The following is a 122,656-nucleotide window of genomic DNA, read 5'->3' on the forward strand; positions in this document are numbered from 1 at the left end:
TTGTAACATACATTTTGAACACTCAAATTTGGTTTTTTTTAATTGTAACCAAGAAATAAGCTGCTCCAGGCAACATATTCCCTATTGTTAAAATAGATCAGGCTTCAAACTGAGAATCCTTTTTGTAATCAGATGCAGGAAGTCACTGGTACCATAACAGTTCCATACTTTTTTCTTTGGTAATTAAATATTTATAGAGGATGTAAAACAGTACTTTCCTCAATGGATGCTAACTATAGAGCTGTCTTTACTTTTAAGTGATTAACAATCTCAATGCCTTCCTGGGGTCAGCTTCAGAAATGGCACTGGAACGAAAAATAAAAAGACAAAACCACATTCTATCAACTTATCTTTGAAGATATGAAACCAAGCTAACAACCACAAAACTTCATCAACACAATAGTGTAGAGGTATAGAATAGTTACAGTCAGACCTCATGACAGGTGAGTTCCAGGCACAATCTATGCTTCATGTGTGTAACCAGCAACAGATGGCTTCAACTACAAGGCAAAAAATGTTACAGTTAGACAATGCACTTGTAAATGAAAATATTTACTGTCTGTGTGTTAGCCTTTGGCTGTGGCCTGAAGCACAATATTTATGTCCTCAGTCATTGTTTGTTATTTATTCTAGAATTCCAAGGTATTTACACCATATGAAGTGATACTTTAAGCTCTGGGCCCTATTAATGCTTTAGTAGCACAGGAAAATCTATTTACTCCATATTACTATATATAATTGCTTACAACTCCAAATTTATCTATTTATTTTTAATTACACCTAAGTTTTTGGGGACTATCATGGTCTCTTAAAGTATTCATGTAATCCTGAAGAGCCTTCTACTATCCTGCATACAGGGAGTTACTATGATACAAAAGGTATTCAGGAAGCTGGTCCATAGATTAAAAGAACATTGTACATAAAAACACTTTCCGTTTGTCAGTACTCAAAATCTTTTGCCCGTTTATTGAATAAATCCTCTATAATCTGAGCAAGAATAGTTATCTCCAGATTTCACTTTTCTTCAGCTATTTAACTTCATGTATTTTCTCCAAAGAAGATGAAAAGATGGTGTTTGTTATTGAAATAGTAACAAGAGTCAATCAAAAGGTATAGTTTTAAATGTGTGCTTCAAACTTAGTAAGAAAATTATATGCCATTTTCTCTAGATCACATGGAAAGGCTGAGATGGTAGTTATTTACATTCCTTCAATGAGATAATAACACTATTACACACCTTTCATGTACGTAGGGTGTACAGGGGTTGCTTGTATGAAATAAATAAATGAAGAAAAAAAATATGGAGATGGAGGAGGAAGTCCTCCAGGTGTCAGAGCAGACATCATTGCTGTAGCCCATGGAGGAGAGCACGTTGGAGCAGATGGATATTCCTGAAGGACTGAGGCCAATGGAAAAGAGGGAGAAAGGAGGAGCAGCAGAGAAACCTCTGACCACAACCCCCCTTTCCTACTGTGCTACTCATGGTTTGAGGAGTGGTGTGGAGCGGGCAAATAGAGGATTTGTGAGTGAAAAAACAACATTGAAGGAGGGAGGAACAGTACTGTTTCTATGCTCATCTTTTTGTTTCATACCACCCAAATTAGTAGTCGCATTTTTTCTTAAATAGACAACAAATTAAGTCAGTTTTCCCCAAGCTGAGTCTGTTTTGCCTGCAACAGTGATTGGCAAGTAATCTCCCTGTCTTCATCTCAAACCATTATTTTTCTCTCCTTCCTGTTTCTTCCTGCATCCTTCTGAGGAGGGCAGAGAGGGACTGAGTAGCTGGGTGGGAGTCTGGCTGATTGCCACCACTAACCCACACCAATGTCATAGTATCTGGTACTGACTTCTCCCTCTCTTCCTCTTAAAAAATGAAGTTGTGTGTTTGAGGTTTTTTTTCAAGACAAGCTCATTTTATTTCCAAGTAAAGCTAAGAATATAGACGTTGGCAAAGTGAAATAAAACAAGAAACACATTAGAAATATATTCATTTTATGAAACTGAGCACTGTTGTTTCCTTCTGTTTCATTAACTGAATGTTCCCTATATAAAAAAGAAAAAGTCTGGAGGTTAAAAAAATCTGAAACCAATGCAAACCACAGGCTGTTTCCCTGACAGATACCAGCAATTCCAGGTCAGCTCAAAAAGTTAATATGAGACATTATGTCATTTCTGAGCTTTGTGGAGAAATATGCTTTCACATAGGTCCACCTGCAAGGGCCACGGGCTTTAAGCCATTACTTGGTATGCGTGAATTTATATTTGGCAGCTTGATTTTACCTCCTGCAAGTAATGCATATCAAAGCATGCCTCATCTCTTTCTGACACAAATCAACATAACACATATATTGATCAGTTTCAGAAGCATCCTATTTTCTTGCCTTTGTCATGGCTTCCAGACCAATTCCACCTCTTCATGCTTTCCTACTACAAAACCCTCTGATACGAATCACATACTTCTTGGTTTAGTCACACAATGGCAGTGATGGCTTGGTTTTACTTGCATCATTTTCTCTCAAGGCTCTGGTATCCTCATGCACATCTGTTTGGCAGCCTGATTTTTCTGTTCCCTAAATCTGTTATCTAAATCTCCCCTGGTGCAACTTGAGGTAATTTTCTCTTGTACAAGTTTGTTTTCCAGACTCAGTCTATACTCGATGGTAAGAGAGAAGCATCCAAGACAGAGAAGATATATCACATTTTCACCATTGAGCACAGATAGAAAACAGGTAATTATCTTAGACTTGAACAAACCTAACATCTACAAAATCCTCTCTGTATAACAGAAGTTCTTCCCTTCTGACCAAGGTTCCTCCATCATTGTTCAGAGGCAGTCTTTCTTGCTGCTTAACCTGACAGGAGCCTTGAACCAGCTTGCCAGCATGAGCCCCGAAACACCTCGGGGCACTATAGAGAGCTACTAACCTCAGCATGTCATTTTTTCCTAAAACGAACATCAAAAGTGACATTTTGTTTCTACTTCAGGATGTCCCTTTGTGAAGCAGCAATGTCTAACAAGCTACACAAAAATTTGGGCGGAAGAAATGTACATACACAATGCAAAGTTAATTCTGCCAAAACCTGATTTTGGTACATATAAAAATTCTCTCACATATTGCTTGTTTCAGTTTTTCTTTAATCAAAACTCAGACAAAGCACAGGTCTTATCAGATCCATGAAAACCAGCCAATGGTGACTTATGATAACACTTGAGAAGATATTCATGTATCTTCTTAAATCAATCAATCTTCATCAGAGCTGACACTAACACTGTATAATTGCACATTTTTTCCCTTTAATAATGTCTTCAAATTACAGCCAAGATTACTTCCAACAGAATAAGAAAAAGTGTTGACTGCACTTCTTAATAACCCAGCTGAATTTGTAATTCAGCTTCATTTTGGACCTAGAAAAGGTCAAATGCCTATACCTTCAAAAAGCACATATTAATAATAACTAGTATGCTATTAATAGTCTGAAGAGATCTGCATACACACAGGTAAATCATCAACATTTTGGATACATCTCTTGCATCACAGGAGATGGAACCAGAACAGATGAAACTGTAAGTTGAAATGAGGCTTTTACCACAGTATGTAAGTGAGTGGCAGTTGATTACTAAATTATTAATAATTGACTACTAACTTATGTTTCAGTATCAACTTTGAGCCTCTTTCTCCTTCCTCATTGAATGAATACCATGCTGCTTGCCTTCAAGATCTTTGTTATCTGGAGATGTAGCTTCAAATCACAGTAGTCATATTTAATTTTTCTTCTGAAAAAATAAACTGAAAGAGGGCAGATTTAGATCAGATATAAGGAAGAAATTCTTCACCAAGAGGGTGCTGAGTCAGTGTAGCAGGCTGCCCAGAGAAGCTGTGAATGGCCCATCCCTGGAAGTGTTCAAGGACAGCCTGGATGAGGCTTTGAGCAACCTGGTCTAGTAGAAGGCGTGACTGCCCATGGCAGGAGGGTTGGAACTAGATGATCTTTAAGGTCCTTTCCAACCCAAACCATTCTGTGATTCTATGATTCTCCTTGAGCTCTTTCTTAATTTCTGATTCCTGTCAATCCTTGACCATGCGCTAGAAGCCCCCAATGTAACAAAATAGTTTCCAACAGACAAAATCATCTTGGAAATTACAGGGAATTGAGCTGTCTTCGAAGATCCAGACACAACAAATAACTGCCATTGATAGAGCATTTCATCTGAAGTGAAGCCACTGACGGCCTTGCACAGCAGCACTAACAGAGTTATTTTACCTCGCCTATACAGACGGAGAACAGCTTAATTATTTGTATCCCCATCAATTTAAATTAAAACAAAAAGGCTAAGTGAACACATCTTTTGGCCAAAGCATCTATTTATCAGTCTGTGACATTTTAAGGACAGACAAGCCCTGTTATTTCATCAGTTAATGGTCTTGCACCACTTGCCTCTTATTGGGGGCACTAGATAATTTTACTCTCAATTTCTTTCCTGCTTATATGAAACTGGACAGCTCTGTATGGGAGGGAGCAAGGCAAGTAATATTGACTCAGTGCACATGAATCATACTGCTAGATTAAATATAACTTGTTAGGAAAATCACAGTGCTAGGAAATATGCTGTATGTTAAATAAAACGAACAATATATTAAAAAAATAGAGTTGCCATGATAATGAGGTTGACCCAGTTGAGCAAGCACTAGAGCAAATGATAGCACCCTCTACAGAAGTCAAGTCATGGCAGCGCTTCAGCCAAGCAAAAGCAATGTTTGTAGCTTTTCAGGTGATTGGATGTGCTGATGTGCAAACTCCCATCTATCAGAGTGCTCAGTCGTGTGTGCTTACATAGGTCAGGCTTGAGCAGAGTTTGACAAGCCAAGTTGAAGCACTTACTGATGAATATGTCTTTTGCTTCTGCCTGCAAATCATACTTCAGTTGGTGACCTGGTGCTTAACTGATGCCCTGTTGAAAGCGAACAAAGATTAAATTCATAAGTTCCTTAAGGCTTCAGCTTATAAGCAGTGCTGTCCAAAAGAATTGGTCCACAAGGCTAAGACCCCGAGAGGCTGCTATGATTAATGGATACCCCTTTACACAGAATTACAGAATTATTTGGGCTGGAAGAGACCTCTGGAGATTATCGAGTCCAACCCACCTGCTAAAGCAGGTTCACCCAGAGCAGATGGCACAGGAATGTGTCCAGGCGAGTTTTGAATGACTCCAGAGAAGGAGACTCCACAACCACCCTGGGCAGCCTGTTCCAGTGCTCTGTCACCCTCAAATAAATTTTTCCTCATATTCATATGGAACCTCCTGTGTTTCAGTCTGTACTCATTGCCTCTCACCCTATTGCTGAGCACTACTGAAGAGAGTCTGGCCGCATCCTCTTGACACTCACCCTTGAGATATTTGTAAGTGTTGATAAGATCATCCTCTATAATCAAACCTTCTGTGCCACATGACAGGCAAACAGGGAAACATCTCTCTTCTCGCACTTTCATAGCAGTCAGTTGCCATAATGGATGCCCAGCTGAAATGAGGTTACTGTTTAGTGCACGTGAACCAAAGATATCTCAGTCATGTAGGCAGGATTGCAGTGTCTCCCCCAGGAAACACTGCTCGGTGCTCAAGGCTTCTGCAAACCTCATGCCAACCTAGCCCCAGTGTTTGCCACAGATTAAGTTCCCTATAGAATGCTAATGCAATATACTTGTCCTGCCTTTCCACAGTTGCATTTTCCCTGAAATTAAGCAGAAAATATCTTCTGTAGCCTGGAAGAAAACCAGCACTGAAAGTTTAGCTCCTTGTCTTCCCTCCTCAGTCTTTCAAAAACCTACCCATGCCCCTTCTTTTCCATCTTTAGCTTTCACCTGATTTCTATTTCACTGGAAGATGGGGGAAAACAGAACAAAACCAAACAACACAAACAAACAAAAAAACCCCACAAACTAACAAAGAAAAACACAAACAAAACCAAACAAACAAAAGAATACCACCACAATGGAGCTTTTTCTGACTTCATTACTTTCACCTAGAAGACTTCAGTAGAGCAATCAGTCTACCTGTGCCACTTTTATCCATACTCTATCAGATCTCAAAGTCCTGTGATGTTATCATCCAGGCAGTGACAGACTACAGCAAGAACATGCAACTTTAAACTGTCAAGGAGCAGAACGAGTTTTTTAAACTTTTGTGTTTAAAGGAAGTAACCTGAGTTAACCTCCTATTAAAAAGTTGGATTATTTGCACTTCCAAGTGTTAAACAAGCAGTTTCACTCAGCCTGGTGAATTTGCAGTTTCAGTTTCCTCATTCAGGGGTTATGGGGTAGCTTGACATTCCACCCTCTAGAAGTGACTGACGCTGCTGTTTTGATCTCTCACCCACCAAAAATTTTGATAAGTAATCAAAAGACCTACAAAGGTTAATTCAAGAACTGAAAAAAACATACTTGACAGGGAGGGACACAGTCCAGTTAATTTGACAAGGAAAAGTTTAAACAAAAGGATTTTTACCATTTGAATTATATAGGTCTGTTATTGGCAGGGTCCTCGCTGAGACAAAGAAAATTTTAAGTGCTGGCAGAGGCAGAGCAATGCAACCAGATAATTTAAAAAGAAAATCTGGTGCTCAGAATAAAAACCATGCTCAAGAACAGACAAACCAGTACAATTGACCAAGAATTGCACTGAGTCCTGCTCAACAAATTGCACAGTTCCATGTTCAAACTTTTTTTCAGAGATGTTCCTGTTGCACCTGCTAGGTCACTGCAGTCCCCTCTGACCTCAACATCTTTGAGTACTTGCAGGCAACTGCTCTATCTCATCTGCAGGGACACTAATCTTCATTAGGGCCTGATCACCAGTTTGAATACCTGCTCATGCCCTTGGGCTGAAAGCAGTGAAATAACAGGCAGAAGTGAAGAGGATTTGGACTGATGGAAAAGAAAAAGGAAGTCTAAATATAAAACTCGTTACCATGATCCACACAGGCTGCATTCATTTCTCCTGCCTGCTTCTAGGTTCTGCATTACAAAGATTGCTGTTTGTATGTTGGTTAGAGTAGCAAGACTTCAAAGGGTTGGGTATGGTCATAATCTGCATATGGCAGGAGCATTCACTGCTACATGATGAAATGCAAGAACCAAAGAGCTATTAACAGGAGGGAGCTACAGCACTGTCTGCTCCATTTACAATGTTATCAAAAGGCCCTGACTGTAAAAAAAAATAATAATAATAATAATAAAAATCTTTTTAAAAGTTACCATAGGTTGAACTACAGCTAAGTGCCTTTTGCTTTGTTTTTACCTTGTGGAAGCTCAGCAGAGAGAGGCAACCCCTCTAGCCCTTCGGTCTCCATACAGGCCCAGTGAAAGAGCTTGTGAACCTTCCTCCATGTAATAAACGTAACGATATATTTGTTGATCAAACCGGTCTAAATGGATATGTTATCAGTGGCTGTGAAACCTGAGCATATAACATGATATTAGTACATGCTGTCATTAAACAATGCAACCTATATGTAGTCTTTGTAAAAAACTTGTTCCACAGATATGTGTAAAAGCCTAATTTAGTGTACCCTGCAGAACATTCAGTAAGAGAGTGACAGAGATAAGGGCCCAGTTGCATCCTTGTGTGAATGAGATAACAGGGGTCTTCAGCACAAAGCGGGAGGAAAACCAGCTCAAGCCATTGGAGCCTTGGCCAAACCCATCGTGCTAGGCCAAAGATGAGAAGTGCACGACAAGATAGACTGCAGCCTTCATCCAGAAGACCCCCGCCCGTGACCACCTAGAGACACTGCGCAGGCGCAACAGGAAAGAGCCAAAGGTTAACACTATAGATATAATTCCTTGGAACTCATTTTAATAAGAATGGCCTTTTCAAGGAAAAAGTTATGAATATGTATAGGCGTTCCTGGAATAACCATGAATATGTAATCCTTTACCACATTTAACCAAGCTTGCTGCTGCTGGAAGGGCGCGCCGTGGTGGAGCACAGACTCCCCGCTCGCCCAGCGCTGTTTTGCCCACTTGCCGCAATAAATTCTAAGCAATTTATTCCAATGAGTGCGTGCTATTTATCGTGATCATCTGTAACACTCCAGCACCACCATGTTACCCAGCTCTGTCAGTCGACATCTCACAGCAACATCACTTGAGCCAGCTCTGTGAACAAGAGCTTTATATGGCATTTAAATACTGGATTTTCCCACCCAGCAGGCCATATTCCATACTCTTTCAAGCAGGTTCAACTCTCCCAACGTTAGTGCAAATCACTTCACAAAAGAGCAAAGGAAGCTAATCAAGATCATTGGAGAAAATAATCTGATCAGCAATTTGCCAAACTGGGAAAGCCACCTGATATTTGTTTAAAGATTGGTACTTGAGGATCAGGAGGACATCACAGCAAACAGAAGCTGATCCCACATGTACAAGTACTGTTCCTAGTGAAGATAACTGGTCACATGAGCTGCACTTGCCTGCTGCAGCGAAATTTTAGTATCCTTTGTTGTCTGGAAACCATGGGATAAAATCCCCACACTAAATCCTTTGTGTACAGTAATGTCAGAACCTGCCAAGACTCTGTGCTTTCTCCGTGTAACAGAGCAGAGCTGAATGTCTGTGTGCCTTGACCTTCAGACACAGGGAGCTCCCTTTATCCATTTCCACACTGGCTGGTCATCTTCCTGTCTTTTGGCTGTCCTGACTTGTAAGGGATTTATTTTAACAGGGAAGATGGATTCTGCATAGTGTTTTGCTAAGTCAAAAGGAGGGGAAAGCTAACTTAGGTTCATCTGAGATGTTGGCAGAGCCACCTTCCTAAGAGTTTTTACTGCCATGGCCACATCACAATACAAACAAGACAAAAAATGCTTACACTTTTACACAGACATCCTGGGCCACTCCTCACATAGCTTAGGATCTTGTACAGCTTCATGATGTCTTGGTTCTTAATCTTGCAAGTGACATGCAGAGCTCTCAATATTTTTCCTCCAGAACCATTAAAGCGAGGCAGCTGTAAGGGCCCTGATACCTTTAAACACACTGAACCCAATCCATCATTAGGATCCTGTTCAAGAGACAAAATTTCCAAACTTGTCACGACCTGATCACTTCTCAAACTTCTCTCTAGTAACATTTTTAAGAATAGATTTAGACTCCAATTGCCCTATTTCTCAGGAAAGTGGGGGGAAGAAGGAGAGGGGTGAACTGTATGTACAACATGGTTCCTATGGTTTAAATTGATTACAGAAATGGTAGTTTTCAAGGACCTGCATTTTCAGTGCACCCCTCCTCCTGAGGATTTTAAAGGACTTGCAGACACCACAATAAGTCTCAGAAGTGCTTTGCATTTGTAATGAAACCCAAGGGAGGAAACATGATTCATTCTGCAAAACACCAAGCAAATGGCGATAGCCACAGCCTTTATCTGAAAGGACAAAGTATAGTTACAGGCACCCAGATCATGAGTAATGTTCTATAATGAGCTATTTTTGGGGTTAATTTTCTTCACTCCAAGGAGCAAAAGAGTTTTAAAATAAATGCTGTTCTTTTGGAGGTCCTGGTTTCCTTTTGAGGGACAGGCACCCATCCATCTCAGAATAAAAAGACTTCAGCAGGAAGGCTGTCTTTTGTTTCTTCAGATCAGTAGCTCCTGCCAGACAAGGTAGCAGCAGCAGCTTTGCCTGTGCAAAGGTGAAGTTTTGGAGAGAGCACGTGTGTTTTGCTGTGCAGTCTTATTTTTAGACAGCCAAGTAAACAAGCAAATGCCAGTTCTCTTTAAGCAACGTACATTACCGGTCTCCGCTATGAACAGCTTCCCACTAATGCACATAAAGATCCGTCTTTGCTCATTCTCCGCCAAGATGACAAGTTTCACCTTCACTTGCTATACACAGGTTTTAAATTAGCAATATTAGCTGAGAATATATAAACTTTGACCAAAGGGACAAACAAAATTTGAGACCCTTGGTGACCTGTGGTGACAGGACTGATATTGATGATGTCAAATCTGACTGGTTTATATTTCCATTTGTAGAGGTCGCTCATCTACTCCTCCTCCCAAATGAGGGGGATCTTCCTTTTCCTAATAGAGCAGCTGGTTTCCCCTCCTAGGGATCCCCACCACCGTAATATATTTTTTTCTGAGAGCATCTTTTGTTCTGTCCATCTTTCCCTGTATTTCATGGGTTATTTCAAGCTTGCTCACTAGAAAGACAATTTTAAATCCATTTCTCCTTCTAATTAACTTACTCTCTGATTAGCATTTTTTTCCTAAATACCCACCACATGTACAAAACAGCAAGCTGGTAGCAGGTAGAAAATACTTGCCTTTAGATTTCCTTTTCTATTGGATGGTAGTTTCCTGCCCCCTCCCCTTTTTCAGATTTAACCAAGGAGTCCAGGAATCAAAAAACCACCTTTGTTTTCTCTGCCCATTATGGAGTGTTACCTGCATCACCCCTCACTCATGCCAGTCATGACCACTGCAGTTCATTCCTTCAGAGACCTTGCTGGCCACACAAAGCTCTGCTTGGGGCTCACATCTCACCGCCATGACGTTGCAAGCAAGCAAAGAAATCCAGCTGTTTCCATTTTCCAGTTCTGATGCTCTAAAAATATCACTGCAAGGGAAGGTTTTGATGTTCAAAGCACTCTAACTGTTATCAGCTGGCCTCAGTCATGCATGCTATACCTACAGTACAGATTGAACTAACAATATCATTAAGGAGATTGTCCTAAACACAAAGCTAAATTGCTCCTTTTGTTTCAAAATCATTATGAAGAAGCTAACACTTTGTGAAATTCAATGTTTTCAAAACCGAAGATTCATTCTAGATGAATGTTAAGGTGTATGCTTCATCCCATGACAACCAGTATACAGCCTCTTGAAGAAAGCAGACAATGTTCAGAACTGAAACCTCCATATCTCCTGCTTTTGTAGGAGACAGCATTTATACTTAGTTGAAGGGCAAGAGCATCATCACTCCTTCAATTAAGTGCTCCCCAGGCCCATTTATCTCCAGCTAATAATCCAATTTGCCTGGATGTACTTGACTCCAGTGGGAGGGCAATTCACAGCGCAACTGCAGAAGGTAGCTCTTAAGGGACTCATCATATTACATGGCAACAGACATTTTAAATACAGAACACATTCTGCCAAAGTGAGCTTCACTTATGCAGCCTGCCTCAGTGACATGGCAGTACTATGGCCTGCTTTTATTCCACAACTCCCACTTCAAAAGCAAACAGTAGGAAAACTGTTTAATCATTCATGGATTCATTTTCCAGAATGCAGACACTACTGAAACTGTCTGTAAACAATAATGTTGCTTTTGATCCTCATCCTACATTAAGCATATAAAAAGAGAGAGAAAAAGACAAAGAACTAATAAGGAAAAAAGAAAAATAGCCAATTACTACAAATACACTACTTTCTTTTTCTTCCTACTTAGTTTGACTTAACTGGTAATGGGTACTTCACATCCGGAACACAGAAAAACCTACCACAGAAATCACATAATACTTCTCTTCGTATTCTGTCTTGAAAGGTTATGGCAATAGCTTGACTTACTAACATAGAAAAAAATAAAATTATACCTGTTCCAGCCATTGTATTTGACTCTTTATTAAAAAAAGCTCATATTATGGTAATACTTCTGGGAGAAATATTGATGTAATTAAACATTTCACAGCAGGAAAAAGAAAACAACTTTTGTTTTTAGGCAAGACCTCCAGGGCCAAGAAAATCACTTACAAAACACACATTACTATTTCAGTGGGTCTCTACTGAAATCTGAGCAGAAATGCTTTTTAATGACACTAAGAAATCCTAAAAGAGTAAATCTCATTGATGCAAACGGTGGAGAACTAAACTGAATTCACAGGAATCTGAAAAACTATTCCCAGAATTTAGGAAATGCAGGTCCATGCCTTAAAACTCACTACATTGACCTTCACGGTGGCAGCCAGTACATCTCAGCTGTGAGCCTGTCCCAAGTGAACCAGCCATCCTCTGGCCCCAGCAGCTCCTGCAAGGGCCATGTGTGCTCAGGAGACAGATGCCTTCACACAGCCACACTCCTACATGGTTCACTTTCAGCTGTGGCTGCACTGCCCCTGGTTAATAACAACTCCATCAACAAAATGCACTTAATAACAAATAGCCAAGAAATATTAATAGCTGCTTTGCTACATTCCCAGCAGCTCCTGCCAATGCTGAGCCACTTTAGGGACACTGCCTCAGTGAAAGGTCCCACAACAGGAAAGCAAGGTACAATTCAGCTTGCACATGAGCCTGAGCTTTTTTTACCCCACCTTATCGGTATTCAGGCAAGGCCTAAACCTTTCACTGCAGTTCTTTCATGCAATCTAGAAATCAAATCCACCTGGCTGTAGCTCAAACTCTTGCTTTTCAGCAGCTAAACCTTCTCTGGCTGCTATTTGTGTGGGGACCCTGCTGCAGCCCATCTTCCCAAGTGTCCTTCTAAGGTAGGGGCAATCCAAGAAATGCTGCTTTGATTTAACACCACAACCACTAGAAGTGTGGCACAATGTTTAATTCATCTGAACTGTCACAGCAGATCAGAGAAAATGATCTCTCCAGAGGATGGCAGGAGATGATGATCACTCCTGGCACATCCACATGTTCCCTCGATATCCCACTTGCACCTTCCAAACTGCTACCCCAAAGTATTGATTTTTCCTCCTTGCATCAAAAGCTTTTCCTTTCACTTGGAAAACTAATGTTTCCATGGCATCTGAGCATTTTAAAGCCAGACCTGCATTTATGTGACTGTTTTCCTGTGAGGGAAAGGGAAGTGGTTTTGTCCCACTTTCACCAAGGGCCAAACTCACAAAGACCAGGTCTGGTGCTCAGTAGCTCTGGGAATGTTAAGGTGCGTCTGTAGGGGGAAGTGCTCCAGCATCTTTAGGGGCCTGGTCAAAACAATATGTCTTGGGTTGTGTGTTTTAAGGAGCTGGAAGTAGCAGAGCTACCATTTCATCTATATTATGTGTGGGAGCTAATACAGAGAAACTTAATATGAAGTGTTGACTCATAATGATGCTAATGCAAAACCCGCACCTAAAAAGAATCCCTGCTCATTTCTGTCCTTCTCTTTTTCTATGCCTTGACAAGAAGTGAGAGAAACAAAGCATTTAGCCGATTTTTGTGAAAATGCGAAAGCTTTCATCCACTTCACATCTTTATTGACAAGATGACAATGCGTACCCCATCTTAAAATCCAGTTTGGAAAGACCCTGCAGTCATCGGTCTGCCTCAGACATGTGCTGCTTCAAGCTCCCACAACCATGTGCCTGGGGGTGCCTGTTCCTTCCCGCTACTGCTGCCTCTCCCCTTGCCAGGCAAGTCTGGTCCTGCAGATCCTCAGACCAGAGCAGAGACTGCTCCTTTATTTCTGGACATCACTACTTCTGAAGCTAGACATAGGCATTAACCCTGCCATGAGGTCGGCAGAGCACTGACTCACCAGAGCATGTGATTTACTCCTGCCCAATAACGGAGTAACATTTGTACCAAAGTGAGCCATTTAACAGAAATTTTATTAGGCACAAAGGTCACCTCTCTAATTTCCTCTATAAATCCAATAGGACTACAGACAAATGTGTTTCTGCATCTGAAAAATGGCATTATAACTTGAATGTCACAGCATCTTGCACTGTGCTGCCAGTTGAACACTGAAAGATGAGAGAAGAAGAATATTCTTTTGTCCAAGACTGTGATTTTCCCCCTATAGTAATAGTCAATATATTTTTTTTCATCCACCTCCTCCCTTTTTACCTCATGGTTGAGCTTAGTCACAGAACTGTGGCATTTTTATTTTGGAGATTCAGGTGGGAAGAATAACCTCAGTGGTAAATCTGTTCGTTAGAGTTGGGACAGGTGGCTGCTTGTGCATGTTTTCCTAGCAGTCGCTTGTGCTGTCTTTGTGCCCATGTCACTCGCCTTTTCAGCAGGACACCAAGCCCCACACAGAGGGAAAATATTTCCAGCCAAGAGCATACTGTGCACAAAACATGTACTGACAAAATTGTGTGTTCCTCTCCCTGTCTATTTGGGGATAGCCTTAAATTTAGGGTGCCACAGCTTGTTTGCCTTAGTAGCTTATGTGTGCATTACAAAATTGGCTTTTAAGATTGTTTTTAAGCTTATAGAAGACAAAATAGCTAGATGGAGGGTCTGTGCCCACACACCTGCAGGCTTGATGCCTCCTCACTCCTTGGCTCAGGAACTCTCATGGCAGTCACAGAACAGGCTTAGAGTAAATGTCAGAATTTCTTTCCTCTGAAGGTTTTCACTTCCCTTCTCAAAATATTTAAAGCTTATTTCTAGTTGGGAGACATTACCATATCACCGATCCTATTAAGGGGTGAGCTGTCCAAACCATCACTATTAAGTATCAGCGAAAACAATTCCGCCAGAGTCAAATGCAACTGATTAGAGACATAGAAATGAAACGCTGACATCCTGAGTCCTCACCTTTCCTCCCTGGTGGCTCTGTTTGGGCCTAAGCAGTTAGCAGGACAAGCCAGCTCGGTCTAAATGCTCTGAGGCTCATGTGTGAACATGAGGGTGGCTCGCAGGCAGAAGGGAAGGGCCGGCTGGTGCCCGTCGCTGCCAGCAGCACCTTCTCCTCATACCCCTGCTGAGAGCAGGGGACGCTGCCAGAAGCAGCACGTCGCAAAGGGATGCTACAGAAAAAATTACCGAAGAGTGAAGTCTCTTCACGCCGTTCACCCTCATTAGCTTTTATTTAAAACATGTCACGTTATGCTGGCCTAATAGTCCTCCAGCTCCAGCTTAATTGAACTGGCTGAACTTAATATTGACTTTCTGTTCATTGTATTTTCTTTCTGCTCTTCATATAAATGGGCATAAGCTTGGATTCCACACTCATGTATGTGGTTCTTCCTCACTCATACAACTATTGAGCATCCTTTCAGAAGGGCATTAGATGTCACCTTAATGTTAAAAAGAAATTACTAAGCAATTGTCCATCGTGAGATCACGGTCTCAAAACCTTCATGAAGGTGAATTAATGTCATTTACATGTCTACAGCAAACTGAAGAAATGTTTAAGCTGTTTCTGGTTCAGCCTGCTAAGATGCGGCTTTCTCTGGTACAGCTGTTGAGGGGGAGGATGTTTAAATCACTTTCTCCCGAAAATATTTTATTGTAGTTTTAAGGTGGGATAGCTGACCAAGTTGCAGACAGGCTTCAAAAAGGATTATAGGCAGGGTCTTATCTTAGTTCATACTTGCTGTCAAACTGAGTTCACATTTCGAGTTCATCATCCACAGAGAGAACTCTTCCCTAAGTCTTAGAGGTCTTGATAGCTAGGAGAGGAAATACATGCACACCTCCCCCCACCCTTAATACCAAGTTTAGAAACATCTTAAGCTAAGAAGTAACTTAATATAGTACCAGGTTAGTTTAGTAACCAAGTTAACATGAAACATTACTGCTTTTCTTATATTAACAATAAACCATTTTAAGGCAGGTTCTACCGCATAAAAAACACTTATGCAGGTCCCCCAGAAGCCAAATTAATTTCTATTGCAATCTTCTGCATTGATACTACTAAAAGGCTGGATATACCTTAGAACTCAGTTACCAAACTATCCTGGTACTATATTAAGTTACTTCTTAGCTTAAGATGTTTCTAAACTTGGTAGTAAGGATATTTTAAGAGGAGGACATTAGTAGGCCAGAGTGTGTTAATATTTAATGAATAACATTAACATTTCTATATCCATCATATGGGAATACAGAAAGCTAAGGTTAACCCACAGAATAAAGTACACATCGCAGCATTTTCTGCCAGATATTAACAGCTAGATTAATTTGATGGTTTAAGGTAATGAAAGAATGTTTTGTGGGTTTGAGGAGGGGTTACCAAAGATAAGTTCCTGGGGCTTAGCCTTTTCTGTTGTTGTTGTTCCCACACTAAGCAGGTCAGGTAGCTACAGGGTATAGATTTTCTTTCCTGGACCACTTAGCTGTTGTTGCTAATACAGTTTGTTAAAGTTATCACCATTTTTTTATTTTTGTATTTTTTTTTCTATGCAAGAACACAATGTTTTTTATAACTTCAATGAGGCTGATAGAATGCCAAACCCAATGAAAGTTCATTTAATTAGGGAATATAGCTTTGATGAAAAAAAACAAAAACAAAAACAAAACAAAAACATTTAACTGGCCTATAGTCTTTCTTCTGCTGGAACGTGCCTTATTGCAACAATTGCAATGCTGATGGAGAAGGAAGGACAGGAACCACAGAAAGTGAATGGTCTCGAGAGCTCTCTCTAATTAGCCTCTTCTCTTGCTGCTGCCAGAAGCAGAGCACCAGACTAGGTGGACCACTGCTCTCACCCAATGCTCTGTCTGCTCTTCTGAGTCAAGCCACACTAATGACTATAACCTAAATTTGCCCAGGTCCCCCCTGCTGGCTGCAAGGTCAGGAGAAAATTTAACACAGAAGAGAGGGCAGGTGGAATTAGGAGTAACATGCCCTAGGAACACAGCTGGCACATGACATTTTAAACTGGTGTTTCCCGAGAGAAGAATATGCAGAATGCCAACTCTGCAGTCAAATGGGGCGGGGTGACTGAAGTCACCAAGTTCAGACCCAGCTCCTGCTGGCTGTGTGGGTGGCTTGGGGCAGAGGGTTTATGCCGTGACCTCTCAGACCTCTTACCTGCAAGGCAGTTCTTCCAGCTCCCCTCATCCAGCTGTGTTGTCTGCTGTGGCTGTGACTTTGTAGTTTCTGTTAGGGGAAGAGAGTTGCTGTTCACATTGACAAAGGTGAAATTCCTGGTGGTAGTCATTTGTCATTCTGCCAGGCCAGAGAACTTCAAGGATTTTACTTTTTTATCTTAATCAGCTTATTTATTTTTAGTAAGAAAACCTGATATTGTCTTCACATTCCACCTAATGTAGTATCTAGGGAGAAGTTGTGTGTTATACTTTCCACTGAGCTAACATGCCAGCACAGCTGAAAGGTGAGTTCCTGCCCTAGATGCACCATCTGAGGTGCTCATTTCATCCTGTATTAAGTTAATTCACATAAGTAACAGAAAAATAGTCCTAAACGTGTAGTAGTAAACACACAAAAAAAGTGCTTGACAAGAGCACAGTGGAGGAGCTATGACGCCCTGTCAGGTGTAAGAGGAGGTACAAATGGGGGCAAGACCTTTTCAGCAGCAGCCGCTATAGATTCCCTCAGCCTCAACTATGTAATGAAGCTTAGGAGTGCTGTAATTATGAAATGTGACCTTTATGTCACTTCTCACTTGCTGTGCTTCAGCAAAGCTTGACTGAAGTGGGTAGGTGTTACTCCCATCTTCCTGACAGAAAAGATAGAGCTTTATCAGAGCTGGGGGAATCACCCCTTCAGTTTCCACAGTGGTAGAAACTTTTGAAGCCACATCATTGTGTCACTGCTCCAGTGTTACTTAATGGACAACTAGCTGCCACTATGTGTCACTAGATTCAGACCCAGGGCAGCATGAGATGGACCGAAGTCATCCATACCTCTGTATCTAGGCACTGAGACAGCTGCCAGGACAGATTACCCTTCATTTTGTTACCTGCTCAGATATTATGTTTTCAGGCCTTCTTGGAAGTCTATCATGAATTTAAAAGCCCACAAAATTTTATTATCATATTTCCCTTCCTGCTTGCCTATAGGGAGGAAGCAACTGGGCTTTGCAAATGAAGCTGGCAGAGAAGCTTAACAACAGGAAGAAAACCCTGCTGAGAAGACAGAGTGTATCCCTCAGCTCTCCGTGCTGCACAGATGTGAGGTGACCTGCGCTCACCAGCAGGTGAACCTGCTCTGGTGAGCTTCTGCAGCCAGGTGACTGTGTCAGCAAGCAGTTCTTCTATTGACTCTCCAGCAAACTGTCCAGAAATGAACCACCAGACACTTTTACAGCCCATCACAGGCAAGCATAACAGATTATTTGAATTTGAACTATGGGCGTTTTCCAGGTCAGAAGCATTCTGGCACTTTTCTTCTCTTTCTTCCTTTGCATTTAAAACATAACTTGTTTCGCAGATTTTTTAAAATTATTTTTATATATAATATCAGCTATCACAAGGTAAAGCCTGTTCTCACCTCTGTCTGACAGATTATCCTTTCATGGTGAAAATTCCCCTGGGTTTGGAGGCTCACCTGCTGCTGGGTGTACTAAGTCTGGCTGGGACGGAGTTAACCTTCTCCCCAGCAGCCTGCAGGGTGCTGTGCTTTGGACTAAAGCAGTGACTAAAGCAGTGTTGATAATACACCAGTGTGGTGGCTGTTGCTAAACAGTGCCTGCACAGTGTCAGAGCCTTCTCCCATTCTCATTCTGCCCCCAGAGCTGGGGGTGGGCAAGAAGCTGGGAGGGCACACAGCTGGGACAGCTGACACAAATGACCAAAGGGTTATCCCATACATATAGTGTCGTGTCAGCAACAAAAGCTCAAGGAAAAGGGGACATCAGTAGTGACAGCATTTACCTTCCCAAGTAACCATCATGCATGCTGAGGCCCTGCTTTCCAGGACATGGCTAAATGTTTGCCTGCCAATGGGTAAAAGTGAATAAATTCCTTATTTTGCTTTGCTTTTACACAAAGCTTTTGCTTTACCTACTACATTTATTTTATCTCTATCAACAAGTCTTCTTGCCTCCTCAACAGGGGAGGGAGGGAGCAGCTGTGTGGGCACCCAGCTGCCAGCTGGAGTCAACCCCACACACGAGGTCAAGGGAAATACAAGCTCAATTGGGTGAGACCACAGGAATCAGATTCAGTGGATAATATATATTTTCTTCTTTTTAGGAAAATACATTGGGTGTACTTTTAGACAAACAAAGAACTGAACATATAACACAGACTATATGGCACTAAAGCAAGGAGTCACTCAGAAAAGGCTCTGAATTGGAGACGAGACCGATCACTCAAAACATTTAACTCCTCAGCGCTGTATCATATGGTTGTTGGTTCTAATTGTTTTTACTGCCTTTAAATAACGAGTGTACAATGTGTCTTTAATTTGCCTTTATTCTTAGGTCAAACAATATAATCACTGAATTGAAGAATGAGGTTACTGGTTGAAATACAAGTGCAGTGTGAGACAAATATGGAAGATAACACTTTGCAAATAAATTAATACAGAATAATTGTCGTTGCATAGTTCAGAAGTGAAAAGTAGGAGGCAGCAGTGCGCACGTGCTGTGAACTGACACACACCACCACGAAAAACCAAGTTCCTAGATGAACTCTTGAAGCTGCAAATAAAACAAACCAAAACAAAAATACCCCAAACCTTAGGGAGTACTAACTATTAAAAACCAGGCAGAAAGGGAACTAATGAGCTTTTTTTTTTTTAATTTTCTTTTTTTTTTTTTTTTAACAGACCATGCTGCAGAAGGAGTGTTTTCTTTACAGACAGAGATGCTTTTAGATAATCTGTCTTGGCATCCCATAGCCTGTCATACCCGACTGTGATGCTCCTTTGTTGCTGCCCATCTGAAGGCCTATTACGTTCTGTCCCTGACGGAGCTGCTCTTCTGAAAATCCTCGTCGATTCTGCTGTGCTTTCCTGTCCAGATGCACACAAAAAAACATACTGTCATTCTGTATATGCCCAGAGGATCATGAAAAGCAACATGAAATTGGCTTTTGTTAACACACGTGTCCCCCTGTAACTCAGTATTTCATTTGCACCATCCCATGGGCTAGGCAATACTGGCTGGGCTAATTGCTCTCCTGCAGTTAGAAGCAATGCTCTAGTCAAACGTACAACACTTTAGACTTCCACTGTAGCGCTTATTCCTTAACCACAAGGGATGTTCCCAGCAGCTATGACAGGTAAAATATTTATGTAGTAGTGTATATAACACTCATGATAGGATTAATTTGTGTTAAGCCCTATAGACCTTAAAAGCTGTAGTCCATGGGATCTGATCAATGAGGCACTTACTGTGCTGTAATACAAGTTGATATCCATCTAGAGCAACTGTACAAATTGGTATAATTTAACTCAGTGGAGTAAATAAGAGCTGAATGTACACAAAGAAACAATGGGACAGAGAAGTGACTTGCTCATTTTTACAGAGTGGATGATGGTTGCCCGCAGGACAGAACAGCTGCTCTGTTGCCATTTCCAGATCTTTCCTCTAAGCAGTAGACTTTGCCCTTTGCACCTGCATCTGAACTATAGGACAGTCCTTTATCTTCTGTCAAAACATACTGACCACTTTTGTTTGGTGTCCCCAGTTTCAAAAGCCCTTCAGGTCAATGAACCTTCATTGCAGTTTAAAAGGAGACTTTCCCCTGAAAATAGCACCAAGGGCAAAAGTGGCAGTTAAGAAGAAACACAAACGTTTGTACTCTGTGGCCTTGCAAGAAACTGTTCGCCTTAATTTTTCATTTATATAAATCAATTACAAGGGAGAAAGATCAGTCTGTGGCTGTCAAATGAGCTGTAAGAATCAACAGAGCCCCAGACTGAGAGAGCCTTTCAATCAACCAGACTTGACTCCCACCCAGGTACAATCTTTCTGCCTGCTGTGTCTGTCTGTCCTGCGATCAGGTTACCCTGCAATATGGCATTGCGTTACAATTCCCCTTCCCTCTGCAGCCCACCACTAGATGAGAACACTAGATTAAGTGCCTGCTGTGATTGAAAACTATCAACATGATCCTCTCTGTGAGGGTCTGATCCTGCACTGTGCTGAGCACCCTGGCTCGAGTCCAAAAAAGCACTTAAACTCTTTGCCAGCCTCAGGGTGTTCAGGACTTTGCAGAAGAGCCCACATCTGTACAGAAGCCCGGCAAAACAGAAAGGTCCACAGAAAACCAGTACTGACCTGTCATTTTTCAGAATGGGTCTCCAGTGTTACAGACTAACACAAGGACTTATAGAAGCCCATCACAGGATCACACAGCTCCTGCCAGAAAGCATGCCAGAAGGCACGCAGAACTTCATGTAACCCCTTCTCACTGCTGCTTAATTTCTTTTCCAGAATCCTTACACAGACACTGAACTACTGCCAGGATCTCCAAGAGAGGATGTTACTAGAACTACTCCCATTACCTAATTGAATCTCAGGTTCATTGTATCTGCCTTTATTTTAATTAAAATCCCAGGAATGCATTCTGGTTTTTTATTATTCCTCCCAGAATTTTCAGCTGTGTTGTGCTGTAATTTCACAGAAAATTGGAAAGTTAACACTGAACAGGAAAAACAATGAGAACTGCAAAGCAGAAATTGAAAGAGAGACCAAAGCGAGGTCTGGGTATGCAAATACATGTTGATTACATAGATAGTTTGGATCTTATCTTGTTAGGTTAGCATCATAAGCACCACATTTACTATATGATAGTTTTACAGATAACAAAACGTACTTATTATTTGCTTTTAGGTTGGTGAAAATGGCCTTAACAGAGGTGTAGAAAAATTGGCAAGGGAAAGTCTATTCTCCTTCGTGTCTCCCCTTTTCCAGGTTCTGTTTGGCCTGTCTGCCATCACCTGGCAGCACCCTTGCTGCAAACTGAGCCCACCACGCAGATCTGTTAACTTTTCCTGCCAACTTTGCATCAGTGCTCGTGGCTGCCAAACCGCAAGACAACAAACAGCTGCAGGGCCATGGACCTCGCTGGAGCACACAATGATGGGGGAATCAGGCCTGGTGGAACTGAGCGTGTGAGACACCGGTGATGGAAAGTTAAATGGCTCAGCTCAAATGTGATGGTACTCCAGTCACTGTAGATGGATGCTCTCATTCCTTTTAATCTTGACTTCTTTCAGTTTATTTTAAGGTGATTAAGAATAGGCCTGAACACCCTGACTTATGACTAACGCTGGGTGGCAGTGAGGGAGCTTGATCTGCCTGAAGGGATGGGTAAGCTACAGAGAAAATAGCTCCTGATCTGCCATGTGTTATTTCCTTATAGAAATAACATCAGTTTTCCTTAAGGCAGTGGCTGTAAAATTCTATTTTAGGGGCTGCGATAGATACGGGTTGGCTATCCAAGCAGCACGAGCAGGACAGACAGCTAGGGGAGAAAGGAGATGATCACATCTTCCTTTATGCCAATGAAAACTGTTCCCACCTACAATTTAGATTCCAGATGAAAATTAATTTTTCCACGTAAGACTTTGTTTTAGTTACATAAAACAAATAAGCCTGTCTGGGTCATAGAGATTTCATGTCTGGTTTATATTAAAGCCTGTAACTGGATTTGAATTTTAAGTCCAATTATATTCAATAAATACAAATCTCTCTGTGGACTGTATTAAGTTAATTTAAACTAATTTCATATACAGAATGTAAAGGAGTTTGCAGTTATTCACCTAAAATCCAAGTCTCCCTTAGCCTCAGTTGAAACCAGCTCAAGGTTTAAGACAAAGCAAGTGAAGTTTGTTTTGCTTTTGCTGAGCCACCTAGACATCAGAAAATTCAAGGAAACTGAAGACGAGCAGCCAGCACTCTTTTTGCTAACATGCCTCGGACATTTCGACACAAGAAATACTCTCGGATGGCAGAATCTCATGTCAATAATATGCCTGCAGGGCAGGAGGGCTAACTGTGGGAGGATTTCCTTTTCTTCCTGTGCCTGCTTCTCAGCGAGAACAAATGGACTTTCAGAGCAAATAAACAGCTTTGCCAAAGTAGAGAATTCTTCACAAAGAAGTAGTACTCCCCAAGGAAAAAGATGAAAAGGAAATGAAATCATTTTTGGTTTGATGAAAAAAAAAAAGAAAGAGGGTTCATGTTGTCTCTTTGCTCAGTAAACGGGTCACTTTATGGGGCTTTGCTGACATCTGTGATAGCCTTGTCTTCATTAGTCTTCCCATCTGTTATCTGATGTGAGGCAAAGGCACACCTTTTCTACCAGCTACCCTTATGACATACATATTTGCATGGCTGCTGCCAATTTTATTCCCTTTTCTTCATAAATGGATATAGAGGATTAGCTGAAGCCGTTAAATAGATGAATGTCATCAAAACTGGTGGCTGAATTTCATTGCTATCCTTCCAAGGAGTGGGAGTCAGGGATAATGTCAGTGGGCAAGAAAATAATGTCTCTTCTTCAGCAACCAGTGTGGGCCTCTCATGCAACAAGAGGGATATGCTACGAAACTTCCCGGAGCAGGATGCTGCTGTGTGCCTTAAAGCCTAGAGGCATATAACACTACCAGATTCTTTGTGACGACAGCTCTGGGAATCTGTGGTTTGAATTTTACCTGTGAAACCAGGATGGATCCCCCTTGTAGCAGCCGTCATCCTTGGTGACTGCCAAACTGCCTAGAGCCATTAAGGTTCTCTGCACTGCTGCCATGTCCTTCCCTAGAAAGCCAGACAGTGAAATTAATATAAGAAATACTTGCACAACAAATAGTTTGGCACACTGATAAACACTTTTATCCGATTCATTAACTAATTCCCTCAACTCCCCTGAAGAAGTGCGTTAGCAGCATAATAAATGCCACTTTACAGTTACTGAAATGGAGGTATTGGCACGCAACAGCTTATTAAAAGTCATCAAAGGGACAGTGTTAAAATAAAACCTAACAATTCAGATATTTCCAGGCCTCTGGCTATTTTAGTGCTTTCTCACATACTATTTTAAGTCCTTCTATATAATCCTTTTGGCAAATTTTTTTCCTAAGAAGAGGTCACCTTGGTGTACAAAGAACAGTAATATACTCAGTGAAACATGGGTGAAGGAGAACAATATGTTAAATAACTGTGCTGTGCCTCAGTTTCTTCACCTGTAAACTGGTAAGACTGACCCCACCTTTTAACCCCTGGCATTTCCAGTCAGTCCCTGTGCTAATAGAACTCATAGCAGTCCTGCAGACCTCCTGTGCAGATAACTTCTATTAGTCCTTCTCAATTTTAACATCAAATCACCTCCCAAATCCTTCCTATTCTCAGACTGCCAAAAATTGACACTCTGTAGTTTCCTACCTTTAGTTCCTGCTTTCCAGTGGACCAGCCTTCCACTTTCTCTTTCCCTATGTTACCTCACTTCATTCCTCATTTCAAAAAGTTAGGGCTCATCTCATCTTTAGCCAAGTAAAAGTTACAAATCTGGTCATCACTAGTTATTTAGGTTTCCCCCATTAACAACAGAGAGGGAAAAGCTTCCCAGGGGATAATTTATCCCATCTGTATTGGGAAGGGTGAACTTGCCTAACACTTGCTTAGAGGTACACCTTTCACCTAGCTGAAAATTCACCCAGTTTCCAAGAGGGCAACTTACTCCTTTGAAATATAAGGCTCATTTTCAATAGAGGTTTGCATTTAGAAATGTTATCCCCTTTTCCTGTCTATCCTTCCAAAATTAAGATAATAAATAAATTTTCCTTTTTGGTCAACAGCTTTTGTTGATTCCTTCAGTGAATTAAAAACAAAACAAAACAAAAAAGACACAGACATTTTAAAAAAATTAAGATAGCTCGTTTTTTTCTTAGTTCTTCTCCTGCACTTTGTCACTTTTAGTAAAAAGGGCAAGGAACATAAAGACATCAGGGCCAAACAGACTATAAGTTACAGCACTTATTTCCAATTGTTTGAGGTGGTTAATTGTTGAAAATCTGGCTTTTGTCTCTCTCTTTTTCTGAAATCCTTCCATAAGTGTTTCTGTGACTCACCTCCCTTTCTTTCTGTTCCAGTTCTTCCTCTTTCTTAAAATCATGTACCTAGTTAGCAGATTTTGACTAGAAGTTCTTTACATGGGATAAGTAATTCATAAAAACATGAGATACTAGAGACATCATCATGACAACAGATTTCAGAAATACCTCCAGCTGACCAATATTAATGCAAATTGCTGTAGACAAGCTGGAGTGTTGCACATTCTGCGTTTGTGCTATGCATCACCCTGATTATTGGCAGACACAGCTCGGGGCTTCAGTTCACACAAACCTAAATGCGTAACACACTGGCTGAGGTAACGAAGACACCCTGAAGCTGAAAACATCTAGCAACTTCCAACTGTGGCTGTCACACAGCCTATTAAAGTTTATGGCGATCCTATCTGCAGGGGGACCATTTGCTCTGAGAATAAATTGTCAGCCATCCGGAATACTCGTTTTATTCTATTTTATGTTAATGCAAACTGCATCAGATGGAGTCCTTGCTTAAGAGGGCAGCTGAAGAGCCAACCTCTCACACAGGCATGTCCACAGGCGCACATGGAGGAGCACGAGGCAGAAGCACCCTGAGCTCCCCAGAGCAGCAGATGTACCATATGCTGTAGCAGATGCCGCATACAACGTCCTTGGGATGCCTCCCGTGTAACGAGGAGTGTGCTGACTGACTGGGATGAAGAGGGATGTGAAGACAGATTTAAAAGTGAATGAGGCAAATAATGACAGCAAGCACAGGGTGGGGGGGAAAGAAACAAAAGGCGGGTAGCAAAGTATGAGGATGGGCTGGGGGAGCCATCTGGCAGCCCCCCACGCTCTGCACTCAGCTCCACTTTATTTGGCAGTGGTGAGTGGGAGACGCTGCAGGGGAAAAACAGATCGAGTGGGAGCCGAGCACCACGGGACAAAACAAAGCCACGGGCATGGCCCTCCTTTACAGAGACTCCTTGCTGCATATGAGGGGTGCTGCGGGTGAGGGAAGATCCCAAATCCGTGTGGTCTTGTGACATTTGCCTTCTTCCAGTAAAGGACACAAGGGGCTCGGTGGTCAGCGTAAAAGGGCCATGGAAAATTTTAAATCTCTACTGAGAAAGTCACCTAACACTGCAGCCACCTGACAGAAGGGATAATCTGCATTCTCCGAAGTCAGGATTGACTCTGGCACTGCAGAAAACTGTGGTCAGTGCCTTCCCTCTGCTCCAGTCCTTGCTCATTGACAGCCACGTGAGCCACCTGCCCGGCACCCAGCTTCAGCCTCCCCAAATCCTGCTGCAGGGACCCACACTGACAGTGTTTCTTCTGCATCTTCAGTCTCCTCTACAGAGTGCTTGGAATAGCACAGCCACGTAGAGGATCTTGGCACTGCCTGTACAAGGAAGAAGGGGCTGCTTGTCACTTCTTATGGTAAGGGAAAGCTGGCAGGGAAGCCTTCTTCTCCAGGTCCAGAAAGGGGAAGGGTCAAACCCTAAGACGGAGAACTGCTCTGCAGAGTATTCCTGAAATGCTGTTTTGTAAAGGCTGAACAAGTAGCCAGAAGTACAGCTGCCTCTTGCCTGCCTGGAAATACACCAGGGAGGCATCTGTAAAAAACAGCGAAACATAATATCTCAGGCATGGATTAAGGAAAGCTACTCAGCACAGTACATTTATGTAATAAAGGTCCAAAAGAGAGGCGATACTTCTCCTGGACCGAGAAGGTGCAGATATAAAGAAAAATGCAGCAGATGGACTGAGTGAGTTTGAAACAGCCAACAGCAGATTGCATCCTAAAACATTTTCATTAATCATTACTAAGAATTTCAAAGCAAAAGCTCTCGGAAAACAATTAGCATCAGAGAAAAGCTGTTTTTCAGTCACACATACTTTTCTTTCCCTGTAAACATACATTGACATCCCCTCTCTTTCTAAAGAAGTTATGGCCTGGAGCTTAGGGGTGCTGTAATTATGAAATAATGACAAAAAGACTGTCCTTTCTGTCCAGCTAATGCATCCAGGTTCAGACGGCTCAGCCCTGAAGCAGCACAGATGCTAGAGGTCAGAGTTACAGTTAGACACAAAAAGCTTGCAGTGACTCACTGCTGGAGAGACATACTGTTTCATCTCAGCACTGAAATGAGCAGCAGGAGGGATGAAAAGGGAGTGGGAAAGTGAGGAGACATAGATGAGTTTTGGGAAATCCTAAAATAACAGCGGAGAAAAGTCTTGTATGTCTCTTTCTTAGGTTGTGGGTTGTGTTTTGATTTCCTGTCCTCTGGAAGTTGTTAGCTTTTTTTCCTTATTTCTGTTGCAAAAAGGTGGTGTGTGAAAAGAAGATAAATGAGGAGAGAGCCACCATCATTAGGAGCTTTTTGTCTTCAAAGCAAGTTCTTTAAATCCTGAAGATCAATGCACCGTACTTTCATTTGTATGGTGCAAAGCCCTTATGGGATGCAGAAGACTGCAAAGAACAGCATCTGAAATTAGCTATTATCATCCCTTACAAGATAGATGGAGCTTCTCTTTCAGCATCAGCTAGGCTGAGGTGGGGAAGATGTTACTTCAGGGAAGAAAAAAATCCCCTCATTTAAGATATTTAAAGGTAGCTTGGATGAAACCCTAAAGGCTGAACTAGAAGAAGCAAACCTGCCCTCGTGCCCAAAGGTAGGATTTGTCAAGCAAATCTGGCACTCCGAGAACGTTACAGGTCCCAGTAACTTCAGTATATCCTTCTCTTCTAACTCATCTGCAAAGAATCCCCTGGTATTCCGTTCCTCAAGCTGTCCTTCAGAGGAGTAATCTCTTTCACATATTCCAACAGCCTATGAAAACAGACCCTACTTTCTTTTGCTCCATGTGTGTTCCTTCACAAACTATATGACCAGCTTTCTCAATGGATGGCTTTCGTCTTTCCACTCTTTCATTCTCATGGCAGATTTTTGACCCTTTCACTACCCTGCAGCTGTCCTTGTTTTGAGCCCTCACACAAAGCATTTTTCATCACCTCATCCAGAGAGATGCAGGATATACAGTGTATTTGGTGAGAGCACCAGGAAGAGATGCATCGCCACAGAAGTGGGCAAAACCAGCCACACAAACGCACAAGTGACTCAGCTCTTCAGCAGCTGGAACACGCAGTTTCCACTTCGAGCATGGGATGGAGATAGCCCTGACCTGGGTTACTGCAAAACCACAGGGGCACTCTGAATTTTTTTGCTGTTGCCATAGTGACCTCCCTAAAAAGACTGTATCCTTAGAGAGATTTTCAGCTAACACGGTGTTAACAGTGAGTTTTGCTTCTTGCTAGTCATAAATGAGCCCTCATAAGATCCACAGAAGCATAAATGCTCCTGGGAATGCATTTTATAGCTCTAATTTAAGCCTTGCTTATAATTTGAAAACTGCAATAAAATCTTGCTAACAGAAAATAAAGGTTTTCCATATTTGCTATTAGGAGCTATTTACTTGGAAATAATTAGCATAGGGAACATTTGCTTTATTAGGTCTGTGGATTTCTATGAGAATTATGGGCTTTTGGATAACACATGAGCTTGGGAAGGCTACGTTATGCCCTCAGGGCAATATAAATCCCTCAGAGGAGATAATGCACCACCAGAAGAACATGGTAATGAGGTAAGGCAAACAGAAACAAAAGATAATTACATTAGAGAATATGCCTTAGACAAAATGCACCATTACAAAACATCAAAGCAAGTAAAATGAAGAGTGCAAGCTGACTTCAAGTTTATTATTTTTACCTTCCCATAAATCCACTGTCTGGAAAATATCTGTTGTTCTTACTCCGTAGATTTCAGCAGCTTTTAAGAACTGCGAAATTTGTTCCATCTGCTTGAAAGCCATTTTTGATTCAGAGATCTTTGCAATGGGCTCATTTCCCTTTGGATGTAAACTGTTTATTAACTTGCATAACAGCTGAGAGATAAATACAGAAACAAAATTAGAAAACAGGCACCAAACTAGAAGGCAATTTCTGCACAAGAAATGATGCTGCAAAATGTTTTTGACCTGGCCAGTTTCTGTCAGGGACATAATTTCTTCAACTAAAAACAAAAAAAGTGAATTGGTAATAATCAAAGTATATCAGAAATGGATTAAAGCTTTCATCAACTGCTGGCAATAGCCAGACCACGTAAATCCTAATCTGCTGGAAACAACAAAGCAATCACTGGTAAAGGTTACGTAACAACTGACAGAGAAGAAACCACATGCCCAAGCCAAAAAAATAAGCAATGTCAATTGAAATATTGTTAAAGTCACTTTGGCAGAGATTCAATGATTAGCGTATTCTTACAGCCCACTGCAAACAGCAGCATCTGCATGTTGTTCAATAAACCAATGGAATACAATGGTTTATCTACAGAATTATTCCCCAAAATAAACAGTTACGACAGAATCTGATCTTTCAAATTTTCTGTGTCTCTTCACCTTTTCCTGTCAACACCGGTTATTTCTTAAAGAGAAAAGTATTCATCTGATTTTAAAATAGATCTCATTTAACTGCATGAGAAAAGGTGCTGAAGGAATGAATCGTACTCATACATAATATGCATGACTCATAAGAATCATAAGTGCTGTACTGTTCCCAGTGCACTAGTAATTATCTTCTGAGATTAAGATTCCTGGTCAAAAAGAAATAAATCAGATACTAAGATATACATTTCTGCACTGACCATAAGCTCAGATCAGTTCAGCTAGATGAAGACAGAAGATAAGAACACTGTGCATACAAACACACACAAGTACATAACCAGACAAAACACTTACTGTTCCATCCATCAGCCAGGTCTGAAAATGTTGCCTTCCAGGAGGAGGGTGCTCTATTTGTTCTCCACACTGTACAATAATCCAGTTCACCAGCCTAGACTCTAATTCCGGGTCATATTTCTGTTCAATCTTTTCCTGAACTTCTCGGCTTAAGCCATAGCTTGGTCCTCTGTTAGCCATCTCTGGAACCAAAGCAGAATTTACTTAGTGGGTAGAGAGTCCTGATCCGCAGCTTTGAAGTAAGCACCGGAAAACAGAAGAATAAAAGAGTGAGCAGCCTGCCCTATACGTTAGACAGTTGAACAGATGTTCATCAACACTGAAAGTAACTGCATGGCACCGGTTATAGCTGTTCTGCAGAACAGGGGAGGGATCAGCGAGGGAATATCCTTTTCCAAAAGCACAAATCAGCTGCAACATTAAGGAAAAAAAAAAAAAGAAGAAGGAAAAACCAGAAATCCCCCCTGCCCAAGCACAAAAACAGAAGACAAGCAAAATTTAGGACAGAGCAGGCTTTTAAAGAGAGGCTTCTGCTCTGTTCACAGAGAACACAACAGAGTTCTCAGATCAATGTTAAAGCTGCCTGCAAATCCAAAAGCACCTTAAAATTGCCTACCTAATACTTTCTTATAAGAAGACGGCTGTACATGGGAGCTCAAGCAATCCAATTAAAGATGCAGTCAGGGTTTCCCTCAGCAGAGGTGCAGGGATGGGTATCCAGAGATCAGCGAACTGAAAAGCCTTAATGAATTGAAGAGCCGAAGGCTGCCACAATGCCCTGCTGCTGCTGCAGCATCGTGGTTTGAAGAGCAGTGTATTGATTTGATTTTCCTCACACGCGAGGAGGGTCAGAGCAGGGGCGTTGCTAAGAGCCATTAAAGCGGCCTACCTCCTCAGACACAGCCCGGGGAGCCTGTTCATCTCGCCCATCTGCAGCCTGTTTCCGTGCATGTTTCCTCATGCGCTGCTCACCCCACAGGCTCGGCTTTACTCCACCTCGTCTGCACTAACCCAAACTGCACTGAGCATCCCGGTGCCAGAGTGTCAAAAGCACCAGAATTCACCCTGTTAAACAAGATAACATAAATTACTACGCATCTAGTTTATTCTTCAGCACAAAGCAGAAGCAAAACCTCTTTCTTCCCTGTTCTGCATCATGATGCTAACAGGCTTAAAGCGTGAAAAATAATTTCTCCTCTTTCCTGTTCCAGTGCTGATAAAAAGTTTCAACAAGGGGACAACTGGATGAAAAGTCAAGGAAGAGAAGACAAGTAGTAGAATATTTTATCACCCTATCGTTAGCAGGTATTAGGCTATCAAATAGTGTACTAGTGTCGCGAGAATACAACTTGAGCCACTAAAAATAAGGGGAAAACACCAAAAACTAGCAAATCTACTATAAAGGACAAGGATCATTTTTTCTGCTGGTAAGAGTCAGCATACTTCCAGTGATAGCAAGGGAGTTATGCCCCTGTACAGTAGTTTAAATTTGTTTATACCACTGCAGTGGTGGGAGAGATGGAGAGTTAAGACAAGGGACTTTTCTTCTGGTCTGATTTGTACAGATTTATCCTTTATTAAATAGGATCATTTTGCTCCTCTCTGAGTTGTACCAGACTTTGTCGAATGTCTTTCACCTATACTGTGTTACCTACCCTGCTATGAAATTGGCAAATGATTCATGTTCAGCTTGATACGAAAGGAGGCTGATAAACCTGAGGTGGATACACAGTCAGCTTTGCCAACCAAAGCCCTTCTGCTGCATTTAAAAAGAAAAAAAAAGGGCAAAAGGAATACAGCACCTTGTATATCCATCTCATAATGGCCTCTTCATTCATTACCTTCTCATTTTAAGACCATGAATTCTCAGATTTATATTGCTTCAGATGCTGCTGGGCTTGAGCAGACTCAAGAGATGAAAAATTTAATAGATGACCCAATTCATTGTTGTCCTCCACAGGCATTTCATTTCAGTGCTTTCTCTTCTTTGCACTGGTAGTTTTAAAACTCTATGAAATATTTGGTTGCATAACTCAGAGAATGCTACGTGACAGGGCCACCGCTTGAGCGTTTTCCATCCCAGTGAACACGCTGCTGAAGGCACAGCAAGCGTGCAGGAACCGAGCCTGCAAACCAAGCCTGGAGATCAGAGAAGGAGTAAAGAGAAAGTGCGACAGGAAAAGGCGGTACATGAACGTGGTGCTCTCTCCATACAAGCAATTAAGGGCTGGGCCTTAACGCTCTCTGGCCAGTCCCACAAAGAACAAGGAGCTTTATTTTTTACTTTCGGATCCTTTTGCGTTCTTCTGTTTGGAAAGGAGCTGCCCAGGTGGCTTGGCTGTTTATGGTCACACCAGGGTGTTCAGCGCTCACTAGCAATGGGATTTCATGAAAGCTGCCCACCTTTGCATCAGCCTCTGACCCTGCTTCCTAACTTGGGGGCAGGGATGGGTAATTTAACTCTCCTAAGCTGCAGAGCAGAGGTCTGCCCCTTCACAGATGCTGGATATGTAACGTGTTCTCGAGGGATCATTCCATACTGTGAAAGCTGAAAAGCAAGCTTGTCCATCAGTATCAATTTTTAATAAGGCTTTGAAAACCAGGAAAGCTGTAGAGGATTGGAAAAATGCCAGCCCCCTAACCAATATTTCCAAAGTACGAGTAATCAAATCATAACGCTGCTACTGTGTCATCAATTCTGGGGAAAACAATGGAATGAATTTCTTTTAAAAAGCGATAGTGTTGATGCAATTTACTAAAAGCTCTGCAATACCTCAGAGTTGGTTACTGCACGACATGTTGATTAGCGAACTAAACTGATTCTGAAACAACATGACACATTAAAGAGATTAAAGCTGGCTAACTAGTAGGTCCTATAATATGACCATAATTGAAAAATTCCACGTCATTCATGTTGTGATGAGTAGATAACAAAGATAAAGAAGACTCCTTGAAAGCAGTCTACCTGAAAGCAGGCAAAAACATGTCTCACTGCAGCCAAAGTCCAGCCTTTGTCACAAAAGTGCTTTTCAGAACGTAGCACCCTGTCCTATGAAACAGCAGATGTTAAAAAAAAAATGCAGAAGGTGACAGAAGATGAGAAGTTGGGCGCAGACACTGGGTGACGCTGTGATGAAAGGACTTGGCTGAATAAAACATGGTATGTGCAACAGTAATAGGAATATCATATCCAGTTTTGATGATCGCTCTCCGGAAAAAGCGGTGAAAGAATGAAGTATGAAAAATATGAAAAATGAAGTTCAAATAGTCACTCTAGTAACCACAGGACTGAAAGTGAGAGCCTGTACAGTAATCACCTCAGGAGGATTATCTGTTTAGCTCACCAAAACCATAAGTTAAGAAATGGCAAGTACATGCAGCTACAAAGCTGAAGGAACTCAAGTTCCTTCTGATGGATGGAGGCATACTAAAGCCTGGTGGTTAGAAAGGTTTTCACCAGCAAAAGTGCTACTATTGGAGCACTTCACCTGCTTCTTCCAATGGATTTTGTCCTCTTATTTTTATTGGTAACACAAGATTGGAAGTAACAACTAAAAATACAACTCTGTTTAATAAGTAGAGATGCAAGGTGAAGACTTGAAGTAGGATTTAATGCCTGTAAGCACCATGGCTCATCTCATGCTTTCAGATAATGACCATATTACCCTATTAAGTTAAAATCATTGTAAATCTATAAAGAAATGCTGCCAATAACAACAAAACCAACATTAATTAGCTCACTACACTTATTTAGATCAAGGGTAACTTGATAGCTTTCAGTGTCCTCAGACTGGAACATAGAGGTAAAATTAAAACTTATCCTGCTACAGAGCAACCCTTACCCTTTGTTAGATTCACTGTTTGGCAATTCACTCCTCAGAGTTTGGTGTTTCAGCCATCCCAAAGCACTGTCTCCAAACTATGCTGGGTCAAGGCCCATCAGACAAAGCTACCTAGCAATGAGAACAACTGGGAAGTCCAGCCTCCATTTCCCAGGTCTGCCACTGTGCAATAATGGACCTTTCATAACTAAGTTCAAACAAACAACATAAAGAAATTTTCCAAAGCTGTAAACCAGTTTACAGCATCTGCCTTCACAAAGAAACTTCTGAAGGGCTACTGAAAGATATCCTTTCATATACACCTGTGTCGTGACGCCACGTTTTCTAGAATTGCTCTGCAGACCCTTGGTTTTATTCAAGGCCTTGGTTTGTCATAAGACAGGTGGAGATGTTCTACACAAGAGAACCAGTCAGACTAGGGGAAACAAGGCTATTGGAATATTGCCATCTTTTTAACTGTGCAAACAGGGGTCAACATTAATTTTAAAAATTCTGACTTCCCCATTCATTTGAAACCTAAAATCTAGAGAGCCTTGAAGACAAAAAGTGCTAACTTAAGGAAGTATCTTGCCTCTCACCTGCAAAAGGGTTTCTTTGCCAGCTCTGAAAATGTTAATCCCCAAGCAAGTTCATAGTTTGAACACCTCAAATTTGGGATTAAAACAAATTAATTCAGGAAGGAAGGACCTTCCTATTTGTGGGACAGAACAGAATGGTTCTGGTCTGCAGAACATGATGGCTCCTAAGGCTGCCATGACCAGAAGGGTTTCTGGGATTCATAAGTCTTTGACCACCTTCTAGGCAGCTTGCCAGCAGAAACAGTTATCACTTACAACTGAAAACCAATTTCCATAGTTATAATCGCTATCATTCCCGATATTCAAGATGACCTTGAAGGTAAATTGTGCATTTTAATTCTCATGATCTTTTAAGTCTTGTGCTTGATTGACAGACTCTTTGAAAGAAAACCAACACATTTCATTGTATCAATTTTTTATGTGTCCCCAATAAAAACAGAACTACCTTGGTTTGAAAGTTATGCTTTGCAATACACATTTACCAGAAGAACAGAAAAGAAATAACATCTTTTTTTTTTTTTATTGAAACATAGGTCAAAACAGACAGCGAGATTTACAAACACAGAAGCAAGATCAAACCCCCTAACTAAATAAAAGCTGCTTCTTATGATTAAGGGATTTAGCTTTGCTGTCTGGGACATTTTCTAGAGTTACTGTCCTAAGGACCAGCACACCCTGTCATACCTTCTGTCAGCAAACCACATTCAACACAGAAGCAAAGGAGAGGATTCTCCTGAGGCCCAGACCTTATCCCAGGCAGCAGAATCATAGAATGACCTGAGTTGGAAGGGACCCACAAGGATCATCGAGTCCAGCTCCTGTCCCTGCACAGGACAACCCCAAAATTTACAACATGTGTCCGAGGGCATTGTCCAATTGCTTGTTATTGTTGTCCAGTGTCCTTCAGGGATGGCTTTCCCAGCACCAAAGTCCCGACAGGCCATTTACATCACTGCAAGCTCGAAGCGTGCTGCTGCCCAGCATACCTCCACCACAGACCTCAGCACCTGCTTCCACCCCGACCAGCAGCAGTGACCTTCTCATGTTGCCACGTGGGAGGAAAGTGGACAACGTGGTGCAGGTCAGGAGGCCCAAAAAGAACACAACCTTTCACGTGCTAGCCTAAAAACATTTTAAATTTGGATTTTCATTTCAGGACCAAGGGACTGGAAGTTTCAGCAGCTGTCATTTGCTCTTCATTCCAAATATAAATGCAGAGCTAGCCGAAGCTCCTTGCCAAACACAAAACAAGACACTGCACCAGGATGAGAACAGGTTTATTCCTCACTCGTGAGCAGATCACAAGCTACAATTACTGTGTCATATGGAGGACGCTCATTTCTCTTTAATAGAATAGAAGCATGGGACCATATAACATACATATGCAGGACTTCAAAGAGAAATACAAGGTTAAGCCTGCAAGTAGACTGCAATAGGTCTTGTAATTTAGATTTATGCATAACATGGCCAAGGTTGTAACTAACATTCTTCTGTTCTAGACAAATATATACTGCAGAGTGATGAGGTCCTATAGTCACAAGTAAATCTGAACCATATAAACTGACCTGTGAGCAGTGTATTTTTGTCCTTCATCTCCATTTCTTCTTCCCAGCCATTAACAGTAACCTTTTCCCCTAGAAAACACCTGCCAGGAGAAAACCAACATGCACAGCAGCATTAAAACTGTGTCTGTAGGAAGCTGCCTGCTGTTACACAAAGGAGCTGAGTTCCCTCTGCCTTTCCTGTCCCTCCTGGGCTTGAGAACAAGGATGGAAGGGTGAGAGTGCACACCGATTTTTGGTGTTTCTGTGTGCATTCCTTACACAGCTGCTGAGCTTTCACCAAGCCTTAGTGAAATTCTGCATTCTCATATACCTAACTGAATTTGTACCTCAGCTCAAAGCAGAGACCATTGATCCTAAAAGACGGGTGAAAAACAACCACCTTCTATTTCCAGGGAAGCCTTTAACATAATTTAAAACAAACCACAACACACAAAACTGAGAAGTACAAATCTCATTATTTCCCAGGACATTATTTTCCCTCCCACTTTTTTATTTTCCCCCCATAGGAGCGGACAGGAACCAAGGAGAAACGACCTTGGTCCAGCACAGACCTAATGTAGTGACTCTGACCAAGGCACCGGTTCAGAAAATGTTTTAATTCTGTATTGCACTATGACAAGATCATTGAAAACATTTGAGCAGCTGCAGACACAGAGCTGGTTGAAAGTTTCTCTCTAAGCGCATGTTGATTTTACATGAAAAGCATGGCACCATAAATCACTTAGCCCCAATGAACAACAATGTGTCCAAGTGAGCACATAATCAAAATTAACATAAGAATGAAACAGCAGGAGGCAGTTCTTCTAAGGCCTATCCAGCTAGGTTTTTTTTGTGAACACTGCTTTGTTTGTATTTAGTGTTGATGCAAGAGAAAATAAGTTAGCTAAACTGAAACTACATGAAATACTTAATACCGTTTAACTGAAAGAAAAAAAAAAAACAAGTTGAAGTGTGCAATACAAAGCCAAACAACAAAAGAGACAGAATGAATAGAATACTTGACTAGAACGGCTCAATATACACAGAATAAGAGCACTTGTTTATTAGGAAACAAGTTGAACAGGCATCCAAGGCTCTTTCAACATACTGGTCTATTGGAGAGTTTAATCCCAAACATAGGAAAGCAAGCCTCACCATTTTCTTCTTTTTTTTAGAAAGCAGAACTGTTTGTTTCACAAGTTGTCTCAAGTAGTTTGATTTTGCGACAGATCTGAAATGAAAATGTTGTTAAGGGCTAGAGACAGTTGAGGTCAGCTGGTAATGCTTTTGTTCCTTTTTCATCAGAACTGTTACCTGCTTCTTTGGTGTAACATACTAATCAACTTTCCTGCCCAGCTCTAAAAGCTTTTTGTTATTTACTCATGAAACTTGAATAACTCCTCAGCAGGAGTTAATGTTATGTAGTCTAAGCATTACATACAAGATAAGTACCTCAAGGTGCCTATTCAACTAGTATTGTTTGATCAAAACCAACACAAGCAGCACTTGAGTTGCTCGGTCACCATCCCGAGCTTCCTTGTGCTGCGACAGCAGCGTCAGCCCCAACACACTTGTACTACACGCAGTGACAGATGAGCCCAGAAGTCACCTGCAGACCTGCCGAAAGTGAAAGGCTATGAGAACACTAACAGCTTTAGTGAAGAGCACAATTGAAAATCTTTAAGTGTAGATTGAGGTATCCAGAGAAAACCAACTCTTCCAGGCAGCACAAGAAGGAGCTGCTAAATTCAAAAGCGTAAGACACTGATCATCTCCTGCAAATCAAACTTATTGTTGAGGATCTGTTGGTTAGATACTCACACAGCATATTCTGCGTTTGGCAGCAAATTAGAAGTCCCCCCCAAAAAAAAATCTTTTTTTTTTTTTAAAAAAGGACATAAGGATTCTTTACAAAACCATGCAGAGCTTTCCAAATATGCAATATACTAATTTAACATAGTAGTTCTACAGAGGAAAGAAATACTTGGTTTTAAACATGACTAATATTGAAAATAATTCATTCCCTAGGCATCAACTGGCAAAGACAAAAGAGATGCCACAGGCATTAACTCCAGGGACAAAACATAGTGCTGAATAAAATTGGAATGACACCCTAATATGCAGATATAACACCATTCAAGATTGTCAAAGCTTCCTGATAGGTCAAGAGCGAGTCACAGGTAGGATGTAAACCTCCCTGCTTATCATCTACACCTTCTTTCAGGCCAAGTTGGAAATCATCAAAATGCTGGTAATTTTCAGCATGAACACAAAGAAAATGCCATGCTTGCAAAGAGAAACGCCAATGGAACTACTGTGGCAAAGTTAGAGGAAAAAGTCTGACTGCATAAGGTCTACCTCGAAGACGCCTCTTCATATTTAAGGAATATAGACTAAATTTAGAAAATGGTAAGTGAACACAGTGCACTGGCATTCACAGATTCTCAAAATGCCATCTGGAATACTGTCTGTGTAAAGAAAGTATTGTCTCTTCCTTTGAATTTGCGCTGTATATCACAATTTTTGTAACGTAAATGCTACTCATTTCTATTTAGCAAGTAGAGAAGGAAAACAGACAGAACTGCAAAACAAGTGGCACACACAAATAACAAAAGAACCTCCCTAGGATTAAGTTTCAGTAATGCTGTGGCTTGAGCAAATGATGCTGCAGTTTTGCATACTCAACAATTGTGTCAATCCTGTTATGCTGCCTTCTCCCATCTGATGTTCTACAGCAGAATGGGGAAAAAACAAAACAAAACCAAACCCCAAAACAAACAACAAAACAAAACCAGCACCAAACAAGAAAAAAAAGCCTTAAAATTGCTCACGCAGCTGCTCCCCTTCACATTTGTTTTTAGCTATCTTGCTCTAAGGCATTGTAACAAAAAGATGTTATCCATAAAATATCAATTATTTAGTAAAGGCTAAGGTGAAGCTTTGAATGGATACAATGCAGTTCTTTCAAGAGAAATATAGAGCTACAGTTTATGCAGACATCTAAAGACTTCTCCATGTCTGAAATATTACAGTTAATGGAATGTTTATAGGTATAACTCCCAATTAAAAAAAAACAGCTCAAAACTTTTCAGTTACTGAAATAACTTTAATACGTGTGAACAAAAAGTACGTCTATCACAGGAGGTAATTTGGGGCCTTAATTAAAATTAATTACTTTGGAATTACTGTACTCCTCTTTTTTTTTTCAACTTTTTCTTCCATTAAGAGACAAAACAATCTAAGAGATGTGTCAAAAGTGGATTAAAAGATTTTCATAGGTGAGAGAGAAAAATTTGAAGTAACTTAAGTTTGATTTGACTGTCTTTAAACCACACAAAATGTCTTTTTCAGGTTTTAACAGATGCAAGTCACATGAAAACAGATAAAGACAACAACTCTCCAACAATACATAAACATGAACACAGCTCAGCCTTCAGGAATGGAAGTGGCTGAGCACTTTGCATAGATTATCGGAGCTAATTTTTTTCCACATTAAAACACACATTCAAGAGGTTTTAAAGCTTAATAAAGTAGTGAATTGCATATTCATACAGAGAGAAAAAAGTCTATTCCAGAAACAGAAATATTTGGAAACAAGATTCCATAGAATGTTGTAATTCCTCAAACAAGTATCCTGAGCTAGATTAATCAAGTGAGGGAATAGATACACTTGGACTAGAAGCTTTGCAACTAAACTCGAGCCATCTTTTTTACTTTCATATCAGAATTCAAATTTTTTACATCGTGGTTTCTTGGGTTTTGCAATATTGAAGCTAAAACAAAACTGTACTTCACAGGAACCCATCTGAAATTTAGGGGTTTTTTTGGTTTTTTATTGGTTTTGTGGTTTTGCTTTAGGTTTTTGCTTGTTTGGTTTTTGTTTGTTTTTTAATTAAAAACCACTAGGCTCTACAGTAAAGCTGTATACAACAAGCTTCTACTCACAGTGTACTCCTATTGACAACGCTGACACTGAAAATTACAAACTCTCTAGAAATAACCCTATACCCAGGTGCTTGAGTCTTTTAAGGTAGCAATAGTGATGCTATTTAGTACTTAAAATACTAAAGTCAGAAACAATTATATACTTTTGACTGATGTTTCATATTAATGACAGCCTGAACTAGTTTCAGCCTCTCATCTGAGTTCCTCTCTTTCTCTCTCTTTCTCTTTCAAGTGCGTGAATGGCACCACATTTTTGGACAAAACCCAGGCAATAGTCACATTTGCAATTAAATCCATTTACTACTAAATTCTATGGAATTACGTTAGAAGGATCCAGCCATCAAGTTCATTTACGAGTTTTCAGGCTTGCACTCACACACCTCAAATTCCCAACACCAGAAGACACTATTTCTATTAATCTACAGTTCTCAAGTCACAGAAAAGAGGCAGAGATGCCCTAGGGTGCTATACTTCCCCCTTTAAAAGAGTTACTATAAAAGAGTCACTGTATTGATCCAGTTTCAGTTTACACCAAAATTATATTATTGTTCCCTTAATAGCAGACCCACAAATTAACTTACAAAAAGACAGCCCAGAGACAAGGACATAAACCCTACTAACAAGCACAGATAAAATAGCTCTATGTGCACTCTGATGCCCTGTGTTCTCAGAATTTAACTTCTTCCTTGTGTAGCACCCCAAGCACATCAGGGTGTGCCTTCCACCTTTTAATAATAGTTGAGAACAATATAATAATTTATCCAAAATCTGTTTATTATGCTTCATGTTATTCAGTATTTCTAATAACAATGATGTTAGTAAACACTTCAGTAGAATTTTGCCTTGTGCACATGGTTTCAGACATAGGATATGAGAATGTTACAGCAAAAGGAAAATACTGAAAAGGTGTCAAAGATGTGTGAAATTAAACTTTCAACACACAGGCCAATAGTAACAAAAATAATCAACATTTCAGTACAGAAGTGTAGGAAACTTGCAAGAAAAGTTTAAGTGGTGAAGGAGAGGGTCTTAACACAACAGCAGCACTCCTTCACACTTTGGACCGTCTGTGCAAATGCAGCATTAATAAAATATCTGTATTTCTGAAAGAGAGGTAAGGAAAGAGCAGATAAAGCTCAGTTCCTACTGTGACAGTTACCGGCCTGGCAGCATCTTGTTAAGAACAGGGTTTCTGCTACTCATGGAAAAGAGTCAGGTGTAGAGTTCCTGCAATTAGGCTACACTGCAGCTTATGCAAGTGTTGCCAGCTTGTCAATTAAATCATCAACGGTATTCACAAGGAGTTTTGTGTCCTCCTTCTCACTCATCCGATGTTGGCCAGTTTTGCGGAGGATCACATCCACATCTTTGCTCAAAACACGATCAGCAACTTGCATAGAGATCTGCCAAGGGACATCATCGTCCTTCATGCCATGAATGAGTCGTATGGGACACGTTACAGGAATAGGACTATTGAGCACACAGTGATTTTCTGCTTCTTTGATGAAGTCATATCTCAAGGAGTAATATCCTTCCTCGTTATACTTTGTTGGAAACTTCCATTCACCCTTTTCTTCTATTTCTTTTTGTACCTATAAAAAAGAGAGCAAAGAATAAACAAAACAGATATTTCAAGTTTTTCAGAGTGCCTCAACTTATTTTTGTTCTAAATGCAGTAAAATTTCCCCAGGCATAAAATTTCACTTGGTCTATTTTTATTAGCAGAGAAGGTATAGTCCTGTTTGCCTTCCAGCATCTGAGAAGACAAACCCCCTACCATGTCACAAAAGCTACTCTAGACATCTCTGCTGCTAATTAAGCTACATAGGAAACACCAGTGCAATTAAGTTTCTCAGTCAGAATCTGTCAGGAAGGAAAAGCTGTACAGCCACCATGAACAGTAAGTCTCTTTGGCTTTAGTCAGTTCACTGAAACTCAAACAAGGACAATCCTAGGAAAAAGAAATTTTTCAGTGATCAGTCTTTCCGGTCTTTGCCACAACACCTGTGTCTAAATACTGCTTTTCCAGAATCTTACCTTAGTCTTACGTAGTAATACTGACACTACAAAGTGCCTTAGTAAAAAACAAAACAGGAAAAATATTTTAATTATTCTTAAGTGTAAGTTTTTTATTGGCATATTTATTTGTCACATTATAACACCCGAAGACTGGGCATGATCATCAAAGAAGCAACTCAGAAAGACATTTTCCACCACCTAAATCTTACAGTCTTTACAAATACACTAATCTGAAGAATTCCCTTTCTACACACGCAACTTGTGTCAGACTGATCCCATCCAATGTCACCTCAATTATTTCAGCAACTACTTCTCCATCCTTGAAAGCACAAGGATCCAATTTGTATGCAAATATGAGACATTCAACACTGAAATCTAATGGACTACTGAACAGCAGGTATTTGACTTCATGTCCTATATGCCACAGTAATACAAACACATTCTATGTAATGTTCGCAACAGAAGTACAGTCTTTTGCAGACTTGTAGATTAATGTAGATTTTCAGCATACCTCTACCACAAACACAGAAAACTTGCTGGAAGACTTGCAGGAAAAGTACAATTGGAACAAAAGAATTTCTTAAATGTTTGATGGATTTTTAGATCGCACAAAAAAACATTTACCTCAATGGGAAGCTTCTTAAAAGTTGTTACAAGATGGTCTGCTGCTGCAGCTACTCCAACTAGAGCAGCTACTTTATCTGGGCGTGCTATTGCAGCATGAAGCATCAGCCACCCACCCATGCTGGAGCCCACCAGAATCTGAAAAAGAGAGAAAATAAGATATTATTTTACAGGAAACAGCTAGTTTTTCAATTTATTTTGCAAAGTATCAGTTTTTGTTTTGTTTAACTACTGAATCCTTGGGCATAATCCTGCTGTCCTTACCCAGGCAGAACTGCTGTCACCTCCAGTGGAAATTTTGCCTGAGTAAGCACCACAGGATCTGGTATTTTACTATTCATTTTGTTTGGCATGGCTGGTTATTGCTGTCTGAGACTGAAACACTGTAAACAAAACGAGAGTTGAAACAATTCAGTATCACATGCATACTTCATGTTTCCTTCTTAAAACAAATGCACATGGTAAAGGCTCAGTGGAGTGAAACAGGTCAACAAAAGCAAATAATAATACAAGTGTTTTAAACACAATACTATGTATTTCCAGGTTGCAGGGCGTGACAAGTTTCTCACGGTCATTTCTAAAGTAACTGAAGAAGTCAAATGCTGCTTCTGCTGATGCTCTTTTTTAAACTATTTTATCACATAGAGCATCTTGTAACATTCCTGCAAATCCTTTAATTAATGCATCAGTGTGGGAGGGCGACACATTTTCCACGAAGAGGGCTGTGTCACACTGGAACAGTTCCCTGTCACCTGTGAGGTGGACCCCCATCATAGGGCTCTCTCAGACTCCCTGGGATGACAGCCTTGCTCTAAGCAGGACATGCTAATAAATGACCTCCAGGAGCTCCTGCCAACACCCATGTTTCCATGAATCTGTGATGTACCTGCTTGCAAAAGAGGTTTTATGAATATGACCTCTCAAAAGACTGAGCTTGAAAGTGAGCAGACATCAGTTGTTAAATAGAAGCTACTGTTGCCCAGAGCTATTATGGCATATTTTTGATTAATGTTCTACCTCAAGAACAAAAAGCATTCTATATTTAAAAATAAAATACAACCTGTGGTCCATCAGCAAGTTCATCTAGTACAGAGAGAACATCTTTTCTCCACTTCCCAACTGTGCACTCCTCAAATTTACCATCTGAACTTCCACATCCTGTATAATCAAATCTGAAAAAGTAACCATCAAAATGAAAGTCATAGGACTGTCTACAGCAACATAGAAGCTAACTAAACACTACCATTTAACCAAATTAAACAGGCGACAAGATACAACACTGAATATTTTCTTACTTGGTCCTGCATATCACTAGCATCAGAAGTCATATGAAAAGAGGTTTAAACACAACAAATGAAACTAAGTGATGCAGCATTCTCTTATCAATTGACATAACAATATCCAAATTTATGAGGATATTTGCCAGACAAAAAAAAATTGCCCCTACAGACAAAACCCACAAAGTACTTCAGTTTTAAAGGTATTTTAAGTACAGATTCTCTGTGTACACCCAAATATGAAGACTTAAGAAATTCAGCATTCAAACTCATCTATCAAAGGAGAGCACCACCAAGCATATGCCTGTTCCTCTAAAACCACAGAAGATACCAGGCAACTTAATAAGATTTGGCAGCTAAGAAGCCTGCTTATAGTGGTAACTTTAAAAATTTGAACTCCAGGTCCTTTCTTTTTCATTTTTGTGCCTATACGCTTAACACACAGCACTGGCTAGACTAACAGAAATTTATCAGAGAATATTCTGAATTCCTTTCAGATTACATTCTCCCGATTTACCTCAGTCTCACTACAAACAGAAAGCCCATGTTTTAAATGGAAGAAAGTCGCTTCTTAGCTTGTGTTCAGCACAGCATGCATTCCAATTCAAACGTCAAAGTTTAGATAACTTCATTAAAACCCCTTCCCCCAGTCCATGACACCAGTTCCATTTTCTCAAGAACAATCCCCTAAATGTACCTGATAAAGGCGTGACCTAGAGAGTTGCAGAAATCTTCAAGGGCCATTGCTTTCTGACCATTCATATTTGAATTAAAGCCTGGAAGGAAAATAACCCCTGGATTCCTGCCTTTTAGTTTATGATATGCAAGATTTGGTCGATCTGGTCGAGTAAGAAAGCTGACAGACGATTTCAGCCTGCAAACTAATGAAAAGAGTTATTTAGCACAATCATCATGATGACCTTGCCAGAAATGCCAATATTTTGTAAAACTAGGATTCAGGAAATATGGGCATATTATGTGAAAATAAAATACTTTGGCTAAAAAGAAAAAAGTATCTTCTATATTCTTTGATGATTAACTAGTATTGATCAACCTGAAAGGGAACACTGATTGTGATTCATTCTCAAATCATTAAATGCCAACCACGTAAGGAATTCATTCAGCAATTAGCAAAGTGGTTGACTGAAGCCAAATGCTAAGACCCCCTATACTTCATTTGTCCTCATGTTTTATACCATCTTGAATATATTTACTCATTTTATATGCAATGGGGAGATTTTTCGTCTGCTTAGCTTGATTTTTCTTTTCCATAGTGAATTTAAAAAAAATATAATTTTGGGACTAAATTACTCTCTGCAGTGACAAGTTTACAAGCACATGAGGTGACAAATTTTTGATTAAAATTAAACCTGAACAATAAAACTGCAGCTGCATCAAAACCCCAGATTCACAAGATCTATGAAGGAAAGGTACAATGGGGAAGTTCAAAAGTGGGAACTGGGAAAGAATCTTGTGACTAACTTTTTCAACATGATAAACATAAAACAAAAATAGCACTGTTTAAAACCAAATGAAATAAATAACATCTAGCCTTTTTCATCATACAATCAATAGCTATTTCTGCTTAAGTTAAAGACTACTGCCAGGAACATGGAAAAAAAAAAAGTAATTTTAACACTATACTATCTTAACATCAGTCTTTTTCTCAGATATGAAGTACAGAATATAAAGTAAAGCTACATTCTCTGTAAATACAGAGCAACACATTAAACACAACCCACAAGAAGAAACAGAGTTGACCATTGCAGAGCTATGATTTTCTTATGCATCTCCAAATATGGCACAGATGTCCCATTATATGGTTTGGTGTACTCTTGCTGGAGAGTTCACATATTCCACTGTTCATATTTTTCTGTTTATCCAGAATGAAATAACACTTTGCAAACCTAAATATTTTGCAAATATTTAAAAAAATGAAAGATCGTTCAGCACAACCTCCATCAAAGAGATCTGCAACATATCACATGAGAGAAAAATTTTCCTATCAGCATAAATTTAACATTATTTTGTTTTAATTCAAGATAATAAACCAGACACATTTGGAAAGCAAACCCTAGGTTGGAATCTGTTATCCACCTTATTAACCATCAAAAAAATTGAGTTGCTTTCACACAAGAAAGAGTAAGTAAGGAAACACTTAGTAATAAATAACTATGCTAAATCTCAATAGCTGCTACAGTATTCAATCTAATTTTAGCAGTCAATTGTACTTCTGCTGTGGGTGAGGGCAAATGATTGGCAGAGCGGTCTTATGATGACTTAGTCCACTCTATTAGACCACTCAGCAAAATAATTTGTTAAACCGAAAGCTTGGTTGAGACTTTTAAGACTTCGACACTCTTAATTCTTAGATTAGCTGTAAAACAGTAGCAGGTTACAAAAAATATGCAACCCCAAATAATACACAGGACTTCTTAGTGGCATAACAACTTGATAAATACTGTAAAAACAGGCCTCAACAGTATCACATCACTTAACTGTTCTGCAGCTTTGAGTTCTGTTTTCTCAGTATCAGAGGTAACATTCAAGGAATCTTGGGGGTTTTATTTGTTTTTAAACTTGCATGTGCATGAGTAAATGTGGATACATAACAGACACACGTTGCATTTAGTATTCGGCACTTTCCTAACAGAAATTATATCATTTGAACTATTGATTAAAACCGTTACAGCCTTCATGAAACAATGGGACAGCTCTTTATCCTACTGATACGTCAATTATTATAAAGGAGAATAAATGCCATAGTAAAGGTAGATTTACTCAGACATATCCAAACTATGGTTTGTGTGTGTCTCTATCAGTAAGCCACTCACTTCTTCACCTGCCAGTAACACAGAAGATACACCAAGAAGTGCTAAAGTTCATCGAAAAATAATCAGGAGTATTTTTCTCCCTCTTAGGCCCTGATGACCATGTCTGATGTCACTGGTTTCCTACCCTGCAGCACTCAGGGGGCACCCTCAAACTGTTTCAATACTAGGCAGGGTTTAAACTGCAGCTACAAGACACAACCACTGTCTTAAGCTACTCCACAAACCAGTACTCCACATTTAACAAGTTACTGTAAGTGCACCAGCAGTGATCCTAAACCAAATAATGCAAAACCCTAAGGCACCCACCCCAGCCAATCCAAGGGCACGGGTCACTGGGGCCATGCTCTCAGACTTCCCTTTAGACAGACAAAAACATCAACAACTGAGCAGCTACCCAGTAATTTCTCCTGATTTCAGTGGAAGACCTTGGTTAGAGCAGGAAAGCACTTCTGAAGGGTGCAAGGTAGCAGCTGGTATTTATAAAGGCAAATTACAGACAGAAGGAGCTAGCTAAAGAAGACCACAGGACCCTTGCCTGATACTATGGAGTTTTTGTCATGTCAGAGTCACTATGCAATTTAATTGTGTTATGGTCAAAAGCAACTGTGACTGAGATCAGCGCTACATGTCAAAGCCAAAGAAATCCTCTGAACAATGTTGGGAATGCTCCAGTGCTGTGACCCGCACACTACCAGCAGCAGCGGCAAATTAATGCAGCCCTGGTAGATATTGGATTCAACGTGGTCCACACCTCGTTTCATGCAACTAGCCATGCTACAGCAGCAAGAAGGCCACCAGTTCTGCCAGCAGGAACTACTGCTTAGCCCAGGCTCAGAGCACCCAACAGCACACTCCACAACCTGCTATAATGAGCACACTGTCATTCCAAACACAAGGAAACAAAAAGCAAAACAAAACCCCCTGTATTCAAGCTTTTATGTAGATACAAAATGTGTACCTTTAGTGGCAAGTTCTACTTCTCCATCAAGCAACCCCAGATGAGGTTTATTACCTCATCAAGAAGAGCTGTTGCCTCTCAAATTTAAAGCAATTAATAAACTCAACAGGTCAGACTTGCACTGAGTCTGGAACAGCAAATGGGGCACTATGTGTTTGAGCAGAGGACCATATCATAAGCAGATGCCAGCAAAGCTTTTCAAGTGCCTGCTGAAGCCACACGGCAGGTATATTTTGCATCCCAGCAAGCAAACTGTCCCGTTTCTTATCATTTCCAGCTCCTCGGGAAGCAACGGCGGCGGGAGGCGCCTACAGCCACCTGAACACAGCCGGGAGAGGTTTGCGCAGCACCTGCCCCGCCGGCGCACACACACCGAACCAACCCCCGCAGGCTCGGCAGGGCAGGGGAGGAGAAGCCGGTCAGACCCGCCGTGCCCCGGCGAGCGCCGGAGGGTCACGTTCCCACCCGCAAGCGAAGGACGCGGCCGGGCCCTTCCCGAGCGAGATGGCGCGGGAGAGGGGAGCACACGCACCTCCCACGGCCGTGACGCACGGTACAGACACACATGGCACGGACACATGGCATGGACACCCGCCACGGACACGGATCCTCTCCCCTCTCACTGACTGACTAACTGACAGACACGCCCTTGTCCCCCGGGCTCCCAGGCCGGCGGCGGACGAGCAGCACCGCGGTGCCAGCGCAGGTGCTCCCAGGCCTTTCCCCTTACCCGGGAGCCCCAGGGCCACCCGCAGCGGCGACAGCAACACCGCCATGGCCGAGGAGCCACGGCGGCCGCCGACCCGCGCCCAGCTGCTCCACGCACCCGCCATGGCCACTGCCGCGCATGCGCCGCTCCGTCTCCCGCCCGCCCGGGGAGGGGCCGGGAGCGCGCATGCGCCGCCGCGTGAGACGGTGGTTGGTGGGTACGCTTGGTCGGTGTAATTAGTGCCGGGTGCTTAATTGCCGGGTAAAAACCAAAGTGTTGCCAATGGAAACACTTAATGAGCGTTTCCCTGGGTGCACGTGTATTCTGGAGAGGGGAGGCCCCCGCAAGGCTGGTAAGACCTGGTCTGGAAACCCTGCTCCTCCAGGTTGCCTGTGTATGTATGGGGACAAACTGTTACGAGGTATAAGTTTTGTTATATATGTATTTTTAATGTAATGCACATAAGGCTGTGAAAAATGCAGTTGTGATTCGTGCTAAGATGTTTAATGTTTACAGGCATAACCAAATGAGGCACGGACTCTGAACTTGGAAAAGGGAAAGGTGGTTAAGTTCTATGTAAAAAGTTATGAAACTTATTTAGGAAGATAGAGGGAACTAACATTTTAAGGGTTAAGCAACTATATAATAAGGGCCTACTAACAAGCTAACATTTTAAACCACATTATTAATATCTAGTTTAGAGCTGTACGTAACTAATTGTGCTAAAAAAAGCAGGACTTCATTAAATGCCGAGATAAGAAGTTTTACAGCACCAGCTGCAACCTTGAGGAGACAAGATAGCCAAGATTTACAGCAAAAAGGGGGCGCCAGGCTGGTTCCAGTCGGTTTGGCAGCTTGGGTTCCAGCCAGTTCCTCCTAATGAGCCAAAGGTAAAAAGTCCACTGTGACGAAGCTGAAGGAGCCTTCATCCAAAGACCCCCAAAGACCCCTCCTCAAATTCACCAAGTGACATTGCGCAGGCGCAACAGGGGAGGGTCAAGGAGGGGAATATGTAAATAGTTATCTGAGACTCATTTTAATAAAAAGCAGGAAAGGTCATGAATATGTATAGGTGTTTCTGGGGTCATTATGAATATGTAATACCATACTGTATTTAAGCACACTTCTTATTGTTAAAAGTGTGTGTGTTGGGCGGAGCGAATCCCCCACGCACCCAGCGCTGTTTTGCTTATGCTCTAATGAATACATGTTTAAAGAATACAATAAAGAAATTGGATTAAACATTGTTTATCCATAGAAAAAGCATAAGTTATTTATTTCAAGGCCAACTGTATCCTGGGCTGCATCTGAAGGAGTGTGGCCAGCAGGTCGAGGGAGGTGATTCTGCCCCTCTGCTCTGGTGAAACATGGAGTCCTGTGTCCAGCTCTCCAGTACAGGAGAGACATGGGCCAGAGGAGGCCACAAAAATGATCAGAGGGCTGGAACAGCTCTGCTGTGAGGACAGGCTGAGAGAGTTGGGGTTGTTCAGCTTGGAGAAGGCTCTAGGGAGACTATTGCAGTCTTTCAGTAACTTAAAGAGGGCTTATTAGAAAGATGGGGCCAGACTTTTTTAGGAGGGCCTGTTGCAATAGAACAAGGGGTAATGGTTTTTAACTAGGAATAGATTCAGACTAGACACAAGGAAGAAATTTACCATGAGGGTGGTGAAACACTGTCCCAGGTTGCCCAGAGAGGTGGTAGATGCCCCATCCCTGGAGACATTCCAGGCCAGGCTGGACGGGGCTCTGAGCAACCTGATCGAGTTAAAGATGTCCCTGCTTATTGCAGGGGATTTGGACTAGATGAGCTTTGAAGGTCCCTTCCAACCCAAACTATTATATGATTCTGTGAAGTGTTTAGAAGTTGTGTAGTTGAGGTTCTTGGGGACATGGCTTAGAGGTGGACTTGCCAGTTCCAAGTTGATGGTTATACTCAATGATCTTAAAGGTCTTTTCCAATCAAAACAATTCCATGATTCTCTGTTTTATGGGGAAACACATGGAATTGTTAGATTAAGCATTACTAAGAAATGCAAAATTGCATGCACAACTGTATACAACTACTTAAAAGACAAGCAGAAATGCCTCAAGATTAAGCAGCAAGTGAATATTTAAAACAAGTGTATTTTTAAAAATGTTTATTGAAATGCCTTCATTGCATCATGCAGGATACAAAAATCATTATTAGAAAACCTTTATAACCATACTTAGGAGTAAAATCAAGATACATCAGGGAAAATAATAATTATATAAACCAAGGCAATTTATTTCTCATAGTGTTTTAAATCATTAGATTACAAGCTGTGATCTGCACAGATTATAACAACTTTCTTGCAATAACAGTCCCTTCTTTCATGACTCAAGTCAAAACTGATGTCTGTCCTGCTAGAGCAACCATATCACCTGTGTATACCACAAAAAAATTCAACTTGTTCATTACATATACAGGGTTTAAAAAATGTAACAAAATTATTCTGCCAACATACTTCTATTTTGCTCTCAGTTTATTTGTTCCATCAAAACCCATTAACTTGTCATCAAGAAAAAAGAATGGCTAATGTGCTTTCTTCTATTACACAAACCACATAGCACGTTTTGAATACTGTAATAGAACCTCTTTAAAGACATAAGATACTCTTTTGAGGTTCAGTTCAATTAAATAATTTATGTTTTTGCAATATTACTCAAGGGCTTGGAAGTCATTTTAAAATGGAAAACCACTGCACCCTTGGTATTTTTGTTGCTTTAGGAATCTCAGTCTCTGCCACTTAAAATTTTCAGCGTTTCTTATTCATACACTGCTTGGTGTAAACGCTTAGAACTTGTCTCTTTTTCTTTTCTTTGAGCATTATTCTGTGCAGATATACACTTCAAAAAATCCTCTGGGGCTGAAATCTTGGCATAGGTAGAGATTTTGATGCTGGCTTCAAGGGGACCGACGTTTGAGAGGTTTCAGTAAAGTGTTAACTTGGCACAGAATAAGGTCAGAACCACGCTAGGACCTTACTACAGAAAAGAAAATTGCTGTAGGGCCAGTATCAGCTCATTGTATTAAACAGGGAAGATTAAAAAAGCTCTCCTTATGAGGAATTTAATAGATGTGTTTTCATATCCTTGTGGAAAAATGCATCTTTATAAAGCTATCCTTCTCTTTTTCTGTTGAGCATCTCTTTTTCTGTTGATGCAAACTTCAAACATGCAGCTGGTGTCACTGAGTGTTTGAACACACAGAATATCGTAAGAATTTAATTACATTAAAAGTCTTGAAGAGTTTTGGCACTGTCCCCTTCCAGAAAGTTAGGTACAACTAACAATATGAACACATTATGATAAGGGAATCGTGTAAGTCTTTGGCTCTGTTGTAATATTTGACTACTAAGGCAAGTGTGTACCTTAGGGATGCTTTTTTGTTTGTATTTTTATAAAATAATTCACTAAAAGTTTTTAAAAGTCACCTAATCATCTATAAATGCCAAATGCTGCATATTAAAATATATGCTTATTACACCTTTTTGTTCCATTATTAGAATTTTTGCATACTGTTGAGAACACACACATTTGTAAACTGTTTAATATGACTTTGAAGATATTCTCCATATAAGAGAATTTGTAGAAAATTGTAATTTACTCAAGATGCTGTAATTTTAATTGCCTGATTATCCATTTTGGAGCACTATGATTCTCTCAACAGCTTTAGCTCTTTCATTCCTACAAATACCAACTAAAACAAGTAACAAGCCCCCCTTTTCAATGCATTTGTAAAACCATCTCATTCCGTGGTTTCGGGTGCACATCATAAGGAGGATATTTCTGAATATGCACTGGCTTTTGAGATTTTACTACATATGGCTAATTTCATCTTTTACGTTATTGCAGTTTGCCCTCTTGCCCCCTTTTATTATAACATGAAGTGGGTGTAGCCTTCTGCGCCTGTGACAATGACATCCATCCATATCCTCATGGCTTCTGGTGAAGGAGCCACCATGTAGTATATCCGGTCATGTGTCTTAACACTGAAAGTGAGCAATGGGTTGGGACTCTGAAATAAAACAGAAAGCAGGGTATCAAAAGAAGGGAAGTAAAGCCATTTATTGGTAGCACAAATGAAATTACTTACAGGGAGATTTACAATGGGGTGAAGGAGAAAGATAAATGCCAAATGCTGTATCACTGCGGGCTACACTGCAGCACTGGAAGCAGATATGTGTTTAAAGTGTCTGTATCCACCATAAACGCTTTTCACAACATACTTCTTTCTACCAGACTATTACACAGTAGCGCAGGGCTCCGAACTGTTGTTTCGTGCCCAGAGAACTTACTCCCCTGCTCTGTCCAGTGGTGAAAACCACCTTGGCTTTCACAAATCCACCTGCCAAGGATATATTCAGCTTGTTCGCAGCTCATTTAAATTACAGGTGAGAGGCAGGGGATGCCATGAGCTGCGGGCAGCAGTTAACTCCCTCCCTGTGACAGCTGCATACAGCCATCCCTTGATTTGCTAAAGCCACTGGTTTCAGAGGTCTCATCACAGGACTAAGGAATTCCTTGCAGCAAATCCTACTTGGCAGGTAGACACACTTGTCTTTGCTTTCATCAGTATAAAAAAAACCCCAGCGCTAATCACTGATTTGGCTTCATCTTCCTTTTCTTCTGCTCCAGGCTCTTATGTTGGTGGTGTTGTAGTTGGGTTGTTTGTTTCTTTGTTTGTTTTTCCTCCTAATAGTCAGCTCTCTCTTTGACTTTAGAGCAGCTACGATGCTTTGGGTACTGCTATATAATACTCAGAACAACAATAACGAAGTTTACCTTATACGCATTCTTTAGGTGATCATAATAGACTTCTTCAATAGCTTGAAAATATATTACACCTTTTAACTTAGTTTCATGTTTGTCTAAAACAGAAAAGAGAAAATTACTTGATAGCTAAAAGTACTTCAAGAAGCACAAGCTTAATTAGCATTTTCATACATGTTCAGTTGATAAGTAACTGGATTACCATTTCTGCTTATGAAATCCCACAGAAACCCTCAACTTTTCTTACTAGTTACTCAGTTTTGTTACTTTCTTTTCCACCTTGTTTCCAAGGAAATAAAGCTTTTGCAATTTCCTAATCTATTTGCAAGTCACTGCCTTCACTGAAGTGTCTGAACATTATGGCCGATATTGGCCAACAGAAGGACAGACATCTCTGAGATACATCCAGTCTTCCAATTCCATGAAAGCCAGCTAGACTTCATATAGCTCACAGGTAAAACCTAGAGTTTGCCTTCAAAGGAAAACTGTTATGGTAAGCAAATTTAAAATAAAATTTGATAGCAAGAGCTTTACATTAGAACATAATCTGTGCTTGTACTTATTTAGAAAAATGGCTATTCCCATTTATAATACTCTCCCTCAGTCTCAAGTTGATATTTATTACTCAAATGTGAGGGTAGCAGATTTTAGTCAAGCTTCTATGAGCTCTGACACATGGAAAGGTTTATAGGGGGTTAAAAGTTCCTGAACACCAGCAGCAGATTCATAATTGTCTCCGACTCTTGACACCCAAGGTAATTTGCCCCCATTCTGAAAGGGAACTCCCCATTTGCATCAGAACACCTGCATGGCCAGCTACTGCAGGGGGCTGCTCACAAGGAGCAGGTTGTTATCCAGCTGTACTGTGTTTCTGGCACCAACATCCCACCACAGCAAAGCTGAAATACAGGGTGGGAGTCTTCTCACTTAAGTTTTGACATCTACAACAGAGACATAGCTGACTTAATATCCCTTTAAAGGCAATGGAAAGAAGCAGTCACTTTCAGGGGGTCAATTCTAAAATATTTTAGACATCTTCTGATACTGCCTTCTGTCCCAGCGTTAGCTGGTACATCATTTGGGAAAGGAGGATACAAGACTGTGAACTTAACATTTTAATAGTCGCAACCATAATGTTTCACAAGGAAAAGACACAGAGCACATAAGCATCTACAGTGCCCTCCCTTTTCCTGCAGTGGAAGAGAAATTGTTAAATAATCCCAGAGGGTGTTAAGAAACATCATGACTGCATGTGACACTGAAGGGCAAACTTCCTTCCACTCTCATTAGTTTTCTGTTAGGGGAATATAATGCCTTGTGACCTGAAGTTACTCTCACCTTAACAGTGAACAGTCATGCAGAACATCTCTATCAGTCCCATGAGAGATTCTGCTGTCATTTTGAACACTCATGAAAGTCAGTTTACATCCTATTGGTAGCTGCAGGCAGTTTCAAAAGCTTCATATGATGGCAAAAAGAAATCCCAGAGACCAAACCATATAGAGTTGGGAATCTACCTGCCAGCTCCCAGGGGACCAGTACAAGTACTGAGGTACAAGATTCTGATATTATAGCACACGTACTATGCTAAATGCAATATCACACAACATATGCTGTCTATGCAGTACAAGCAATCAGTGATCCACTTTCTTTTCCAGCCCCACCTGAGGTCTTGCTTACAAGAACATTTCAGATAAACACCAGCTCCCATTGCAACGGCCTTTGTAGAGCTCCCTGTGGCTTCAGGTCAGAAAGCGCACACACTTCAGTCACTGCACTAAATTGTCAGACTTTAGGGTAAATTCTTTGTTCAGTACACTTGGAGAAGTAAAACAATATACCAGTATATTCACTTAAGAGTTCAATTACTGTGAATTTACAGCATCAATATTTATTTTGGAAGTTACTATATCAAGATCTAGATGGATCCTCACACAAGCAGCTGCATTTTTGTGCAGCTGGTACAGAATTCTCATAAAACTTATGTTTGTTGGCTGGCATCCTTGAGACATTATGAAAAGTTTTGTTAATTGAAATTGCATTATGGCAACTGTACTGCACTCAAAACCAAAACTGTTAACTATTAGCATAACTACTAAAAAGAAAAAAAAAATCAGTACCAGATGGAACACTACTGTATATTACAGGCCTTGCTAACCAATAAACCAGATGTTAAGAACAAAACAGAAAGTGTCACATTCTTCATAGTATCACTGTGAACTAGTAAGAAATATTTAGTGGGTATGTAAGGAATGAATGTAATGGATTCAAATATGTGTCTTATAAAGATGGACTGAGCAATGCATAACCCTCCCATCAATTTTAAGTTCCTTATGAGCTGCTGGAAAGCAGTAATGTCGTAAGAGGAAACTGAACTCTTTGGGTGTTTTGTGTACTCAGTGTTTTCTTCTGCTTCTTAGCAATGACCATCCTATGTATGGCCCTGTCTCCCCCCTCCTAACAATAAGTATTCAGAACACAAAGTAATTTTTCTGGCTTCCTCTGAAACTTCAAAGTCAAACCATGTGTATATTTGCACATTACTTGGAGAGACACATGTTCTAAAATTCAAAATTTCTGGATCTACCCCACGATAATCAATTAACATAATGCTTATAATGGCTCCAGACATCATATAACATCATCTAGTGTACAGATAACTCTTTATAGTATTGCATGTTTTTCATTTGAAATTCGTTAGGCTCTCAAAATATGGCAAACTCAAAAAGTCTACTCCTGTATATTTAATTTCCTGAAAAACTTTTCAGGACATCAAGCAACAGGACTGCAGAAACATTTCATTTCATTTTCATGTTAAGTATAATAAATTATATTCTTGTATGAAGGGTACAAGAAATCATTCTGTCATTGGGGGAAGTATTTGTGGATCCATTATTGTACATACTAGGAAAATTATGATCTTCCATTTTTAACTCTTGCTTATCTACATCTCTCCCTTTGTCTGTTATGCTCCTTCCTCTTTTACCTGGCATTAGGATTGAACACTATAGGGAAGAGACGGCACAAGCTCTAAGTGTCTGTGTAAAACACCTGATGAAATGGAAATGTAAGTTTTATTCAGGACTCCCTTACAGGTTCATAACTCAGCTGAGGTTGATAGGAAAATATAGGGACAGAGGTACCATAGTAGTCATCCTGCAACCTACCTGCATAATAAGAAAAAGTTCTCTTGTTTCTGTCAAAAACAAACCATCGTTTTTTCCATGTTTTAATTTTTCCTCCCATTTTAATTAGAAAGCCTCGGCAGGTCTTCTCTGTGAGGGAGACGTGGTAACAGGTCTCTATGTTGTGACCAGCTGTTTCAATGTGACTTCGTAGATCAAAGTCTTCCTTCCTAATGGGCAAATAGCGAGTCAAGGGACGGGCCTACAGTAAAGAAAAGAAAATATTATTTTTAACAGAAGTCTTAACTTCTCCTTCAGTCTTTCTGCTGCAAGGCCATAACTGCAAACTGCCCACAGATTCCAAGAATGAATGTAGAAAAACAGCAAGCTTTTGCTGCAGCCCTAATTTTCTTTAGAAGAAAAATCCTTAAAACTTGGAACTTTACAAGTGTTGGATAACTTTATAGAAGTCAGAGTTTCTTGAGATCATCAGTTGATAAGCTGATAAAACAGGGGCCACAGCATAGAAAGGTTGTTTTAGAATGAAAACATTAAACATAAATATGTGTTACTGCTTTAGATGGAGTGTAAGAACATTTGCGTGATGTTAAGCAAGTGATGATATTTCTCTTGTGAATGAATGAAATGTGGCATCTACTTTGGGACTGGCAATATGGTGCAGAGAGCTGAAGCGCATCCTCTGCGAGAGGCAGCAAAGCAGCACAGGGTGTGGTGCCCCATTCCTGGTTGCGGTTCCAGACTCTGCATCACGCCTGGACAGCATCAGTTGGGAGAATGAGCAGGAGATGGTACAGATTTGGCACCTCTGCCAGTGGAGGGAGTGTGCTTGTTTCTGTGCCTGAAGGGTCTATGCACAACCCCCTCCCATTTCAAACATGGAAGACGGGTCTCCCGAGGCTTCTGCTGCAGTCAAGGCAGACATAGGCAACATCACAGGGCGGTTCAGAACAGAAGCTGAATTTAGGTGACCTGTCAAATGGGCATCTTCTCCCACTCCAACTCCAGAGAAGTCAGTGAGCTGGAAAACCTAATCTGCTCCATGCCTAAAGTTAGCCTGTTAACTCTCAGTGTGAGTCACAAATCCAAGGGACTTTCCTTCATGGCATTCTCAAAAACCTCTTGGTGCAATGGGAGCCGTGTTGCCCACAAGAGTTCTTAACACCCTTCTAAAGTTATGCAGTCCTGTATGATACAAGCTGCCACCAGCTTTGGCAAGTGCAAAGGTGGAGTCCCTTCCCCTAGTTCACATTTCTAAGTGTCAGAAAGTGCTAAAAAAATAAATAAATTAAAAATTTGGTCTCACTGTACCAAAGAAAGAAAAAAAGTTGACAAAAAAATCTTAGTTATTTTTGACAGATACATTTTGGTTTCCTGTCAGACCAGTGTTCAGTCTGCCAATTAGCAGTAACTGATAAGTCATTCTATTACAACACATGCACACTCCAATATGGGATAAAGATACAAGCATGGCATCATTGTTTGCACCATACTTTCATTGTCATCAACATTTCTTAGAAAAAAAGAAGGCATCAAGTAACGGATGCATAAAATTCAACATTTGGCAATAACATTTTATATAAAAACAAAGGAATGCATATATTTAAGCAGAAACAGTTTAAAGTTTCTCTGGGGTTGTCCTATTGTTCTAATTTAGTGTTATCAATTAGAAAGGCACCTTACGTAGGAATGTTCATAAAAGATATAACTCATGAAACAAAGATTTAGTAAAGGTAGTGCAGATAAAAGCAGAAAGATATTCAAATATTATATGGAATCTTCTGCACTCAGGTACATATATTAAGATGGAGTTATCGTATTGCTATACTATGCTAATGATAAAATGACTTCCTAGTCTATTTGCTGTACCATGTAGATCTTATTAGTTGTGGTGGAATAAACAACAGGTGAGACCTCTAAGCCTAAATAAAGCTCAAGATACCTCTAAATCCTAACAAGAAGTAAGGTAGGAGATAATAGTATTTTAATTAAATAATGTTTTGCATATTCTATAATCCCAGTAACATTAGGAAAAAAAAATATTTCCTCTCTAAAGTAGATGTGGAACTAGAAAAACTTATTTATCTTTTTTTTTTTTTGTTCTTCCCCAGTCCAATATTTGGAAGTGACCATTCATAATCCAAGATATTTTATGCACTAAAAGAAAGAAAAACAGCAATGGTATATAAAAGTAACACACAAATTTCTGTTGTCCGGGCTAAAAAATTCGGCTCTGCTTATACTCAGTAACCAACTTTATAGGATTAATATTTATACTTTAGATATAACATACTAAATAGATATATATGCCAATTATTTAGCTTTAGATGAATACTCAGACATCTACTTAAGCTTCCAAGAGCCCAAACATACTCTTAGCAACACAGTTACACCTCAGAAATACTAAATCAATCTGTTCAACTGAAAGCAGTTGGTGTTTACCATTGGCAGAAGCACACTCCCTTCTGTATACTAAGGGGAGGTCTTGCACTTAAAAAACCATTTCATGTCAACACATCTCACCTGTGCTCTTTGTTTCTCACGTATTTTTACTTCCTTTTCAATTAATTTTTGCCTCTGGCTAGTTTCTTCTTCCAGTCTTTTCTCTAGTTGCTCTCTGCGGCGCTTCTCTTCTTCCAGAGCTCGTTTTTTAGCTTCCATCTCCCGTTCCTAAATACCACAGTACAGGCAGAACTTCAATTATATATGAAACTATAGCTGATAATATAATTTCTAGCTAGGACTAAATCAATTTGTGCCTCTTAAGTAGCCAGAGATATACATCCAGCAAAGTGGACTGATAATTGGAATCAGAATTGCAAATATTACCACTCTAGAAATTAAGGTTCTTCTTAAGCAGCTCTCCCAGCAGGTATAGGAGCAATGCTGACCTAGCTTCTGATGGGATTTTGCCATTAACTTACTAATTGAGATAGCAGCTATTCCATATGGGATCAAAAACATAGTATGAGGGTGAAACCAGACCAAACTAGGGGGAGGGAGGTAATTTTTTAAGTGTTTATTAGGTGTAAACTATTTAGGGTCTAATGTTGCGTTTAGGAGTATATTATCTAACTAACACACCCACTTTTAGTTTTGCTCATAAAATTATGCTTACCCTGGACTCAAGCAGCCTAGTCTTTTCAGCATGTGCTTGTTTCAGAAGTCTCTCCATCTCTTCTATTCTCGCAACGTTTGAAGTGCTAGCACTGCACCAAAAAAAAAAATAAAAATCAGAGTTATTTAGAAGAATACTTGGTATTTAAAGATATATTTTACAGTCTAACATTAGACAGTTTAAGAATGGAACTGATACTGATCTGGGTCCAATTCAGTGCAGCAGGCACTAACAAAACTAACTCAAGCACCTGAAAATGCATTTTGTCAGTCCCCCGTGATTTGTCATCTTCTCCCAGATAACAGAATATGGATGGAGGTGGTTACACTACCAATCCTCAGAGCTGGCATTACTAGCCAGCAGAGTATACCTGTCTTTCTGGCTATAGACGGTCTGTTTTGTGTCTCACCGAGCTCATCCTCAAGAAATACTTGATAAAATTAAGAGTAAGAGTAATGGCATAAAGGCCATTCAGTGACAGAGCAGTGTCAGGAAGGATCTACTAGTTAAAGTAACAAGGGTAATCAGAGTGCTAGAGCCTGGCCCAGCACAACACAGCTATCACCTTGCCTGTCCCTTTTTTTGTGTCTTTTTTTTCATCTCAATTTAACAGCCATTTCAGCTGTGGCATTTCCATGGCATGCTCTCTGTTTAATTTTTCATCTTATGCTGTTCAAGAAAAACAGCTGATGTTAAAACATTACTGTAGTACCATTAATAATGCCATTAGACTAAAGCACAACACAAGGAAATAGAATGGATTAAAATGTTTAGGGCTGGGAGAAAGCTTGACTTGGGATTGTACTGAAAATGCTATCTGAGCACTCGAGTGGAAGTGGGCGTCAGGCGGCAGATTTGTTCACGCTACTTAATAGCGTACAGACCAACTGTGAAGGGACACAGGTAAATGGAAGTAGTCCAAATAGGTGTCCTGGGCAAGGAAAAGAAAAAGGTAAGAACAATATCCTTCACTTTCTGAGCATGCCTCCGATGGTTTTAAGACCAGGATATTTGTCAGAAGTGTCACAGTCTTCAGAAGACATTTCTCTGTCTGGTACTGGGCATATGTTTAATGAGAGGATACAATACAATCTAAAAATAACATACCTCATTTAACCTAAGCTTGAAGACAAGGTATAATCCCTCTGAAATCTATCTGAACTCTAAAAGCTTATTGTTTCTAAAACTAGGCCTACAACTAGTTTGGCCAAGGAATGTTAGTTGATGGGCCAAGAGAATCTGGACCAAAAACTTCAGTAAAAGCAATAGGGCTATAAATTAAAAGTCATTTGAGCAACCTGGAAGATAGTTGATTTCTGTAGACTTTCCCATATTAAACTAGTTAACACTTCATCTTAAATTCATTCATCCTTCATTTGCTTATCCTGCTCACAGAAACTAATGAATAGCAGAAGATCACAATCTCTGAAATCTCAGCCATGAAAAAAAATAAGTTGCTAATGAACCTTGGCATAAGTAGTATTTGGCGAGTTGATGAATGACTACAGCAGTTGTGTTTCTTCTGTACTTTGAGCATAGACAGATTTTATGCATTTCCAGCAAAAGTCTCTCAGCTTATACAAGGCATAATATAACTTAGATATTTCAAATGAGTCAGAACAAAGCATCATAAATTGTTTTCTTTTAAAAACAGGTATGGCTAGAAAAGAATCCTGAACACCATCTAAACCAATATGAATTAAGTTTGCATAAGAGGAGTTTCATCAAGGAAAATTAACTGCCTGTCTTCCAAGTTTTACCAACAACATCAGTCCACACTCTTTTCTTCCCACAAAGTTTGCCTTATGAGAAACTGAAAGATCTGTTCTAATGGGTCCTTTTCCAGTTTTGGGATTTCTTTGTTTGTTTACTTCCAGCATTTGCTGGAAGCTGCAGAAGAGCCAGAGGGAGGCAGAAGGGCAAACAGCACCACTGACATTAAACAGCCACTGGGGGTCCCCCATCTGGGCTGGAGATTCCACTTAGGAGATGGCCCCAAGGTAGCTCAGACATGTGCCATCTTCCTCCAAAATGGTCAGAATGGCAAGTCAAAGAGAGACAGGTTTCATACCACTGCCATGTTAAATCACTGCAGAGACAGAGTTAATTCCCAGCTTGTCTCCAGCTATCAGAAACTTGCCAATTGTGTATCTATTTAAAACAGAAATCCTCAAAACCTGAGTCCTAATGTTTTTACTTTGGGGGAAAAACAAAAACAAAACCAACCAACCAAAAAAAACCCCAACAACAACAGCAAAAAAAAACCCACAACCCAAAACCAACCAACAACAAAAAAATAACCAGGAAGCAGAATGAGGGCCATTGGTATTTTCTGAAACCCTTAACATTGCACCGATAAAGAGCACAAGAGGAAATCAGTGGGCTGACACCCTGTTACAGGAAACAGATGCCGAATAAAACACAACATGCTAGCTAAAAGAGCTGTCCTGTTCACAAGGAGTTCTTAATCCCGTGACAATGTTGTACTTAGTTATCAGCCTCCACTTAGGCTTGTGAAACTGCTGGGGAAGGGCTGTGAGCAGAAATGAAAGCACCGTCACTAAAAACAGATTGTCGGAAGAAAATTGTTTGCACACAATTTTGAGACTCAGATGGACTTTTCTTTCAAACACAGATCGTTGATGTTGCTTTTATCTGAAGAGTGGTGTCTGAGCTGACAGCCTCTGAGGATGAGAAAAGCCTCTGAGGGCTCCGAGCCTTTCAGTATCATCTCTTCGTTTTTACTGACCCAGAAAAGGCAGAGGGAAGGGAAAAGAAGAGACTACTGGAAAAGCCCCAAGTGTTTCAGCATAAGGCTCTAGTAAGTTAACATGCTGGACTTGCAGAACAAGTGTACTTCATGGCCGGCAGATGTCTTCGAGAAATTTCCTGTCACAGGAAATTCCTCCCCTGTAGTGACCAGGGCAGGAATCTCAGGTATGACCCACTCTGAAAGAGCTTTGACAACTTCGTAATTTGAGTTTGGGACTGACAGCGATTCCCTCTGTGGCCTTCGACATCATCACTTAGCCTCTCCATATTTTTATTTTCCATCTTTAAATAAGCAAGTGAGATGATAGTTAAACCTGGTGATAAAGGGCTACACAAATACTAAATATTATGCCAGTCTAATGATCTTGCATTTTCTTAACCAGTTACCACCATTCACATTACCGTAGCATCAACATGTACATCTTCTCTTTTTTCATTACAACCGTATGACCACTAGAACATCAGAAAGAAAGATGATTTACCTGGAAATATTATCTGGTGAGCATGCCGATATGCTTGTCTCCATACTGTCAGAACTGTCTAAGCTCAGTGTATCAAAGGCAGGGTCCTTGTAGCTACGATCTGGGTAATGGAAACTGTTCAAATACACATTCGATTCGGATGCTGTCCTGCTGTAGAATTCAGGAGACTTCTGCCTTTGGGTTTCACAGATACGCTGATGGTTATACCCTACAGAGTACAGAGAAAATATTTCTTTTACACAGAAATTTTGTGACCCGAACATAACGCGTGAAGAGCAGAAGCATTCTGAACATCATCATCTCAGTCTTAACTGCACTCTGACCGAGGCACAACATTATGGTTAATTGCACAAGTTAATCATAACTGAAAACCTTTAAATGCCTGTTTTATCTATGATGGACACAAATATGCACAGATTAGTATGGCTGATTTTCAATATATATTCTTGTATGTGTATTACAAAAATTAATTCGAATGAATGAAATTTTCATTTTAAAATTAAAATTAGGCCTAATCTGGAAAGTAATGCAGCTAAATTCTAGGATCTATAAGAACTGACACTGATTACATTAAAAAAAAAAAAAAGTCTTGATATTCAATGGTCTTGAGTACTTGTTTGGTTGATTTTACTTTATGTGGATTATTTTTTTGTCTGTTTGGGGAACTTTCATTCTGGTAACTGCAAGTGGGACTTTAAGTTTCAGCTGAAATAATATAGGCTGCATGTCACGTCATCATAGTTACTAGTGTAGAAGTACTTTAATGGAGTTTTAAGACTGCAGTTCACCCTGCATGGTTGAAGCAGATCCCTATAGCTCAATGTCTGTAAAGAAAAATAAGGTTTATGCAACATTTAAGTTCTCTGCACTGTTATTTTCCCACAAAATCATCCTTCTGAAAAGCCATCCTTCTTGAACACAGGGAACTTTCTTCATCTACATCTCCTTCCAAAAATATTTATTCAGAATTATTTTTATCTCAAGTCTCCATTGCTCTTTGTAAAAAAACACAGCGGTATTTATATAGACTTACAGAGAGGCTGTTGAGCTTGCCTGATAAAGAGGAGAGTAGAATAACAGTTGTCATTTTAACTGCTGAAGTTATTTTCCAGTGCCCTTTTAAGGTTTGTTTAATCTATGTGATTACAAATGCAACTGCACTGCTCATCTCTTCCTTCAATTAATGCAAGAAGTGAGACTTTCTCACAGTTCTGATACTCAGTCAAGTTTCTAATACCCTCTGCACACTCCTGACCCAAAATCTGAGCTGATGGCAGAGTTGGAGATTAGGAAGGGCTGTTAGATGACATGAAAACCTCCCATCCATACAGGAAAACAGCCACTGAGATTCCATTATTCAAGATAAACAGACACAGGAAAAATGCAGACAAATGTACAAAGTCCAGGTAAAAATCTTTACTAAACACTATTAAGATACTGATTTCAGGAAAATATGCTTAAAGTGGGAATATTTTCCTGCCTTATTCTCATTCTCTATCTGCATAAACTTGGTTACTGTCTGGTATTTTTTGCCATGCTGGAGTGGGAAGAGTCCCAGTTCAGAGAACCAAAAACTGCAGCTCTACCTTGGAAAGCCTATAATATTCTCAAAAAGGTATCTGAAAAGCATGACTGAAGCTGAATAACTAAAGCATATTATTAAGGAAATCATGCCCTACAAAAGCATTTCCAAGGCAAATAGTTTACTCCTGCCTCCTCACTTCCCTCTGTACCACACAAAGGCTTCTCCTTGACAGTTAAAGCTGGTTTCTAAGGAACTAATAGGACTTTACTTGCCGTTTGAACAAACACTAAATTTCAATAGAAGTTCAACTGCACCGATTAGTAAAAGAGACAAAAGGGACACAGATCCACCTCAGCAGTCATAAATAACAGCATCACATAACACAGGTGTTACTGATTCACACGTGCAATTTGGTTTTTTCCCCATTATTATGGAAAATGCTGCTGTTATTGCAGATAAGCAATTACCTTTCATACTTGAACCTTTGGAATGATTAATTGCTCCTGTGAAATGGTTATCAGTTATTCATTATGGAAAGAGAGGAAAAAAATAAATTATTGAAAGAAATTGAAATGCACGTTTTTCTATTGAGTCCTTTGCAAAACCTTGACCACTCAGAAATCTTAATTCTGTTATCTTATATTTCACTGAAAAACAAACCCATCTAAAAGGCCATGGAGAAACACAGCAGTTTAACAAACGCTCGCCTAAAGGAAAGTCAACTTCCCATGAAGATAAAGAACTCATTTTTAAGCAAAACATTAATCAGTCAAATTTATGTAATCGTGCAAACATAGCTAAACACTCCGAGAAATACACAGTTGTTAGGTTGCAAAATGGGATGCATTCATAGAAACAAAGCATAACGTGATGTTCTCATTTTCTCCTCATGCTGTAACGGGTGGTTCAAAGCTCAGGATCGGCTGCAAACCAACGCAGAGGGAGGATCACAACCAACCTGCCCCTGTCACAGCTCCACTCACACACCGTGCGGGCACAAGCTCCTGCTTAAGGGATTTTTAATTGCTCAGGCGCCCATTCACAGAACATGTGCTTGAAAATATTAAGACTCCTTGCAAGATATGGCACTTCACCACAAGTTTCCCACAAGCCAAGACTTGTATCAGCCGCATCTAAGCTGATAAAAGAGTTCAAATGTTTCTTGTTGCATTGGCTTGTATTCTCTGCAGTAAAACAGTAAACATTGTTAACAGCCACACTGTTCAGCAAAATATTGCACATAGCCATAAAGCCATAGGATTTTTTTAAAAATCCAGAAGGGTTATTGCAGAGTTACAAAGAACAGATTAGCCACCACAAAATTATGGTGAGGGTCAGAACTAACTATGGGTGAAAACTGTTATTAAAAGCGGCACTGTCAAGTGTATGAAAAAAAATAGCACTTCATAAAAAAAGATCACGTTGCAACATTTTATTTTATTTCCATTCTTTCTTCTTTTTTCAAAGACTGACATTAACGTGTCAGGATACATTTTTTGTATGGAAACATGCCAAAGTAGGAAGCTCAAGTCTGTCTACCTTGTCATTGTCACCCAGAGATCTGCAAAGATTTCTAAATTTTCTGCTCTACTTGTGCAGCTATAAGCAAAGAAGCAAAAAATTAGGCCTGCACAAAGCTGTAGCTCTGCAGATATTAGCATTACCACAAGTTTTGTTGTGACAGGTTATTTGACAGCAGCCAAAAAAGAAAAAAAAAAAAAAAAAAAAATTGAAGTGCTGTCAGTATTTAAAAATTATTTAAAAGTTTTCCAAGATTTTTGGAAGAACTTGACAGTGCTGATGCAATCAGTACTTTTTCCAAACATGACAATGCCAGGTAAAGGGATGTTTTCATACCTTTTCTGGCTTTTCCTGAGTTTGAGAAGAGAACGAAAAAAAAATTTTTTTTAAAAAAAGAAGGCAAACTATTTTGAAAAGCTTGCAATTTGTATATATATACCTTGTCCTCAGTATATTGGGGCAGGTTTTTTAGAGCTTAGAAAGAATACAAACAATCATCTTGCTGGCATACAACTTCTCTATCCAAATATCCAAATATCCAGTTTTGCTCCCAGTGCTGTGTCTGCTCTTACACCCCAACTCCCAGCTCAATGTTCCCTCTTCCCACCTGGACTCCCCCCTGCAATCAATGGGACCGAACCCCAAACCCCCCTCCTCACTCCTGACTCCCCCTGCGCAGGCGCTGGGCACCCAGCACCCCATGGGGCCTTCCTGGGGCCAGGCTTCCACCTGTGCAAAGTGAGATCTCTAGATCAGACTAAATAGCAGTTTATTCATTTATTTTTTTAACATGGTTTGCTTACAGAACCATTTAAACAGGAGCTGAATTCATAAATAAAGTCCTTCAAAATTAACTCATAAAGGCCTGCTAAGAAATAGCTTTGTCCACTAATGATGTATATCAAAGATGCCTCCTCTTAAACATTTTATAAGCTGTTCTTAACTCAGGCTATGATTACTGAGAGTGGTTGTTTCTTTCAAGCACTTAAAAATCTTTCCTAAAATATTTTGTAGTGGATCTGACCTAAAATTTATTCATAGACATTACTTGTTCCTGCCCAAAGACAAAGAGATTGAAATGGATGTTCAAACCGAAGTAGCTGTTCTTCATCTCCCTGACTTCATTTTTTACTAAGAATTTTTCCTCTCAGACTTTTACATTTGCCTTCTTGGACTGAAATTAGAAAAACTGGAGAAAACAAATTAAGAGAACATTTGTTTTATACCATTACTAGTTTAGTGATGATTTTCAGATGATATCTTCAAAATAGCTGAGCTGCCACTTCTTCCTCCAGGCACTATCGAATATACTTTTTTTCAGATCTATACGAACATACCAAAATATCTGGCCTAGAAGTTTGCACAATGCTTCTAAGCCCTAGGGACCACGGCAAGCTACTAATACAGCTTCAGGACGCCATCATCCATCCTCTTTGTATGGCAGTGTGTGGGACAGTGCTCCAGAATGGATGAGATGGCATTGACCATGTGAGATCCTGGATCTCCACCAAGCCCAGCACACCCAGCACCAGCGCACCTGGTGCAGCTCTGTGCTCAGGGTATCAGTAATTCCAGCCTCCCATGTCATTTGCAATACATCACCCTGAACACAGAAAACTGACAGAGCGAAAAACCTGACGGGTGGGAAAAGAAATGCAAAGAAAGCAAGCAGTGGTTCAATACACAGGACAAGTCAAGAACCATTTTTATTATATCTATATTCAACACCTATTTTAGCTGAACAACTAATTTTTGGAAGGAGAAGAGAAGCGAGCGTGTATTTATCAGTATAAGCAGCATCCATACATTTGCAGAGTTCCACTGATTTGATAGAAAAATCTTACTCCTTCAAAATATTCGCTTAGTCCAAAAAGGCAAATCTGATCTACCTCAAGAACGTTTTTGTAAGAAATACAGTGTATTATTTAATAAACATTTATCACAATGATGGAATAAAAGAACACTGCCACGCAAGTCCAGTGACATGAGATTTGGCTTAGTTTTCAACGATGTGTTAAAGGACGTCTGCTAAAATTAATGTTAGTTACATAGGCTCAAATCTTGCCAATTTTAGTGGAAGCCACATAATATTTCAGAATTTTAATTGACAATAGTATTCCATTTCAGTTGTACTGTGTGGTATGTTTAAATACTACATCATGTTCAAAACATTTCCCAAATCTCACTGACCCACAGAAAAGCATGTCCATTACTCATGACTTGGACGACAACCTTGGTTTTCCTCTTCTTTGTGGAAGAAAAGCTTGTTTTTCCTCCCTGCAGTAAGCATGGGTATGACGTGCAAGGGGAAACCAGAAATCACAGCAAGTTGAACACAGGTCCCTCCCTGCTTGTACCTGGATTAGGGGCTATGTCACTTACGTAGGGCTGCCCCCCTTCAAAACCACATTTCTCGTGGAGTGAGCAGCCCAGAGCATTTTGTGGGGCAGACAGTTATACAGTGTGGATGATCATGTGTCCAGCATGCCCTCATCCTTTTGTACAGCTGGACAGAAATGCTCTAGGATCTGCCTCTTACCACCTGACTTGGACGTCTCTTTCCTTGCCAAGTTAAACACGGCACTTCAGAGCAAGAAAAGCAGTTGTACTCTTCAAGCTCCTCCAAAAGCAAGAAATTCACAGAGCTCCACACTGAACACAAAGAGAATAAACCCTTTGCTATTTACTAAGAGAGGCAGTCAAGCCCCAATTAATCCTTGCATTCCTATGCCCTTTTTGCTTTGACTCCATCTCTCACTTTGCAAATTCTGTGAGAGTTCAAGTAAAGCACCTGTCAGCAGCATCATTTTCTCATTGACAAAGCTGAGGTTTCAGGATAGGCCCTCTAGAACCATCCTCTTTCCTGGTATGAATTAATCCTGTAAGGCTCTCCTTATAACTTGGAATTTCCATTCAAACTATCGTATCTTTCAAACAATAATGGTCATTGTCTAGTATGGCAGGCAGTACAGCATACATGATTTTTCATGGCATATGACAAGTATTGCGCCAAGTGCCTTAAGGAATACATTTCATTCTCCTCTGCCTCTTTTCTTTGTCAGGCCCTAACTCAGTTTTGTTTTGTGTGTTTAGTTTTGTTTTTTGGTGGTTTTTTTGTTCGTTTGGTGTTTGTTTGTTTGTTTGTTTGGGGGGATTGTTTGGGTTTTTTTAGTTTGTGTGTGTGTGTGGTTTTGTTTGTTTTTCTTTTTTCTCCTTTCTCACTCTTAAGTCAAGAAATCTACTTATACTCTTAGGATTTTCTTAATTGCATGCTGACAAAAAAAAGTAACATGAAAACTGATCAATTGATTTTTAAAACTCTTTGGCTCTATTAGGCTTGGCAACACTTTATCATTGTGTTTTAGATCATACTCTAATGTTGTTCTGCAGCTATTTGGCAGAAATATTTCAGATGTGGAACATGTGATCTCTTGTCAAAGTTTAGCCAAACCAACCTTACTGATTTTCAAACTGAAACAAAGCATTTTCTGCACAATGTGGAGTCTGAATGTACTTGCAAGCAATTCCACCCTTGCAAATGCAATATATCAAAGAAGCTTTCCAAGCTGAGCATGAAGCTCCTTTTGTATTGCATCCGAAATACATCAAGATAAGTTAGTCACAACATGGCAGGTTTGTGGAAGGCCTGCTGCATAACTAAAGCTCAAAAAAAATCAAATCACAACTGGATCAGCACTATAAAGTGAATGTAGTAAGTCATGATCCCTTCTCAGCAAGCTCGTTCCACCCCTGTACTGAGTCATCTTGGTGCGTATGGCTGACCTCAGATGGGATCTTTGACCTTTAACAGCTGCCAGCTCTGAAAAGTCCTATGGGAACAGGATGGATCCTGTCTCAGCTCAGGCTTAGTCAGTGCAATTCTACATCAGGACCCCTGGAACTTACACTGATAACAACGCTGCAGGTGCCGGAAAGAAAAGAAAGTGACAGATGGCACTGAAGCAACTGCATTTGAAGATGGGACACTTATGAATAATGAATCTCATTAAAGCAGAAATTAAGTGTATCGACTCAAGTCGACAAACAACAGACACAGAATGCCACAGCCTACAAGCTCATGTTTTAAAGATGCAACTTGCTTTTGGATCCAGTATTGTCATGTCCATATTACAAAAGTGCAGTTATGAATCCATGGTAAAACACCTCCCTCCTTTCCTGCTTTGTAGCCCCAATATATAAGACTGGCGACAAGAGCGTGGTTATAGATTCTCAAAGGTAAGTCATGATACTGAATATCTGTCTGGGCAATTACTTTGTCCAGACAAAAACGTATGCCCATGAAAAACAATTTTAAAGATCACATCATTAAAAGAATTATTAAAAAAAAAAAGGCAACTCGTAATATCTTTAAAATATTGCCTCAAAATCACTCACAGAAATTATGCAGTTAACCCAATGTGTATTTTTCAACACACTTTTCTTGTTTACTTCATTATACTTGATGACCATGTACCTCAGAACTACATGTGCACCTACATCATCATCCTGACTTCTGATATCTCCAAATTACACTTAGAGCTTGTTTTTTTTCCACCAAGAAGGAAACTCTTATTTTACAGCCCTGTTGATTATAGCAACACCAGTTTCAGACTTATTTTCTGAAAAAAAAAAAATAAACACTGACTTTCAACAGCACTGAATCAAACAAAAAGGCCTTACCTTTGTGCATCCTTCTCGACTCTGACTCTTTGGTCATGGTTGCCAGGCAGTGAGGGAGCACGCTGCCACAGCTGTTGCTCTGTCCCAGCGGTAAATGTCCCTGCAGGAAATTTTGTAAATATGTGCTTAAAACTACACTTCAAGACTTTTTTTGTATCAGCAACTAATGGTAACTTGTTTTGTCATGGGTAACAATGTGAAGTCATACCAATCAGCCATGCATATTTTAGTTTCCCACAGTCACTACTGGACCAAAAAGTTTCCAAAAGTAATATCTCCACCTTGCTGCCATTTGTTGATTTACCACATCAGAAATAAAGAGTATTTTCACTTTATATACAACTCTACCATTTACAGGCCCTGGGTAGGAAGGAAAACAACCCGTTGAGTGTCTGCAATCAATTCAAACTAAAGTAGCCTGGAAATACAATCCTTGAGATACAGGAATCAAAATGCAATATAACAATTACAGCATCACATTTCCAGAGGTCATAATAAAGGCTGGGTGGATGGAAGGCTTCCTGGATACGACTATGTGTTAATAACTCAAATTTCTTTCAAAGTCAATTTCAGATGTGAATGTTGGGGGCTATGTAATGCTTACGGTGCTACCCAGTCTTACCTCTAACATAATATAGGCTCTTATATAGACTTCAGAAGGCTGTTAATAGCATGCAACTACGTACTTTAGATGCAATGCTTCGTCCCAGAGTAGCGCTGCTGAAGTGTGGCGAGACAGACGGACTCGTTTTCTTGCGAGGTAAAGTATCGCTCATGTACATGCATTCCTTCTGTTGCTTCTTTCGCTCTTCCAGATTTCTGAAATGCTTCAAATGTAATTTGTTACATGGTTTTGACAAAATGAATTGACCTACTTGCTCAGTTATGCTCTATATGGAATATATTGAAGGTGATAGTCTGGGAACTTCACCAGAAAGAACAAAATCTAAAATACAGAGTACCTCCTGCTTCACAATGTTTTCCAGCATTTCTACAAATATAACACTAAAATAATGCCGATTAAGAAAATACATTACATTCATGTGCACATTTAGTGTACAAGTCCCTATACTTTTTTTTTTTTAAACTCAAGTCTAAAGTACAAGTAGAATCCAATTACACAGAATAATACTTATGTACAAGTTATTGCAATGAATTGGTGGCTTAAAACTGATGTAGCTTTTGAGAGGCATTGTTCACATGTATATAAGAAATTTAGGATTTCAAATACAGCCACCTCTATTTCATTGCCACAAGTCTTCTGACAGTTACAATGGCCCATAAATATTGGTATTTGCCTCTGGACTGTTTATATAAGGAGAATTTTTGTTCAGTAACGTTCTACAACGCATTGTGTTGATTTTTATATGTGAAAGGCCTTTAAGTGCAGTGCTCTGAAAGAGCAATCAACTAATGATCTATCATATCACTCTAACGACTTCGCACATAAATCAACTTCATGGCCACCATAACAAAAGCAACAAAAAATAATAAGCCCAAGTTATCAGCTTTGAATCTGTTACCTGTTGTTGCCTGCGGTGTTTCTTAGCTGGCAGAGGTGGAGGTGTATCAGATAAAGGAATAGGATCTACATGAGTAGCCATGACCTCAGGCCAATGGACTGATGGAAGTTGAGCAATAGAGCGAGGAGAAAGAGAGTGAGGAAACACAAATCCAGAACAGAGAGGTGATCTTAGCTTTATAGAAAAAAGAGAAATTACACACAGAGTTTTCTTTTTGGAATTGCTCAAGAGATACGGCACATACAAGCTGCAGTTTTAGCACTGTGTTTATTGGAGCATTTAGCAGGAAAGAGATGTGCTACATTGCAACTCTCCAGGTATATTTAACTACCAGAAGCAGCACAGAAATGTCAAATTCTAAACCTGTTGCTGCCTTATTGCAACACAAAGATAGGTGTCTTTACGTTTGTAAGACTTTTCCATTCCTTTAAAAGGAGATTTAATCAAAATTTGCTATGGCGATGTCAAAGGACAAAGCATCACAAAGAACGAGGAAAAGACAGAGTAAGCTAGAAGACACAGGTTGGACAGACTTCATGAAAGATAAGTAGAAGCTGCCCATTTTCCCCAGGTATTCAAGATACACTTTTTCTACCACCACACAGGAAAAAAAAAAAGCTACAAAATATACAAAATTAACACCTAAGCACCATTGAACGTGTAATCATTAAACGTGTCCACAGACTGTTTCTCCAAAGGTGCATTACATTATTGTGTTTGACAGGCAAAGATTGTCACTTATTGCTGCTTGGGTCATAAGCATTCAGGTTTTTTGGCCTTTGAAGTCTCATCTACACCATCAAGGACAGTTTATAACAGGAGCATTCCCCTAGCTTTACTATTAAATCATTCTCTGACTCAGTAACTGGCAGATGGCAGTTTGCTTTAGAGTCAATTTGCTACATGTTGAATTACCAAAAAAAAATATATATGTATAAAAAAAAGAAAAGAAAAAGGCAGCCATGAAAGAACAATGCAAACAAAGGGAAATGTCTCTCAAACAAACCTCTTTATTTTGTGGCTGGCTGGTCAGCACAGCCGTGGAAGGCTCAGTGGCAACTGCTTCAGCATCTGTGGGGGCCTGAGTGGAAGGGGATATATTCGTGGAATTGCCATACAGCTCACTAATTTCACTTACACTGATATAGCCCTAAAAGGAGGAATTCAGAAGTTAAAAGAAGCAAAAGCCAAAAGACGTGCAAGAGTATTAATGTATCCAGTACGATGAAAGTTAGTTTAGAGTGATACAGCCAAATATTTGTTATCATTGAAATGCTTCATCAAAAATAAAATAAAATGATCAAACTTATCAAATGTTGAATACTTCAATTGGGAAAATTATTCTTCATTTAAACAAATACATTTGTGTGATCAAAAAGCAAATGTACATTAAGTGACCAAAAGACTTTACTAAAATGTAGGTACCCTTTAGAAATTATGTGGCTCTTTCTTGGGAAAGCAGATTGTGGGAAAAGGAAAAACAAATCTTGTTCACCCATCTTTTTCTTTCTTAATTTTTTGTTCGTCCATGTTCAAATAAAATAACTTACCCTGATTTGTTTCTTGCCTGATAACCTAGTTTGAGTAAACAAAGTGACTGACAAAACTGGGAATAACTTACATAAGGACAAGCCACTGCAATTCTAAATTACACTGACACAACACCTTCCTTTTGCATTGTCTGGGCGTCACTTCTAACTTTGAGGTGTTACCAGGAGACAAGGGTAAGACGCTGTTAGCGTTAGCCCAACAGTCATGAACATCAGAGTGTGCTGCTTCTGCCTGCAGAGAAGCTTTATGCAGGCAGATTTGAGATATAATAGCAGAAAACAATTGTTGCACGTGTTCTGGTGTTAACGGAATAAATTTTATTTATGAAAAATGGATTCTAATCCATAGTGTACAGGATGCCAGACTGTAAAAAGTCAAATGACCTAACTTCTTATCCATAGACTACTAAGCTATGCAAAAGGAAGAATAAATCGCTGTTGAAGCAGTGTCATAAAAACGAGACAGAAATACACTTATTTTTTAAATCAAGATGGTACGCTGCTCTTAAATTGAGACAGTGTTGAAGGGGCTGTGTTTCTATTACTGTACCAGCACACTGACATGCCAGTATGTATACTTCGGCAATTCAGTAATAGAAGCCACAGACTGCTATAATATTTCTTCTTTTAAAAAAATGCATAAATTTAGCACTGATCATAGAACGCAGGCTGAAAAAATACCAAACCTGTTTTCTATTAGCATAATTTTCAATGTATTTTATCAACTATTTCAAGCAGATACACAATTCTGGAAAAATTGTGAACACAGCACTCTAGAAATACAAGGTAAATCTTGACTCAGATACCATGTGATAAACGATTAAATGAGGAGTCTGGGTAAGATCCTGAAGTTCCCCTCTCAAAACATGTGGCCATATTACAGTAGAGTAATATGCATTAAATGCGATTAAACATAAAAAGTTGCTTAACCATCTTGTAGTAGCAGTACGCCAGTAACTAAAACTTGGCAAGCCTATGAATGCAACATTGCATGCATTTTTATAGATGATAAAAGCACCTCCATCATTATATGAAAAACATTCAGATTCACAACCTCAATGGGGATTCACCATGAGTTGGAAAACCAAACAAAAACAACTAATGACTTCACTATGCGTTAGCTCAGGCCCCTGTTACTTTAGATCAAATAAATGGTTTCAAGTCAGATTAGGCATCTTTGTCAATGCTGAACTCTTAAACGGCATTGATTTTCTTCAGTTATTTAAGTACTAGGATAAGCATCCTGCCTCTTTACGTGAGGCCATGTTACTCTCTGTTGCTGTGCATGTGGGGAGTGAGCATCTCAATGGATGGAAGAGTCACAAACGTGCTTTGGAGAGGAGAGGCTGGGGAATATCGGACCACAAACTTGACTGATACATGAGCAACTGTGTGGTGAAATCAGCTCCTGCATGCGGGGAGTCTGTCTCAGCCTGTGCACCATTTGGTGCCTGAACAGTCAGAGGAAAATAAAACTAAACCAAGACAAACGATGTCTGGCAAGTGAAGGCTTTTCGTTTATAGGAGAGAGCCTATGGGGACACTGAGTTTAAAACAGATAATCCATGCTGTTCCTTCTCTCGTTTACCTTAGAGTAAGTCCTAACTTGACTCCATTACAGTGAACAGAACAATGCTGCTGAACAATCCATTTCAATAAAAAGAGCATCAGGATCACTTAATGTAGTTGCATTTTGAAATATCTGTGATTAAACAAACCATGATATGGATACAAAGACAAAACTCTGAGAGATCACCCACTCTCTAGTGAGAAACTGAACGGATCCATCTCAAAAGAACAACAATGAAGCTTAGACTTGCCAGATAACCTCGTGGGAGGTCAGATGTCCAGGTCAGAGCACAACCTAGGACACTGGAAGTCTAAGCATCTGCAATGTGGCGTGCAGGGAGGAAGGGTGCTCAACCCCACTGGCATGTGCTGGAGGCCACCCAGGCTCACCAGGAACTCCAAGGCCCAATAAGCAAGACCACATTTCCCAGGTGCTGAGAGGACATGTGGTTGCTTTAGGCTTCAAGATCCCAACTTCCCACAGTGACACCTACATCATTAGATGGTTCAGACCTTGTTCAGGACTTCAACACAAGCAGATCCCATCAGACCTCTTAAGCAGAAGTTAATGCAGCAGCCATAGGTACCTGTCAGTGTATATTAAATGCTACATCTTCTGCTTCTCCATTTATAACTTCACGTTTAACTGGAGTTTGCAGATTCATCAAGTCAAGTCAATAAATATGGGGAGTTAATGCTAATATCACATGTGCTGACCGAATCTGTGCAATGGGCTGTGGCTTACCTTACATGGACCTTGCTCGCAGACCTTGAGGCTTAAAGTGGTGCCCTCAAACCTATGAAGTCTCGACATCTGCACGTAAACTCTGGGTCTCATCATGCCTTACCCAAACCAACTCATTTTTTTCAGCAAGAAATATTTTACACCTTTACTCTTAACTACTCAAAATAGTTAAACAAATAGCTCAATAGTTATCTAAGAAACAAGGTAGCGTGAAGTCTCCAATGCTTTTTAAAAGATCAAAACGTACAGTTGTCATGCTTTACTGCAGAGCCTTAGAATGAAGGAGGGGAAGCAATGGTAAAATCTACAGTGCAAAAATAAGACTGAACCATATTCGTACTTGAACAGAGTTATTCCTGGACCTCATTCTTCTTCACTTCAATGAGGTTTAATTGCCTATTTTGAGAAAATTACACACCCCCCCCTCCACACACCCCTTCCTCCCACATAAAAAACATCATTTTTCCAGGGCAAGAGATTAAGGCAATACCAGTCACATCTGGGAAAATGTCAAGAGAAGCTATTTTTGCTCACCCATGCATTTGGACTTCCATGAATAACTTTACAAAGTAATTTCATCACATCTCAAAATGATTTGTATTAATAGGACTTCCCTAAATACTATAGTGCTTTTGAATGAAGTGTTATTAGAAGTTACTTATGGTCAATTAAAAAGCAGTGAATCTCTTTACCTCTTTTAGACTATTGGGACTAACAGGAAATCCCTTTCCTCCAGAAAGTGTGGAATATTTCTTTTCCAGATTACAGAGATTCTCTTTTTCCTGTTAAAACCAGAAAGTTTATGTTAAATACCAACAGCCACATACTGAAAATAAGGGCTAGCCATTTTCTTAAGTGTATAAAGTAACATGCTGGGATAGAAGGCCAGAAACTGCACAGCAGACCTTCAGCTTCATCCACTTACAGCAGAATTGAACAAAAAATGGAGATACAGAATGAAAAATAGTGGAAGATCTTATTTAATAACCACAGACAAATCAAGTAGGTCTTCCTTCAGCACTTTGAAAATGCTGATTCTCCTCAATGAACTAAACATTATTTCTCTCATGATTAAAAATACCGCATCATAGAATCATTTTGGTTGGAAGAGACCCTCAGGATTATTGAGTCCAGTCATAACCTAACTCTGGCACTAAACCGGGTCCCTAAGAACCTCATCTAAACAGCTTTTGAACACCTCCAGAGATGGTGACTCCACCACTTCCCTGGGCAGCCTGTTCCAATGCCTGACAGACCCTTCCATAAAGAATTTTTTTCCTAATATCCAATCTAAACCTCCCCTGGAGCAACGTGAGGCCATTTCCTTTCGTCCTATCACTTGTTACTTGGGAGAAGAGACCAACCCCCTCCATACTACAACCTCCTTTCAGGTAGTTGCAGACAGTGATAAGGTCTCCCCTCAGCCTCCTTTTCTCCAGGATGAACAGCCCCAGTTCCCTCAGCTGCTCCTCATCAGACTTGTGCTCCAAAAAAGCAAAACATAAAATGGATGCAAAGTGTTCATGCCAGCTTCCAGTTAGCCAGATGTTAGCTGATGCAAAGTAGCTCATCTGGTGGCCTCGTTTGGGCTATTACAAGCCAAAAATCTAAGCTCTCTGTGTGCGGTTCCAGCAGCCACACAGGGAGCACAGGCAGAAGCTTCAGCACTGTGGTGGGTTGAGACCTCTGGAAAGGAGGCACCTCTGAAACCCTGTCAATTATCAAATGTCATTGATGTTTTCTCCTACGAAATCTGCTGATTAATTACAAAATTTTTTTTAAAGGTTAATGGATACAAAAGATGACTGTCACATTATTACCTATTTGCTAGCTTCTGCACAAGCGATGCTTTTCTCATGTTCTACGTTCTTTTATTCTATGAAATGCTCTTTTATTACACACTAAAAATATCTGAAACACAATAAATACTTACCCTTTGCAGCATCATTATTAAGTTGTTTTTCTCTTTTACAAAATGATCTTGTTCTCTTTGTGCTTGTTGGACAATATGATTGGCTTGTTTTTTGAGAGCAGATATCTTTTCCTAGTATAAAAAGAAAATAATCACAACTTAACATGTTTTATTTTCAAAGCACGAGACAACCTGCAGCAAGGATCCTATTCATGAGAGTTCACCCATCCATGTGAGTGAAGCAGTAGAAAATAAAGTATTTACAAAACAGCTTACTGCTCTGAAGGAGGTAATGAAATAAGATTTAGACAGTAAAGAGACAAATTATTCAAGAAACAAAAGAAAAATTGCATACATTCTTTGATAATATGGTGACTAGCATCCATATACTGAATAGAACTGGTTTAGAGATGCAATTTCAGATCTCTGAAAAACTGGTATTTAATTGGTTGAGATATGACCTTTATGACTGATTATAAAAATTAAGGTATTTTCTTAAATTGGTGTTCTATTATTATTTTAATAAAATCACTGAACATCAAGATCAAACAGCAGCATGAAACAACTGTCGTTTTGTCCAGAGTGTGCAAATCTCATTTCTTAAAGAAATAAAAACAACACTTGGGTACTTCTTGTAGCAAATTAAAGGTTTTAATTTTCATATGCAAATATACAAACAGGGCATGGAACTTTATTGATTTATTTCCTTTTGGAGAAGAGCATGATTTGATCTGTGTGGGATGTTACTGGGCCATCACCTTTGCTATGCTGCAAAAGTTTTTTCAAAAAGGAGAGATTTGCATTATTTCTTACAGATGGACAGGTTAAAGATCCATTTCATCTCCCTTACGCTCAACAATAAAGAACAAATGAATCAAGTTGTTTGTGCTTTTACCTTCCTACTGACAATGCTACGCTGATATTCAGCTACTTCACGCAGGAGCTGTTGTGTCAGATTTTCTTTCTCTTCATCTAACCTGCTTTCATGTTCAAGCTGCTGAAATTCAAGGTCTTCAAAGTGTTTGCTTTCTATGTCCAACAGATCAGCATCCTTAAGCAAAAGAAAGAAAGACAAATTAGTACATCTTCTTTACATCTTCTTTAGTACTTCTGAAGAAAAAGGTGTTTTTAATAATCACAGTATTATTAAATGCTAAGGCTCTCTAAAATAGGCACATTGCACATAACTTGTCAAATAAGAAAACCTACATCCTGTAAGCAACTTATCATTTTAGAGAAATGCAGGTTAACCTGATTAACTTTTTATTTCGACCTAAGGCAAAGGTTAGTGACTGAGACAAGCAGATAAGTCTCTATGAAGGCATTCAAAACCAGCTTCCAATGTGCTTCCAGGGAAAGACACATGATGCAGAAACTGAAGAATCCAAGTTACTGTACAAAACACCAACATCTTCCCATTATTCTCCAAAGATGTGCCTTTGACTTGGAGGAGATAATTAAGAGATCAAAAGCAAAGACATGTACACGCTTTCACTGACACCAGAGTAGATGTACTTAAAAAATCACACTCTAAAATGCATTTACGTATCTTGTACAACATGTTTAAACAGGAATTCAACACTTTTAATTAACTACTGTCATAATGAGAGAAAATATGGCTATTTTTTTTTATGTTTCTTTCTCCATCACTCCTACTGTCCTCCCGCTGATAAAGACGAAGCACCATCACAGTGAGGGAGCTGCTTTGCAGAGTTCATATCAAGATGGTGCCTCTTAAGGTGACTCTGCTGTAGCCTTGCTGAGGCACCACCAAAGCCTGAACCCACCTGGTAAGGTCATCATGTGCCAAACTGGGACAGCACCTGCTTACCAACCCAAAAGGACAGGAAGTATCATCCCAGTAACACCAGAGAACTGCACACTGAATTAATCAGTTTTGGGAATACACACTCAAACAAAGGAGTCTGAATCACAGTCAGAAATTTTCCGGGTCTAACCCAAGTACCAGCACTGATTTTATTAGCAGACATGCAGATGAGACAAAAGATATGTGAGGCTGTGTGCTATCAACACACTGCCATCACATCAGCTGTGATGTCCAACCATACCAGTTGCTCTGGATCTGACAATTGTTCCCTGTGGAAATACACAATTAAAGACTCTAGCCATCTACCCTAGGCAGTAAGTCTGCTACTTCAGAAAAGGTGTCAGCCCCCTTTTATGCATTCCCCTGGACCGAGGCCAGGTTTTGTCAGGAAAAAGAAGTTGAATGCTGAAGACCTGAGAAATAACAACACACCTGTCTTCCACTTATGGTTGTCAAGATAAAACTTAGGGTGCTTTTCAGCACAAGAATCGAATGCTAATCTTCCTCTCGCAATACCCATATATTTGTAACATGAACCCCTACTTACAAGTTCCAAACTTCTGAAGAAAAAGGTGTTTTTAATAATCACAGTATTATTAAATGCTAAGGCTCTCTAAAATAGGCACATTGCACATAACTTGTCAAATAAGAAAACCTACATCCTGTAAGCAACTTATCATTTTAGAGAAATGCAGGTTAACCTGATTAACTTTTTATTTCGACCTAAGGCAAAGGTTAGTGACTGAGACAAGCAGATAAGTCTCTATGAAGGCATTCAAAACCAGCTTCCAATGTGCTTCCAGGGAAAGACACATGATGCAGAAACTGAAGAATCCAAGTTACTGTACAAAACACCAACATCTTCCCATTATTCTCCAAAGACGTGCCTTTGACTTGGAGGAGATAATTAAGAGATCAAAAGCAAAGATGTGGGATAAAAATTACAAGAAAGCAGTTACCTACGACACAAAAATGCTTCATTCAAACCAATTGGTCATCTTCAGCATTCAAAACAAACAAGCTTTGCATGGGCCATGGAAGTCAACATGTTCAGGCTATTTCATATCAAATTAATTGCTACTGAAGCAGAAGAAGAGACAAATTTCAGAGAAGGCAAATGATAGCCAAAAAGGCAAGTGATAGCCAGTTTGGCTCATGAAAAGCTATATTCTTTGTGAGATGCACAAGAATTTCACGACACTTGGTACCACTGTGTCCACTGGAGATAAAAAAAACCAAAAACACACCTATACCTAATTTGAAACCAAGTCCATTTTCAAATTAAAGCCCTCCACAGGGTGGGTGGTACTAGCTCAGCTCTGGAGCGGCCGCAGGCACATGGCAGCATGATCGGCAGCCAGGCAGGGCCATGGGGACTGAAAGGCCGGGCAGCCAGCAGGAGCAGGGCACAAGGGTAGGGGCACAAGGTCTGGCTCTGAGGGGTGCCCACCAAGTCTTCTCACTATAGGCAACGGCTTCCTGAAGCAAGGAGCAAGTATACTCCCTCTCTTTTATTAAAAATCAATGGACATCAAAATGTTGTAACTTATAATAGATTAACAAACCACAGACACAATGATTCTTTACTGGATTTCCAAACCATAAATTTCTCCAACATCTCCATTACTTCTGTAATGGCATGGGAGAAAATTTGGTGGGAGAGAACATGGCCTTTACTTCAGGATGCGGTGGCAAGCCCATGGGTCCACACCATCTGCAAAAATTAGGAGAATTTTATCTGAAGAGTAAGGCATTTCTTAGCACTGGATAATGTCTCTTCAGCTCTCTGCAGGAATCCAGTCATCTTTCTCATTCTCGTGCTATGCATATCTCTATAATAAACTCAGGCACATGAGACCAAACAAGCTTTGGTGCTTTCATACAAACAGTGAAGGAGGAAGCATGCTAATTAACTGTAAATAAGCCATTAGGGAGATCAATGTTTTCCCTCAATGCCTTCCACAAGCCCCCAGGTTTCACCCATCTCCGATGAAGTGTCCTCCCACCCCAACAGAGATGGCGTTTATTCAATACAATCAGGAGGACACATCTGGAGGGTGCCAGCTGCCCACTGCCCACCCTAACCCAAGCTCCAGACCCACCCCATGGGCAGCTGCCACAGTGAAAGCATCTGCCCGCTCCCCTTGGCACAAATTATGGAGTTACTGAAGCCCCAGAGACAAAGCAATAAGGGAACTCATCACCTTCACACCAACTGCATTGGCAGTAAAGTGGCACAACATAACCTGCTGCAAACTCAGATATTTAATCCTGAGCTGATTCACGGGGAAGAAGAGATTTTCTATATTTTGAGTATGATACAGTAATTTTGTAACTTCTCTCTCACACTTGGTATCCAATTCAGAGATGCTGTGCACTAATTCAGTGATAACTTGTACTGCTTCAATCACAGCAGCCTCAGCTGACCTTCACCACACCATGCCTGGAATAATGCAAGAGATCCAACTGTGCATTTAACTGCACCCCTACATTTCAAGTTTTGTCCCATCTTCAAATCCAAAATCATTATTAAGCCAACTGTAAAAAAAAGAAAAAATAAAAACAAACACAAAAAACCCCACACACAAACAAAAAACCCAAAACAAACAAACAAAAAAAACCCAACAAACAAGATTTCTAGAAGCCTCTTGGTAGCCAATAGTGAAAAAGAAATTACTACTATCCCACAGCAACAAGACTACAGCTTCTCATGAATTTATACATTCAAGCACATGACTGCATAGGAAAGGCTTCCCTTCCATTTAATATGTATGAGAGATTACATAATACTTTTTTGGTCACTGCTCTTACAGACCTTACTCCTGATATAAAAACTCAAGCCAGGAGAAAAACAAATAAAGAAAAATAAAAGAAAAAAACAAACAAACAAACAAACAAAAAACCAACCCACAGACACAAAACCAACTCTCAACCTAGTTTGACTTTCAGATGGCCTCTTGAGCTTGCCATACTGATGCTTCGAAAATTATTTTGTCCCCCCACTAAAGCTAGGTCTATGTGTTGTAGAACCCATATAATGTAAACGAATAATAAATCTTCCCACACAAAACAACTGTACTTTCACAGACAATATTGTAGCTTTTCCAGTTGCAAATAAAACAAAATAAAATCAAGTTGCCATTAAACCTTATGCAAAGGTTATAATACCAATGTGGAACTTTAGAGAATGTAGGAAAAAACAAAGCTATTTTAGTAAGTGGTATAATGTTCAAAATGAATTTTGCAAAGGACAGTTCAGGCTAACATCTAAGTTATAACTTATTTTTTTCAGTGTATCCATGGCTTCACTGAGACAGCTGTTTACAGCACTGTAAAGGAGGGGGACACCACAACAGGATCAAACTATAGAGGCAGGAAAGTGCTGCTAAAATGGCTGATCCCACTGACCAAAGTTCAGTTCCTGTCTTTGTTCACACAGGTAAGGAGCGATGCTCCACCATCCATCTAAACATCACAACCACTTCCACACCATCTAGCAGGCCTAAGCGGCTAATTACAGGCAAGTGGCCCAACACTTTAAAAACATTCAACACAAAATTATTTCTAATCCGCCCATGTGCACTCTACTCGTTTGCCACTGCACACATCATCCATTACAAGCATTCCACAAAAAAACATAACCCTTGTGACTATTAGTAAGTGTAAGTTGCAAACATATTCAGACACTTTGTTGGATACTTGAAACAGAATATATTACACTTAACTCTTAAAAAAAATCAACAACAAAAAAGTGCAATCTTGAAACTTGCTACTGACCCTCTTCAGCTGCTGCTGTAATTGTTCCCTCATGGACTCAGGGCAATTATCAAGCTGCGTCTTCTGCTCGGAGTAAAGCTCCTGAAGCCTCTCTAGTTTTTCCCTCTCAGCATCAAGTTTTAATTTTTCCTGAAGCATGAACCAGAAAATAAAGAAAATTACCTTCAAACCCAAGCAGTTAGTGATTATGACAGTGCGTGGCAAAACCTTAACGAACAGTTGAAGCATGTCGGTGAAAGACAGAAACCTCTTGTTAGTTGAAATGCAATGGCAAGATGCAAAATGATCAAAACAAAACATTACTCATTTTAGTGCGGTGATTAATTCTCTCCCTCAACACTTTGTTTTGTACCCACACCTGGATGGTGCCATTAAACCCACTCCACAAACACTTGAATCACCTAATGAAAAGAATGAAAAAAAAACCAACTAAAACAAAGAGCAAATAGTAGCCATGTTAGTGAGGTAACTGATGAAGGAGAGATAAGAGAGTAGCTTTTAGAAAGGAAAAATGGATGGAAAGTGACTGTAGTCTGGCAGTGAGGGGAAAATAGATCATCCCAGAAGTAATTACATGCCTATGTGCCTCTGTACAGGTAAGTACATTTAACAAGCAGTGAAAAATCAGAACAAGACAGAGCTTTATAAAGAAGTGACTCAGCCAGGGAATTCTGTTACAGCAGAAACACTAAGTGATTTAGCAAATTAATTCATTTGCTTCAGGGTCCAGGAACTGTAACCTGTTCTGGAGGATCAAAAGGGGCTCCTCGACCTCCCTGCTCTCCTCCAACTAGTTCAGCTTTCCTCAAGGTCTGCTGGAGCAGCAGTACTCCACACGCTGCTTCTCACCCTCAAAAGCCTTTAACCTTTAAACCTTTGTAATAGAATACTGCATGATTCACTGCTGTGAAGAACGGCTGTAGACCACTTAAAATTACCCTGTAAACTATTGCTTATCTATGGACTGAAGTCTGGGAATGAATAAATCAGAGTGTGAAGAATTTTTTCAATGCCTTTTACTTGCATCTACACTGGCCAACAAAGCAGATGCATTTTCTTCAACTGAGCAGTTAATAATTGGAAAAAAAAAAATGCTTGACAGGCCAGGCATAAATAATCAAGTGAGTCCCTGAAGCCCAGTGCTCTGCTACCTTCTGCAGTCACACGGGTATAGTTCCTTTTTCTTACTGCTTGTTCTATAGTTATGCATCTCCTCTCAGATGGTCTCTGACTCCCTTAACACTCAAAAATTATCAGTGTCAGCCCCAAAAATTCAGCTTCTTTCGGGTGCTCCAAGAACAGCTCGATTCTGCCATGGTATCCACTCATTTGTCCTCTCTGCAGTCCCACTTATTATGTAATTTTAAAATCAAATGCATGGCTCAGCAAGTGCTGTTTGATGGGACACTCTGCAGCACCCTGATGGCACATGCCATAGAGAAGACACTTACATTAGGATACAAGACTTGCCATTTCAAATTGTGGGATGGTCTTTCCCCAAAACCTTCTCTTCGGTGTTCCTGACGAGGTTCTCAAATCCTCACACATGGCAGAGGCAAAGTAACAAACATGTATTAGCTGCCTGCTTTCTTTATGGTTTTATCTCTACACCTGAGTGGGATCAAGGGGCTGGGATTTCATTTTCTGAGTGTTTAAAAACAACAGGAAGCACTGTCATTCAAGGCCAATATCAACCAAATTGCCAGCTCTGTTATTTTCATTTACACGTGCAGCTTCTCAACTCATATAATCAGATGAACAAAATGCTGAACACAAGAGTATTTTTTTTTTTAAGCTTGTAAATAAGAGCAACTGAGCCAGCATATTCAATTACCTGGACTTCCTGTACTAGCCTCTGCATTACAACAACAGCAGCAGCAGGGCTCAGAAATATGGAGGATGTAGCATGTGCAAGCTGCACAATGAGGGAGAATCATGGAATCTTTTAGGTTTGAAAAGACCTTTAACATCGAGTCCAACTATAAACCTACCATTGCCAAGTCCGCCACTAAACCATGTTCTTAAGTGCCATATCAACATGTCTTTTAAATACCTCCAGGGATGGTGACTTCACACGTTCTCTGGGCAGCCTGTTCCAGAGCTCGACAACCCTCTAATTGGAGACATTTTTCCTAATATCCAATCTAAACCTCCCCTGGAACAACTTGAGGTCGTTTCCTCTCATCCTATTGCTATCTGGGAGAAGAGACCAACACCCTCCATGCTACAACCTCCTTTCAGGTAGTTGCAGACAGCAATAAGGTCTCCCCTCAGCCTCCTTTTCTCCAGGCTGAACAGCCCCGGTTCCCTCAGACAGTCATCATAAGACTTGTGCTCCAGACCCCTCACCAGCTCTGTTGCTTTTTGCTGGATGTTCTCCAGCACCTCAATGTCTGTCTTGTAGTGAGACACGTGCAATTCTTGAGAGGCTACCTCTAGATCTCTGTCCCCAAGGAACCCTGTTTGCCGAGTCATCCTTACTTCCAACACAAAAGGAAATCTATGAATAAACTGATAGCTCACCTTCTCACAAACCTTGGTGTCCATTTAATATGCAACCTATGGTCTGCTACATTGTCCTTTTCTGCCCACCAAGCAATCTAAAGCAGCAAGGACGTTTCTGTCATTAGCTGCAGTATTTTCCCTCTGAAGCTATTAATAGTTCTCTAAATGTCAACACACTGCAACAAGCACGCTCATTCATTAACAAGCAAGTTGAATCTCGAGTGTGAGGAGACATCATCAGCAAGCATAAAACTCACTGAGAATCCTGCCAGAGAGAACTGCTACTTCCCTCAAGAAATGAGAAATATATTCCTCTGAGATTGAAAGTGATACTCATCTGGTCTATTTATAGCATAGGAAGTGCTAACATCCCACCAAACTGGCTCCCTTCAAAATGTGCAGTCTTAACAGGAAATACCACTTTCAGCAATGAGAGGCGTTAGATGTTTTGCAGCTGTGGAGTTAAGTTTGCTGACATCTCTAACCTTGCATTGGTAAAGTCGATTCAATTCACAAAAGTAATTTAGAGAAACATAAGAATGACCAGAATTTTTTCATACAGTCTCTTCTATAAATGGACCAAGGCAAGTTCTTTTAGAAGGGAAAGATTAATAACTTTGCAAGCTCAATGCAAGACACTGCTGAGCCAGGCCTGCAGCTGAGTCTGCGAGCTGTTTGCTCAAGAGCAGCCCACGGCAGAGCTGTGAAAAGAAACCCTGAGCTCCAGCTGCTCATCCTCATCTCAACCATGTGAGCTTGTACTTGTTAAACATTTATCTGCAGACAACCGCTTCCCAGCCCCAGCGTTGAGTCCAGAGTCATGTTAGCTGTAGTCTGGCTGAATTCTTAACATCCTGTTTCCAGAGAAAAGCAATACAGCTCAATAAAGCATAACATCTGGTCTAAGCCTACTGCCCAGCTTGCCCTGTGGTCTGCCTCTAGACAGATGTTAAATGAACCCAGGGTCAGCTGGGATACAGAGCAGGACTGACTTGGTTTTTGATAATGCTGGGGCACAGCTTGGATCAGTTTTGGAGGATATCTGAATATCATGAAGGATGGCAGTAGCAAGAATTGACATGCGACACTGTCCCATGAGAGCACAGGATGCCAGCAGAGCGTGTGTGGTATGAACACAGACCACAAGTGATCAACATGGGTCACAAAAGTAAATCAACCTTTAGATCTGGTAGAATTGATTTTAGGGCAAAGAGAGATATATATCCAACACATCACATAGATGATGAGGACACAGAGGACATAAAAGGACTGTATTAAAGATAATCATAGCCCTTAGAAGAATGGCAACAACAGGAAGAAAGAGACTGATTGCTTCAGTGTTGTCTCCTGTGGTTAAGGATGCCCTATGCCTGATCAATACTGCTACTTAAAACCCTGGCAGCTCCACACACCCCTTCTGCAGAGAAATCATCCTACTTTTCAATTTGTCACTCATCGCATTCTGCTACTGGAGGCAGGCAGGCTAAAATTGCACAGCGGCATGTGTCTGTATGTGTATGTGCCTTCTGAACCAACCTTCCTGCATAAACTGGGAGACTGCAGAAATGAGTCAGAGCAAATGCAGATGAAACAGAGAAAGGTTCTCAAAAATCCAGATATAAATTGGAAAAAAAATAAAGCAAGAAACCTACTACTTTTACCAAGTCACTGTGAAATGGATGGCATGGCTAGGTGAATTGGGCTCACTCTACAATCTTCTAACTCTCCTCAAGCTCCCCTCGCCCAAAAATAAAAACAAAAAGCAATGTATGTGTTGTTTTTATAAAGAAAAGTAAACTGCAGAGAAACCTATAGGTAATAAACAAAGAAAGAAAAAAGAAAATACTGAATGCCTTCCGATCCAACAGGCTCTTATACTTTAAATGTTCCAGTCTGAAATACTCCAGGATCTTCCTCAGTCAAGCTCACCTACAACTCAGCATGTAATAAGGTAGCAGCATTTCACTACCCACACCAAGCTTCATACATGCACACCCTGTTTCTCAGTATGGAATAGTCTCACAACTCTCACAGGTGGGAGAAGCACCTGCAGTTCTTTGTTCTGAAAAGCTCCTCCATCTCACCTTCATGCCTTTACCTCTAGCCAAACCTCCTCCTCTTAAACTCCAAAAGAACATCCCTCCCCTTCTCCAAAATAGTCTACTGCAAAAATTTGAAGGGAAGGAGAAAGAACAGACTACAGAAATTATTCCTTTCTACTTGGAAATGGTGTGATGCTACAGTTTGTCCATTCTGCAAAATTTTATGGAGAATTAGTGGAAGAGCAAGAAAATCTGACTTGAACAGCTCGCTGATGGAGCTGGCCTAACCCTTGCTGTGAATTTGTAAGCAAATAGTCTAGTCTCTAACAGAAAGCAGACTAGGAAATGTTATCTGCTCTTCAGTGTTTACTTGCTGAAAGGGGCAAATGGTACATTTAGGGAAAATGTTAAACCTGGGGTCTACCAACTCTTCCAACACTCCTGCGAATGGAAAAAGCATTTCCAATGCTACAGCTGACAGAAATCAGACCACATACAACTCTGATGAAATGGAACAGATCCTCCTGTGCATAAACTGTACCTGCTCCTCTTCCATATTTTTCAGACTACTCTTTCCTTCATTCCTTGATCTCTTGCAGGACAGAAGCATAAAACTCATCACAATTCAGTTTTTTGTCACTAAATCCATGGGTGTTTCAAGAAAGAAGCCATTAACAGGAAAAAAAAAAAAGTATGCCAGGCATACGAAAAAGAGTGTAATATGATAGAAAAAGGTATTTCATAATAGTTGTTTTTATTGTATGAGTGGCAACTAATTTGCTATATAATAGACTCTACACAGTGATGGTATCCGTATGAGATCTCAACAGTTTTATTTCACATGCATGTATAAAGCTAATATTAAAAAGCACTTTAAACCAGAGTAAGCAATCCCGCTGCAGTGAGTAAAAAAAGCTTAGAATACTTGCATACATTAACTTGCTTGTAAGACAATTCAATTTTTTTTTAATTTCTAAGCTCATTCTCTAACCATTGCAATGTGTTTCCTCATGAACAGATAGGGAGGCAAAAAAACCCCCTGATTTTATAGCACTGTTCCTTCATGCATGTAGAAGAGGAGGAAATAACCATCCAAACCAGAAGAAAAAAAAAAAAAATGTGTATAGTCTTCAACATCTAGATGATGATTTTCCTTAGTGGCACAAACCATTCTGCTATCTCCCTCACAACTGTTTTAAAAGAAAGCTTCTCAATTCAAATTTTTCTCCTCTTCATAATTGTATTTTTCCTCATCGGTGTTATCTCTATAGGATATCCTTATGTGGATATATCCAGTGGATGCAAGTATTCCTTAAAATACCTAATCTTGTGTATCACATGTTAAGGAAGATAATAATGTTTTAGACACAGTAACTCATCCCTTCAAAACACCTACTTACATCTTGCTGACCTGGAGTCTGACCAGGAAAGATTTAAAAGGCTATGCTATGGGGCATAAACTTGTCAGATTCATCAGGATAAAAAACAACAGCAGGAATTATAAATCCAGGAGAGAAAGGATCGGGCAGAGACCACCAGTATATTTAACTTTGATTACTGGTGTCCCCGTTCATATGACTCATCAAACAGCTGCTCTTTCCTTGACTCAGTTCTTGCAAGTCTTTGCAGTACTAACTCAAAGAGCCTGAGCTTCAAATGTTTTTGCGTATCTGGGATATTCTGTTAATGACTGAAAAATACAAAAGTATATGGACAAAATTAAATGTATTCCAAAAAAAAAAAAAAAGATGAGTTCTCTGCTGCCAGCTCCTTCTGATTCCTACTCTTGAAGATGGACAGGAAACCCAGGTTGAGAAGTCCCAGAGTATGTATTTCCACCATGACAAAGGTCAATTTTCACCAAGCAAAGGTCCTCCAGAAGAAAAAAGAATAACCTCCCCCTCTGAAAAAGCAGTCTAAACTTTTGCATAAGTAATTGTTTTTAAGCTCTCTGCCAAAACACCCATTTAGCTAAGATTACCTCCCACAGCACTTCTGCTGAATTCATTACTCATTTTCAGTTATTCCTATTTATTCATGTTCAATTATCCTTTCTTTTTTTTTTCCCCAGATGTGTTGCTACTTTCAGCCTCATGCTTTAACTTGGACACATCAGAGATGGTAAATCATTAAGCATCCTTCCCCACATATGCTGGACTGCATGTTGTAAAACTTCACAGACTAAGGAAGCATTACAGGAAGAAAAATTACTTTGCAAATCTGGATTACATCCAATCGGCTAAATACGATTTTATCCTAACTGCTTATAGACAAAACGACAATCCTGAACCAAGTCTCGGGAGTGATGGGTTGTCGGGAGGAAGTCATAGTTGTAAATAGCTCTGTAGACCCGAGATGCTACTCCACTTGAAACAACAGCATCTTTACTGTACACCTGCAGCACAATAACATGAACGACTGCTGCTGTAATAACTTGGAGCTGGGCTGGATGGTGGCGAAAAGGGAATTTGGCTCCTGCTTGCTTGTTTCTGGGTAGTGCCTTGCTTCCCTCTCACCAGAACAGGCTGTACACAAAGTAATTTTGTCAACATCTGTAGAAAAGCTCTTTCGTGGAAAACTCCAAGCTACGTTTCTCAAATTGTGTTACTAGTAACTTACCAGGGCTGCCTCTGCATAACTGAACCTTGCAACTCATAGCTTAAATGCTGCTATTCAAATACATAGTTGGCCACCTTTTTTGTGGATAACACCAAACACGTAGTGCATGGTAGCTAAAAAAAAACCCAGAAAGAATGAGACAATTTTAAGCTGTACTCAAGAAGCACAACTCTGGAGGCAAAGAAGACCTCCCTCCGCACACTAACACGATTTCCAGCACAGCTGAAAGCACAGGCCATGCCAAACAGCTCTGGAAATCACCACCCCAGCCAGGACAACCGAGTCCTGTCAGCACTTGTACCTGGCAGAGATGCACCACAGCCAGAACTAGGCCCAGTCCTGCTACGATGCTGAAAGTCTCTGTCATCTTCTTTTCCAAATGGCAATGCCTCACAGCTCTCACTTCCAAAACCTAAGTAAATCATCACTAATTGCTTAATTCCATACAATGTGTGTGGTGGCATACTCATAAGAGCAAGGGAAATGCTTTCAACTCATCACAGGGCGTGGGCTACATTATCTTTCCCACCAATTAATTTGTTCTTCCTCACCATTAGTGCTGCCACATGTTCAGATAGGGCTGAGCACAGGACTTGAACAAGATGAGAATGCAACATAACGTGCCCCTCAAACTCCATCCCTGATTTACAAGCAAGGTGTTGAAACTGAACTCACAAATCTCCTGCCTTCAAGTGTGTTTTCCAGTTGATTCTCTTACCTTTCAAGGGCTAGACACTGCGCAAAAGCTAGACTGTGCAAAAGCTGGCAAAAATTGGTGTCCTCATCTAAATGAATTGTGCATTAAAAAAAATTTAATGGAAAAAAAAAAAAATCAAAGAATCAGGTTGAAAGTAGTAAAAGAGCTTCCACCTAGAGTCTATTTCAAGTACATAACATGGCCTAATAACTAGGTTGTAGTTTATGACCTCTCTTTTCAAGAATTTCACAAGCTTTTCAAACAGGTGCACGGGTAATGATGAAACACAGCCAGGCAGGGGTTTCCTGTCCAACAGGTGCCGAGATCAGTGGCAAATTCCAGGAGATGCTCAAGTCGCTCCAGAGACAAGTGCCATCATGTATGGCACTAACGCCTCAGCATCCCCTTGTGAGTGAAATTAACCTCCCTTCTCACCTCCGGACAACACCATGCAGCGCATTCAGGTGTCACTGCCGTATCCTGACAGAAATGTGACCACTGTGCAAGCGATGGGACCCGACAGCTACTTCCAGGAAGCATCACCAAAACCGAGACCACCAGTATCACTAGGGGTGAAATATTCAGGCAACTAGAAGAAACTGTGACCACTGTGTGGACACTGGGACACTCGTTCTTACAAGAAACAACACAAAAACTACCATCAACAGGGTAGAGACTATCGGCCAAAACCTGAGCCTTAATTCTGTTGAAGAGGTCATAAGCTCCAAACTATTTCAGCAACAAGGGCCACTTTTCCCCAAGCACCCCTTTTCTGGTCCTGTACAAGTACAGAGACAAGATGTTGCCTATCTTGGATCAGATCTGCAGGCCTGCAACCTTAAACATACAGACACACAAATCAAGCTTTAAAAAAACCACTGTTGTTTCAAGTCAGACAGAAGTTTCATTTGTTGACATGATGAGCACCACCTGTTTTGCTGGCTGACACTACTTTCTCCAGAACACTTCAGCTGTCACTTTATATTTTGCCTGTTTGCAGAAGCTTGTCTCCCATTTCTTTTTTAAACTTTCACTTTTAGGCAATGCTTTCAGACATCTTCCAGAACAAAACCTGTGGGCTCCCCAAGAGTTTATTTCTACAAAGATAATTTCAGTAAAGCCATAGCTTTAAGTCTAGAGCACGCACTCACAGAAGGATTTTTTTGTTTGTTAAAAAAAAATAACAAACCACAAAAGACAAGTAAAATATTGTAACTGATCTGACTAGTGCTGTTCTTCACACTGAAGAAGTGTTTTGAGTGAACTTGCCTTTTAAATAACAAAAGTGCTTTTTCTAGGCTCTTTTCCATGTTCTAGTTCAACCGAAAATTTAAACTAGACCTGACATTTTAATTTTCTGACTGCTACACACTAACGTTCCATCATATCACTGCAACGAAATCTAAACAAACTACTGGTTTTAGAATAATTTGCATTAGTTTCATGGAACTTTGAGGCTGCTAGAGAACAAATACAAAAGGCAAAAGCTCTCTTGAATTTCTGGATATGTTACTCGTTACCATGTACCAAACAAAATTTCTAGCAGCATCCTTTTGGAAGGTATCTGCTTGCACCACCCTATCTGCTCTTACCCACTTTAAACGCATCTTTCTACTACAAAGCAGGTACGAAACACATTTCATGGACAACTCGAAACGTGATCACAGGCAACACTGAAAGCTGAAGGATCACTGAGGGATACACAAGAACCAGGAAAAGCACAGGCAGGAAAGTCCACGGAAGTTCATGCCGAAACTGGATGTGCGCTACCACCTCTCAGGACAGAGAGGTGGGAGCACCATCCTCCTCCCCAGACACAGGCTGGGTGGGCACGGCCGCAAAAGAGCATTCAGGTTCATGACAGGGTAGGGAGAAATTGAAGGTAAGAAGCTCAGAATAAAACAATGCAAGCTTGTAAGGCATTAATTAAATGGGAACTGTGAAAGAGCTAAAAATGTACAGCTTGTCTAAGCAAAAGCAAACAATGCAGTTGACTTCCAGATATTTCTGGAAAGCTTAAAAAAAAAAAAAAGAAAGAAGAGGCGGAGAGACTAGCTGGAGTATTTTCACAAGTGACAGGTTTAAATTATAAGGTAGAGGATGAAATTTAAAAAGGAAATATTACTGGCTGAAAGCCCTGGAAAAACTTCCTGACCTTGAGTTATTCTTGGTGGTGGCTCATCCCCTGTGGAGAAGGGAACTGCCTGTCTCGGACACCAGCAGAGAGGCTGCTGTGGGGAACCAGAGCTCCCCTTTTGCATGGTGACAGCTTCATCTTGCAGGCCCTTTCCATGTCTCTACTTAAAATCTTACTATAGTGCTATCCTGTTTTGCAAATATATGGTTATATATATTTGCTGCATATTTGAGAGCAATTAAGTATCTGTCTCTATCGGAGAACTAATTAATTCCTTGGACTTAATCACAGAGAGACTGTTCTGCAGTACTAAAATTGTCAGCCAGCAAAAAAAATAAACCAACATAATTGCCTTAAAATTATATACTTGACAGATGTCTCATATATAATTCCATACAATAATAAAGCCATCTTCTGAAATCCCATCTGCTTTTGTTTTTTTTCAATTCAAAACGTATCACCTACAATGGAAGGTAGTGGAACAGTTCAATTAATACTGTTCTTTTTAAACAACAGATAATCCAAGTCCAAGCCCTGTATGGATTTTTCATTATTCAAAAATATCTTCACAGTAGGTCAGGTCTTTTTACTTAAGTGTACTGTATTTTGCTCGCCAAGCATACCTTGGGAAACAAGACTGTTACAGGGAGATGATGGTGAGACAACTAGGTTTTTTTCTTCGATATTTATCATGTAAATTTAGTTAAAGATAGTACTTCATAAAATAAACTCCATCAACATGTTAATCAAAGAAATGTATTTTGAAGATGAAAGGGAACAGAGCACACAGCTAGCTTAAATAACTCAATTACCTTTGTCTTTTCACCAATAACATTTCTCTCCAGCTCAGCTATTTTTCTGTTTAGATGATCCAATATTTCCTTCTCTTTCAGCAGCTCTGTTGTTTCAGATTTCTGTTCCCCATCCAAAAGGGCACATTCCATATCCAACTAGGAACACAAAACATTTTTCAGAAGCAGTCCAGATTAAGAAGAAATCTTGATACACACTATTTTCTGGGGGAAAGGGAGTGAGTTGGTGATTTTTCACAAGAGAGAAACACTTTAAAAAGAGGAGGAAAAAAAAAAGGTTTACTGCCACAAAAGTTAAAAAGAGATCACAAATTGGAGAAAAAGTAAAACCGCAACATAAAATACTGCAAAACAAAGTCCGAACCAACTTTAGTTTGAAGATTCTTTTTCCCAAAACTTGTTGCTTTTCTATCTCTTCTCTGTGCTTCCCCTTGCTATGATACTGTACCAACTCCCTGAGTGCCGGCTCCGTAGGAAACCCTTCTGGAACAGCTGTTTCTTTCCTGTCGCTGATAATTGGAGTAAGCACAACCCAAATGCCTGGCCAGCTTAGCCTGCAACTGTGAGATTCCAGAAGCCAAGAGGGTGCCAGCATACTCCTGCCACTGTAAAGCCAAGGAGGTTTGAAAGGAAGTTGTCTCACTTCCTTTATCTTTAAACCGTTACAGGAGATACCACTATAAAACTCCCCAGTGACACAAGGTATTTAGATCAATTGAGCGACCACTAAACAAGCAAGATTGTTCTAATTCCACTTAGGAGTATAACGGTTACAGCTGGGAAAGGCTAATCTGAGTATCACATCCATCTCCCAGCTGGGGAAAAATAACCTTCATAGTAGGGGACTGCCAGGTCCGTGACTCTGTGCCTAATCCTGGTGAAAAAGCAGAGAATAGGAAGGCTACATACATCCACAAGTTCCCTAAGCACTTGCTGAGCCCATCGGACTTATGCTATGTAGCAAGCAAGACATTTAAAACCAAAACATATTTCATACCTCTCTGGAGGATTCATCCATCTGGTCATTTAAATCTTTGATCTTCTGCTCAAGTTCTTCCAAGTTATTTAGTATTACTATGCGCTCCTCCTCCAGTCGAACAAGCTCCTGCCCTCTTTGCTCATCACTTGTGCATTCTGGTATCTGCAGTTGCACATTACAAGAGGTTCATTAGAAAAAAAGAGTTAAACTCTGTCTTTCCTTTCCCCTTTCATATCTTGTTCATTTTAGATAAGTATGGTACTGCTAGTTTTGACTCCATTACATACTCCATGTCCACTATATTGCTATTTCTATATTTAGAAGGTGTACAAGAGAAATAAACATGATACTTTACTTCCAGGCATTGGAAATAAATACTATACTTACCAGTAAATACTATTCATTCTACAGGAATTATTAAAACCTAATCTCTGTGAATACTTTACATACTGTGCTATTTAAGTTGTAAAAAATCTACTTTTCCCTTATAAAAATAACACAGATAGGTGAAGACGCTTTTTAAGTAAATTTCAGCTGTTCATATAATAAAAGTCAGGAGGTAGAGCATTTTTGTAACCAGCCATTAAGATGGGCAGCTTCTGTAACACAGAGACAAAAGTTGGTTCTGTCTCCCCAGTTAGCACTGAGGAAGCAGTAGCCTTAATGTTGCTATTTTCATTGCCATTTACTTATTAGATGACTGTGCCAGGAGTTAAATGACATTATTAAGAAAATACCTCTGATCTTATACCAGCAAAAGCTAGATCAAAGAGTATTGAGTTTCCAATGTATTCTTCATGCTTGTCTGACCTCAGGGGCTTGTGATCCAATCACTCTGGTGAGGCTGCTCGCTCATTGTCCCCAGTCAGAATTAGAAGTGAGCTGTGCACATGGTGTCGCATTAACCACTGGACCACACAGCCTTGCTCAAGAGAAACTCAGCTCAGCTCCTGAGCGGCTATTCTGAGAGCAGGCATTTTATCCTGAACAAATCTGATCTCGGTATTTTAAAACAATGAGCTGTGTCTCATAAACACAGTTGCTTTTCATCGTTTTTCCTAAGGGCTGGGCAGAACATCCTTTACAATGAATGAATGAATGGTATTCCTCGATTAGCTTTAGTAATCCCAGCAGGAAAGCCTCTTTTTGTCCGGTGTCCTGTTCGGATAATGCTGACATAACATCTTCGATTTCCACTTCCTAATAAGGATTTAAAATAGGATCTCTTATTTACACGAAGAAACAAACAAACGAGAAAGAAATGCAAGAGCTCAGCAACTTGTAAGTGAAATGTCTTACTACTTTTTCAACATGGAAACACCAAAAGCATCAGCAGACAGATTTCCAGAGAGATACCCCTCTAAAAGATAAAATGTTTAAAAGATGCGTAGATGAGGTTCTTAGGGACATGTGTTTGAGGTGGATTTAGCAGTGCCAGATTAATGGTTGGACTCTAGGATCTTAAAGGTCTTTTCCAACCAAAACAATTCTATGAATCTACCACACACACCTCTCTCTTCTACACATACTTATATCTTTATAGTCAATAGAAGTGTGCAAGTTAAGCAGAGGCTAAATACAATTCATATTAGGCGTACAACTGTGCTGAAGCTCATACGGTGTGTAGATAACACAAAAAAGGAGAGAGACAAAGAATATTTGAAGGTGCAAATTCGTTTAACAGAATCCTGCATTTATGGCTTTGCTTGGTCTTATTATGAATATAGTTTTTTAACACACTGCCTGTCACCGGGATTTGCTGGGTGGGCACATCAGAGCCAAGGCACTGACCCAAGATGACGAAAGGCCCTTGTCCCAGCCCAGAGGAGGCTGCTGCTCCCCCAGCTGAGCGATATTGTAAGGAATGCTGTTCGCTCGTTTTTTTTTAAAGTGCAGTTTCCCTTCAGTAACGAAACAGCAATTTGAAGTACACAGGAAACAAGCTGCAGCTTATGAAATGTGGGAGTTGGGTCAGAGCAGCAAGAGGCTGGCAGCCTCCACACACCCCATGAGAGGTGACAGCTTATCTCACAAGTGGCTCAGGTCCAGCCCCAAGAAAGGGAACAGGACAGTAAATTCGGCTCAGGCAACTCCTCTTCACCTCCCATGCAACTGTTCTGGTTTGCTCATGAGAAAACATCCTCCTTTTATAGAAGACAGGAGCCTCAGGCTGGGAGAAGATGGCACAGCTTCCCTTCCCTCCTACATCCCAGCAAGGTTCCTGAAACCTTCCTCATTTAACCTTCCTTGTTTTAGTAGCTATGATTGTTGAAGTAAATCCTTCTCACTCCGAAAAATCCTAAAAATCTTCCTGAACTGTACATATCTCTGAGAGAAAAAAAAAAGGCAAACAAAAAAACCCCAACAACTTCTAGTACCAATAGCTTCCATAGAAGATGTAATAATTGTTTGCTGGCTGCTAACTTGTATGAGCTCTGAGATTAATTCTCACAACTAAACCATCCTAACTGTGGTCCCTGTCAGGACAGCTGACTCCTAGAGGAGGATTTCAAGCAGTTGAACCTGGATTGTGCTCTTCCCTCCTACAGAACGTTACCTTTGGTGTGATGCTTAGGTAGGATGATTCGGTGGCATCTTTCAGGAAGCCGGGAGCAGCGAAAGGTGGAGGCTTCGCACCTTCGCTGAAATGGTCATCGGCTCTCAGAGCCCGGGAGGGGAGGAAAGCACCAGTGCCACGGCTGTGGCTGCTCAGCTCCGAGAAATCCGAATCACTTGCGGATGATTTCAAGGGGCTTCTGAACCTCGTTTCCAGATTCATCTGGGAGTCTTCAAACACTGAATCCTCATCAGAGAGCTGAAGTTTTTCGAGTTCTTTGTTAATTTTTTGAACATCGGCAACCGTTGTAGCTGCAGCGGGGTCGCTGTCAGATTTGGAGTACTCTGCGCACAGATTGAGGATTGTCTCCAGCCGCTGTCGCTCCTGGTTTGAAAAAAATATAACAGTACTAAACATCACATGTGACCTAAAGTAAAGATGAAGTTAAAAAAAGTTTGCTGTTTTTACAGGGAGTTTTTTCTGTTGGTGGTAGCTTTCGTTTTTGTTTGTTTGCTTTTTAGCATGAAGGACTGAAATCCTCCAGTTCTACATACATCTTTAGCACTTAGAGACAGTAAACAGAGACACATAAATTACAGTGCAAGATGAAAAATCAAAAGTAATACGGAAGAACTTAAAAAATTAAAAGTACACCTCACAGAAATGAATAGCTACTTAAATAAGATGCCCTAACACTTATTTATCTTTCCAATATAGAAAATTTTAATATTGATATAGTTTATTCAGTTTGTTGTAACCATACCTCCTTTGTATGTATACACGTCCAGTGAGCTCACTGTATGAATCACTAATTGTTCCACTTCATACTTAATGCTATATTCCTACCAAGCTGAAAAATATCACACAGATTCCAATTTCTGACTTTTTTGGATATTTTGTTAACTTTGATTCTTTTTTTTCATTGGTGGGGGAGGGGGGTGGAGAATTAGTCCACATTTTGAAACACACAGTTTTAGGAGCATTAACAGAAAAATGAGGTATCACACCTAAAATAAACAGATGTCAAAATAAATAGAAGTGAGAGAAATCTTTATTTACCAGTTCATTCAAATTCCCTATGGACTCATACTAACATTTCAGACTTGCGAATCTGAATGGCTGTGCCAGTTTTACCTGCCATGCTCCAAGTTGCTATAAACATTTAATTCCTGAAGAATTTCTAGATCTTTATGATACTTTATAAAAAGTATCAGAAAGCTACATTTGTTTTATTTTACTATATGCATGGCTTCCTGTAACTTTTATTTCAGAGGAAACTTCTTTCATTTTTAAGAGGTCATGCTTTTATGTAATTTCACATTTCTTTTGCTAAAGAAGAAAAACAATGTGAATAAAAAATTGCTTACCATAAGCCTATTCAAAATTCTGCTGGAAAAAAAAAAGACCACTGTGAGAGTTCCATGCTTGGCATTAATACCGGCACTAACGATCTCATTTCTGATTTCTAGGAAATCCTTCTTATTTTTAGTAGCATTGAAAAAGCAAGCCAAAAAACCCCAAATTCTCAGCCTCCTTCCCCAGGAGCCATTGCAGGCATATGCACTTTCCAAGTTCTACCTGGCATTACATTCGCAAACAGGACTCGCAAAGCAGCTATTCCTGACAGTCCCAACACTCCCCATGCCCAGCAGCAAGTGATACCAAGGCTCAGGCAAAGCAGCTCAGGCAACGCATTGCCTGCCCTTTCCCTGCAGAAAGCCGCTGGAGTTCTATGAAAATTTAACACCGGTTTACAAGCACTCAGCCTTTACACAGCTACGAAGAGATTACCCGGTTCTATGCGCTACACGTTCACATCACCCCACATCACTCGCAGTTAAGAGCTGCATTTCTGAGCTGGAGACCCCATCTGAACCCATCCATTTCCAAGCACTACCCAACCGAGAGAGCGCTGCGAGACAGAAGTTTTGCCTTCAGGTAGCTTATTTCCAGGTTCCCACTGCAGGTTTCCTCTGAAGCCTCCTGTAATGGCAGCAGCAGGGACAAGCTGCTGGAACAGCGGAGCAGCTGTGGGGCAGCAATTGCAAGCTTGTATTTTCCACTAAAAGGGTCCAGCAGATCCTGCAGGCATCCTTCAACTCCAAATGATCGACATAATTATAACTCCCCAAAGCCTTGTTCCCTCCAGGCAACCACTGCCAGACCCTAAGCCTCTTCCCTTACCCCTCCAACGCTGCTATCCTCCCTCTTACTAAGACTTTTGGCCACGCATCCCAATTCCTAAAGCGCTGTGCAAGGGCTGGCTGGGATCACCGGTAATTACACAGCTCTCCCTGTTGTGACGGCACCGGGCCGGGCCCTTTCATACAGTCGTTGTAATGGTTATGGATGGGAAACATGGCATCAGGACACAGAGCCCCATCCTTCCCTGCAACAACAGGGGATATATCAGGGCTCTGCCAAGCCTCCATCCCTTCAATAATAATAGGAAATGGCAAATTTCAAAGCACAGCTGCTGCTCATCCTGGCTTAAGCACTCAGGTCAGGGGCTCTCACTGCAAACCTGCCCTTTGCTGAGCAGTCAAACAAACAAACAAAAAACATATATATATTCTTTCCGCTAGTCTCAGATGCTCAGGAAAGCTTAAAAATTGCTGGAAAACCTTTGCCAGTCTTAAAAAAAAAAATCCTGATGAACTTTCAGACACATGGCAGAAATAACGATATCTCTCACTTCTATTCTGACATGTGCCAAGAAGCTTACGGACAGGAAGCTCTGTGGTTATTTTATACGCCCTATTCTCATCATTTCATCTTGGCCAACTCATCCCAGCTCCAGCACACCTGCATTTAACTGTTTCCAGAACAAATTTCTGAGTCAAGCAGCGAGCAAGGAAAGCACCCCTGCAATGAAAAGTGCAAAAGCAGTAGCACATGGAAAATCCAGTCAATAATCTTGCAACGCTGAACACAGCAGAGGGGAAAAAAAGGTACGTCAAAAGAAGGAAATTGATTTAAAATTGGCTCTGATGGGAGGGAGGGGTGCTGAATCAAGCCTTGAAAGCCTTTCAGTGAATTTTATCATAAAACATCCTTTCCAACAAACTAAAACACCTCCATGTATTTTCAGTGAAGCTCTTACCTGCTAAGGAAAGGGGTACACAGGTCTTGTGCACTTTCTGCCTGAGCAGTTTCACCGCTCCTGGCGTTGACAAAGCTCCACAGCACCTATGGATGGCTGCAAATTTAGGTGCTGAAGGAGAAGGGTGGGATAAGGGGATAATAACCCTCATCTGTTACTGATTAACAGTGACATTAAGAGACCTCCCTGGCACACTGTAAAGAAAAATATTCCAAAATAGCAGAGATAAATACCTACCACTGTTTTTTTAACAGAAAACCTGTCAGTGACTCCTGGATTTGTTCATCTGCTGTATGTCACATATATGAACTTTACAAATGCAGAGAGGTGATGCTGTATCTAGATATTAAGACAACACTTGGTTAATCAGCTGTGGCAAGCAGGAAGCTTTTTAGATAAGTGCCACTAGCAACTGGATAACCCCAGATTTCATTAAATATACATGTGCAGTCTGTCCTTTGTGACCGACGCTAATGAGAATTATGGCTAGTCTGTGCAGCCGGGGCTCCCTTTGCCTGAAGAACAGGCTGTTGCTCTTTTCAGCTATCGAACAGCAGCACTTTTCCACTGTTGCTCTTTAAAAACCTCACGGGCAGGCAAAAAAACAGCTTCACAGCAAAAGCTTAGAGCAGCAGCTGGTCAAAAAGGATGGGGGAGGAAAGAGGCAGAGAAACCAAAGAGCAAAGCAGCAGAAACACCCAAATGTTTCTTTTTCTTTATCCAGCACCCCACTGACAAGAGGCAGGAGAAAAGTTTCTCACTCCTTCCCACATTTCTAGTGAGCTGGTGATTTCACATCTGCCAGATACTGACAAGTTTATTTTAAAGCGCAACTTGAACTGGGTCTTATCACAGCTCACCCAACTCTTCTTCCCTTTCTGTCCAGTTTGCATCAGTTTCTCACTCGAGCCTCATTTATTTTCTCATCTTCAGCCCTGGCTGTTGCTATAATTACTCTTTTGGCCCTGAGGGTACCATTAGAAGCAGGGAATCCAGAAGAAGTTGCTGTAGCTCACGCCCGTCTCTCAGCAGTGATGTGCGGGCAGCCCTTCCCAGCAGAGGCACCTGCCCGGGGCAGCACTGGGAGCAGGGGACAGGTGGTGCAGGGACCAGGCTGGAACACCTCGTCCTTACCTTCCCGGAGCAGGCACAGAAGAAATGGAACAGCAGAAAGCAGAAGAGATCAGTGTCAGTGAGTAGAGCCAGACTCCAGGGAGGAACCGAGCAGAGGACTTTCTGCAGAATTAGCTGCCGATTCTGCAGGAACGTGTTGGGCTCCTGAGGAAACACTGCTGGCTTCCAAAATATCAGTGTTGTTCAAAGCAGTACCCTTTTCCCCCTGCAGTACCTATGGGGATGCTCCTTTCAAATCACAGAATGCTAGGGATTGGAAGGGACCTCAGAAGATCATCTAGTCCAATCCCCCTGCCAGAGCAGGAACGCCTAGATGAGGTTACACAGGAATGTGTCCAGGCGGGTTTTGAATGTCACCAGAGAAGGAGACTCCACAACCCCCCTGGGCAGCCTGTTCCAGTGCTCTGTCACCCTCACTGAGAAGAAGTTTCTTCTCATATTTAAGTGGAACCTCCTGTGTTCCAGTTTCTACCCATTGCCCCTTGTCCTATCATTGGTGGTCACCAAGAAGAGCCCGGCTCCATCCTCCTAACACTCACCCTTTATATATTTGTACACATTAACGAGGTCAACCCTCAGACTCCTCTTCTCCAAGCTAAAGAGACCCAGCTCCCTCAGCCTTTCCTCATAAGGGAGATGCTCCACTCCCTTAACCATCTTAGTTGTCCTGCGCTGGACCCTCTCCAGCAGTTCCCTGTCCTTCTGGAACTGAGGGGCCCAGAACTGGACACAATATTCCAGATGTGGTCTCAGCAGGGCAGAGTAGAGGGGAAGGAGAACCCCTCTCGATCTACTAACCACCCCCTTCTAATACACCCCAGGCTGAGGGCAGGAGCCTGAAGACCAGAGCTCCAGTGCCAAACTTAAGTGCTGTAAATGCAAACAGGTCTCGTGAAATTTATTTCTTCCTGGCCCATACTGTTCATTTGCATAAAACATATAGCTGCAATAACCAAGTATATGTAATCCACGCTTTGGATTATTAAAGATCCCACAGAAATGTTTTGGAACATAATTAAAACTGAATATTTCTGAAAATTTATTGACTCATCAGTATTAGTTATATTTTGAGGGGTTTTTTAATCCTATTATATGGCACTTGTTCATGTACTAAACCAAACTGATGTTAAGTAGCAATTCTGTAACACTATAAAGACTGTCAAATACTAGTGGTGGGAAAAATTGCCTTGATCTAGCCTTTGTCTACTTGGCTGGGATTCATTTAAGAGGTAAGTCAGTTACACTTTTACATATAGCTTGGGTACTTTATGTTTAAAGGGTGTATAAAAAGACACTGTGCCAATATAAATTTATAAAACATGTATATGAGGTTTTTCCAAGCTGTATGGGAGATTTACATAAGCTCTATTAACTATAATTTTACAGCACTACCACCTTGAAAACTCCAAAGTATTTTCATTTCATTTTCCCCTCACATGAGCACATATTACTAAACTGTAATGAATTAAAACCGTGCACAGGGATACTCTGTATTATTTCCTACTTGCTGAATAAACTTAATGAAATCCAATACTCTTCTGACTGTGGAAAAAGTAGACTACAAAACAAGCACCCTGAATTTTATTATTGCTTGTTCAGGCATCGGTTGTATAAGCTGAAATCTCTTCCAGCACAATTCCTGCATCTAGAAAAACAAGCTATGTTACAGATTGTGCAGACAGTGGGACTATGGAAGGTATCACACAGATACTGCACATGTAATTTTTAAGTACTTACCACCACCTAGAGGAAATACATTGTACTGCCTAAAAACAAAGCAGTAAAAAAATCAAGCTCAGGGCTATTCATATGAGCAGGTATCAAAGAAAACAGATGGCCTTAATATATATCTGACTATGTTATCTGTGCTGTTCCACCTCCAGCCTTCTCATGGGCTGAAGAGAAAGATTGCCTTTCAGTTACTGAAGCTACCATAGCTGGGCTCTTATCTCAGATAGGAGAAAAAGAGTGAGATTTTAAAAATAATAATAATAATAAAGAAAAACTGAATAACTGAATCTCATTAAATATTCTTAGATCACTGTGATACTTTTTTGTTTCCTTGTTTGTAAGGCTCTTGTGCCAGCTTCAGTAATAGCTAACTGGAGTAAAGCTTGTGTAAACGTCTCCATGCTAAGATGCAATGTCCAGTCAGCTGGGCTGGAGAAGAGGCAGCAGCAGATTGTGACCCACCACCCCGCTGCTTGTGCAAGCTCCAGGAGCAACCTTGTGCCATCCCCCAGCACCCACCGGTTCCCAATACTCAGTAAAATGGGAACTCTGGTTCCCTCCAGCTCCTCAAGTCACAGAGGAACAGGCTGGCAAGACACCAGTCTTCAGCTAGTGTGGGTGAACCCAGCCACAAAAGGCAAACCAAAAGGATAGAGAGAGGGAGAAACACCAAATCCTACACAAGCACATGCACATCTTTTCTGTTTGGTGCATGGGACGGAATTACAACTCATACATTTAAATCATTCCCAAAAAATCCCCGCAATGTGTATTTTCACTATCTGCACCATGTTTAAAATTCTCTGTTTACTTCCTTAGGCAATGACAGCAGATCACTTGGCAGTAGCAGCAGCTCAAAATGCAAACTTCCAGAGGAACCTCTTGTCACTTAAAAAGCAAACTAAGCACTGATAAAACTCATAGAATAATTTATATGGAAAATAAAAAGGGAAAAGCGAAAGTAAATAGATGAGGCCAAGGACAGATAGTAGGTCAGATAGCATGTGCACATATTTACTAAAACAAAAACAAACCTAAACAAAACAAACACCACACAGTATCACAGTATGTTTGGGATTGGAAGGGACCTCAAAAGATCATCTAGTCCACACATCCAGAAGTGAATATCAGGTATCAAACACAACACCCTAAAACCGCTCTGTGCCAGCAGGATAGCTACAGGGGCAGTGCTGGTGCAAACAAAGATGCTTTCCACTTCCTATCTGGGCCATGGAGCAGTCTAATCCTCTAGAAAGGAGGCTTCTGTTTCTGATGGAATTCTCTGAGCAGTCCTACACTTTCCTTCTGCCTACCTTGCTTCAGGAGCAGAGAGGCTGACACCTGTGCATAGAGGGACTGTGTTGCCCTGCAATTACCTACCAGCTGCTCAATCTGAACTTTCAATCAGCACTGAAAACCCAAAGCACACAGTGTTGCTATCCACGAGTGCTTGGGTTTTGTTTTATTCACACCTTCCCCCATCTCCCAAAAAAAAAAAAACAGAGACCTGAGCAGACCTGGATCTCTAACCTTTGACCATCTCACTTGACACAAGGTGAGACTAAACTGCTCTTTGGAAGCTCAGGCTGGATATATGAAGACCCTGTTTGGACAGGCTCATGACGAGATCCAGCCAGGAGGACAAAAATTAAACAAAATCAAAACAGGATAGGCCCTAGTGTTCAAAGAGCTCATGTGCATTTTCTTTTTTTTTTTTTAATATATTCCTTCTTCTCAGAGATCTAAAAACCTATTTATGGCATTTTTCAGACTCTAAAACCACTGGAAGGAATCACTGTCCTGATATTCAACTCTTCCACTAGATAACCCTAACAAAAGGGGAAAAAAAAATATTGAGCAGGATCCTGAACAGAAGATGAACAAGGCACGAGGAAGTTCCTTCATGTTCGAATTATATGCAACACAGGAAACTTCATTATTTTTTCAAAAACTTTAACATGCTTGACAAAACAGTAGGCAAATTCTCTTTTTAAATAATCAGGACTTGAAGGAAGTATTGTCCAGCAAGAAAATAAATACTGGGGTAGGGGGAAAATAGTCATTATATCTAAATAGAAAGTCAGAACAATTTTTAGCTTTACTGAATACTGAAACCACCCCTTCCATCCTCCAACACACAAATACAAAAAAAAAGCATGCAGCGCTGCTCTCTTTGAAATACAAATACACTCCACTATGATGTCTTTTATGACTCATTATCTCAGGTTTTACAGCACTACTGTCTGGAAAACCCTCTGATAAGAAGCAAACACCTCTTTGTACACACAGAACTCCAGGGCCAAGGAGAAGAGCGGCGGTTTCCAAAGGGAGTGGAGGAAAGGCAGGGAAAAAGCAGCAGGAAGAAAAGAGAAACAACACGTTTCTGCCAATGCTCCCCACTTCTGCATGCATAAAGCCCTGGAACCTTTTCCGAGCTGCCCAACCATTTCCCCTCACAGCTGGCCTTCCTTGCTCAGGGGAGCCCAGCCCCTGCAGCCTCAAGGGGAGCGCACAGAGGTTTTTGGGGGTAGAAAGGGCAAAGCAGGGTGGGGGCACAGGCCCTGACACCCACCAAGACAGTAGAAGAGCAGGACCCGCCGCCCCCTCGCACCTGCACGTCAACTCTACAGCCCTGGCTCTAAGCAGGTAAAGATGAACATTTTCACATATTGCAAACCAACAGCGTGTGCCTTACTGAGTACAGCGCTGAGAGGATTACGGATGATTGGATATTAGGAAGAACTTCTTCACGGAAAGGGTTGTCAAACACTGAAGCAGGCTGCCCAGGGAAGTGGCTGAGGCACCACCCCTGGAGGTGTTTAAAAGATGCATGGATTAGGTTCTCAGGGACATGGTTTAGAGGTGGACTTGGCAGTGATAGGTTAACAGTTTGACTTGACGATCTTCAAAGTCTTTTCCAACCAAAATGATTCTCTGAAAAAGCAGGCTCTTGCCTGTGTAACAGGCTCCTCACCAGCTTGCGTCAAGGATGTAGGTGGAAGGGGAGGGAGGGACCTGAATGGGTTACAGTCCTACAGCTGAACCTGCTCGCAGGTGAGACCTGTGGCACAGCACAGGCACCGGACCATTGCTGGTGGTCTCTGATGGGCAGCTGCTGCTCCTGCATCCCACCTCCCCACGGCTTTTCCCCCTCACCTGCCTGGGAAGTGGACTCCCCTGCAGGCTCTCACTGTCTGTAGGCAAACCAGACATCCTATCTCCTATCCCCCTTAAGAGCATCCTATCCCCATTTTGCTCAAATCCATAAAGATTTGAATTAAAGCACACAAATTTCAAATTAATGTCTCAAATCTAAGATTCAGTAATACAAATTGGTCCATCTAATGAACCCGGTTTCCATGTGGACAATAAAAATCAGTATGATATGAGTGGATGTTAACAGGGTGAGACAGACTCTGCAGCCACTGCAAAAACTTTTCTCAAAGAAAGACTAAATGTACTCTTAGGGAAAGTTTAAATATGGTACAGTTTCAACACACTTTGAGTATTCTGAAGACCATTTTTCTCCTACCCAAAAGCTGTTTTAATAATATGTAAATTACATTTTACTGTCAAGTTTAATCCTGAGCTGAAGCAGTATGCACTGCTTTATGTTGATTAGAAACAAAGAGAGAAACTCTGTCACTTTCCTACTCTCCATTTCAGAAGGGAGAGAAGCAAGGAACCCTATATTTTAATGAAAATACTCAAAAGGAAAAAATAGAACCAAGGAGACAAAACTCTGGTGATGGATGTTGAACCCACAGCAATGTTTACCTGACTCCACAGCACACAAAGCTCCAAGCGGCTTCTAGCGGAGACTCATTTTTTTTACCCACTTACCACAAAACAGTACCATCATCTAAAACAAAATGTGCTGGATTCCTGCAGTGCAATTTGTGAGTTTTTATGTACTTAGACATTTTAACAGAGCCCGCAGGATAACCAAACACAGTTCACATGGGTTCCAACATTTTTTTTTGAGATGGCTGGATGGTATTGTCTATCAAAGCTGTTACAGCAGCACACTACTTCAGCATTAGCTTCATGGACTGCAATAATAAACAAGGCATCTGAAGCAGACAACACATAAATTTCAAAGCACAGTGCTTTGCTGTACCCTCCTGATGGCTATATCCAGGATGGACATTGTCCACATGGTAACTGCTGTGAAAAACCAAGAGGAAAAGAAAAAATTACCAGCCGTTCCATCTCCTGCTCCCGAAGCCGCTCTTCCCTCTGCCTCCTGTGATAGTCCATCAGGTCTTCTCTTCCCGAAATTGAGCTAATGCTGTTCTTCCGCTCTCGCATGGACGTTTGCAGTGAGTTTGGCGTCTGTCTGTAACTTTCCAGATCTGGATCATCGAGTTCCACAGAACTATTGGAAAGGTTTCTTCGGGCAGAGAACGACCGGTCAAAATCCACGGGGGAGAAAGAACTACTGGGACTTGTTCCTGAGAGTCCAAGTCTATCGAAATCATCAGGAAGATATGGGGAAGAAGGTGCTAAAAGCATTTTCTTAGCAATTCGAGGGCTTGCAGGAACATTAAGAGTTGAACTGACATAGGGATTATTCCCTACAGAATTTGCATGTGGTGAAACCCCTGAGCTGCAAGAAAAATTCAGGTAATTATCAGCATCTAAAGCATTCTGAGGTAGATCTTTTTCTCCAAGTTTTTTCCTTTTAATATTACCCAGAGAGCTTCTAGGGGGCAAACTTAATGGCACCAGCTGGCTTTCCGTTGATTTATAAAGTCTGGGTAGGGAACGACTGTACATTCCCATATGACTTAGAGATCCACCAGAGTATTTCCTAGGCCGTGAACCCAAGTTCTCCATCATCACATCCTTGTGTTTAACTGGTTTCATGTGGAGGGCCAGGCTGTCCTCAACATTCATCCTCCTGCCTTGCTTTGGGCTAGAAGGCATGCTGGCTGCCCCTGAATTGCTAGCAGGTGAAAGCATCAGCTCGTTCCCCGAGCTTCCATTCCACATGGTCAGAAGAGAGCCTGAGATCTTCCTCGTCTCCAGCATTCCTGGGAAGTAGACGTTGTCATATGATTTGTTTTTCTGACTGTACTTTGAGTAGTGAAACTTATCCATGTGTCCAAGGGATTTTTCGTTTTCTCTGCTGGCATGAATATCAAAGTCTGTCCTTCCTAAACCGTATCCGCTGAGGGATGGAGACGTGCCCGATACAGAACCCAAATGCTTTACAGACATACTTTTTTCTGGAAGATATGGGCTTTCACAAGGGAACTGCTTGACTCCTTGAATTTTGGTAATAGAGTGTGCACTTTTAACACTGGAGGAAGGATGGGGTTTAACTGGCAGAGGTTGTGAAAGGGTTAAATAAGAGCCAGCATAGTCCCCATTTGTTTTAAATTTGAGAGTCGATGAATATTTCTTGGGGTTGAGGTTTTCCATAATATCCTGGAGACCATTTTCAAGGGAATTTGCCACAGAACCCTTTCCCAAAGTAGCATTTTGTAATTCCATCTGGTTTTGTGTGTGGCTATACTCTGCCATAATCTTACTGGAATCTGTAAGGAAGAGAAAACAAGAAAAAAAATTTCACTAAATAAGTAAGCAGCCTCTTCCACGTGCATGCCTGCACATTAACTCGAAAATAACACTTTTTCTAATAATTACTGTGCTTATAATAAATGTCTCTCAGATCATTAAGCAAAGGAGGGAGCAACCCTCCCATCTCCATTTTCGCAGAAGATGTAGACTGGAAAAAAGCAGGGATATAAGGACAACACCAAATTCACACTACAAATCCACAACAGAGTCAGAAAGAGGCTAAACTCATCCTTTGGCGTCCCATCTCTTGCAGGACCCTGTGGCTCAGCCTTTATAATCCTGAGCCTCCTAGGATGTCCATGAAATAAAGCAGCATTGCTGTCCTGATATTTTACAGCTGAGGAAGTGAAGTGCAGAAAGAAGATGAAAAGCTAAGAGCAGAGTAAAGAACTGAATATACATCTCCCCGGCCTCTTCTTTTAACCTGTGCAGCTACTGCATCCAAGCCCCAAAATACCAATAAGCTCAATTCAAAGCTCTGGAAGAGTTTATCACAGTTGTGCGTACACTGTGGGCTGTCGTGCAAAGCTTCTTGGGAAAGTACAAAACTGAGGCACATTTTTCAAGGTGTTTCAGCTCAGTGCTCTTAAAATGCAAAGTTGTAACTGAATCTGCAAAGAGCACTTTAGTTAAAAGATAGCCTTAAGGAACTATGACACGAGGCCATATGACTTCATCCAAAACAACAAAAATCACACGACCATTAGAAACACTGACAGGGGTTTAAGGTTCCAGGTCTTAAAGCCTGTTCAGAATTATAATTCATATTCTGGAAGACGACATTGACCAAAAAAGCCTCTGCTGTAGTGGATGTTATTGCTGAATGATGAGTGCAGCTCCAGCGTGCAGCTGAGACCCACTTCGCCGCAAGTGGAGACAGGATTTCAGCTCCTGACAGCATCAGTCACTGCAGGAGATAAACAGGACACCCAGCAGGCTTGCACTGAGACCTCAGCTGATGTAGGAACAGCACCATTAACATGCACAGCAGCTCCTCGAATGTGCTAGGCCATGCTTCAAACTAATAAGCCTCTCTTCGGTGTCAGTTTCTGCAGTGCCAGTGAGTGTTGCTCCTGAAAATAAGGGTTAGATCTGGGATTTACTCTTGGCTCAGTCACATTTCACCTATGACTTCAGCCACCTCATGAGAAACCTAATCTCAGCTTGTCACTCGGCAGGAAAACCTAACAGCTGAATGTGTAAAGTGCCTTTAAAATCCTTGGAGGCAATACTTTAACCCCCTTGCAAGTACCACTTCAGATAATTATACAAACCTAGACACAAAGCTTGCATCCCTGCCCCCCATCAGAGCTGACATGATCCAGTTCCATTGAGGATCACTAGGTTCAGGTATCTAGTGGAAGGTGGCAGTGCATTCTTTGAGTCGGTCCTCATTTCTGGGACCCTCCTTGCTAACAGGATAAAAAACCCTAGAACTCATTACTGTCGGGGGCATTATTCAATAGACCTCTGGTGCACAGGCCTCCTATATGCCAGCTGTGGCAAGTCTACGTGTGTAACAGCACATTCTCCTCCATTCTTAAGGAACAAACCCCTAAGTTTCAGAACAAAGGTAACCATCATTAATAATGTAATTGAATAGGCAGAAGATAAAAGGAGTCAGCATTAAGGTGGGGGGGAAAAAAAAAGTAATATCAAACACCTTCTTAGCCAGCCTAGTAGGCCTGGCTAAGCATGTGTTAATTACAAACTCTGCTAGCAGCCAAAAACATTAACTTGCAGCTTCAAAACCAAGCCTCAGGTTTACTGCTACACAGTATTTCATATTTTTATGCTGACTGAGATTTTATTTGCTGTAATTTTAACATGTTTGTTATGATGATACAACTAAGTTGCCTTTGAACCAGTAATTTCACAGAGCTCTCCATCAGACCATCATCACTGTGACCAGTGAAACTGGAGTTTCTTATAATTTGACATTTTACTTGATGTGTTTTAGCTGTTTTCACAACTTTTGATCAACAGCAATGGTGAAATTCAAATGAACAGAAGAAGGAACATGACCCACGTTCAACAGAACTCTTTTCAGGACAAGACAAAATCATTTGGAAAAGATAAAACATTCATCATACCAGTGGTGTTATAAGGAAGAACAAGATGTAAAATTTATTTAAGAGTACAGCTATAAAGCACAAGGTATACGTCTTATATACTTGTCAATTTCCATCCTCCTCTCTCTTTCTCCTTCTCTTTTCCAAATGTCTCTTAAAATTGAAAGCTGATCACATATCAAAATTGTACTGTCCAAATCATAACTTGAATGCAGCTGAAGTTCAAATGTTTTTGCGTAAATTCCACTGACTCCCATACAAAAAACCTAGCAGACACATTAATGGGACATTAATAATTGTTTATTACTCCCTCGCAACACCAGTAGGACACATTTAATTCTACGAAGACTGGATGCTTTTGCCAAAAACAGAGTTAGCTCATGGAAACTTTCAGACTTGTTCACCACAGCAGTGAAGGGTTCATTGTACTTGAAATGCAAACAAGTCCAGTAAGAAAAGGTCACAATATCTATGTGAAGCCACCCAGATTCAACTTTTCTCTACTATACCTTATGCTGGTTCTTCTGCGTTTTCAGTTCCAGCACCCCAGTGCCCACAATCATACAGTTAAATCCCAACTGGACTACAGCACGTATTTAGCTTAACCATAGCTGCTTCCCACAAACCAGATCTTGTTTGTCTTGTTTATTTTTAGGGTAGTGTACGGGATACAACTTCATGATTATGCGAGGATGCGTTACACATCCTGGTCGACATTGCCTTTGTGTGCAGCTATAGGGACCGGGGCCAGGAGCTCTGGCATATGCCATGCTCTGAACCCATCCTGCATCCAGGTCAGCTCCAGCTTTCCCTTGGTCACCTTCGGCACACAGCACAAGGCTCCTCTGTTTAGCAAAGTATGTGCAGTTTGGAGCTACAAAGAAGGAAATTTTCCCATTTTTTTCTTCTTCTTTTTTTTTTTTTTTTTTGTTTTCCTCCTCATTCCTTTTCTTCCTTTCCTGAGCTGTTTAGCTGGAGGTCACTGATATCTATTCCAGCCAGGCATTAAACCGATGGGGGAGGGCTGGCTGTCTGCAGCATATCCAGCAGCCTTATTTTGGCTGGTAAATGGAGTTAGACATGGAATAAAAACAGAGCACTGATCTTATCCATATGTCAGGAGAATTAAAGGACCAAAGTCAATAACAAATTCTGAAAGACCTCAGTACATTTAAAAACAAACTTCATTTTTATTATTTGATTACCTGATCCAACATTCTGAAAGGAGGAGAGGTTACTTCTGTTCGGCATCATATTTGTCTTCTACACGATGGTTAAAACAACACTAATTCAAGTTAGCAAGGTAAATTTTGACCTGCAAATAAAGTAACAAAAGAAGTGTTGTGTTAAGAAATGTATTCTGAGAACATTTTTCAAGTGCATAATATAGACAAAAATTGGCTTTTCTTATGGTCAAATTTCCAGAGACAACTTAAAGAGAAATATGTAAAAGATGTTTGGAAATGGCACTTCATGTTTAACATGGAGACTGTGAAAAAAACTGACTGCAGTTGTTTGATTAGTTTAAAGGCTGTATCTATGATGCTGACTCTGTGAAGGCAGTTACTAGTCACAGATCCCGAGTTTTGTCTGCATTCCTGTGGCTGCCTTAAGAAATCATTAACAAGGTTGGACTTTCCTACAGATTTTATTTTTGAAAGCCCATAGCTCACTTTCAGCCCACACAACACCAGCATCCTGCAATCACAAAGAAACCTATGCAAAAACAGGTATGTGATCCAAAACACATAAAATGTTTTGGCGTACAATGATTTCTGAGGTTCCAAAGAAGCCAGACTAGGAATGCAAAGTGATTCTTTAAAGTTTATTAAAAAAAAAAAAGAAAAAAGAGAGAGAGAGGTTACAAGATAGACTTGGCTTAAAAGAAACACCAAAATTAAATCCCAGCCACTAAAGGCTAAAATTAAATCAGAATCCACATAGAAGATCTCAAGTGAGTTCCTCTATTAAAAGATTTTTTTTTTTGTTTTTAAATACACACATCTGTTTTTAAAAGGTTGACAAAAAACTGCATCAAGTTGACAAAATTAATGGTGACCATCTGTAGGTCCTCTGGGCTTTAACTCTGGACAAGCAAATAGAAACACGGCAGAAAAACAAATGAAGAGTGGAGACAGATGTCTGGGGCCATCTAGAGACGAGGCACCTATTTAATTAACCGCAGTCATCACAGCTGCAACATTTCAGGTCTCGGCTGCAGAGACTTCCCATGCCATGCTTTTTCACCTTATTCTCCTGGAAGGACAGCCCTGGGAGCCAGCTGGCTGCTCATCCCTGCAAAGGGAGGCTCCTTTGACCTCTGGCTTCTCTCTCACCTGCCCCCCACAAGGTGCCCTCCCATGGGGGCCAGGCCCTGTCCCTCCCCTCTGCTCCCTCAGGAATCCCCCTGCGCTGGTCTCAACCTTACAGTGCTTTTTGTTTCTCTGCAGAGGTCATTTCTTTCTCCTACAGAAAGTTTCCACCCCATCAGGCACCTCTCCCAGCAAGAGCTGGGCTTCACCCTGACAGTCTCTTCCAAGAGGCACATGGAGGACAGAGAGGTGATTCAGGACAGCCAGCAAGGGCAAGTCCTCCCTGAGCAACTCAGTGGCCTTCTACAGTGGAGTGACTATCTCAGCAGAAAAGGGAAGAGCTACAGATATCACCTATCTGAGCTTCTCTGAGGCCTTTAATGTGGTCGCCCACAATGCTCTTCTCTAAATTGGAGAAGTATAGATTTGATGGATGGACTGTTCAGCGGATGAAGAATTGGTTGGATGGTCTCATCCTGAGCGTAAGAGTCAGCAGCTCAATGTCCAGATGGAGACTGGTGACAAGTGATGTCTCTCACGGGTGCATATTAAGACCAGTACTGTTTATACCTTCATCAATGACGTAAACCATGAGATTGAACACACCCTGAACAAGTTTGTGAATGACTCGAAGCTGAATGGTGTGGTTGACACAACTGAGGGACAGGATGCCAGCCAGAGGGACCTGGACAAACTCAAGAAGTAGGCCCATGCAAACCTCATAAGGTTCAACAAGGCCAAGGTGCAAGGTCCTGCACCTGGGTCAGGGCAATTCCTGGTATCAGTACAGGCTGGAGGATGAAGGGTTTGAGAGCAGCCCTACTGAGAAGGACTTGAGGGTACTGGTGGGTGAAAGATTGGACATGAGCCAGCAATGTGCACTTGCAGCCCAGAAGACCAATTGTATCTTGGGCGGCATCAAAAGGAGCGTGGCCAGCAGGTGAAGGGAGGTGATTCTGCCCTTCTGTTCTGCTTTGGTGAGACCCCACCTGGAGTCCTGTGTCCAGCTCTGGAGCCTGCAGCACAGGAGAGACATGGACCTGCTGGAGAGGGGCCAGAGGAAGCCACAAAATGATCAGAGGGCTGGAACAGCTCTGCTGTGAGGACAGGCTGAGACAGTTGGGGTTGTTCAGCCTGGAGAAGAGAAGGCTCCAGGGAGACCTTATTGTGGCCTTTCAGTACTTAAAAGAACACTTATAAGAAAGATGGGGATACACTTTTTAGCAGGGCCTGTTGCAATAGGACAAGAGCTAATGGTTTTAAACTAAAAGAGGGGATATTCAGGCTAGATATAAGGAAGTAATTTTTTACAATGAGGGTGGTGAGACACTGGGACAGGTTGCCCAGAGAGGTGGTAGATGCTTCGCATCCTCCAAACTCAAAACCTGTGTAGCATCCCAGGCACTCTCCTTGCCAGGAGTGGGGCTGGGGGGGCTGCCTGCAGACCCCCTGGTAGGGCTGGGTCTGACAGGCAGTTGACCCAGCAAGAGCTAACAGCGGTTCACCCACTTGTTGAACCAGCTCTCTGCTTTTTGCCTGCCTACAAAACGTGAAGGACTGGGACAGAAATCCTGTTAAAACCGCCTCTATGTTGCCATCTTGGCACACTGCTTGTGTAATCGCTGTTAAAAATACTGTACTTCAAGCCCAGAGCTCCCCAGAAAAGAACCAAGAATTTAACTTTTCAGGACATGTTCAAGTTGACACAGAAAACTAGTGACTTTCAACATCTCACGCTGTTCTGTAACAAAAGTGTAATCATATCATCAAACAGAAAACTACAATATGGACAACTTGGAATTAAAAGACAGAATAAAGTGTTGATTTAAAAGAAAAGATATAATTACATTTCCTGCATCTCTAGTATTGCTGCTTTATGGTCAAAGTCATTAGTAAGATCACAAAAAAATCCCATCCTCTCTATCTCATAAGATGATGGTTACCTCTTAATCAATGTGACAAACAGTAAAGAGAATAGCTGAGAGGGAAGGGTTTCTAAGTAATTGAAAATTCTATCTTCAGTTTGGTGAATACCTGGGCTCGCTAACAGGCAAAATGAAGAATGTATTTTTAAGGTTAAATATTGGTTAAATATTTATATGGTTTCGGTTCAAGTCTGAGAATTCATTACACATCTCTCTTCTTAAAGGATGAGAGATCAGAGAAGTCGTCACCTAGCAATAATTGGATTTTTTGGGCGAAGAACTTTCTAAAACTCTGTTGAGAGCATAAACAATCAACAATTGATGAATTCATGAACTAAGTAAATGAACAGCTCAAAATCAACAGTTTATCTGCTCATATGAAACCATGTCCTTTCAGATGAGGGTTATGCAGGGCCTCATCCAACAACCAGCAAGCCTGACTCTCGTTACAGAGCACATGCGGCGCTCTGCCTTGTCTGGAATGAAGCAAAATGATTTCATCTGGGATTTATAAAGTCATCTGAAGTGAATGTATACAGCATTACCAATCATGTTTCATCTCTACAGTGCCCAGGCCAAATTAAGTTTTGTTTCACTGACAACCAGAAGAAACAGTGATTCACGACTCGAACAGGCGGCGAGTCAAACAAAGGATTCCAGTTCTGAGATATTATAACACAGGGTGGCTTAACAGTAAAAACTTATTTCCCTCAGCATAGGGGCACGGGCACGCAGCCCAACCAAACCACAGGTACAGTTCTACCCAATGCTTAGTCCATACATTTAGGGTGATGTTTTCTCACCTTATGGTTTCTCTCCCCTTTCTTTACTGCTGCCCAGGGTGATGCCACCTCTCTTTGGCAGGGTCTGCTGTGGCACCCACTTTGCCCTTATATTACCAACTGAGTCAGCTGCAATGCCTCAGGCACTGCTAAAGTGCTCCTCTGACTGAAAATAAACAGTCCATTTTAAACAAAGCCCTCAAATTTGGCCATCTCTCCTTTAAGGCTTTTCTGTACTTTACTGTTTCTTCATTTTCAGTTTCTCGCAAAACATCACCAGTGGTTCCCAGCATCTCCTGTCTCTGATACCTCTTTGTGAACTCCTACAGCAGCATAATACACCGACAGAACAGAGATGAAACCTCACGTGACAGAGGGCAAAGACAAAAACTCATCATTGCCACTGTCCGCACAACATCATTAGAGCTTCATTTGTTCTGAAACCAGAAGGTTTCCAAACGATAAGGACTCGTTTCAGCTTTTACAATAAAACCCAGGCTGTTTTGGAAACAAGAAAGCCCCCTAAATTTTTCCACCCTGAACAAAATTTGGTGAATGAGTGCTGATGCCTTCGGTGCCTGGAGATGTAACTTTTCCACAGTATAGCACACCTAGGTGTTAAATGGACTGCTCCATTACAAAGCTGATTTACCTTTTTCAGGCATAATCTGAGGGCAATGTACTTGTCCTGATTAAATCAAGCCTGTTTATTTCCCCTGACTTACTTTGTTTACAAACAAAAGTTCTAATAGGCTCAAACTGAGGGGAGAGTAAAACTCACCAAGATCTGTAGTTTATCTCTAAAAACACTCAGGTGCAAATCCATCTTTCCCCAGCCCCTGAAAGCCTAGTGTCAAACCAAAACAATATAATCATAGAAAGGCACCCACATGATTTGGTGGAAATTCTGCACCCGTAAAATAGCAAATGGACACATCCTGAAGAGAGAGCATGGCCATCTCTGCCAAAAACTGGGCAACTCAGCAAGGCTGTTATCTAAAGGTTGCCTTAAACATCCTTCTTCATTTCCTCCTCCTCCTCCTCCTCCACAGCACAATACAGTAGGACTCAAGCTACAGCTAATTGCCTGCCAGCACAGCCCTGAAATCGGCTCAGTCCCTGGCTTTTCACCATACAGGTCTGAAACGCATTGGTCCCCGTGAGGCAAGTGAGCGCAAGATCTGGTTACGGGCACAGGGAGTTTCAGTTCCCAAAGCTCACAGCATGGCACCTTCGCCAACACTAAATAAATTAAATATCAAATATCTGTGAATCAGATTTGACTAAGTCACTCCCCCGCAATCCTGCAGGTTTCCGATGTGGAAAAGGGAGCGGCAGAGGAAGTCACTCTTGTGGCTTATCTCTTCCTCTGAGAAATTATCGTGTTGGATATTAGAGAAGGTACAGAAAAAGGGCAATGCAACAACAGAAAACAGCCTAAATAACTTTATTCTCCCGATAAACCACATCTATTTTACTGGAATATCTACCCCAACCACTCCACAAATTGCACCCAAATACAATATTTTTAATTATTGCGTCCTGCTGTATAAGCATGATTTTCTCCTTGATAAGAACTGATGTTGTAGGCACTGTAAAATCAATTGCTCTTGCCAGTAGACAGAAACCACGTAATCACTTGAATCACATAATGATAACTGACAATTTTAAGGGCACATCAAAAATGAAAACATTCATTACCATGTAAATACTATAGTTCGGTGACTACAAATTGGGATTTAAACCATTGGCATAAGAGACTGAGTGTGTCCAAATAAAAATGACAGTGGAAATGTTGAAGCTTTATAACTTCTGTGCCATAATAGCTACTCTTACCTGAAATTGAAACTAGTAAAGTACACATTTCACTGAATCTGATATCGTGCCTATGCATTTGGAGGGCAAACAATTAGACCACTTACTCAAAGCACCTTATTTTAATAGACATCACAGCCTCCTCCTTACTTTGCAGTCACACAAACCACTGTTGCGCCTGGACTAGTTCACTGAAATCAGTTGAGGCAAGAAGGAGAGTTGATTCTTTTCTGCCCAAACAGAATCCACCAACAGGCAGAAATGCGTTAGAATAGATCTCTGTTAAAACAATGAACTCCTTTCTTAATGCAGAAAAACAGGGCTGGCAGAGGACAATCCAACCTCAAGTCATACTCATCTTTTCTGTCTTGGTACCGTTCTGGCAGTTAAGCTTAAGAGTCAGTTATCTGACCCAGGGACTGATTCATCTCACTCCAGTATTGATGCACTCCCAGGTATTATTCTGTCACTATTTCATTAACTTCTTTCATACTGAAAATCTGAGCATGCTCAAAAGATTTGGAACTTGAGACTTAAAAACTGCACACAGACATGGCAAACAGAAAGCTCTGCTGGTCACTGGTGGATTGTGATTGCTTACAACTCATTGTGCAGCCTAACAAAACTCAAAATTATTTATGTACATTTATTTCTACACCAGCTATCTTGTTAGTTCTAAGTTAATTATCAGTCTTGAAGCCCAGGAAATAAGGGACTTTCTTCACTTAAAATTTCAGGAAGGGGGTTGAGTGAAAAACTATTGTGAATCCAAATTCACACTGCACAGGAGCAGAGAGGCCCTAAAGAAAAGTTTCTCCTTTCACATCCTAACTGACAGGATAAACTTGCCTCTAGGATGCCCCTAACAAATTAAATGAGAGCTTGCTATACACAGTAGGTAGGTAAGTCCAAGAAAATCTAATCAGCTAGAAAAACTAATCAGAACAGCTTTAAACATAATCTACTCTCTTTTTCTTTTTTTGGCCTTCTTGGATGTCCTTACCACTTTTTTCCTGTCTGTTGCATTTTCTCACTCTCTCAGGCAACCTCTGCCCATGATCTGCTTTCCTCTGTGCTGATTTCTTTCACCGCCACTTTGTGCCTGTCACTTCCTTTCCTTAATCAGTTCCCTCCAGTGCCCACTTATTCTGACAGTTTCTGTCTCTCTTATTTCATTCATCCATTTCTCCACAATTTGTCTCCTTCCAGAGATGCTTGCCCCATATTTCCAAATGTCCCCTCCAGCTCTGTAATGCTTCTTCATTTTCCAGCGCTCTCAGGGCAGTGAGCATGCCCTCAGACTAAATGCTTCTCATCACACTTGCTTGGCAAACCACATCATGACAGCGACAGCTCCAGTGGCATCCACTGTGGCTGTTGTGCTACCAAGCCATGGGCCTGCCTGCACAAATGCAGGGCAGCGTTTATCAGCAAGTCTCAGGACTGCGCTCCCTCAAGCAAAAAACACAGGTACAATACCTGCAGTTGCACCATTTAATTTAATTAAGGCGGTTAAATAAAGTGCTTCACTTAAAAACTGACCCCACCTGCATGAGATTCAAGTACGAAAAAACACACCAGGTCACATTTATAGAGTTCATTCCCATATTGCAGTCTCTGGAGGACTTTCTATGGGGGAAAACTCCTCCTGGATCTCCATGGCACCTTGGATGTGTTCCACCAGTCCAACGCAACCTAAATTAACAGCATCTGCTCTGAACACCCCAAACAGGGTATCGTCTTATACCTGTTTAGTTAACTCAAAGAGAAGCAGTGTTTGCTATACTGGCAGTTACTACACCTCAGAATTAACTGTTTGTTTTAACAAATAAAAATTGAGAGAATACACACCACGTGTAGTGAACACAGCACTAATTCCTTCATAAACAATCACACCAGCACTTTCCCCCACCCACTTCCATTATTTCGTCTTTTCTCTGAATCTTCAAGTGGAAAAGATAGACAAGATTTTCCCATCCAAAACCCTTTAGCCCTTCTGATCCAACTCCAGCCTCAATGTGTACCTCCAGTCTTTACTTCACCCATCCTCTGCTTCCTATCTAAAGGACAAAATACTCCACATTTTTCATGATGGACTTTGCTCCTTCCAAACAATGGTCAACTGGTATCTTTGCATAGTTTCAAGGAGCTAGTTGCTAAGTGTATCTGATAAGCACAGACAGCAACTGATATGGAAAAAATGGAAAAAATTACTACTCTTCCTGTCCTGGTTGCAGACTTTCATTCCATCAGTAAAAACATGAACACACAAAAGAGTCATTTTAGTCAGTTCGTCAAAATGGAAGGGAAATAAATTTCTAGTGTGGAAAAGGAACTGTGTAAACCAACCAAAACAATATACTATTGGCTCTGGAAATTATAAGGTGTTATTATCTGACCACCCTAAAAGTAACTCCTCTGTTACTCTCTCTCTTAGTTGAGCCTACCCCTCCCCTTGACAGCAAAGGGAGGCCTTCTTCCATGTTCCGATAATTTAATCTCCTTTCTCTCCTACATCGCTTCCTTCTGCTGTCGGAAACCAAGCCCATCCTCCTCCTTCACAGTTGCATTTGGTACTACCATGCCTTACCTCCTCCCATCTCTCTTCTTTTCCCATGTTAATATCTTATATTGGGGATCACATCTATGAGAATACAGAGAAAGAAAACAATTGAGAAGTCCACCAGATGTGAGAACTTGCAAAATTGCCTCTTTCTTGTTTCCCCTCTTCCCCTGACACAGAGTGAATGTGCAGCACAGAGATGAAATATTCACCATGTTCTGACTGGCAACACGTCCACTCAGCTGCCCTGCAGATGCAGACACGGAGGATTCGGGCACGTGCAGAGTCAAGGCACGCAGAACGTGACGACACGTTGACAAGATGAGCATTTTGGGGAAAAGGAACTGGTGACAAAAGCCATGTGTTTAAGATCACACAAGCACTCAGTGGCAGGAGCAGAAAGCCCATCTCTCGAGCCTTTATGTAAGCACAGCCAGTCTATTTACATTTCTGCACATGGGGAAATTCCTCAGGCAGCTTTGAGGTGGGAGGAGAAGAGACCGCTGCTTTCCAGCCCGTTCCTCCTTTTGCTGGTGGGCAGCAGGTAGCCTTCCAAAAGGGCCCCCATCTCCAAGCTGAACTTACCACCGAGCGTGCGGCTCCGGGAGACACTAAAACACACCCCGGCTCCGGCTGCTGACAGGGCTACACGAGGGGTGACTTACCAGCTCTAAATCTGTCAGGGGAGACCGAGCCCAAACCCCTTGATTTCCGCAAGCCAATCAGACGTAACGCCGGATTCTTGTTGCTAAACTCCAGCATTGCCGAAACGGCATCCATCACCAGCCCAGCCCTGGGAGAAACCCATCTCCGCTGGGCACAGCAGCCGTCGCACCGCCGCGGGAGGCTTTGAAAGCCACCAGCCTAACAAAGAAGCGCGGACAAAGAGCCCTGTCCTACGTCTTCCCCACTACCAGGTAGATGATTGACGACGGAAAACCAAACCAAGCCAAGCCAAGCCCCGCGGTTCCTTCCTTGTCTCCTCAGCCCACGGACGCCCCCGCCGCCGGCCGGGGCAGCGGCTTTGTTCGCCGGCGGGGACGCGGGCAGCGCCCGCCAGCACCGAGGAGAAACACCCGGACAAAGAGGGAGACGCGACCGGCGCCGAAAGGGACACGGGGGGAGCTCCGTCTCTTTTGGCTGCCGGGTCTCCGCCGAGCCGGGCGGCAAGAGGGGACCCCAGCCGCAGTCACCCACCAGAAATGCGAGCGGGGTGGGGGGGGTTGTGGTGACACAAACTCCACTGAAAGTAGCCAAAGACCAGGGACAGCTATGACCAGCTGAGCCGGCGTCAGCCCAGGCTCTGCGTGCCCGGGAGGGACCTTCTCCCCATCCCCGCGGGCAGCCGAGAGCGGAGCCGCCGCCGCCCGGGAGCGCTACAGCCACTCCGCAGGACGGCGCTTCCCCCAGCCCCGCACTCACCGCCGCCGCTGCCTCCTGCCGCCGCTGCCCGCCGCGCATCCCGCTGCCCGCCCGGCCGCTGCTGCTGCTGTGAGCGTCGCCTCCCGCCTCCCCCCGCCGCTGCCGGGAGCCGCCCCCCGCGCAGCAGCCAGCACCGCCCCACGCAGGGGCGCGCCCGCCCCCCGGCGGGGCTGGGGCGTGGGGCACCCCCGCCGGCGGAATGGTTCGCTCCCCTCAGGCCGGGGTCGCGGGAGCGGGGCAGCCGAAGGGGAGCGGGAATGGGGGTGGGGGGTAGAAGGTAGACGGAGGAAAAGAGGGAAACCGGCGCGGAGGGACCTAAAGTGCGGGGTGGGTGCTTGGCCGAGGAGGTAGCGGGGTCTTGCCGGGGCCGCTCCGGGGGACAGCCGGCGGAGGGGCCGCCCCGGTCGCTTCACGCTCCATAAATGTGAATCGCCAGGCAATTTCCTGCCGTGAGATTAGCTGAGCAAACAGGGCGGCTCTGGGAGGGTGCGGGCACGGTTTTCCTTGCCTGGGGCTGGGGTTGCGTTTACCTGTGCCCTCTGCCTCCCCCTCATCTCCAGGGAGCCGTGTTTGAGTGAGGGCAGCCCTCTGCCCTCCCGACTCCGGAGGGCAGCTGAGTTACCTGGGTATGCTGCTGCTCACCCCACTTGCTGCCACCTGCTAGAAGCCTTCCTGCAATTTAGTCTTACCTGAAAAAAAATACACAGGTGCATGTATGTGTGTATATGTATGTATATGTGTGTGTGTATACACAGACACGGCCCCCAAGAGACCCCCCATCCAGGCCCACCCATCAGCAAGGGATGCACACAGGTGGCAGCCGCACCCACCAGCATTTTGCTGTCCCAAGCTGGAGAGTGGGCTAGTGAGCCCAGGCAGACCTCGCTAGCAGTGTCTTCAAACCAAAGCAAACATACAAACCAACAGCAGCTTGGCAAAGTGTATTTGCCCAAGCAGCACGCTTCACCTACCCTGTGTTTGGCAAGTGGCCGGGGGCACCAATCCAGACCCCTTCAGAGGTCCCTGCTCAGGAGGCTGCGCAGTGGCAAAGGCATCAAGGCTTCCAGCTGTTCCCGAGGAAAATGAAAAGTGTATAGAGCCTCTGGGGAGGTGTCATCCCACCGTTGGGTTCAGTGGATGCTGGGATTCCAGGGTGTACATAACAAACCTTCGC

At 41.1% G+C, this 122,656-nt stretch overlaps 3 protein-coding genes across 3 annotated transcripts; all 3 read right to left on the bottom strand.

The window, feature by feature from the left end:
• Positions 1–19,131: 19,131 nt before the first annotated feature.
• On the bottom strand, positions 19,132–29,600 carry TAGLN3 (transgelin 3; the record flags this gene model as incomplete). Its single annotated transcript, XM_080363404.1, has 4 exons — positions 19,132–19,598; positions 23,250–23,352; positions 28,394–28,568; positions 29,421–29,600. 4 exons carry the CDS (start codon positions 29,598–29,600, stop codon positions 19,457–19,459), a joined length of 600 nt encoding a protein of 199 aa, XP_080219530.1. The 3' UTR covers positions 19,132–19,456.
• A 10,898-nt stretch (positions 29,601–40,498) lies between these two features.
• ABHD10 (abhydrolase domain containing 10, depalmitoylase) lies at positions 40,499–47,817 on the bottom strand (the record flags this gene model as incomplete). The annotated part of the gene is made up of 5 exons (XM_080350724.1): positions 40,499–40,921; positions 41,973–42,110; positions 43,033–43,144; positions 43,947–44,130; positions 47,772–47,817. The coding sequence occupies 5 exons, from the start codon at positions 47,815–47,817 to the stop codon at positions 40,580–40,582; spliced, it is 822 nt and encodes a 273-aa protein (XP_080206850.1). The 3' UTR covers positions 40,499–40,579.
• A 3,763-nt stretch (positions 47,818–51,580) lies between these two features.
• PHLDB2 (pleckstrin homology like domain family B member 2) lies at positions 51,581–111,917 on the bottom strand (the record flags this gene model as incomplete). Its single annotated transcript, XM_080358575.1, has 20 exons — positions 51,581–51,789; positions 52,557–52,642; positions 55,712–55,931; positions 58,211–58,357; positions 58,806–58,896; positions 62,060–62,267; positions 64,052–64,087; positions 69,786–69,885; positions 70,472–70,612; positions 71,309–71,482; positions 72,315–72,458; positions 75,865–75,954; positions 77,106–77,216; positions 77,980–78,135; positions 82,690–82,818; positions 93,502–93,639; positions 94,499–94,642; positions 97,038–97,421; positions 107,206–108,548; positions 111,869–111,917. 20 exons carry the CDS (start codon positions 111,915–111,917, stop codon positions 51,649–51,651), a joined length of 4,032 nt encoding a protein of 1,343 aa, XP_080214701.1. The 3' UTR covers positions 51,581–51,648.
• Positions 111,918–122,656: the final 10,739 nt, after the last annotated feature.

Source organism: Nesoenas mayeri, assembly GCF_963082525.1.
Source record: "Nesoenas mayeri genome assembly, chromosome: 1".
Lineage (NCBI taxonomy): Eukaryota > Metazoa > Chordata > Aves > Columbiformes > Columbidae > Nesoenas > Nesoenas mayeri.